The sequence below is a fragment of the Mchenga conophoros genome, linkage group LG9 (genome assembly GCF_057382185.1).
Source record: "Mchenga conophoros isolate Kocher_MC1m ecotype Shallow Benthic linkage group LG9, M_conophoros_male_GT1.1, whole genome shotgun sequence".
NCBI classification, from domain to species: domain Eukaryota; kingdom Metazoa; phylum Chordata; class Actinopteri; order Cichliformes; family Cichlidae; genus Mchenga; species Mchenga conophoros.
The window spans coordinates 13,672,223-13,816,401 of record NC_140534.1 but is presented as its reverse complement, the minus strand read 5'-3'; the positions used below and the strand labels follow the sequence as shown (position 1 = coordinate 13,816,401).

General features: G+C 41.8%; 4 protein-coding genes, 1 non-coding gene and 3 pseudogenes across 10 annotated transcripts; 1 reads left to right on the top strand and 7 right to left on the bottom strand.

Moving 5' to 3' along the window:
- Nucleotides 1–9,240: 9,240 nt before the first annotated feature.
- LOC146566985 (uncharacterized) lies at nucleotides 9,241–20,290 on the bottom strand. Its single transcript, XM_085286616.1, has 4 exons — nucleotides 16,365–20,290; nucleotides 14,272–14,377; nucleotides 11,551–12,147; nucleotides 9,241–11,419 (listed from the first exon to the last, which is right to left on the bottom strand). Exons 2-4 carry the CDS (start codon nucleotides 14,287–14,289, stop codon nucleotides 10,733–10,735), a joined length of 1,302 nt encoding a protein of 433 aa, XP_085142742.1. The 5' UTR covers nucleotides 14,290–14,377; nucleotides 16,365–20,290; the 3' UTR covers nucleotides 9,241–10,732.
- A 6,026-nt stretch (nucleotides 20,291–26,316) lies between these two features.
- LOC146566983 (uncharacterized) lies at nucleotides 26,317–44,977 on the bottom strand. 4 transcript variants are annotated; one of them, XM_085286599.1, is made up of 4 exons: nucleotides 44,844–44,977; nucleotides 37,306–37,410; nucleotides 27,777–28,373; nucleotides 26,317–27,451 (listed from the first exon to the last, which is right to left on the bottom strand). In XM_085286599.1, exons 2-4 carry the CDS (start codon nucleotides 37,321–37,323, stop codon nucleotides 26,759–26,761), a joined length of 1,308 nt encoding a protein of 435 aa, XP_085142725.1. In that variant the 5' UTR covers nucleotides 37,324–37,410; nucleotides 44,844–44,977; the 3' UTR covers nucleotides 26,317–26,758. The 4 variants fall into 4 exon arrangements, with proteins under 4 accessions (XP_085142725.1, XP_085142724.1, XP_085142723.1 ...); XM_085286598.1 differs by having other exon boundaries at nucleotides 26,317–27,448; nucleotides 35,786–37,410; nucleotides 44,844–44,960; XM_085286597.1 differs by having other exon boundaries at nucleotides 35,786–37,410; nucleotides 44,844–44,917.
- LOC146566984 (E3 SUMO-protein ligase ZBED1-like) lies at nucleotides 41,384–44,103 on the top strand (annotated as a pseudogene).
- Nucleotides 44,978–62,256: 17,279 nt separating the features above from the next.
- Nucleotides 62,257–74,815, bottom strand: LOC146566982 (uncharacterized). The gene is made up of 4 exons (XM_085286627.1): nucleotides 74,558–74,815; nucleotides 73,674–73,779; nucleotides 63,849–64,445; nucleotides 62,257–62,982 (listed from the first exon to the last, which is right to left on the bottom strand). Exons 2-4 carry the CDS (start codon nucleotides 73,689–73,691, stop codon nucleotides 62,404–62,406), a joined length of 1,194 nt encoding a protein of 397 aa, XP_085142753.1. The 5' UTR covers nucleotides 73,692–73,779; nucleotides 74,558–74,815; the 3' UTR covers nucleotides 62,257–62,403.
- A 3,321-nt stretch (nucleotides 74,816–78,136) lies between these two features.
- Nucleotides 78,137–88,919, bottom strand: LOC146566980 (uncharacterized; annotated as a pseudogene). Its single transcript, XR_014893977.1, has 3 exons — nucleotides 88,889–88,919; nucleotides 80,244–80,896; nucleotides 78,137–79,530 (listed from the first exon to the last, which is right to left on the bottom strand). The product of XR_014893977.1 is annotated as an uncharacterized LOC146566980 (transcript).
- Nucleotides 88,002–88,107, bottom strand: LOC146566981 (U6 spliceosomal RNA). Its single transcript, XR_014893985.1, has one exon. It is a non-coding gene; the product is annotated as a U6 spliceosomal RNA (small nuclear RNA).
- Nucleotides 88,920–92,960: 4,041 nt separating the features above from the next.
- Nucleotides 92,961–101,794, bottom strand: LOC146566979 (uncharacterized). Its single transcript, XM_085286601.1, has 4 exons — nucleotides 101,687–101,794; nucleotides 98,755–99,351; nucleotides 93,886–94,482; nucleotides 92,961–93,334 (listed from the first exon to the last, which is right to left on the bottom strand). Exons 1-4 carry the CDS (start codon nucleotides 101,702–101,704, stop codon nucleotides 93,107–93,109), a joined length of 1,440 nt encoding a protein of 479 aa, XP_085142727.1. The 5' UTR covers nucleotides 101,705–101,794; the 3' UTR covers nucleotides 92,961–93,106.
- Nucleotides 101,795–107,167: 5,373 nt separating this feature from the next.
- LOC146566978 (uncharacterized) lies at nucleotides 107,168–136,703 on the bottom strand (annotated as a pseudogene). Its single transcript, XR_014893864.1, has 6 exons — nucleotides 136,500–136,703; nucleotides 134,697–134,802; nucleotides 131,764–132,360; nucleotides 126,895–127,491; nucleotides 111,458–112,054; nucleotides 107,168–110,602 (listed from the first exon to the last, which is right to left on the bottom strand). The product of XR_014893864.1 is annotated as an uncharacterized LOC146566978 (transcript).
- Nucleotides 136,704–144,179: the final 7,476 nt, after the last annotated feature.

Sequence of the window (144,179 nt, the reverse complement as noted above, 5' to 3'; positions counted from 1 at the left end):
TGTGGACCATTGTCACTGATGACACACTGTGGAATTCCATGTCTGGCAAAAAAGCCCTTCATGTGTGTGATGACTGACTGTGCTGATGTACTGGAAAGCTGTGCCACTTCTGGATAATTAGAATAGTAGTCAATCACCAAAACATAGTCCTTGCCATCCAGATGAAATAAATCCGTGCCTACCTTTTACCATGGTGCAGTGGGTAGATCTGCTGCCAGTATTGGCTCTTTTGTTTGTTTGTAGTGATGTTTGAGACATGTTTCACATTTCTGTATCATCTCCTCAATATCCCTGTTGATGCCTGGCCAGTAAACTGCTTCTCTCGCTCTCCTTTTACATTTCTCCACTCCAAGATGTCCTTCATGGATACGCTGAAGCATGTCCTTCCGCATGGATTGAGGAATGACAATCTGGTTTTGTTTCAGCACCAGCCCATTAGCCATGCATAAATCAGCTCGCACAGAGTAGAACCCTGGACAGACTCCTTTTGACCACCCATTCTGTATAAGGTGGGATACTTTCTGCAGCACTGGATCTTTTGTCGTCTCCTGTACAATTTGCTGCAACATGACATCTGATGCTGGGAGTGAGGCAGTTACCATGTTTACATGTGTTTCAGCCTCCTCGGCTGTAGTGCTGACTAACCTGTCACCACTTGGTGCTGGCGCTCGGGATAAAGCATCCGCGAGTACGATATATTTCCCAGGCGTGTAGATCAGCTCAAAATCATAGCGCTGCAACACCATCATCATGCGCTGAATTCTGGGTGACATGTCGTTGAGGTTCTTTTTTCTGATCGAGATGAGAGGTTTGTGATCAGTCTCTGCTGTAAAGGTTGGTAATCCATATACATAGCTGTGAAATTTTCCACACCCAAACACTAAGCCCAAAGTCTCTTTTTCAATTTGAGCATAGCGTTGTTCAGTTTCTGTCATTGATCTGGACGCATATGCTACAGGTTGCCACTTGTCTTTGTTCCTTTGGAGCAGAACTGCTCCCAAGCCATCTTTTGAGGCATCTGTTGAAATTTTTGTTGGCTTTGATGGATCAAAGAATGTCAAGACCGGCTCTGTAGTTACAGTTTCCTTCAATTTTTTCCACTCTTTCTCATGCCGGACCGTCCACTCGAACACTGTGTTGTGCTGTAGCAGCTCCCTTAGGCATGCTGTCTTGGAGGTAAGATTAGGAATGAACTTACCCAGAAAGTTGATCATCCCCATTGCTCGCAAGACACCTTTTTTGTCAGTGGGTGCTGGCATATCCAATATGGCTTGTACCTTTGACTGATCAGGTTCCACCCCTTCACTTGTAACCTTCTCTCCCAGGAAGGTCATCTCTGAAACACCAAAGAGGCACTTGTCTCTATTCAGTTTAAGTCCATTCTTGTTAACTCTCCACAAAAGTTTCTCCAGCCTTTCATCATGTTGTTGCCTTGTATTTCCCCAGACTACGAGGTCATCTATGTAGACTCTGGTGCCTTCCAGCCCTTCGATCAGGGACTCCATTGCCCTGTGGAAGATCTCTGGTGCTGATTTAATTCCAAATGGGAGCCTCAAGAAACAGTAACGCCCAAATGGCGTGTTAAAGGTAGTGTACCTGCTGCTTTCTGGGTCTAGCCTCAGCTGCCAAAATCCATGTGATGCATCCAGTTTGCTAAAAAACTTAGCTCCTGCCATTTCACTCATTATTTCCTCTCTCTTAGGGATCTGATAATGCTCTCTTTTAATATTTTCATTTAGATCTTTGGGATCAAGGCAGACTCTTAAGGCACCTGTATTCTTTTTCTTGACACAAGTGATAGAGTTCACCCAGTCTGTGGGCTCTTCCACTCGTTCAATGACACCCATTTGAGTCATTCTTTCAAGCTCTTTTTTCAAACTTGTCCGTAATGGAGCAGGCACTCTCCTTGGGGCATGCACCACAGGCACGGCATCATCCTTGAGCTGGATTTTGTAGGTGTAAGGCAATGTTCCATGTCCTTTGAAGACTGAAGGAAATTTACTGATAATGTCTGAACTTCCTTCATGCCCTTGGTGTTCCAGTCTTTTGCCTTGTTTGGCTTCTTTCGTGGTGTCAGTATTAATCTGATAGATCCTCTTTACTAGTCCCAAATCCTCAGATGTTTTATCTCCTAAAAGTGACTCGTGTCCATCAGGTACGATGGTGAACAAAATGTTATGCTGTTTGCCTTTTGCTGTCACTTTAAGTCTGCATCCTCCTTTTGTTTGTATTGGCTGGTTATTGTAGGCCCTCAGCGGCGTGACTTTCTCTGTAAATCTTCTAGGCTTCTCAGTCAGTGCCTTGAAATCCTTCTCATTGATCAAGTTAGCTTTGGCCCCTGTGTCAATTTTAAATGTTACCAATGTCCCATTGACTAACAGTGGAGCAGTCCATTTATCATCTGTGACTGAACTAACACTTTGGCCAGTGTTATGTCTTGAAGACTGTGCATTGACATCTTCTTCATGTGACACCATCTTAATGAAAAATGTTTCACTTAGATCATCACTGTCATCTGTGTCTTCCTGCACAGTGTGTACTTTTTGTCCCTTGTTTTTGGAGAGACACATTTTTGCATAATGGTTTTGTCCTTTACATTTTGCACATTTTTTTCCATATGCGGGACATTGTTTTGGTCTGTGTTTCTCTCCGCATCTCTTGCAAGTGAACATTTCATTGTCACACGTTTTGTTTTTGTTGTCGTTGTTTTTGAATTTACTCCATGGCTTTCTTTTAATCGACACTGCATTCACTGCCTCATTTTCCTGTTGCGCTGCTCCTTGAACAGGCTCTCTAAACGTCAGTACATGTTGTCGTGCTAGCTCACTGGCTTGACTTATCTTTATAGCACTTTCCAGCGTTAGTTCTGTTTCTCTCAACAGTTTCTCTCGGAGCTTCTTCTCATTAGTTCCAAACACTATTTGATCTCGTATCATAGAGTCTCTGAGATCACCAAAATTGCAGGACTGAGCTTTGATCTTGAGGTCTGTGAGAAAAGTATCAAATGACTCACCCTGATGCTGTAAGCGTGAGCGAAAGACGTATCTCTCGTATGTTTCATTTTTCTTTGACAGACAGTGCTCGTCAAATTTCTTCATGACTTCATCAAAGTTATCTTTGTCCTCGGGCTGAGCAAACACAAAAGTGTTGAAGACCTCTATTGCTTCTGTGCCGGCGATGGTGAGCAGCATGGCTATTTTTCTTTCATCTGCCCGTCGATCCACTCCGACAGCTGCAATATACAGTTTGAACTGCTGTTTGAAAGTCCTCCAACTTGCATCCACGTTTCCAGTCAGTTTCAACGGACTTGGCGGTTTTATTGCATCCATCTTGTTGCGTTGCTTCTTATTCTTAACCCGTCTCCTGGTACCATGTAATGTTCTTATTCCTCTATGAATAAAACATCAAGAATTGCTCCTGCTGCTAGCTTCAGCTAGCTGTTTATTATTCTTTCTACCACGATCACTTTCTTCTTCTATTCTGTATATCTCATTGATTACAGAGCGCCCCCTGTGGGTAGCTTCAACAATAGCAACTATCATTACAGGCATCTTTCTTTGCCTTTAGACAACAATTCTGATGGCAAAAGAGCCAAACGGGACAGGCAAAAAAAAAAAAAACAGCTGCAGGGACAATGAAAAGACTTTTCTGCTCCAACTTCTCCCAGCATGCTGAGCTAATGATTAGTTGGTGTTTTTCTCCAAACGCTCTCTCACGCTTCTCTCAACGTGTTCACAATAAACTGTGAACAGACACCGAGGAGAGCAGCAGAAGACCTCATTCAGGAGCTAAACTCAACATGAACTGAACTCACAGTAAAGTTAGCTCGGTGCTTACCTTTAGATGAGCCCACAAACCGAGAGAAACTCCGCGATGAAGCTGCAACTCTTTCCAAACACAGGAAACAGATCAGGGAGCAGAGACCCACGTGGTTCACGCTGATCTCAGCTACGATCCAGGAGACAAGGGTGGGCAGATCGATGCAGATATCGATCCAAACGGTGGTACTACTTTAGTCTCTTTGAATGAAAAAACAGCTCTCTGTGCCAACGCCTCCTCTCGTGGAGCGTCCTCACTTTGCTCCGCCCCCTCCTTCTTCTTCTTTACATCGTTTTTTGGCGGTTGTCAAACAACAAAATGATGAATTACCGCCACCAACTGGTGTGGAGTGTGAACTGGAACGTCGACCCTCAAATCCTCCCATTTTACTCTTTTAAAAACTGGAATAAGGCCTGATAACTTTCACTTCTTGAGTCATTTTGCAGTAAATCAATAAGATCCAGTTTCATTTTTATGTTACTGAGGTTTTGGATCAGTTACCTTCTCACAGTGTAATATAACATGCTCTACAGTTTCTTCTTTTCTCTTTTTTGAATGATTTGAATGGAGGTTATAATCCACCATCACTGAACTGAAGAGATCTCTAAGTAGGAAGTCATCAGTTCAGTTTTTGATCAATTTCAGAGTATTTTATTTTACTGGCGAAGTTGTTTTGGTGATTTTAGGTTTTCTTAGTGGTTATATTAATGTTATGAAATTGTATTTTATTTATTAATTCATGTATGTATTTCCTTTTAAATATAGCACTAATTTACAATGGGAGTTTCCAAGTTGTGTTATTGCTGGGTAAATGTCATTTAGAGATTTGTAAACATATTCTAATAATATCTTTAACAGGAGTGGCTGATTTTAAAAATTGGATTGTTTATGTCTGTAATATTTCATTAATCTCTGTTACTCTGTTATTTCTCTCCAGACTCAACCTTGTTTTTCCCTATAAAACACAGTTATACATCAAATATTATAAATCTGACTTTGACAAATATTTAGATCTTCACACATTTCAGGGTCCAAGTTTGGGTTGACTGAAGTGTTTGCTTTTATCCCCACAACTTCCTAAACATTTTACTGTTATACATAAACAGAAACGAAAAATCTAAAACATGATATATGCATTACTGTCTTCAGCCTCTAGGGCTGATTATCAGGAAGTACATTCTCCTCCGATAAGCAGCTAAAAGCACTTCTCTAACCAAAGGCTGCAAATAGACAACATAAAAGTTTAGAAACAGTAAAACAGATTCACAGAAGCCACAATGATATTAAACATACAGCACTGACAGTGATGACAGACAACATTACAGGTGAGTTTCAAAAACAATAACACAAATACAGGGTTGAAGTTTATGAAACTGATGAAAGATTTATTACCTTTTAAAATACTAGTACTATTTAAAATACAAAACCTGAGAAACACAGAGGAAAGGCTGCTGAACACAGATGCACAGCAGGTGAGGAGGAGCTCGATGGAAATGAGGAAATAATGCTTGAACACAAATTTTGTTTTGCTGGAAAACTGAACAACCCAGCACATTCAGGAGTTCAAGAACACAGAGCACACAGTCAACACTGAACTCGAGTCTTTACAGTGAGAAAACTCCCACTTTGGAACTAAAAGAACAAAAATGCTTGATTCATCATAATTTCCTTTATATATTTCAAAATATCAGCTAAAGAGAATAAATAAATTAAATTGCTGCACATTTGGCAGACTAACATGTTAAGATTATTCAAAAATCAAATTTATGTTTTTATAACATTAAACGTAAAGATTCAAATGGAAGTTTTTCTAAAGTTATTTCATGATATTTATATTATGAAAAGCAGTTTTGACATTTTAAGTTTTTCCCATTTTCAGATAAAATAAACACGCACAAAACAAAAGCAAACAACAAGAACACAAAGCTGGAAAACCCACCCGATTGACCAAAAGCAACTCAAAATACTCCCACACAACAGAACCTCCTCTATTCCTCGCTGGCTCCAAATCTCTCAGCAGAGGCGGAGGCAAACTTTACATACACCCAGGGTTTAGCCCTAATCCGGGGGGGGGGGGGGGGGGGGGGTGGGCTTTAGAAATGACTGAAAGACAGGACACCTTAAACTAGTTTTTTAATTAAGCAGCAAGGCAGAACAAAATCAGGACTGCATCAAGACACGAGGACTAAACCCCAATTCAACCAGACTCAGAATGAAAACAGGACTACAGCAGTTCACAATCAGGACTACTTAGGACTTAACCAAGACAGAACCAGAATCAGAACTAGATGATAGTAGCACTAAAAATCATCATAGACCTGCACTACACTTATTTTTTAATTCTACCAAAGTCCACTATTTAGATTGAGAAAAGTTTATATAATTATTTAGCCTTGTTGTGCAAACAAGCCTGCAGAACTTAATAAATGTAGAATTTTAAAAATAGCAAACCTAAAGAGAAACAGGTACGAGATACACGAGTACCTATGATACTGTGATACTTTTGGTAAACAACCGTTTTGGAGGAAGGAAGGTTCAGGTTTTCAGTAGTCATCATTATGGGCTCATCCGATTAGAATGAGAATAAGCAGTCATCAATCATTTGCAGGTTTTGTGGTTTTATTGTATAACGGGTAAAGGAAAGAAAGACACACATGGACTGCTCTCTCTAAAAAGAACTTAAAGTACGATTTAAATAACTCAAAATGATACATGAACTCAGGAGACTCAAAGAGAAACTCACCTCAGCTGCCACCCCATGTGGGAGTGAAGAAAGAGTGAGGGGTAGGTGAGTGCAGTCCTTATATATATATATATATATATATATATATATAAGGAAAATACTAATAAAATTAAGATAAACAAAATAAATATTCCCTTTAGAAAATTTTTTGCTCCATAAAATAGTTGTTTTCTTTTAGAATCACGCATCTTAGCGGTAGGATATACATGAAAAGAGACACAAATTAAGTGTTTGAGTGAAAATGTAAATTTTTCCACTCTATGGTCAACTGACTCGGTGAATCAAACGACTCAAAGAAACCGATTCACTTTGGTGAGTGACTCATTAAAACTCGATTCAGTAAAAGGAATCGACTTTACTATCACTATGGCTGTATCCCAATTCAGGATCTGCAGCCTTAAAGGCCGCATTTCAAGGCCAATTACGTCATAGCAGCGCGCCGAAGGCTGTCCCAATTCAAAGGCTGCTCGAAATGCGGCCCTGAAATGCGTCCTTCATTTCCCTGAATTTTAAGGCTGTGGCAGTGTAGACTTCGTGGCCCAACATATCCCAGAATGCATAGCGCGGCGATGGGTGTGGATAAATTTGCAGAAAAAAACGGCGGATGAGGGGCGGCCAAAGAGTACACTTTAAGTACTGAATATTATGTCACTTATTTATGTGCAAATGTTTAATAACAAAGAAAATTAAACATTACTGTTGGCCACATGTCGGCAAAGTTATGTGACATTAGTGACGTTTGTACTAACTTGGTTTTAAAGCCTTTACTTTAAAATATACGCCGTTCAATAGCTGAGCTTAATCTTACAGAGAATGATCAAAGCTCATGTAGAAACAAACAAACAAATGAACAAAAGATTTTCTCCTTCATTTCTGTCAAACAAAGCTGTAGGACACGATTCCAGTGGTTAGTATCATGGTTGCTAGGCAACCTGGGCAGCGCAACGGAGGGTTTTTTTTTTTAACTTTATTGACAAACAACAGTATCAGCGCAACGGAGGCTAGACCGTCCCATTTCACAAGCCTCACACTTTCGGCCTTAGCGGTCTTTGAGTACGCGGCCCTTGAGGATCGTTGAGGCTGCGTACTTTAAGGCTGCAGACCCCGAATTGGGATACAGCCTATTGCTCACTTGCTTTGCTTGACTGAGGGGACTTCCTGTTCAATAAAGTTTTTTTTTTTTCCAAAATAAAGGCGTTTCTAAAGTGCATTACTTGGAGCAACCAGAGAGGATGTTGTAAACACATAACGAATAACAACTGATTGAGAATGATATTTAAGTGATACATTTTACAACTTTTAGTAATAACAGAACAGTGTCAATAATTAAATTACATGTGTCATAAATATTTATGTAATTAATTATTGCCACATTTAATTAATTATTTAAGGGTGTATTTAATTAATTCGATATGGCAGTCCTGGCGTTCCATAAGATTCTAGAATTACAGGATTTCTGTTAAATAAATCATGTTTACATGAAATAAACAGAAAGGAGTTGTGATAACAAAATCTCATCAATCTCAGCAAACTATCTACTGGAGCGGTAGGTCACTGAAAGTGATCCACTTACATTTTGTTAATTTGATGGAGGTTTGTTTGTTTTGTTCCTGTGAAGAAACGTGTGGCGGACTCGGCCACTGTTTGCTGATATTTCTTAAGGGGTGTCGCCAACTTGTAAACAGGTAACTGAACAACACATATGAAGCCATGTGGGAGGAATATTCCTGCTGTGGTCAGTTGTTCAGTGTAGGGGATGTCCTGTTTTCATCCTGTCTCCCACTTACAATTAGAGATAGGCAGTAACGCGTAATCCGATTACTTTTTTCAAGTAACGAGTAAAGTAAGGGATTACTATTGCAAAAACGGTAATTAGATTTCCGTTACTTTCCCGTAGGAACACTGCGTTACTAAAACCATGATTTTTTTTTTTGCGAGAATGTCTCATAACAGTGACGTAAGCAAGTGCGACGTTTGTGACAACAACAGGCTGCAGATCAACAGTGGATCATATATCGAGTGCTGAGAGAGTATGAGCGTGCAGCGTTTAAAGCGTGGAAGTACTGACCTTACTTTGAGTTTGATTCCATAAAAAGTGACAAAAACATTTGTGTCCGTTGACCGTGGGAAGAAAACTTCTTTTTACAGCGAAAAAACCCCTAAACTTCCAAGCAAGCACCGTGTGCGCTACCACGTTATTGGAAATTCACAGAGAAACACGCGGATTCTTTCACTGACCACTGCGGCACACCTGCACCAGGGTAAACCTCCGCCTACCCAACTCCTGCTTTACAGGTGAAAATAGAGCAACAGGACCGCTAGTCTTTGGTTTCATTTATTTTCTGCTTCACTCACATTTAAGGAACCTAGGATCTAATGCCAAAAGGACAAACTATAAACAAAAGAAAACACAGAGCGCTGTGTCATACGATCCAGGACTGTGACACCGTATTTAATAAAATCAAGTTTTTAAATTGTTTTAGGTGCTACTGTTACGTGTTTGATTCTATTTTGATTTAACATGAAACCCTTGTGAACTGAATGTGCCTACGGCTCCACCCTATTGAAATAGGTACCTCCCACAGGTCGCACTTATTCCGCCAACAATGTGGAGGACCAGTTGTTTTAGATTCAGCAAAATCAAGGCACTCAAAAAGATCCTCTGGAAAAGATTAAAATTCTTGGAACAGAGTTTAATACACAGAATTATATCAACAGGAAGAAAATACAGTTTTTCTTGCCTTCTGGCAGCTGAGGCGAGAAAAAAACAATCCCAGGTTGCAAAAACTTCATTAATATAATTGTAGATAATATTTGACCTAAATATGCGGGTCTTGTGATTTTAAACATGTAGGTTAGATGCTTATCACAGTGATTCCATTATTTAACCACTCCAGTGTATGTATAGTGTATACATGTCAGTATAAGTCAAGTGTATACAGGTATATATGTCATACAGTTGCAGTGGCCTCATTGTTCTGACAAAGAAAACAAACCTATCGACTACACTACACAATGGAAACATGGTAACAAATAGGGATGGGAATCCTTTAAGTTTTATCCGATACCGGTGTCAAACTGGAAATTTTGAAACCGTGCCGGTGCTTGAACCGGAGGTTAAAGAATGGAAAACACAAACTTTGTAGAAAAACCTCTTGTGTTTTTATTTTTAGCAGTCTTTTTCTGCAAAATGATAACCAAGTTAGCCTTTTCTGTTGATACAACATACCTCCTTTGGTTGGAACCGGTGCTACACTGGCAGGGCTAGAGGCCAGGACTCCACTCTTCGGGTTCTTGGGGGATATTGCTAACTCCGGGTCCGATAACAGGCACCACATCTGCAGTAGATGTGCTCGGTGTGAGGTCTTGCAGCAAGCTATCAAATACGGTGCATTTTCTAGCTTTTACAAAAACGCTATACATCACCAGGTGCTTCATCAGATTCAAGGTGTTACCTCCTTTGCACAGTATCACCTTAAAGCACTTGTTGCAGACTGCTGAGTTTGCATCTTTTGCTGTGAAGTACAGCCAGACTTTTGAGTGCTTCGCCTTGGGCATTTTCAATCTGTAGCTCTGTTGCAGGGTGTTTTGGTACAATTCTTTATTCATGGCTGTGTTTTGGGGCAAAATTGTGAGCCGACTCCATTGAATGAGAAGCAACCCCACATAAATGGTCTCAGGATGCTTTACTGTTGGCATGACACAGGACTGATGGTAGCGCTCACCTTTTCTTCTCCGCAAAAGACTTTTTCCCAAACAATCGGAAAGATGCTTCATCTGAGAATATGACTTTGCCCCAGTCCTCAGCCGTCCATTCACCGTGTTTACATGTTTTTCAATAAATTAAATCATGTTAACATGAAATGAACAGAAAAGGAAAATTGTGACAACAAAATCTCTTTCTGACTTCTTTAGAAATATGTATTTTTCCAGCTCCAGTCCGTAAAGTTAATCTCCAACAAGTAGGACAAAGGATCTGACCTGCAGCTCAGACGGGATCTACCCTCACCCTGAGCTCACCTGGTCCACCAGCCCTTCATCCAGCATCACTAACAACAACACAACAGCCCATCAGACTGAGCAGCAGCTTTACAGCACTGGCAGAAACAGGAAGAGAGCAACCTTCAGAAAAAGAGATTATACATCCATCCATCCAGTGGAACATTTTAATCAGATCTTTATAGGAGATTCGATCTGAACTCTGTGGAGCCTGATCTCAAGGGTTTTAAGTCTGACACTGAAACCAGAGGAACTTTCTGTCTCTTCAGATTCACTGTGATCCAGTGATGGGAGTGATTTCAGTCCTGAGTGATCACGCTGATGTTTGCACAGAGCAGACAATGAGGTGAATGTTTTGGCACATTGGTAACAGTGAAACAGTTTATTAGTAACGTGGGATCGTTTGTGTTTGGAGTATGAACTGAGATTCCTGAAGCTCTTGTCACACTGGTCACAGCTGTAGTTTCCTTCCATGTGTGTACGTTCATGCTTGTTACGATGACCTGATCGTGAGAAGCTTTTTTCACAGTGTCTGCACTTGTATGGTTTCTCTCCTGTGTGGACTCGTTTGTGTGTTTTAAGGTGACTTGCAGTGGTGAAGGATGACCCACACTGATCACAGAGGTGCTTTTTAACCCCACTGTGAATCAGTTCATGTTGTTTTAACTCAGTTGATGTGGGGAAGCTACTCCCACATTCTTTGCAGTATTTCAGTTTGTCTCCAGTGTGTCTACGTTGATGTCTTTTTAGGGAGACTTGCCAACTGAAAGTTTTTCCACAGAGGTCACAACAAAAGTCTTTCCCACCACCACGGTGATGACAGGGTTGAGAACTGGATCCATCTGTGTCGCTCTGCTTCTAAACAAAGACACAAAGACAGTCCTTCAACATTTTTATCCTGAACGTCGCCTGAAATAAAGAGCATCTCTGCAGACGTCCAATTACATTTTACTGTTTCAGTTAACACAGATAAAAATATAAATACATACCTCACAGTAACTGCACTTGGAGAGTCTCTTTCTGGTGTGGATCTTTTGGTGTTGTTTCAGGTGATGTGGAGCTTTAAAAGTCTTCTCACACAGGTCACATTTATAAGGTCGTTCCTCAGTGTGGGTAAACATGTGTAGTTTTAACTGCCTGTTGGTTGTACACTGTCTGCCACACTGTTCACAGCAGTACACATCATGTCCGGTGTGAATGCGTAGGTGTGTATTTCGGTACCCTCTCTGGCTGAAGGTTTTTCCACAAATCTCACAGCTGTATGCCTTAATTCCAGAGTGGGCAACTACATGCTTCTTTAAGTGGCTACTTTGAGTAAAAGCTCTGCCACACTGATCACAGCTGTACGCTTTAACTCCACTGTGGATGAGTTGGTGTGATTTTAGGGAAGCCTTCAAGGAAAAAGACTTTCCACACAAGTCACAGCTGAACGGTCTCTCTCCAGTGTGGATGACCTGATGAAGTTTTAGTGTAAACTTCCTAGCAAACTCTTTTCCACACTCGTCACAGGTGTGTGTTTTCTCTCTCTTTCTTCTGTGAGGTTTGTCGGCCTCCTGAGAGCGCTGACTTCTCGCTCCATGTTGGTCCTGCAGTGACAGAGATACAAACAGAGGCAGTGAGTGAAATGCAGTCGTGGAACAGACTCAACCTTCAAACTCCCTCCATTAACACTAGTTTTAAACCTGAAGGTGGAGTGTGGCACCAAACACCTTAAAGGTCTCTTATCCACACCTGCTGGTAGTTCTAACACATTACATCCAACCTGCTGTTAAAAATAATTCATGACTAGGGATGGGTATCGTTTAGGTTTTATCCGATACCGGTGCCAAATCGGTACTTTTGAAACGGTGCCGGTGCTCAAACGGTACTCAAACCGGTGCTTAAAGAATGGAGAACACAAAATTGGTCCAAAAACCTCTCATGTTTTTTGTAAAAAGATAACAATGTTAGCCTTTTCTGCAGCTATGGGGCATATATGGTATCACTCTTGGCTGGAAGCAGTGCTTAAACAATGGAAAAAACACAAACTTTGTCCAAAAACCTCTCATGTTTAACTGTTTTCCACTTTTTCTTTGGGCATTTTAGCCTTTTTGGCCAGGGTGAAGGGAGTATCTGCCATCAAACAAGAAGACAGCCGCATGTAGCTATAATGATGTTTGCTAGTTCACCTTACATGCATTAATGTAATAACGTGGTTAGCCTACTCAACGTAAATTACACACGAACAACATTAAACTACTCACGCAGAGAAGAACGGCTACTGCTGCCATCATCATCCTCATCATTTCTGCTACACTGGCAGGGCTAGGGGCCAGGACTCTCCTCTTCATGTTTTTGGGGGATGTTGCATAACAGGCAACCCACCCGCAGTAGATGTGCTCGGTGTGAGGTCTCGCAGCAAGCTATCAAATACGGCGCATTTCTGGGCTTTTAAAAAAAAACGCTATGCGTCGCCAGGTGTTTCATCAGATTCGAGGTGTTACCTCCTTTGACAGTATCACAGTATCAGCTTAAAGCACTTGTTGCAGGCTGCTGAGTTTGCATATTTTGCTGTGAAGTACAGCCAGACTTTGACCGCTTCGCCTTGGACATTTTTAATCTGTAGCTCTGTACCTAGGCCCGCCTATTATCCTCGGAAACGTAAAATGATTGGCTAGAAGTGTATCACAGCTCAGGAAAAAAAAGCACCAAAATAAAGCAGCGAAATGTGCGCTGCTTTTCGGTCTGGTTACTACCGTTTATGTCAGAACGACACCGGTACCCATCCCTATTCATGACTGTTCAAACACTAAAATCATGCCCATCCCTCCTGCTGTACACAAACATTAAGACTAGCATGCTAACACACTCAGAAAAGTAATAAATGTTTACCAGGTCTATACTTTTTTTTATATTTCACGTTGCTGTTTCCTATTAGATATTTTTATACCGGTGCAACGAATCAAAAAGAATTCATGACTGTTCAAACGTTTCACTGTAGAAAACATTGGATAAATTTTTGATTAAAGGCGATTAAATGTCATTCATTTTCAATCTATATTAATAGCATTTCAATTTGTATGAGCAAAAAAAACTAAAAAAAAGGGAAAATATACAGACTTAATGTGTTTACTGCCTGATACCGGGCTACCGTTGTGGTGCTTTGAACGTGTTTTTGCAGTGATGAACCAATATTAAGTCTGTTCGAACGACAATAATACCAATAATAATAATAATATTATTATTAATAGTAATCAGAATAATAAAAACAACAACAACAATAATAATAATAATGTACTTCCACAGCATGTCTTTTATCCCAACCACTCTCTGCAGATGGCCCCACCCCTCTGTGAGCCTCATTCTGCTGGAGGTTTCTTCCTGTTAAAAGGGAGTTTTTCCTTCCCACTGTCGCCAAAGTGCTTGCTCAAAGAGGGTCATATAATTGTTGGGTTTTTCTCTGTATGTATTAATGTAGGATCCACATTACAATAAAAAGCACCTTGAGGCGACTGTTGTTTTGATTTGGTGCTGTATAAGTAACACTGAATTGAAAATGTAATTAATACTACTACTAATAATAACGAATAACAATTGCTTGTGACTTCTTAATGTTTGTAAACACAATTTAAAAATACATAATAAAATGCAACACAGTCATATAACAGGTTGGGAGGATGAGAGTTTTAGACGTGACTGATTATTTGGTGAAACTGTGATATTTTCCTCACCTTCTGTGTTGAGCTCATTGTTTCCTCTGTAGTGACTCAGCTGAGTCCAGATGGCTGAAAATGTTCCACTGCTGCTCCGTCAGACTCTTCTCCTCCTGCTGATCAGCTGGGACACAAAACAGATCTTTGTTAGGCTCCACACTGCACTGAAGAGTCAAAGTGTCTCATATGTTCATCTGACAACACAAAGTACAAATTTCACTCTGATTGCTTGTAGAAATCTTGTGAGACGTGTTGTGCTGCAAAGTGAGGAAACTCTCTCACTCACTTATACTTCAGGAGGAACTTTGTGACATTGGCTCTAATATTCTAAGCAGCCCTTTACTATGACTGGGCCAGAAAGTCCTATTTGAAGGTTTGGGAGAAGGACCATGTTAAAGGTGGATTGGGGTTTATACACTTTGTTATGATACAGGTAAGGCTGTAAGAGCCTGAGAAGGTGTCCTGAATGAACCTCTAAAACCAGTTTTCAGCTAACGACTCTGCTTCAGTCTGGAAAACAGCAACTACAAGTTTAAAGACTCCATCAACAATTCACACCCAGCAACAGCCTGAACAGCTCCTCCTGTGGTTTCCACAAACAGGGACAGACCTGTTACTCCCCCACCCCACAATTTCAAATCCTTCAGCCCCCCAGTCCCACCACCTCCACCATTCCCCGACGACCACTGATCAAAGCTCATTGATCAAATGCTGTGATTGCAGCGACTCCCCAACTCTCTGAATGGCCATTGATCAGCGGTCTTTGATGAATGAGCTTTGATCAGTGCTTTCCTTCCTGCTTTGACTGCAGCCATAGCTGGACTGGCCATTGGGCATTTGCCCGGTGGGCTGCTGGCGATTTTTTGTTTTTATGGGCCGATCGATTTTTTTTTTTTTTTTTTTGGAAGGGTGTAAATAATGAAAGGTGTTGGAAAGGAGGTGCAGAAAAAATTAGGGCCAACAAGAAACAAGGCCTTCAGGCAGACGCTGCTAAATGTGTAAAAATAATTGAAATGTTTGGCGGTAGCTATGGCATAGCTTCCACAGATTTAGCAACATCAGCAAGTGGTGGAGGCCAGCAGGTGGATAAGGGAAAGGGGAGGCAAGAGGAGGAGAGACCCGAGGCGGCCGCCGGTCATAGTGGCTTAGGAACTGAACTTCAGGTAAGAAGTTATGATCTGGGCCCTATTTCAGGAAGCCGGTTTAGAAAACTCAGAGTGAAAAACGATACTCAGGGTTGAGTAACCCCGAACTGTCTAACTCGGAATATTCGGTTTCAGAAAGGCTGATAACAAGTAGTTCAATCAACGCGGAGTTCCTTTAACCCCAAATTAAGCGCGCGCACGAGGATACATAAAGCCCTGATTAGTGGAGCACAGATTAAGCGAGTCACCATGGAGACGGAGGGAAAGAAGGCGCGGTCAATGTATTTTACAGCGCTTGAGGCCGAAATTCTGATGGCAGCATATGCCGATAACATGCAAATTTTGCAGAAAAAAAGTAACACAGCCTCAGCTGCAAAAGAAAGGGAGCACGCATGGCAAAACATAGCCGACAGAGTCAATGCGTGAGTGTAAATTTAGGGATTCCCACCCATTTAACACGTTATTATATTTTATTTTTTATCTCATACATTTTATTTTGTGACGTGATGTGAGTGCAGGTGCAACCCAACAGGCCCCAAACGTGCCTGGCAGCAAGTAAAAATGAAATATAAAAATATAGTCCAAACAGGTAAGGTGAAATTGTATTATGAGCCATAGTGCTTGGTCTGTTTGTCCGATGTAAATCAATTGCAGTTAGAGGCTACATTAATTTTCTTTCTGTAAGCACTTATTGAAATTATCTGAGCACATTTCAAGTACATATTTGCTTACTCTGTATGCTCAAATGTGACCCGTTATAGCCACTAGAAAAAAAGCGGAGGCCCGAAAAACAGGTGGGGGTCCTCCACCACCACCACTCACAGAGCCTGGCCACTTTTGGCTTCCACATTTGTGATAATGTTGGCAGCATCACATATGATCTTCACAGTGCAGAGAACACAAATTAGCATCCATTACTATAATGAAATAATTTGTTAGTTTGAAATGCTACAGGGAACTATGTACCTGTACATTAATGCTGTGGAAAGACTTCCTGTTCACATAGTCTCCTTCATTTACTGAAGGAGCCATGATTGGAATGTGAGTGCCATCTATACAGCCAATCACGCCTGGGAACCCTGAAAATAAATGTAAAATTTAAGTAGTAGTTCAAATATCACCACATCATGAATTAAGTTTTGTTCATCCTGATACCTGCAATTTTGTGGAATCCCTCTTTGATGAATCTTGTGGGTCTATGACCGGGGAACACCACAAACGAGTGCAGGAGACGTTTTTAATGCAGTACAGTTGTTATTATTAAACCCCTGTCACATTCTGACCGTTAAAATGAATAACATTCATATATGAAATGAAATTGTTTCAAGTAAACTGTATATGGTGTTAAATAGGCCTAAACTACTGTACTTTAATGTCGGCATTAAGGGCTGTACTTCAAGAGCCATATATTTTATGAGGTGGTACTCATTGTGATATATAGAGGACAGCAGGAGCAGAACAGACACACAGCAATAACCAACAAAAACCCTGCAAGTGGACCTATTTTGGGGGTACTTGTGTATCATGTAAGCACTGTGCAATGCTCTATGTGACAAATATTAAAAAATAAATTTCATTAGTATAGATGAAATATTTTGTTCTCTACAAATGCCAGGCAGCCCTGAAACCCTCTGAACTCTAATGTTCACAATCCAATAAATCGATAGACTTTGAGGAGCATGAATTAGACTGGATAAGAATTTTTATGGAACTTCTTTTATCCTGGACCTGGAAGAATCCTTGACCCCAAGCAAGCTCATGCCATCCCCCTGTACCCAGCTCCACTTGTTTGTGAAACAAAGCTGTGTCCCATTGGTTCTCCTGTTTGGTCTACCTTAGTAATTTGGACATCCTCAACAAAACGAACAGTAAGTATGGAAAATTCAAGTCCATGTCAAGTTCTTGTTAACAGGAAGAGAAAAAGTGTCTCATCAGTTTGATACCTGCTACGTGAAGGTGTTAGAGAAGATTTGCATCAATAAGATTTCTTTTTCTGGTCTATTGTGGTTACTTGTGAGTTTAGACTATTCAGACATCTATGAGGGCTGTGATAAGAGAAGGAGAAGGTTTTAGAGATGTTAAAAGTTAGCCTATACTTTCACAATTTAAAACACTCTAAACACAGTTACTCCTGCTACAGAACCTGCTGCCTTCTGGTGGTGTCTAATAATCTTAGGCTCCTCCTCAATTCAGAGATGGTCTTTCCCTTTTCACGTAAATGGCCTCCTTGACTCCGCCCTCAAACCAGCATTCCTCCCTGTCCAGGATGTGTACATTCTCATCATTGAAAGAGTGTCCACTGGCCTGTAGGTGTGAATAGACTGCAGAGTCCTGGCCTGACGAGGTAGCTCTTCTGTGTTGTGCCATCCTCTTAGCCAGAGGTTGTTTGGTTTCCCCGATGTATAAATCCTGGCAATCCTCCTGGCACTTAACAGTGTACACTATGTTACTCTGTTTGTGTCGGGGGACCCGATCCTTAGGGTGGACCACTTTTTGGTGCAGCATGTTTTGGGGTTCATAAGCCACAGAGACCCGGTGTTTAGAAAAAATGTGTCTCAACTGCTCCGATACTCCTGAGACACATGGGATCACTACAGGTTTTCGCTTGGGCAGCGGTTGTCCTTCTCTCCTGGATCAGCTGGAGCTTTCTTTAGGTGCCTTTCCCGCTTTGACAAAAGTGCAGCTGGGATAACCACATTTACTCAAGGCCTTCTTGATGTGCTGTTCACCTGCCTCCCTGGCCGCTGTGTCAGTGGGGATGGTGTTCGCTCTGTGTTGTAGCGTCCTGATGACACCCAGTTTGTGCTCCAGTGGATGATGAGTCAAACCTTGGATACTGATCCGTATGTGTAGGTTCCCGGTACACGTCAGCTTTTAGATGTACAGCCATTACTGATGGAAATCTCACAGTCTAAGAAGGCTAACCTTCCACTTTTCATGTCCTTCCTGCTGAATTTGATGTGTCTCCTTATCTTTCCTCATGTGGTGCATTTTCCATTGTTATACCTCTCTGACCTGTCTTCCCCATGTGATGTTTTTGTGTAATGTATGTATGGTTGGAGGGTAAGATGGCTCTGCCCTTGCGTGCAATAGGTCGGCAGCCTTAACATGAAATTTCCCCTTGTGGGACTAATAAAGGTATATCAATCAGTCAATCAATCTATCAATCAACTAGGGAAGCAGATGCCATTTCGGTTGCCAAAGCAATATATAAGAATATCATCCCAGAACACGGGATTCCGGAGACTATTTATAGTGATGATGGTCCACACTTTGTAAATGAAGTGATTGGATTAATGGCACAGCATCTAGGGATAACACTAAAACATCATTGTTCATATCACCCACAAAGTGCAGGGTTGGTAGAGAGAACTAACGGCACAGTAAAGCTAAGACTTAGGAAGTCAATGGAAGAGACAGGCAGGACATGGTTAGACTGTATAGAACTAGTTAAGATGTACATGAGGATTACTCCAACAGAGAACGGTCTGACTCTTTGAGATTATATATGGTAGAGCATTTAGAGTTTTAGTCTTCTGTAGTCGTCTGTAGTGATGATAGAAAAGCAGAAGAGAGAGCACATTAGCAGATTGGATGCTCAAAATGTTTAAAAGTAAAGAAGTCATGAGAACAAATGATCTGCCAGATGATTCTGTTTCTCCTCAGGAGCAGAGTCTGAAGTCTGGAGGTTGGATGTTGATAAGGCCATGGAGACGAAGTACTAAGTTCTTACTGCAGGTTTTCATAGAAAGTATAGAGAATAACAACCTCCCTCCTACTCTTACTCAGGGTCTCATAACACTTATTCCAAAGCCAAACAAAGACTTACTTCTTATTGATAATTGGAGACCCATCTGTCTGCTCAATAATGACTATGAGATTATGGCTTTAGTACTTGCTAACAGAATTAAAGAGTTCTTGGATACAATTATCAATGAGACACAATCAGGCTTAATGAGAAATAGACACATTTCTCATAACATTAGACTGGTTTTGGATCTACTTGATTACTCTGATTTGGTATTTGACAATAGCTTCATTCTCTTCCTGGAGTTTTAAAAGGCCTTTGCAAGGGTGTAGACTTGGTTGTGGCATTGGTGGGGACGGCTGATTCGACCATCGAACCCTGCCCCGTTTCTTATTTTTTCCTTTTTGTTTTTGCTTCTTGATAAAAAAAAAAGGAGAAATATACTTGCCTGCATATGCTATTCTACATGCTTTTAAACCGTTTAAAATTACAATTCATAGTTTTATATGTGCATTATATAATGTTAAATTACTATTAAACAAATGACTGACTAAGTATTTCAGGCTTTAGTTTACTTCAGCCATATATCATATAAATCGGGTATCATACAAAAGTAAAAATACAGTCATGACAATAAAAGAATATGACTTTAAGGACTTAACAACATTACTTCAGTTATAGTACACCAACATCTCTGACACATTAGCACTAAGGGAACACTGAAAGATCTGGTGGGTTTTGTCCATAAAACTACTCATCTAAGATTACCACAAAGTAAAAGATCTCTCAGCAACATTATGCAACATTTTAGGCACTACTGCCCTCTATCAGATAGGGGGCTGAGATGTTTTATTCTAAACATGAACTACTGTTACAGCAACAGACATGGACTACATGCCCCACACAACAAACACATGCCTGCTCCTAGGGATGCACCGATACCGATACCGGCATCGGCCTCGATACCACATTTTCTAAAGTATTCGTACTCGTTAAAAGTCCCCCAATACCGAGGACCAATACCACGGTCTGAGACCTCTCTATGTTTGACTGGCATGTAAGGGGTTAATCACAGGCGCCGAGTGCCCGCCCCCAGGCCCCGGCTGCAGCTCAGAGCGGGGAGAAAGTGAGGCGAGACATATCAGCTCTGTGGAACTATTTCAAAGTGAACGAAGACGCGAAAACAAAGGCGGCCTGCAAATTGTTCTCAGCGAAATTGTCCAGAGGAGGCTCTAAAGGTAGTGCATTTAACACAAGCAATTTAATCAAGCACCTAAAATCCCAACACAACAACGAGTACAAAGAGTTTACCCACGCTTATTTACCCACGCTTATTAGCACAGAGGAGCATAGCTGATGCTATAGCAGTGGGACGGAAAATAGTTGGGCATTTTAAACATTCCGCCTTAGCCTACACCCGCCTCGAGGACATTCAGGGACAGCTCAACTAGCCAATAAAGAGACTACAGCAGGACGTACAGACTCGCTGGAACAGCACGTATTACATGCTCCAGTCCCTCATTGAGCAAAAGCGAGTGCTGGGCGTGTATGTGTCCGAGCACAAACTCCCTGACTATCTCACCGCTCACCAATGGGCTCTTATGGAGACAACTGTTGCCATCCTCGCCCCCTTTGAGAAACTAACCAAAAAAAGTGAGCAGCTACGACGCACCAGCCTCTGATGTCATCCCAGCTGTGACTGTGCTAGTGAGACTTCTAAACAGAGAAACAGACGAACAAATTTAAAATTAAATTTTGTTTTTTTATAATTATTTATTCTGTAATATGTTGCATACAACATGCTTTTCATTTTAAATAAATGTTCTTAATTCCAAACTAGTCCCTTGTTCGAATGCTGTTCGAATTCATATGTTCGAATGCTGTTCATAGACTTCAGTTCAGCATTCAACACTATAATCCCCCAACAGCTCACTCAAAAACTGGTCCAGCTGGGGCTCAACACCTCACTGTGCAACTGGCTGTTGGATTTCCTCACCGGAAGACCTCAAGCAGTACGGGTCGGCAGTAATACATCCAGCACCATCATTTTAAACACGGGGGCCCCGCAGGGATGTGTGCTGAGCCCCCTCCTCTTCACTCTGCTGACCCATGACTGCACTCCATCACACAGCTCCAACCTCTTCATCAAGTTTGCGGACGACACAACGGTGGTGGGTCTCATTAGCAACAGGGATGAGACCGACTACAGAAGTGAGGTGAGACGCCTGGCCACGTGGTGTGCTGACAACAATCTCTCTCTGAATGTGGAGAAGACGAAGGAGATTGTTGTGGACTTCAGGAGAATGTACACCCAACATGCTCCTCTGACCATTGACGGAGCGTCTGTGGAGAGAGTGAGCAGCACCAAGTTCTTGGGTGTGCACATCACAGAGGATCTCTCCTGGACGTACAACACCACAGCACTGGCCAAGAAATCACAGCAGCGTCTCTTCTTTCTCCGCAAACTAAGAAGAGCAGGAGCTCCAGCCCCCATCATGCACACTTTCTACAGAGGCACCATCGAGAGCATCCTGTCGAGCTGCATCACTGTGTGGTTTGGAGCCTGCAATGCGTCCTGCCATAGAACCCTCCAACGCATAGTGAGAGCTGCAGAGAGGATCATTGGTGTCTCTCTCCCCTCCCTCCAGGACATTTACAGCACCCGTCTCACTAAAAAAGCCCTTTGCATAGCGGCTGATCCCACGCACCCAATGCAAAGCTTCTTCAAGCTGCTGCCGTCAGGGAGGAGACTGCGGAGTCTCCAGGCCAGGACCAGCAGACTGAAGGACAGCTTCATCCATCAGGCTGTCAGGAAGCTAAACTCCCTCCCGATTCTGCCCCCCTCTCCCCTCTTCTCCACCACAGTCTCACTGAACTCTGTCACACACACACACACACACACACACACACACACACACACTCACTCTCTGACGCACTCACTGGCCTGCTCCAGTCACTTTGTGGAGCATTGGACTGCCATTACCTCATAAAGACTTTGCTGTTACACTATCTCTTACCGTACGCTACGAAATCTCCATTTGCACTATTTGCCTATTTTGCACCACTATGCCTCCTTACTTGAATATTGTATATTGTATATTGTATATTGCATAGCTTTTTTTTTTGTTATACGTAAAATTGTATTGTATTTATTTAAATTTTTACTTTTTAATTATTTTATTTGCATTTTTCTAATCACTAGGGTTTGAGAGTAATGCAATTTCTATTCTGTGTATGTCCTGTACATGTGGCAGAATTGACAAATAAAGTTGACTTGACTTGACTTGTTTGTTTGTTTTTTGTTAAATTATAGGACTAAAGCTGTTACCTGCAAATTTAAATCATGTTCTTATTAAGTACTCGGTATCGGTATCGGTGAGTATTGAAATGCAAGTACTCGTACTCGTACTCGTTTCCAAAAAAGTGCTATCGGTGCATCCCTACCTGCTCCTCTCGTTAGCTGAAATTAACTGGTGGCATATTTGTTTTACATCTATACTCTCCAGTCTCTCCTTGTGGACATGGCATCACATTATTCATGGTTACATACAATTTTAGACTGATGTGGACCAAACCTAGCTCCTACTTGCCAACCTTGAGACCTCAAAATTAGGGAGACATTCAAAGGGGCTGGGGGGGATATACATGTACATATACATACAAAAAACTTGATTTTACAGTGTTTATTTATCGGATAAAATAAGTTAAATGTCACCGTTATTATTGTCCGACCGGAAACAGGCCGGGGGTGTCCAAATTCAGAGGCTGTGTCCACCTGAGAACCCGGCCTTTGTGGTCTAAGTGGGCCGGGTCCTCCGAAAGCCGGGTAGACCGGAAATGAGCGACTGTGAAATTGGACGGTCTAGCCTTCAGAATTACGTCACCTGCCGTCTGCTCCTTGCTGTCTAAAATATAACCGGACGCTGGTGTAGATGGTCGAATAAACTGCTGTTTTCACACAGCAGTTTATTCAGCTGTGTGAGAACCCTGGAGGAATTCTCCTGAGGGATTAATAAAGTTTTATTTAATCTAATTTAATCTAATAACTTTAATCTCAGCCAAAACCATTTACTCACCAACAAATAAAACACAGAAACAGGCCAAACAATAACATGTTTAAGTTATTTGTGTCATGATCGGCTGTGTGGCAGGTGGGAGGAGGACCCAATCGCAAGATTCACAAACACGGGGATAAACTCAAAAGCAGCTTTATTGCTGACAGGCAGAACATAGGAAATACAGAACTCAACTAAACTGGGAATCAATAAACTAATAGTCGTAGGGAGCCACAGGGAATCCACACAGCAATGAGGGAGAACGCGACGCCGAACAGAGGGAGACGCAGACAGAAATACACAGAGGGTTAACGAGGAAAGTGGGAACACACGGGGAACACAGCTGACACAGATAACCATAACGAGACAGGGCGGGGTGAACATAACACTGACGGGAGACGGGCAGAGTCAAACAGGAAGTACAGAGGTTCAGACAGGAGGAGAGAGAGCACGGGGAAAACACAGACATAACGGGCAGGGGAAACATGGAATAAAACATAAGGAGAGACGAGGGCTCACAGATACACAGAGGGGCACACAGGGGGTAAAAGCCACGAAGGGAAAACACACAGGGAACAACATAACAGGGCAACTCAGGAAACAGAACCTAAACAGGGAACTAAATACAAAAATACAAGAGAACTAAGAATACTGGGCCAACACGGCCCAGGACCATGACAATTTGACTTTTACACAGCTACATTCTCGCCTGAAAATGTGTTAACAGTTTATTTTGCGACCCAGAAAGAGTAATAAGAGTAATATTAAAACTAAGTAGCTGCAGTAATAGTATCCATTGTTGGAAACTGGAATTGGCTGGGCCAGTCTAGGATATGGTTTTCAGTTTTGTTGTCCGGGTGTAAAATCGGGAGAAATTGGGGAGAATGGTCGCCCCGGGAGATTATCGGGAAGGGCACTGAAATTCGGGATTCCCCGGAAAAATCGGGAGTGTTGGCATGTATGTCCTAGCATAGCCTGTAACGTTATTGTGACGGACACATTAAATGAGTGAACTTGACTTTATGTGACTCACAGGTTTCTTTGAAAAATACTTTCTTATATCCAGGTTCTTCCTCTTTGCTGCCATCCTCCTCGCAGCGCAGGTTTGCAGCTGCTGAAACTAAACAGAGCTCCCTGAAAGGCACAGCCAATCACATTGGCCATATTTGTCACATGACGTAGGACTCCAGTAGAGAACTAATTTAACTCTTTCTGCACCACTCGCTGAATGAGAAGCTGACAGATCGTTTTTTACTTACTATCGGGTTTGTTTTTCTTTACTCGAAGAGATCAAATTATTGGTGGGGACAATTCAATAATTGCTGGATATTGGTGGGGACGCGTCCCTTCCGTCCATGCCAAATCTACGCCCTTGCTTTTGACATAACCTCAAAAAAGTGTGAGCTGGCAGGGGACTCCATAATTGGTCATAATGGCTCATTACCTGTGCGGACTCAGACTGTGGAGGCAATAGTAGATACAAAGAGTCAGCACAGAACTTACGAACTTACGGAACTTACGGAGCACCAAAACTGCACACATTCCCTTTATCATGATGGCTTGTTTGAAATTTATTTAAAATACGTTTTGAGTTAAAGTTTAAGTTTCTGAGTTAACCTTGGCTACACCTGACCGTGTAAAATCTGACATTAAAAATCTGAAATTACTCAGATGTTAAAGATTATTTTTCAAAAATGATTATCTAATAATTAACTAATAGAGGCAGTATCTTGGTTACATCTCTTGGATGAATGGATGACAGGGTGCTATAGCAGAGGCTTTCATCTGATTAATGCCAGATATTCATGAACTCATGCAGGATTTAATTTTTACTGAAAGAATGTTAAATATCCAAATCCAGCTGTGTGGGTCTTTGTGCTGTCACTGTGCAATGTGGACTGTGCAGCTATGCAGGAGTTTGTTAAAGTGTTGCTTCAGAGACGTCTATAGCTTGGACACAGTATAACGTGGAGCAGTTGCACACTGTTATAATGATTATTTCTTTGCATCTCTGCAGTGTTTTATGATAAAATAAAAATCAAGTGCAAAACACTTGAAATTGATCCAGTGGTTTGTGGTTAAAAAAAATAGCAGTTTTATAAGCTGAGGTTGTCCATTTTCTGACTTTCTTTATATTCTGATAGTTTGTAACAATCTGAAGTGCAAGAAGAATTGTGAAGTAATTTTAAAATATTGTTCCTAATTTAGGAACAACAACACCTGCTTCCATGTCTTGCATTAATATTTTAATAACTTCTCTGCTTATTGACAATTGTTCCTCAGATAATTATATTATCTCTATTTGTACGATACGATGAAGGGAAAACAGGGTACCGTTTTGAAAGTCTTTTAACATTTATTGTATTATTTATTTTTGCAAAATAGATGCATTATACTCCGTGCATTTTCAAAGACAATGACACTTGGGGTTCAAATGAAAGCATTGGGGTGTAACATTAATGAAATGCTCAATTATGATGAATCAGATTCTCCCGCGTCTTCAGAAAGTAAAAATAAACTAAAAGTAAACTTACTGAAAGTAAAAAAAAAGGGGTGAAAACTAGCGTATGTGGATAAATCTGGTATATTTACACGGTGAATTCAATACACATTCATATCTGACTCTGCTGCTTTGTCAACAGCAGCTGTGTTGCTTCCAGTCAGTATCACGCGCTGAGCTCTTGTGCCCTCCTCCTCCTTTGCATCCTTTCAACATTTTCATGTACAAAAATGTTGATGCAAAAAATCAGCCATGAAAATCCTCATAAAACAATATTGTTTTTTGCTTCTTTTTTCATAAATGACTCATCATCATCATAATCATCTTTGTTTAGATGCAAGAAGAATCATATAGAAATGAAAAAGGTATAAATCTTCTGACCGAATCTGCTGGGACTGTGTGAGGTCCTGAGGCTAAGAGTAAGGATTTATCCACAGGAGAGCTGCGTTCTTACAAACCATCCCACTGTGTAAACCTGACATCTGTGGAACAGCTGAGCTGTATGATGTGTACAAGGACACAAAACATTATTTACCATCAGATCCCGAGCCCTCCATGTGTTAATCAAGAAACTGCTGCTGTGCTACATCCATAAATAATGAATAAATTAGGAGCTGAAGCTAAAAGGACAGTTTATTTGTACCATCTTCATGTCAACACATTCAAGAACATCACAGATGAAAGAAACATTAAAAACTTCTACACTACATAAAGCTAGAAAAATAGTTTTTCTTTCAGGTGGTTTCAGAAAAAACAGAAACATCAAACACCTCCAAGACGCTTTGAAAGAACTAAAAACCTTTATTCTCATGGTCCAATCATGAGTGAACTCCCCGATGAAGCCTTGTGTGCTAAAACATGTCAGAGTTTTAAAAGTTAAACATGAGTTTCCAAAACGTTTTGCTGGAGAACAATGAACTATTTGACTGAGTTTCAATTATTTACAGACGAGCAAAACCAGGACAGAGAAAAAAGGACAAAACTGACTCAGTAAAACGACAGAAAATAAGATCCCATGTAAATCTGTATTATGTAGAAGTTCAGCCCAGCAACCAGTTCAGTTCAACACAAGTTTAAATGATTCTATCTGAACTCTGTGGAGCCTGATCTCAAGCTTTTTGAGTCTGACACTGAAACCAGAGGATCTTTCTGTGTCTTCAGATTCACTGTGATCCAGTGATGGGAGTGATTTCAGCCCTGAGTGATCACGCTGATGTTTGCACAGAGCAGACAATGAGGTGAATGTTTGGGCACATTGGTAACAGTGAAACAGTTTATTAGTAACGTGGGAATGTTTGTGTTTGAAGTATGAACTGAGATTCCTGAAGCTCTTGTCACACTGGTCACAGCTGTAGTTTCCTTCCATGTGTGTACGTTCATGATAGTTATGACTACCTGAATGTGAGAAGCTTTTGTCACAGTGTCTGCACTTGTATGGTTTCTCTCCTGTGTGGACTCGTTTGTGTTTTTTAAGCTGACCTGCAGTGGTGAAGGATGACCCACACTGATCACAGAGGTGCTTTTTAACCCCACTGTGAATCAGGTCATGTTGTTTTAACTCAGTTGATGTGGGGAAGCTACTCCCACATTCTTTGCAGTATTTCAGTTTGTCTCCAGTGTGTCTACGTTGATGTGTTTTTAGGTTCTTTTGCTGACTGAATGTTTTTCCACAGAGGTCACAACGAAAGTCTTTCCCACCACCACAGTGATGACAGGGTTGAGAACTGGATCCATCTGTGTCACTCTGCTTCTAAACAAAGACACAAAGACAGTGTAAGTCAGTCCTTCAACATTTTTATCCTGAACGTCGCCTGAAATAAAGAGCATCTCTGCAGACGTCCAATTACATTTTATTGTTTCAGTTAACACACTCAGTTTACTGGGCTGCAATAACTACAATACTACCACCATAATACTACAGTAATACTAAAATCGTAACTGACATGAAAATCTGAATAATCACTCAGAGCTGCTTTTCCATGCAGTAGAATTGCTAACATGCTAACACAGTTTAATGAGCAGAGTTGTTCCAAACAGTCAGGCTAAAATGACAAGATAACAATATAAATACATACCTCACAGTAACTGCACTTGTAGAGTCTCTTTCTGGTGTGGATCTGTTGGTGTCGTCTCAGGTAACGTGGAGATTTAAAAGTCTTCTCACACAGGTCACATTTATAAGGTCTCTCCTCATTGTGGGTAAACATGTGTTTTTGTAAGTCTGCGTCTGTTGTAAACTCTTTGCCACACTGTTCACAGCAGTACACATCATGTCTGGTGTGAATGCGTAGGTGTGCATTTCGGTACCCTCTCCGGCTGAAAGTTTTTCCACAGATGTCACAGCTGTATGCCTTAATTCCAGAGTGGCTAACTAGATGATTCTGTAAGTGACCATATTGAGTAAAAGCTCTGCCACACTGATCACAGCTGTATGCTTTAACTCCACTGTGGATGAGTTGGTGTGTTTTTAGGGAACGCTTCCAGGAAAAAGACTTTCCACACAAGTCACAGCTGAATGGTTTCTCTCCAGTGTGGATGACCTGATGCTGTTTTAGATGACACTTGGAAATAAACTCCATCCCACACTCGTCACAGGTGTGTTTTTTCTCTCTCTTTCTTCTGTGAGGTTTGTCGGCCTCCTGAGAGCGCTGACTTCTCGCTCCATGTTGGTCCTGCAGTGACAGAGATACAAACAGAGGCAGTGAGTGAAATGCAGTCGTGGAACAAACTCAACCTTCAAACTCCCTCCATTAACACTAGTTTTAAACCTGAAGGTGGAGTGTGGCACCAAACACCTTAAAGGTCTCTTATCCCCACCTGCTGGTAGTTCTAACACATTACATCCAACCTGCTGTTAAAAATAATTCATGACTGTTAAAACACTAAAATCAAGCCCATCCCTCCTGATTGTACACACACACACACACACACACACACACACACACACACACACACACACACACACACTGTTTCTAACACATATTTCTATAATTTTTATAGATTTATACATAATTATTCAGTGATAATAAATCCTGTGTTTGTTTATTTGTTTATTCAAAAGGAACCCCATTAGCTTCCATGTTGCTCGTCTTCCATCAAATACAATCACATAAAATATTATACAATAAAGTGGATTCAAGATATCCACATAATTTGGCTCTTACATCCACAGTGAGGTTTCACAATTAAAATATAAGCAATCAATAATAACTACAACAACAATAACAACAACAATATCAATAACACGGAGGCACATTACAGAAATCTCAAAAACAAATCATCTCTTACAATATTACAACAACTAAAAGTTCTGTAAATCAGCTTTTAAATGTTCATTGAAGTTTTGAATAGTTACTAATTCTCTAATTTTATAAGGTAATTTATTCCACCTGAAAGTTGCTCTAAATATAACAGTTTTACAAAAAGTTACTTTTAACTCGAGGATTTACTAAATTGCAGTTTGTTGAAAATCATGTAATATCATTATGTATTTCATCTGGATACTGCAGCTGAGCAGAAATAAATGTGGTGTGTTTAACAGAATTGAGTTCTTTATAACTGCAAGTAAGCCATAGAATACTTTAGCCTGTACAGGAAGCCAAGAAAGCTGATAATGCATTTCATTGATATTCGTATTAGAGATGGCACCATGCCACTTTTTAATGTCCAATACCGATATCATATGGATATCTGCCGATACGAATCCGATAGTGTTTTTTGTAATCAATAAAACTGTTTTTTAAATAAATATCTTGCTGCATTTTGTATAAGTTCATACTCAAGTTTTAAAAACAAGACACTAAAGCTATTCCGTTATACCAAATGAGCCCTTTCCTCTACTCCCTCTTCACCCACGACTGCAGACCTGCCGATGGTTCTAACACCATCATTAAGTTTGCAGATGACACCACGGTGATTGGCCTCATCAGTGACAACGATGAGGCCGTCTACAGGGAGGAGGTGGATGGTCTGGCTGAGTGGTGCGACACAAACAACCTGCTGCTTAACACCGAGAAGACCAAGGAGCTCATCGTGGACTACAGGAGCAATGCTGACCCACATCCACCCATCTACATTAAGGGGACGGCTGTGGAGCGTGTGAGCAGCTTCAAGTTCCTTGGAGTCCACATCTCCGAGGATCTCATCTGGACGACCAACTGCTCCAAGCTGGTCAAGAAGGCTCACCAGCACCTCTTCTTCTTGAGGACTCCGAGGAAGAACCAAATGTCCTCAGACATCCTGGTGAACTTTTATCGCTGCACCATCGAGATCATCCTGACCAACTGTATAACAGTCTGGTACGGGAACTGGTCTGCCTCGGAGCAGAGGCAGAGGTTGCATTGCAGAGGGTTGTGAAAACTGCCCAGCCCATCGCCGGAGCACCACTTCCTGCCATAAAAGACATCTACAGGAAGCGGTGTCTGAAAAGGGCTGGGAAAATCATCAAAGACCCCAGTCACCCATCACATTGACTCTTCACCCTCCTGCCCTCTGGGAGGCGCTACAGGAGCCTCCGGACTAAGACCACCAGGTACCGGAACAGCTTCTTCCCCACAGCTGTCAGACTCCTGAACTCTGCCTCCTGACATCTGACCCACGTTAAACTCACGGACTGAACATACACACACCCACAACCACCTACACACACACATACAATGGACAACTGTACCCTCAAACACACAATAATAACACAGACTGAACCACCACTCAAAACCACTAGCACTTTATACAGCCTCTGTAGAAATTATCCACATATCTCTCTTATCTTAACTGCACCACTGTATAAATAATCATTCTGTAAAATACGATAATTTTTAATTCAACAACTGTTTATAACTTGCATATTTCCCATTTCTGTATAGCTGTACATCTCATATTTTTGTATAGTTTTTCCTATTTATATCCTGTTCATAGCTTGTACTCACTACAGCCTGTACATACTTATAGTTATAGCATATTCATAACATACTTCATACCGTGTACATTATAACATGCCATAATAGACCCATTTCTGTAATATACTTACATATCTATATTATTGCTAATATATATATTGTAATATATCTATATCAAGGCTAAAGCACTTCTGGATGGAAGCAAACTGCATTTCGTTGCCCTGTACCTGTGACATGTGCAATGACAATAAAGTTGAATTCTATTCTATTCAAATATTTTATAGTTCAGCAACACACATCAATCTAATAAACTTAAACTTGCACCATCCTTCCTATTCTAGTATTATAAAGAGTACTTATCAGAAATATTAAACAACCTAACTAATAGAGTTGCCAACTCCCAGCAAAAATCTCCCAGAACCACCCCCGCCCTCATGAAGCTTAATCGACATAATCAACTTTAATTTAATGCACGTGTACATCAAATGCACAGAAATAATCAATCATGTTTCCACAATAATTACCACATTTCCCGGACTACAATGCGCACCTGAATATTAGCCGCACAAGCTAGAATCAGGGGAAAATCCTGTTTCGCACATACAGTGGGGCAAAAAAGTATTTAGTCAGCCACCGATTGTGCAAGTTCCCCCACTTAAAATGATGACAGAGGTCAGTAATTTGCACCAGAGGGACACTTCAACTGTGAGAGACAGAATGTGAAAAAAAAAAAATCCATGAATTCACATGGTAGGATTTGTAAAGAATTTATTCGTAAATTAGGGTGGAAAATAAGTATTTGGTCACCTCAAACAAGGAAAATCTCTGGCTCTCACAGACCTGTAACGTCTTCTGTAAGAAGCTTTTCTGTCCCCCACTCGTTACCTGTATGAATGGCACCTGTTTGAACTCATCATCTGTATAAAAGACACCTGTCCACAGCCTCAAACAGTCAGACTCCAAACTCCGCCATGGCCAAGACCAAAGAGCTTTCGAAGGACACCAGGAAAAGTATTGTAGACCTGCACCAGACTGGGAAGAGTGAATCTACAATAGGCAAGCAGCTTGGTGTGAAAAAATCAACTGTGGGAGCAATCATCAGAAAATGGAAGACATACAAGACCACTGATAATCTCCCTCGATCTGGGGCTCCACGCAAGATCTCATCCCGTGGGGTCAAAATGATCATGAGAACGGTGAGCAAAGATCCCAGAACCACACGGGGGGACCTGGTGAATGACCTGCAGAGAGCTGGGACCAAAGTAACAAAGGTCACCATCAGTAACACACTACAACGGCAGGGAATCAAATCCCGCAGTGCCAGACGTGTTCCGCTGCTGAAGCCAGTGCATGTCCAGGCCCGTCTGAAGTTCGCCAGAGAGCACATGGATGATACAGCAGAGGATTGGGAGAATGTCATGTGGTCAGATGAAACCAAAGTAGAACTTTTTGGTATAAACTCAACTCGTCGTGTTTGGAGGACGAAGAATACTGAGTTGCATCCCAAGAACACCATACCTACTGTGAAGCATGGGGGTGGAAACATCATGCTATGGGGCTGTTTTTCTGCCAAGGGGACAGGACGACTGATCCGTGTTAAGGACAGAATGAATGGGGCCATGTATCGTGAGATTTTGAGCCAAAACCTCCTTCCATCAGTGAGAACTTTGAAGATGAAACGAGGCTGGGTCTTCCAACATGACAATGATCCAAAACACACCACCCGGGCAACAAAGGAGTGGCTCCGTAAGAAGCATTTGAAAGTCCTGGAGTGGCCTAGCCAGTCTCCAGACCTCAACCCCATAGAAAATCTGTGGCGGGAGTTGAAAGTCCGTGTTGCTCAGCGACAGCCCCAAAACATCACTGCTCTCGAGAAGATCTGCATGGAGGAATGGGCCAAAATACCAGCTACTGTGTGTGCAAACCTGGTAAAGACCTATAGTAAACGTTTGACCTCTGTTATTGCCAACAAAGGTTATGTTACAAAGTATTGAGTTGTATTTTTGTTATTGACCAAATACTTATTTTCCACCCTCATTTACGAATAAATTCTTTACAAATCCTACCATGTGAATTAAAAACATATCATGATATGAAAAAATCTTATATCGCCCAGCTCTAGCTTTAACAAGAAGAAAAGTCAGTCATTCACCATCTTTCTCTTCTTCTTGTGCACTAAAACCACCAAAGTCCTCTCCTCCAGTGTCGGAAACGAACAGGTTCATGATGGCTTCGTCATCACCTCTCCGCTTCTCTCATTCGTTGTCACTTTCAAAACCAAACAAATCCTCGTTGTCAGTGTCGAACACCCTCTGAAGGGCTGTGGCGGTGTCCTCCTCTCCATCATGCAGCAGTCCAGCCCTTCGAAATCCGTTGGTGATCATGGATGTTTTCACACTTTTCCACGCTGTCAGAATCCACTGGTGGAGTTGGGCATAACTTGCTTTTCGCAAGTTTATCGCCGCTCATCATCCACGCCTCCCGCTGAAGGCGTAGCGCTACTTTGAAGTTTGTTTTTCGCGCTACTTCTTACGGCACTACGTTGCCTGGCGGATGGACATGTGACCAACATACCACTCTTGAACCCCGATCCTTCCGCCAGGCAACGTAGTGCCGTAGAACAGCAGAAGAAACAAAACAAATCATCTTACGATATCACAAAAATCATGGACAATCCTTAGAAAAGCCGCACCTGACTAAAAGCCGCAGGGTTCAAAGCTTGTGCAAAAAGTAGCGGCTAGTAGCCCGACAATTACAGTAAATAGATTCAACATCTTTCTTCAACAGAATTGCAGACTGCACAGATGGTACCTTCCCAAAGGAAAAAGGACTATAGCTTACCAGGGTGTAAATTAGACTTAATAGTTAACATATACAGTAATGGATTTCTATACATTTAATCAGATGAACACTTTGGTTGTAAGATTCAGATAATTATTTATTAAAAGTTAGTCCTTTAAATGAAATAACAAAGAAAAGTATTTTTTGTGCCTCCCTTTACTTGTTAATGCCATACCTGCCCCCTGGCAAAGCTTTGCTAGAGCTGCCCCTGCACAGTTACCAGCTGTCAGCTACTTAGAAAACATGAGAGAAGAAGAGGCAGCTGCAGCTTAAGGACACAGACTAACTCCAGAGTCTTTTTCCCCCCATTCTTGCTGAAGTACGGGACAAATCGCTTCCTTTTCGCCTCAGTATGGAAGAGATTAAGATTAAAAATGCTGCGGTTTGGAAGCATGTAGTGAGGCTCCAAATGCTCCACCAGTTCGCCGACAGGTCTTGCAGACAACAGCCGCTCTATCGAGTGACACATACTTCTCTGATAAGCAAAGCTGGGTTACGAATCAGAATTGTTGTCTTAAGGCCAAGAAAGATGCCAAGCGGATTTATTTTACCAAGTGGATCATCATGGCCTTGCCATATTGGTCCATTTGATTGACCTTTATTATAATTATACATTTATTTTATTTTCAGTTGGCCAGCTCTGTTCTAGGATGCCCTCTGGACCCAGTGGAGGTGGTGAGTGACAGGAGAACGGCGGCTAAGCTTTCATCCCTGATGGACAACATCTCCCACCCCATGCAGCAGACTGTGACAGCACTGAGCAGCTCCTTCAGTGGGAGACTGCGGCACCCACGGTGTGGGACGGAGAGATTTCGCAGGTCTTTCCTCCCCACTGCTGTCAGACTCCATAATAAAGACTTTAACTGATCAAGCACACACATCCATACATGTGCAATAATACTAAGTGCAATAATCCTTTCTGTCATCGTTGTATTTTTACTCAGTTGTATATAGTATTTGTATTTGTATTCTATTTTTATCTTATTGTATATTTATTTTATTTTATTCTACTGTATATAGTATTTTATTTTATTCTATTCTGTACAGTTGTGTACTGTATTTATTCTTATTGTATTCTAATTTTTGCCTCATAACTTTTGCACTGTCCACTTCCTGCTGTGACAAAACAAATTTCCCACGTGTGGGACTAATAAAGGTTATCTTATCTTATCTTATCTTATCTTATCTTATCTTATCTTACAAACGGGACAGACATGACTGGGGGGATAGGACAGGGAGAAAGAAAACCAAACGGGAGAAGAGACGGTGAGAAGGGGGGGAAGAAAGAAAAAAAAAACAAACAAAAAAAACAAAACACCTGGGTCACCTGTATGGAGAAAAAAAACAGAAGAGAAAGCAAACAACAAAGAGCAACATAATAAATTTTAAAAAAAGCACCATCACAATAAACTAGCTAGCAGTAGATATCAATAGTTACTAAATAATAAACGATATTGTGCAACACGCAAGATAGACAGCGCACAGTGTGCTTTGAGGCAGCAGCCAAGAAAACTGTAGTCCGCGTCTGTGAATACCCATGTGTACACCTGTGTACACCTGTGTGGATCAGCATGCTCGCATTCCAAAGGTTTCTCCATGTAACGATCTGCTAGGGAGTGTGGGGAGCCACAGCCCTGTCCTCTATGGTATCAAGCAGGTATGGAGGAGATCAAAACTCCAGACATCCAGAGGCCCCCAGAACACAAGAGACCAAGGAAGACCCACAGAGGGGCAGCCGCGCCACTGTCCCAGTAAGAGCTGAGGAGAGTCCCAGATGAGGGCTCACTCAGCAGCCGCGGAGCAGAAGCCAGGGGGAGTTGCAGTGACGTGCCTGTGAGCTCCGCCGGCAGCCAGCTGTGCCTGAGTGACCGAGCCCCAGGCCGAGAGGCCGGGGACACCCCACCTCCGAAGTGGCCCGAGCGAGCCCCAGGCTCCAGGCCCCGATAAGCGGCCGCCAAGGAGTGAGCCGGTGTGTACCCGGACGCCCACCCCCAGACACAAAGAACCACCAACGCACCGACACCTGAGGGAGTCCGCCACTGGCAGGGGAAGTGGTGGTGGGTGGAGATAGGCCTCCAAACCTTGGAGGGCCTGAGATGTCCCCAGAGAGGTGGCGTCTGATACCCAACCTGACATATAGACACAGACATACAGGCACACACAGATACAAACATCCATTCCCACCCTCATGCTCTCATATGCACTTACTCCACACTCAACCAACGGGGAGACAGACATAAAGAGACGCTGTACACACAATCACACTCCCCAAGCGTACTCTACGAACCGGGTCTAGGTACCCTTGCCCCTGGAGGGGGGGAACTGCACCCAGACCCAGGTGGTGTTACCCTTTTCCCTGCGGTGGGGAGAGGCAGACCGCCCCGACTCCGCAGCAGCAGGGAGGCCCCACACTCCAGACCGCAGTCGGACGGCCAACTCCTCCTAGCCCCCCCGCTCCAGCAGGCCGCAGAGAATGGGGGTGAGAGAAGACTCCAAACCTCCCTCCACCCGTTCATTGTAGTGTTGATGCATGTGTGTTCTAAGGTGCAACTCCAGATGAGAAATTACTAGTGCATTAATGACATCTTTCATAATTGAAGAAGTGATACAGAAAGAGCATTTCATAGCCATAGCTATGCCTTGTCCTATTTTCTTAAAAACAATCGATGTGCTGAGACCATGAAAGGTGGTGATTTATGGTAATGCCGAGTAGTTTAATCTGGGTGACGTGTTCTAACACTGGCTATGGACAGACTTAGTTGTGGGCTGTTGACTAATCTGCTTCTAATTAACATAGATTTGGATTTAGATACATTTAAAATCATGTTGTTTTTACTTATCCAGTCAAACACATTCAGCAAATTTTGTTGTGACACGCTGATCAGTTCAGAGTTGTCACTGGCTGAATAAAACATGGTGGAATCATTGGCATACCCAAGATTAAGCCAAGACATATTGCAGATCGTTTGTGATAACTGAATAGAGAAGTGAGGCAACCTTTCATCAAGCACAGAGCAGCTGATGAAAATCAATAACATTTTAGTTTATCAATCAAAAGATCTAAATTTATCCAAGAATACCACTTTCCCATCATCTAGATGTTTATACCATATATTATTGGTCATATGAATTAGAGCTGAGCTGGTAAAATGACCAGCTTGGCTCTGTTAAAGTGAATTGTTAAATGTTGTCATTTTTATGCTACCATCTCTACATTGTTTTAACTCTGTGGTGAAAGGAATTTATTTGTCCCCCTCCCCAGCTTCTCGAGGTCCGGGGGGGGGGGGGGGGGCTAATGACATTTGAAGTGCCTTTCTGAGATACCAACGAGGCCTCACTTGCAAGTAAATCGATCGCTGTTGCCTTGTTTTTCCTTTCACGGGAATAAGTCCTGGAGACAGCGGGGTCTAAGTTTAGACCCAACAGGTTCAGTGAAGAAAAATGTCTGATTGTAACCTGAGGATTTTTTTACATTAAGAAAAAGGCACCAAACATCAAACCAATTTAATCCTAAACAGTAACACATGAACGTAGAGCAGGGCAATATGACCAAAAATATTAACAGTGTAAATGCAAATTCCTCGGAGCAAATGTCGGCCAATTTCCACTGGAAATGCCTTTTGGTTAAACTGTCAGCAAGGAATTTGCATTTGCACTGTTAAATTTTTATATAACTTCAATACACAGAAAAAAAAAAACAGCTGTTTGTTTAAGTGAAAATACATTGATGGGATTTTTAATAAAGTTGTGGAGTTGTAAAGTATTTTGTCTAGTGTCAATTATAGCGTCAGTTATATCATTATCGCAAATTTTCAAATGTATATCGTGATAAATATTTTTGGTCATATCGCCCTGCTCTGTCTGTCACCTTCTGTGTTGAGCTCATTGTTTCCTCTGTAGTGGCTGAGCTGAGTCCAAGTAGCTGAAAATGTTCCTCTGCTCTCCGTCAGACTCTTCTCCTCCTGCTGATCACCTGGGACACAAAACAGATCTTTGTTAGGCTCCACACTGCACTGAAGAGTCAAAGTGTCTCATATGTTCATCTGACAAGTAAAAGAACACATTTTTGCTTCCCGAGGTGGGCAACTTATTGGAAACAAACACAAAAGGTTTGAGCACCGATACAAAATTTAGCAGTATAGCAGGAGAGACTGAGGCCTGTTATTAGACTCAAATGCCCAGTGGGCCGACACACCAATATACACATACACACGTGTTATATGGGAACACCCTCAAATCACGTGATGCCCAGAATTGTACAATACTGATGCTTGAGAGCGCGCGTGTGATCATAGCTGGACTGGCCATCGGTTATACCGGGAATTTGCCCGGTGGGCTGCTGGCGATTTTTTGTTTTTATGGGCCGATCGATTTTTTTTTTTGGAAGGGTATAAATAATGAAAGGTGTTGGATTGGCCAATTGGTCATGATCGACTCTGGGCTGGACCAATTACAGCCGAGGAGGTCGGATGCACCCTCCCCCTTGTTTAGCAATCTTATAGGTGAACTAAAGAAATGGAGAACAAAAAAAGGAAAGGAGGTGCAGAAAAAATTAGGGCCAAAAAGAAACAAGGCCTTCAGGCAGACGCTGCCAAATGTGTAAAAATAACTGAAATGTTTGGCGGTAGCTATGGCATAGCTTTCACAGATTTAGCAACATCAGCAAGTGGTGGAGGCCAGCAGGTGGATAAGGGCAGTGTTGGGAAGGTTACTTTTAAAATGTATTCCATTACAGAATACAGAATACATGCCCCAAAATGTATTCTGTAACGTATTCAGTTACGTTACTCATAGACAGTAACGTATTCTGAATACTTTGGATTACTTAATATATTATCATGCTTTTTACAACAACGTGAATGTACTATTGTTGTGTGATTTATTACTGAAGGTCCGCGACTCCGAACTGTAGTAAAGGGACCTCTGACTAATACGGCGGGGTCCCTGTCGGCTCGTAGCCGAAAAATAGCTTTACTTTGTTGTGTGGCTCAACTTTTCTTGCGAGAGACAGAGAGAGGCGTTGAAAGGCTGCTCCAACAGAACTTATTGTTTTCGGAGGAAAACACGAACACGGTGTACAGTTGAGTCTTAATAGCTTACTTACAACTGGGCTCGTCAGGCACTCTTCTTGGCTGAAGTGGTTATTATTATATTTACATGCTTCCAGCTCCCGTTTTTCCTCGACGACAACTCCTACCTTTCCACTCCCCCTTTTCTCCCTCCTCGAGCTCACAGACCCATAACGTGTATGGCAGTCCATTCTCCCTGCAACACGGACTACACTGCCCATGATGCTACATTCTTTAGAGCTATGCTTGTAGCATTCTGCCTGTTAGCTTAGCACAACAACAACGAAAAGGCGCTCTCTCACCCAGGAAACACACAGTCGCAGAAAGAGAGAGAGAGAGAGTTGCCCTGTAACCATGGCAACCGTAACCCTGCCCCCTGGAACAACAGAACGTAGCTGTCAAACAAAACCCAAACAGTCCTGACCCGCGTGTAACGCTAAGTTATTTAAGGACTAGTTTATGTCAATGGATGAATTTACTGACTGACGCGCAGAAGAAATAGTTCTTTATGGAGCCCAGATGGTGTGAATGATGAGACCAAAAACTGCAATGTCTTGTACCAAAAATATATTGAATAAATAGGGGAAAGGGGAAATGGAACAAAATAATTAACACAACACACAATGTAAATGTCCACAATTAAATAATAAATCAGTGCTGTGATTTTTCTGTGCAAGAGTCCTTTTGCTAAGAGTCCTTTTTTTGGTCCTTTTCTTTTTAAAGTTCACTTTTAAGGTATTCCTCCTTAGGATCCAGCTTCATACAAGGGGGAAATATGTCCGTAATCCAAAGACGGCTAAGTGGGGGAAAAGAAAGAATGGTCCTACCGGCTCGCCACTTCAATATGAAGAAGATCAATTCAAAGAGGGAAAAAAAACCTGACCTGTAGGTCAGAAAAATGTCCATTAGCACATCAAGTTCGATTCAGTTTACCGGTAAACAAGTATATTCTTCTGCATGTCTAGGTAACAATGCAAACCATAAATCATCATCAATCCATGTACAACAGTTAAATCATTAATCATCTTAGCTACGTAGCTTAATCTATACAGTCCAGTAGCGTTCGCTACAAACAATACAAAAACAACAATAAAGGAAAACAACTGTCTAACAGACAGCATAGCCGAATTCAAGGCAACACATAACAATAATCATTCAATCGCACTTTGTTTCAAAGTAAGCCCATAAAAATGCTTAAGTAAAGAAAGTGTTCAAAAACAGCGGTTTTTGAACCGGAGTTCTGCTTGCGGTGGGAGCGCTGCCGCACAAAGTCATTTTTTAATCGCGAAAACGATCGGCTGGTTACTGACAACCAAAGGTTGAAAGATATTAAGGACACTTACCGCTGAGTTTAAAGTTTAAAGATGAATTGAGGGGAGAAAACGCTTTGTTTTCCAACACCGTTCTAAATGCCATAAGCTCACAGCCACAGCAGGAGTCGAACCCGGAAGTATCCCTCCACAGCCGGTTTTCAGAGTTGCCGCGACGTGGGAGGAGCCAATCAGAAGAGGGACCTCAAATCAGCTGACGTGGGTCATGTGACAGGGAGTAGTTGATATGGGTTACACGCGACAAAATGAAACCGGAAAGTACCGCAGTGTAATCCATTTATTTCAACAAAGTAACTGTATTCTGAATACCACCTTTTTAAACGGTAACTGTAACGGAATACAGTTACTCATATTTTGTATTTTAAATACGTAACGGCGGTACATGTATTCCGTTACTCCCCAACACCGGATAAGGGAAAGGGGAGGCAAGAGGAGGAGAGACCCGAGGCGGCCGCCGGTCATAGTGGCAGAGGAACTGAACTTCAGGTAAGAAGTTATGACCTGCTGTCTATCTGTGTCAGATATAAACCAAGTTTAGTTGTAGTTTGTTTTCGTTGTGCTGACTTTTTACAGTTGCTTAGAATAACTGGTACTGCGTACTAGCTAGCATGACGGAGTTTATATACTGCTGGGCGGGTGCTATGAAGTTACTGATAGTAAATTTTATTTTATGCTTAAGGTTAGTTTCTCAAACTCCTCAAAATCTTAACAAATTGTGCCAATCCTTACATGTTGCACCAGGCTGATTTATCATCGAAAGTGGAGAAGTCTGTGACAGAGGAGACAGAAGAGCAGCAGAGAGAGATGGAGATGGAGAGAAGATTTTATGTCATCCATGAGGGATGCATTTGACATGTTTCACATATTATAGCTCAACAAGTTACTTATAGCAATTCAAATACGAGCAATCAGTTTTTGGCACAACACCGGCTATTGCAGTTAATAATACAACAGCGTCTTGCCATTTTTGTGTTTCTTTTTATCACTGTGTAACTGAGTTCAATTGAAAGCCTGCATGCGCTAGTACCTCTTGCCACAAGTTCCCAGAATCCTTTGCGGTTTTACCCCTGAATGACGTCACATTTTTGGTGGGCCGGTCTCTAGTCAAAATGCCCGGGTCGATTTTTTGTCCCAGTCCAGCCCTGTGTGTGATGCAAGTATGTGTAGTGTTGAGCGCGTGATCAGTGGTGAGAAAAACAACTCACGGAGCTTGACCTTTCTATACTTGTGGCTAGTGATGTGACGTTCTGTATCGAGGCTTTGAAGCGTGTGTCGAGTAATGGAGGGGGCGTTTCCGCGAAGCGTGCATCGAGGCTTGCTTCGTTTATGGGAGGAGCTAAAAATGATGACGTCCGAAGCCTCGCTGCCCGGCTGTACCACGTGACTGGTTCATGAAGTGGTTCGAACTTTGCCGCGAGATATGACAGCGATATAAACCCCTCAGACTTCATTCAAAAATGTGGGTGTTTGATGGAGAGTTGCGGTTAGTGAGAGTTTGGAGACAGTTTGGAGGTTTAGGAGAGTGAGGAGAGAAAGTCAGGAGAGAATGGAGCCAGCTAAGAAGAGGAGGATGTCCTCCCCTGTGTGGGAACATTTTGAGCTTATATCTCCCAACAAGGTATGTAAATTTCTACAGAAGATGTATTTTCATAATACTGATGGTGCAATACAATTTATGTTAAGCAGCTTTACTTTTGTACAAGGTGAAGTGTTTGCTATGTGCCAGGGAGCTGGGATATAACAACAACACCTCATCCATGCTTAGGCACTACAGAGCTTTGCATGAGAATAAGGGGGACACCGATTGTGGAGCAAGACCAGATGAGCCATCAAATGCCATGATAATATAGCATGCAGTAATGTTACTAAATGATATAACAATATCATACAATGCAATAAGTGACGTGTGTGATATTTATATTTGTGCTTTGTTTTTATTGTCTTTCCTCAGCAGAACAATCTCAAATAGATGAAGACCTGGTCAGCATGGTGATTGAGGACTCCCAGCCATTTAGCATTGTGGAGGACAAAGGATTCAAAAGATTTGTTAAGTCATTAAATCCTAGCTATGTTCTCCCCACTAAAAAGGTCATAAAAGCAGTGAAGATTTCGTTTCTACAGAGTTAAATGTGAACAGGCGGGACTGAGGCTCAAAGCCTCAGTGTGTAGCTACACTACACACTGCTTCACAGCCACGTCGTACTTTAGAACAAAATGTTTTTACTTTCCTTTAGGCCCTGAAAGTCATGGTGGAGGCCAGGTACCAGGAGATGAAGGAGAAAGCTAAGGCCAGCGTTGAGAAGGCAGCAGCTGTGAGTCTGACATCAGATATGTGGACCTCCATCAACACAGAGGCCTATCTTGCAGTCACCTGCCATTTTGCTGATGAGTCCAGCACATTAAACACCGTTGTTTTAGGAGTGTAATATTTTCCTAATGCACACACTGCAGAAAACATTGCACAGGTGAAAGGCTCACTCATGGCAGAATGGGCAATTACTGACAAAGTCACATGCCTAGTAACAGATGGGGCTGCCAATATGGGGGCTTGTGCAAGGGAGCTAAGACTTAAACATGCCATATGCATAGCTCACACCCTGAACTTACTGGTGAAGAAGGCCCTTGACCAGACCCCTGAGCTCTCTGACATCCAAGCCAAGTCCAGGAAGATCATGGGATATTTCAGGAGCAGTACCTCTGCAAAGGTATGTTCTTAAGTGGCTTAATTACAGTTTCTTTAATGCTACTTATGTGTATTGTCGAGAAAAACATCTTATTTTAAATCTCACTGTGATATCATTTACATGCACTGTCATTATTTCATCATTACTTCATTAGTTTGTATCACTTTATCATTAAATATTATCATGTATCATTTGAATTAACATTTAAATAGATCAGTTAGAAACCACCAGAATAGCTGGACCTCCAGAAGGCTCAGCTGCAGCAGTTCACATAAGGACATTTGAACTCTTTTTAGCCTGATCCCACAATTACACAAAATACACACACTGTATACACAATTGGTTAGGTTCCCAGGAAGCATGAGTGGAAACATCTGGGTTCAATTCTGGGAAGTGGGGTGTTTTGAACATAGAAGGAGATATGGGAATTCTTCTGACGTCATAATGACTATAAAGCTTTCTGCAACGAGCAGGGAAGTCGAAGTCCGGCTCTTCCCACACTGTACTACTGTGTGCTTTAATAAAATAATTTATTGACCCACTATGGACTTTTCAGTCGTATGTCTCTTCCTCAAAATTCGAACCACGACAGTATAGTTCTGCTCCCTTGACAATCTAATGTATGCTTTTTTAAATTGTATTTTGTAAGGAGAGGCTTTCAGTCGTGCAGGAACAACTAAGGCAGCCTCAACACAAACTACTACAGGAGGTGGAAACCCGCTGGAACAGCACTTACAATATGCTGCAAAGACTTTTCGAGCAAAGGGAGCCAGTGGGTGCTGCTTTGGCAAGTCTCACAACAGACATCCCACCTATGTCATCTGAGGAATTTGGTATAATTTCAGAGTGTCTGGTTGTCCTAGCACCATTTAACGATGCAACCACTGAGCTCTCTCAGGAAAAAAGGGTGTCTGGGTCAAAGGTCATACCTTTGCTCACTACGCTGGATCATTGCCTCAATGAACAAATGGAAAAACCACCATCCATTGGATCTTCCCTGGCTCAGAAGCTTAGGATGCTATTGAGAGAGAAGCTAGATAAAATACAGACCATGAGCATTATGTTCCTTGCGACACTGCTGGACCCAAGGTTCAGAAAACTCGGGTTTCTCAGCCCTGCAAGAGCTAGCAAAGCAGAAAAAAGACTGAAAGCAGAATGTGCTTCTGTAATGAGGGCCTCCACCACCTCTTCCTCCACACCACCACCACAGCCATCAACGTCACAATCTGTTGAGGCTGTTTCCCACAGTACCATTGTTATTGCATTTTAGTTGCATTTATATAAACTGAATGTTGGGTTTTCCACTGTATCTATTATTGTATGATCTACTGTACAATATAATGCGCCTTGAGGCGACTGTTGTTGTTATTTGGCACTATAGACATAACATTGAATTGAAAATTGAATTGGTAGTATCTCATAAGACTCTCCTTCTTGTTTAGGTAACAACCTGCGGCGTCGCCTGGATGAGAGTGTCAGGCAGACACAGACACAAAATGTGACAGCAGACGCAAATATTGAGGTCCAACGGTACATGATGGAGCCAAATATTGGAAGGCTGGAGGACCCCCTTAAATACTAGGAGAGACAGAAATATGTCTACCCTCACTTATATAAGTTAGCACTGACATACCTGTGTACCCCTGCCTCATCTGTGCCCTGTGAGCGAGTGTTTTCAAAGGCAGGGGAAATATTGTCCAGAAAAAGAAATCGCCTACGACCTGCCACAGTGGAGAAACTGTTGTTTTTAAATAAAAACCAATGATGTGTCCCCTAAACACTAATCACTGTCCTTGCCTCAATGTTACAAAAGCACAACCACTGTCCACACCTCACCTCACAGCATATGATCATTTCCATTTTAGGCATTTCCAAATAATAATTTTCCATACTGCCAGCATAAATATACACAGTATACTGCCATCACTACAATATAGATGTTTTACACACTCCTTTTGTTGTTGACATTTACAGGCTGTGTGCAAAATGCCACACTCTTCAAATTCATGCCAACTAATATTTTTACATCCAGTAGGTGTCCTGCTAGAGCAAATGAAGCTTCAAGAAACTTCGCGTTGGGGTGAACCAATTGGATGAAAAGCTTCAGTGCTTCATGAGGCTTCATCTGCCCATCACTACTTGTGGCTCACTTACATTTCTAAACTATTCGTTTGCACACTTACACACACCCAGCTGCTGTTTCCTGTTTTGCTACACTCTGGAGAGCCCCGCCTTTAACGGTCTCCTCTCACAGAGAGCAACAGAAAACTTCGAAAAACTCGAGTTTGACTGATCTCAGTTCAAAGTTACCTTGGCACTTACCTTTAGATGTGAGAGATAGTGATGGTCCGCTTGAAGCTGACGCTCCGGTGCGTGTGTCAGAAAACTCAACACGCTGCGTCAGAAGCACCGTGTCGAGGCTTGATTCGTTTGGCCAGAGTCACGTGATTAGTGACGTCTGAAGCTTCATTTAGAACGTACCTTTTTTTTTTTTTTTAAGTTTGACGAGCATCTTGACTTTTGGTCTTTGGATCAAGGGCGTCGATTTGGCATGGACGGAAGGGACGCGTCCCCACCAATATTCAAACCCGATAGTAAGAAAAAAAAACGATCTGTCAGCTTCTCATTCAGCGAGTGGTGCAGAAAGAGTTAAATTAGTTCTAAATAAATAAATAATTCTCTACTGGAGTCCTACGTCATGTGACAAATATGGCCAATGTGATTGGCTGTGCCTTTCAGGGAGCTGCGTTTAGTTTCAGCAGCTGCAAACCTGCGCTGCGAGGAGGATGACAGCAAAGAGGAAGAACCTGGATATAAGAAATTATTGCAGGGTAAATGTCATTTAGAGATTTGTAAACATATTCTAATAATATCTTTAACAGGAGTGACTGATTTTAAAAATATGATTCTTTATGTCTGTGTAATATTTCATTAATCTCTGTTACTCTGTTATTTCTCTCCAGACTCAACCTTGTTTTCCCTATAACACACAGTTATACATCACATATTATAAATCTGACTTTGATAAATATTTAGATCATGTGAAAACACAGAGCAGCTCTCTATGAACAGTGTGAAGCAGGGGTGTCAAACTCATTTTCCATCAGTGTAAAGAAGTTACATATTTAACTGTTTTTCTACATGATGAAGAAAAAGCTGCTGTCAGCATGACTCTGAACCAAAGTGGGGAAAAATGTGCAAGATTACAGAAAAAGTTTTTGTAGCTTATTGCACAAACTGAAAACAGAAACTTTTCTGACATGAATTAGTTTGAATGGGTATAAGGACGGTTTTTATCTGTTGGAAATGCTTGGCAGTCACCAAGAACACTACTGGTACCACACTGCAACATGACCGACTGAAGTGCTGTGCTCATAAGAAACCAACATTTCTCCAGTGGAGAACATCAGAATATTTCAGCTCCACATTTCAGTGCATCAAATGAAAACTCTAATGTGTCATTTGCAAGTTCTCAAAGCCTCGGCATTATGGGAAATGATAAGAGCATTTAAATGATGACATGTAAAGAAAAATTATACAGCCTGAGTTGAGACAGCAGTTCTGGGTTTACAGTAGAGATGGCACGATACCACTTTTTTATGTCCGATACCGATACCGATATCATAAATTTGGATATCTGCCGATACCGATATGAATCCGATATAGTGTTTTTTAATCAACAAAACTGTTTTTTTTTTAATATCTTGCTGCATTTTGTATAAGTTCATACTCAAGTTTAAAACAACAACTACACTAAAGCTATTCTGTTATACCTGTATGCAAAAAAATATATATTTCATAGTTCAGCAATACTGATCAATCTAATAAACTTAAACCTACACCATCCTCCCTATTCTGGTATTTTAAAGAGCACTTAGCGTAAATATTAAGCAACCTAACTAATAGGGTTCCAACTCCCAGCAACAACAAAAATAAATAAATAAAAAATAGGGAACCACCCCTCACACTCCACCTCATGATGCTTAATCAACGTAATCAACCTTAATTTGATGCAGTGTGGAAAAAAAATGCACAGAAATCAATTATTTTTCAAGAAATATTAAATAGATTCAACATCTTTCTTCAACAAAATTGCAGACTGCACAGATGGTACCTTCCCAAAGGAAAAAGTACTATAGCTTACTAGGGTATATATATTAGACTTAATAGTCACTATATACAGTAATTGACTTCTATTCATTTTACATCAAATTAAAACTTTGGGTGTAAGATTCGGATAATTATTTATTAAAAGCTAGACATTTTAAATGAGAATAAGAAAGAAAAGTATGTCTTTGTGCCCCCTTTTCCCTGTTAATGCCCTATCGGCCCCCCTGGCTAAACTTTGCTAGATCCGCCCCTGCACAGTTACCAGCGTCAGCTACGTAGAAAAAAGATCCTTGAGTAGAAAGTAATATTAAATAAATTCTAACAACAGCTGATCAAGCTTAAACGTGCTGCTGTTGTTCAGCCGCTGGTTTCCTCTTTCTGGTGCAAAGTGGGCCAAAAACAAACCAGAGAGACGGACTGGCGACAGAAAAGCTGATCAGCTGATCATTAAGCAGTTTCATGATTGAAGTAGCAGCAAGAAGAGGCAGTCGCTCCATATATCGTTTGGTAAGCTTAACGCAGGAATGCTTTACAAACATTCAGAGATGGACTTACACACTTGCTTTACTTCTCTCGGGGATAACTTTGTCGGAGATGAAATGCCGGGTTGCTAGCAAAGCTCCACATGCTATCCAGACCACCGACAGGTCCTGCATGCCACAGCCGCTCTATCACGTGATGCATACTGCTCCGACGTTCTGAGGTGAGTTACGGCGTGTTGCAAGTTTTGTGAGGTGCTTTCGTGATATTTAATGGATCGGATTACATTTTTTATTTTTCTCCGATATCCGATCCAGTAATTTAGGTCAGTATCGGACCGATACCGATACGTAATATCGGATCGGTCCATCTCTAGTTTACAGTGAACTCTATCAGCTGGTTGTAGAACAAGTACTGCTGCCTGATGTTTGCCACCTAGTTTTCTAAGAAAGCGTGCTTACATGTAGCTGTCATTACGCAAGTGTGCAGGAATGTTTCTGCCTCCGTGCCCACGCACTCTGAACTGAGAGGTTTCACCAATAAGCACCATGAACTGTTCTCTGCTTATTTCACCTCCACTGGTCATTGAATACCTTCCATTGTTCATCCTGTAATAAGAAATACAATCACACAGGCCAGAATCAGACCTCTGTGTCCTATGAAAATGCAGACATGGCCTCTGCTACTCTTTCACTCTTTTCAGTAAGATTAAATGTTTTAGCTGCTTATGTGTTGGCAACGTGTCAGGTTAGATTTTCTTTCCTGATTAGGATGTCACCAGAAACTCAGGAATTTGCATCAGTAGAACTAAACAGTTGGCACACTTCTTACATGAGCATAAACGTGTCATGTTTGCTATTGCAAACATTTAGCCTATGAAAAAAAAATAACAATAACACATCTGTCTCAAACAAAAGGGTACGGTGTATTTCAGGTTAACATATGAAGGATAATACTTTGGATGTTTTTAATTAAATGAGGCTTACTATGAATTCTTTGAATAGATGTGGATGTCAGCCTGTTAGCTACTAAACTGCAGTAGTTCCTCCCTCAACTACATTTTGGAGTAATTCTGTGTTTGTGTGTGTTACTGTGTTCGTCTTTGTTACAGGAAAAATGTTTCTATGTTTCTTTACCTTCTTTTAAATGTGCAAGCATGCCCTTTTGTCTATGGTTAGATTAGTTTAGAATTATCTTTTTAGACTTTCTCAGCAAAGGCATACTGTTTTGGGACATATTGTTTTAGATTGTTTTATCTCTCACAGCCTTCTCCCAGCTCTCTGCTGACGAGACTAGCGCCACATATGGAGTTGTTTATTTTATTTGTTTTGTATTTTCTTATCCTGTTCTCACTGTCTTTCCTATAAAAATTACCAAGCCACTGTGCATGGTGTGAGTTGTTCTTAGCAGCTCACCCGTGTACACGTTTGATAAAGAAAGTAACTTTGTCTCATTGTGTCTTTATTTCTCCTGGGTTTTTTACAGAGTTTTCCCCCAACATTTCTTGGTCCTTCGGAGCCGGAGCGCCTCCATCGTGTCCCATCTCCGTGACCAGTCCACATTGCTCGTCTGTCGACAGCCCACACACTAGGTGTGTGGTCAAAGACCAAGGGCGTTAAATTCGAGTCTTGGCCAACGTTCTTAGAAAGCGACCCACGGTGGTGGGGCCCGATCGAGGTGGACCAGACCCGGCGACACTGACCAGGTAGATACAGACACACTGACACAATCTTGCGTAAAATCGTATTTTAAATTCAGGGAATTTAAAATAGCGAAAGTAGCTCGTCGCGACTGGAAGCTCCCCACTTCTGTGGGTTTAAAGTAGCTCGTCGGCTGGTAGCTTGGAGCTCGTCGACTGGAAGCTCCCCACTCTTGTGGGTTAGGTTTGGAGCTCTGGGTAGCTCCCCCAGCTGGGTCAAGGGAATAAGTAGCTCGTCTACAGAAAGACTGGCAGCTCCCCTTTATTATAAGGGTTCCGATCGCGCGAATAAGTGTGAATGTGAATGTATGCGTGTGTATTGTTGTAACTAACGGAGCAAGCTGAATTTTCACGGTCCGATAAGAGACTGAGCTGCTCCTACTGTGTTTTTCTTTTACTGCTATTCACTGACGTGCTGGTGAGTTGAGAGAACGGTCGAGTTCCGTCTCGTAAAGTTCACACCGCTTTTGGAAATAGTCCGAAAGTAGAAGGGCGTGTGAGCAACCACTCTCGTCTCTAATACCAGCGAAGGTGATAGCAACTGTATTGTGTATATATTACTTAAACAAAAATAAGTAAATACATAAATAAGATGGGTAATCAAGCAAGTGAAATTAAAACTCACTCCTGCTGACGAGCAGTGGTGAGAAAAGAAAAGTCCAGACGCCGGACAAAAACAGTGTCTGTAAACTGAGAGATTTAAGAAAACAAAATATAAACAGTCGGGAGAACAGAATCCAACTGCCAGTTTAGTAAAACCAGAAGACGAGACACTGTGCAGTTCCCACAATCCTTTTAGTAAACCATCACCCATTCCTGCAGCCGCATCTGCAGCAACACCCATATCAGGAAGAACATAATAATCCCTTATTAGGTGAAAACTAGAGATCAAAGTAGTTTGAAGTAGTTTAAAAGGGTTGAAAACAGACCCCACTGAGTAGATATAAATATAAAAAGTACGAAATAAAGATAAACAAAGGGAAAATTACAGTAGAAATGATCTTTAGAGTATTTGAAATTAATAATAGCAAGGATAACAACCTGTAAAGTGATATTAACAATGAAACACAGTTGGCATGATGACCATGCCCAGCATGTATAAAATGAATATAAAGCAAATAATTCACACGAAAATATTTTAATAAAATAAATAAAGTATATTAAGGCTGTGTCACTGTTCAGCCAAGGACAGTGTGTGAAAAGGTAACTGTCTCCACCCTGGGAAAAGGATGATTCTGCAGGTCATCTGAAGCCCTTGATGGATACAAAATAAAATATAAATAATATATTATAATAGAACTGCCTGGTCCGCCATGCAACAGAGAGAACAAATGTGACCGCAGATTGGATGAATTCTAAATTATCTGTTTGCTGAATAAGATGATCCTAACTAACAAATTGGCTCAGGAGTAGTATAATGGTACACACTAATAAAACATTATAATATGCTATTGCTGTTATATAAGACAAAGATGATAATATTAACAATGACATAATATTAATATGAAGAGGCACCTTAATCGGTTATGATGTGAGGTGGATAATTGTTAAGCAGTAGTCTGCATCAAGCTTAAGGTTTGCTGAAACTCAGTGTAATGACATGTGAGATGAAGACAATACGGAGAATAACTAAACTAATGAAGTGCATAGAGGCACTTGACCAGCTTGAAACCTATCATCCTAGAATGACACATTGCTGAGATATAGAGCACACCTATAATAACAACCAATAAACAAAACCCTGTAGACAACAGCTACAACTACAGGATTGAGAAGCTGAATTAAATATGTAGACACTGCTAAGCTGATGAGCATGTTACACATTTTCTTTTCTTTTTATTTATTTGTTTCTTTTAGAGCAGAAGCTGCTGTAACACACCCAAAGAAAGACTCTAGGTCTGACCAACCGTCTCAGTCATGGGCAAAAAGATGTCAGTCAATAAAATTCTAAAAGATAATTTATTGATGAAAAATATATCAAGAGATAAAAGATAAAACAGTCCAGTGTCCCACTTATGAATTGTATAAAAACACACAGTCCCAAGGCCAGAGCCAGCTATGCCACACGGCCAAGTTGCACCCCACATGTTGCCTTTAACAGGGTTAGAAGTTGTCCTTGGAGACCCACCACCCTGCAAGCATATAGTCAGTGGTCACTCAAGCCTCTGGAACTCTGCTGCCTTTAGGCTGTGGCATATAATAGGCCCTGGCCTGCACAGAGAGACAAAACAACACAGCAGTGTTTGTAGTGTGGGCTATATGTAGACCAGTGTATCAGTGCAATCAAGTACACCTGCCTCTAATTAGTCCAACCCCATTCCAGCCATTGGCTCACCAAAAATGTGACAACCACAAAACCACTCCCAACCCAGTGCAACTTCACACAATAATATGGAGCTGAATTAACACAGGCACATTAGTCTACCATGTTACAAGCTGCATGCTATTAAAAGCCAACATATGGAGACTTCTGCCTTGTTCGGGTGGCAGCATTTTTCTTTTTCTTTTGTGTCCTGACACGTTTATGTTTTTTGTTTTTGTTTGATTATTTTGTTGGTTTTGGAAACGATTTTAAACGAACTTGTGACAATACTTGAGAATCACAGTGACACATAGTGATTAGGCATATGATTGAAAAATGCCTAGGTTTAGAGCTGTGAGCTATGAGCTGTGAGCAATGCAAAGTTAAATATATATATATATATGTATAAATGGGAAACAACCCTAACTTGAAAGTTTGAAATGTGTGAGATCCATGAATTGTTTGAAAAACTAGAAATTATTCAAAACTGCCTTAAGTGAAAATGTAGTGTTGCATCTATTCTCCCAAACCAAGACAAACAAAAAAGAAGAAGCTTTCTGTAACTTCAAAATAAGGCTGACTGTTGACAATAGACTAAAACACTAATTCGCAGGTGGCTATCAGGAACAGAGAGGCGAGCAAAGTCACAAACACCAAGGCTGCAGACAGCCATGCAGAAACAGCAGATAACATAGAGACAACGCCTGCTAGAACCGTGGAGAGGAAGGTCACTTCCCACGAGATTGTAGGAGTAGAGGACAAATTAGTTGTAAAGTCAGCTTCAGGCCACACAACTGTACAACAATTAACTGCCCTTTTAGAACTAGTACACACAGCAAGTGGCCGCAGGTGCTTTATTAAATGCATATGACCCGTCGTGTCCAGTAAATTTGCTAGGTAGAGACGCTCTGACAAAACTTAAGATAGCAGTCATGCCATTCTTTTCTGGTATTAAACCTGAGTGCATGCTAAATGACACCCGCCACATCCACTTTCCAGAAACCGACCGAGTATCACAACATTCTGAGATTTAAACAAACTCCAGGCCCAGATCCACCTTATGATCAGCAAGTGTGGAAGCTAGGAGAACAGCATTTGACCTTACAGCACAGGCCGAAATTGTGTAGGTTACGCAGTAACCACAGATAGTAAAATAATAGAAGCAAAACCCCTTTCTTCTTCGTGTTCTGCACAGAGCGCTGAGCTGATAGCTGTGATACGCGAAAGTGAAATACACAAAGACAAACTAATAAATATACATACAGACAGCCAGTATGTTTTCTCTGCTGTACATCATTTTGCAAAAAATTTGGCATAACAGAGGAATGATTACACCAACTGGAAACCTGGTTCAGCATGCCAACCTCTTACAACGCCTACTGACTCTTTCATTACTACAGGCAACAACTTTGCCGACAGAGCAGCAAAATAGGCGGCACAAAAGACAATCATCACATTGATGGCAGTAAACACACATCAGATTCCACTGGATGTGTTGAAAAATGAACAAAAGCAGCAAGCACAGCAGAGCAGGCAAAATGGCTAAAACATGGTGCAGTTCTGACAAACGACTTAATGATGTGTTATGGCAAGCCAGTGTTGCCAAAATTCCTCCACAAAGTGGCGGCATTAGTGACTCATGGCTGTACGCATTTGTCAACGGGGGGACTGACCAGTATTGTCAACTCTCATTTCTACACTGTAAATTTTGAAACCTCAGCAAAACAATTTGTCAGAACGTGCATGACGTGTCAAAAATGTAATGCTCAGGGAAACCTGAGACCACACAATCCATATGGACTTTATTGAGCTAAATGAATGCCAAGGGTAAAAATACACCCTAGTGGTTATAGATGTATTCTCAAAGTGGCCAGAAATCTACCCAGTGAAAAAGGCAGATACAATTTCAGTAGCAAAATGTATGTCTAAGTTGTAGGAAAATAAAGAGATGATTGTAAATGACGAAGAATGTAATGATGTCTATCAAGTGTCTTGCAGATCACAGCCCGGTGACTGGGTTCTGATCAAAGTGCTCCAAAGGAAAAACTGGAGCTTGCAAAATAGCGGAACGACCATCTTGCATCCATCAGAGCCAGTAAGTGAAGCCATCTAAACACAGCTGACAGCAGGCTTGCCCACTTGTTGTGATCTCGCCCGGTGGAGGGGTCAGCTTTCCTGGCCGGGGGGTCTACTCGCGACAGCAGGGTGTGTCCCGTCGTCATGAGGTGGTGGCTCTTAACAACTGCAGCGGCCCTGACCATGGCTGGGCTCCTCACCTTTGCTTCCGTGAGGGACAACAAGTCACGTTATATGGAGAAAAGGCAGACACTGTATGACAAAGGAAAGTACACCAAGTTTCCCCATGGCTATGCCACTAATTTCTGGTGGCAGTTTATGAACACTACAGCTTACTTGAATAATAAAACTGACTGCTATGCAAATACATATACACTTTCTGCCCACCAAGGAACGAGAGGAAGTGTATGGACTGTTCACTCAACGAAACCTGTGCCAGTAACGCGACACTGATGAGCCTCAACTGTCGCTCCAACTACAGCTACCGAATGATACTACAAACAAAGACTCATTACCAGACAGGATGTGCACGGACGGCACCAAGCAGTAAAGGAACCAGAGTTTCGCATCTGAGGAGGAGTGAAATTCTTACAGAGCTTGATCCCCGGCATTGGAGTTGCCGAGGTGCGGGATCACGTGGAAATCAACCGATATGCTCTGCTACGACACATCAACTTGACTAAGACCCTGGGAACCGCCTTAGCAGGAGAACACCAGGCCATCAGAACGATGGTGCTGCAGAACAGACTGACACTAGACCTGCTAACAGCATCACAAGGAGGAGTTTGCAAGCTGATCGGGGAAACATGTTGCACTTTTATCCCTGATGGATACGAAACTGGAGGAGACATTTATGAAGCTTTGCAGAATTTGACCGCTCTGCAAAAATATGTCACTGAACACACACCTGGAGCAGCTACAGCACAAAGCTGGCTGGACTGGCTGTTCAGCGGTTCATGGCTGGCTGCTGTAGCAAAGCCATTTTTCCTTCTAGGTCTCATCATGATAGCACTGCTCATATTAGTGTTGTGTGTGTTGCCATGTCTAAGAGTAATGATTTCACAGATGATAACAACTACAATGACTGCTTATGTTGCCGTGCCTGAAGAAGAACAACATCCCGTTGCAATTCTGTTAGAGGAGAACTTGTACTAGCTGCTAATAAATGACGTGGTGATTAAAAATGACTTGTCAAGTGATCATGCACTGATTAAAACATTAGTAGGTTATGCAAGTTTTCATGCTTTTATTTTTTTTTGAAGTCTTGAGTTTTAAACAAAGTTTTTCATTTTGAATATAAAGTTTTCATGCTTTTATTTTTTTGAAGTCTTCAGTTTTAAACATAAAGTTTCCATTTTAAATATGAAGTTTTCATTATTTTACATATAAAGTTTTCAATTTAAGGTTTGCATCGTTTTAAGTATAAGGTTTCATGCTTGTATTTTTTGAAGTTTTCATTTTATAATATAAGGTTTTCATCCTTGTATTTTTTGAAGTTTTCATTTTATAATATAAGGTTTTCATCCTTGTATTTTTTGAAGTTTTCATTTTATAATATAAGGTTTTCATCCTTGTATTTTTTGAAGTTTTCATTTTACATATTAGGTTTTCATCATTTTTAAATATAAAGTTTTCATTTTACTTTTCATCCTTTTATTTTTTGTAAGTTTTCGTTTTAAAATATAAGGTTTTTATCCTTTATTTTTTGTAGTTTTAGTTTTATTATTTTTTCTTGTTTATTCCACTTGTTATTTCATTTACTATGATTTTCATTTACTATGTTTTTCTTTTTATTATTTTCTTTTGTTTTATTCTTTAGACCAAATGACTGCCATTTCTGCTATGCTGACATTTTGAAAATTTAAAAATTGCTTAAGATACTTAATAAATAACCTTCACAGACAATTGTTGTATACATTTAAAATAAGTTAAAACAGGAGGGAATGTTACAGGAAAAATGTTTCTATGTTTCTTTACCTTCTTTTAAATGTGCAAGCATGCCCTTTTGTCTATGGTTAGATTAGTTTAGAATTATCTTTTTAGACTTTCTCAGCAAAGGCATACTGTTTTGGGACATATTGTTTTAGATTGTTTTATCTCTCACAGCCTTCTCCCAGCTCTCTGCTGACGAGACTAGCGCCACATATGGAGTTGTTTATTTTATTTGTTTTGTATTTTCTTATCCTGTTCTCACTGTCTTTCCTATAAAAATTACCAAGCCACTGTGCATGGTGTGAGTTGTTCTTAGCAGCTCACCCGTGTACACGTTTGATAAAGAAAGTAACTTTGTCTCATTGTGTCTTTATTTCTCCTGGGTTTTTTACAGAGTTTTCCCCCAACAGTCTTTTAGAGAACAAATGTGCAGATGTTGCTTCCTGCAGGAACTGCAGAAACCATCTTCAGCTACTAAACATGGACTGAAAAAAATTGTTCTTAATATATTTTAGTCAAGTTGTTTATTTAGTTAAGTTTCTTATGCATTATATACACACATACACACAAAACATTCATTTTCGAGATGGCAGCATTTGAAAAGACACAAAGAAACCTACGAGTTACTAGTTGCTGCTCCTGGGGTCCGTTCTTCGTACCTCGCTTATTACATCCAAGATCAAATCATCGCACCAACTCTGAGCTCGCTATTCCGGTTCTCCGAACACACCTGTTGTTGACGATTAGTACAGCTGGATGAAGTAATGTGAGATCACTGGGTTGCTTAACAGGGGCTACGCATCGATAGTAGAAACATTGATCGGCAACCCTTTGATTGGTCGTCGAAAATGTCGAAGGAGCGCGCTCAGTATTTTTCGGCAGCAGAGCAAGAACTCTTGATTGAGGGATTTCAGGATTTTCACAGTTTAATTAAAACGATGCTAAGTAAATAATACCCTCACGGGAAAATCGATATCTCTCTATGAGCACACTGTCGCGCTGAGCTAAAGGATCCTGTCTATCCCGTAATATACGCTGAATTCTGAAAACTCTCCTTATCAATCTTGCACCTTCCGCAATGGGTGGCTCGCGTATACGGACAGGACATGGCTGCGACAGACTTCCCAAATCCACCTTCGCTTTTATAGCCGTGGTCTCTCATCTTGATTACACGAAGTAATTTGCAATTACTGCTCTGAAATATGAATTACATCTGTAATAATCACATACATGTAATAGAATGTTAATAGTACATTTCCCTTTTTTAGGAAGTGACCTGTATGTATCTGTGTGAAATCAATAAATGGATCAAATGCTGCATTATCTTTAGTTACATTGATAATATTTATTTATGGTGAAACAGTGGTGGAATATCGCTGTTGCTTTCGTATAAATGAAGCGGACATACCTGAGTGGCCGCGATCTAATCCTGTTTACATAAAGTAAACCTGCTCCCGAGCAGGTTTACGCTTACGGCTCTGTTGCTATGACAGCAAGTCCCGGATGAGCTTCGGGGAACCGAACGATCCAAGATCACGCGAAATCGTCAACAATCAAATCCAGCTAACTTACTTAGTGAGGTACGAAGAACGGACCCCTGGGTCTGTGTCCCTGTGTTTTGTGTTGTTGGGTTAATTCTGTTCTTCAAATTCTGGTTTTCTGTTATATTTATTGTTCCTGGTTTCTGTTCTCTTCCTCACCTCATGTTACCATTTCTCAGTGTTGAGACTGCGTCTCTGTGTCTGTCTTGTATTTCCTGTTTTACTTTGACAGTCTGTGTCTTGTGTCATGTCTTCAGCTCTGCTCCCCGCCTCGTCACATCTATTTAATTAAAGCTGTGTTCCCACCTGTTCTCCATCCTCTCGTTGTCCTCTTTGTGTATATTTGCTGTGCGTTTCCTTCTGCTCCACGTCGGATCGTCTGTTTGTCATCCCGGTGTTTCACTCTGCATTTCCTCCTTAGTGTTTGTCTTGTGCTCCTCCTTCCCGATTGTCAGGTTTTTGCTATGTTCTCCGTGTTTCACTTGATCCTTTGTTTAGCTGTTTGCAGTTTAGGTTTTCCTTCAGTTCCCTGTTTGCTTCTTACTGTGTAGCGTTGTGTCCAGCCAATAATAAAGGCTCACTTTCTTTGTTTTTGTTAAATTCACCTCTCCACAGATTCTGCCTCACTGACTGTCACTATTTCTGTATCTCTCCCATTCAAAAACACTCCATACACAGTTTATTTTATGTAATATTCAATATTAACCTATAAATTTAGTCTTTTCAAGGAAGCATTTTTTTTCTTTTTATGGCATTCAAGCCTTTTTCTGTGTGGATTTTCTACTGCTAAGCAGAACACACAAACTTTAAGACCTGGACATATTTGAAACCTGTTGTTTCTTCATTATCAGCTATTTGAGTTTGCACCGCTGCAGTAAACCTCAACAAACAGACGACCCCCTATGAGCAAACACTTTGTGAAGGTGGTAAGAAAAAGCAGAGAGAAGAGTCTGTTTCCCAAATCCAAACTGGAAGCTGGTTCAACAGGAGAGAGGCCTGATATCTGACGGCTCTGCTCTCATTCTAGTTTTCAAAACTAATAACCAAAAGTACGACTGCAGTCTGAGAGCGACGTGCTCTGTTGCAATCATACGGTACTACAGTATAAGGTCTTTAAGAAATGATGGGGCCTGATTATTCAGGACTTTATATTCAATTCTAGATTTAACATGGAGCCAGTGAAGAGAAGCTAACAAGGTAGAAAGATGATTTGTCTGCTGTCAGGACTCTAACTCCAGCATTTTGGATTAACTGGAAGCTTTTTAGAACATGGTTATATTAAGTACGTTATGTTGTGTTTTGTCAACATAGTGAAAAACACTAATAAAAACAAACAGCTGCTTATGTTGATTATGAGTTTAACCCTTTAACACCTAGCATAGAACCTGTGTAGTGCCATTTTTGGGAGCATTTCAAGTTGATATACATCAATATAACCATTATAGCCCAAATTTTAATAATATGTATGCATTAAGTGCATAGTAATTACAAAAAATTAATTAAAAAAATTTAATTAAAAATTAATTACAGTTTTCAAAAATATCCACGCTGGACGGAGTTTTTAAAAACGCTGTTTACGTGTGGATGAAAGGTGCAAACGCATAGAAAAATCTGCGTTTTCAAAAATACTCGGGTATGTGTGGACGTAGCCTTAATGAGTGGAAAAAAAGTTGGCGTTCATCCTCCAGCTTCACTGTGCTAATGTTATGCTAACATGGCTGTGTCGCTAGCAATCACGTAGCACAGCATTATATTCCAGGTATTCCAACTTCAGTAACCCTACAAACGCCACTGCTGTGTAGTTTTCTGTCTTCATTTATGTTGGAAGTGGTAGCAGAGCTGTATGTTTTAATTAGTTTCAAACATCTCTCAGTCAGAACATGGAATGTCATGTTTAGGTGTAAACTAGCGAGCTAACTTCCTGTTAACTTCTAACTCCGTTAAATTTAATAAATTCTGTTTTCATGGATGCATGGATGTAAAACTTAATTGTTACACCCGATAAAGCAGCAATGCTGATGATTTAATTAAAGATCAAAGAATTTAGACCGTTTTTAACTCTTAGTGTTCGTTTGACTTTGGGACCTGAAGTTGACGGAGTTTTGGACCCAGATTACTCCGCAAAGCTCCTCACTACGGCAGCCATAATGCTCTGACAATCCATCAAGCAAGAAATGCGGCTTACCAAAGTTGTACTAAAACATTTTTAACAGATTTCTGCACGCCCAAATCAGTTCGAGGTCAGTAAGCACAACCAGAATTCATACATAAGGCACACTTTCGATTTTTGAGAAAATTAAAGGATTTTAAGTGTGCCTTATAGTGTGGAAAATACGTTATACAGAAGAAAAGAATATATCGTGATATATATCGTTACCGCACATGCTTCAAATTATATCGCGATATGAATTTTAGGCCACATTGCCCAGCCCTATTTCCCACCACATGAAATTTATTTTAAGTGTCTTCATAGTTTTATTTTTAAAATACACCAATTTTTATATACTGCAGGAAAAACAAAAATAAATATTATAATGAAAATTTGCAAAAAAAAACAGCAGGTGCATCAAAATAAACTATTTCCAGCAGTGCAATATGAGTCCTAAGCATCCCAGAAACAATGCAGAAAGTCACAAAGTCAAACATAACTTTTAAAAACCAAATTCAAGTGCAATTTTCTAACCGCAAAGGCTGCGATTATACTGCGATTATATTATACAATTCATGGGCTGCATCCTCCTGAGGCCGCATTTGTAGACCGATTACGTCACAGCGACGCGCCGAAGGCTGTCCAAATTCGCAGACTCCTCCGAATGCAGCCAACAAATGCGTCCTCCTTTTCTCCGAATTCGAAGGATGGGTCGGGTGTGTCCTTCGTGGCCTACCATATCCCAGAATTCATAGCGCGGCCCAGCCAAACTCCAGTTTCCAACAATAGCGGCCACTACTAAGTTTTAAATTTACTCATACTAATCTTTCTGGGTCAGAAAATAAACTTAGCTGTGTAAACATCAAATATCTGCTCGGTTTATCAAGATATCGCATATTTGCAAAAGTGCTTCGACGTTTTCGGAGCATGCCCCGACCGGCTTTAAAGGGTTAATATCCAGCTGTTGGAGCCCTAAATGAAAAACACTTAAAATGAGCAGTGTTACGATTTATGAAGCTAATGAAAGATTTTATTACTAAAACATGCAGGAGTGGTTTTTAACTTAAAGGAGCCATAATAAGTCATGATACATTCATACAATATGCATAAGAGGGCAGACCATGTTTCATTCATACATCCTTCTACCAGTAATCTAGTTCATCAGTTTGTAGCTTCACATAACAAAAGTAATTTTTGTTACAGGTTTTTCAATCACGTTTGTTTTTGTGTGAAGACGAACTACACGTACCAGACCTTTCTTATCTGCAAAGGTTGTTATAATTTTTCAGAATACCCAAGACCCTTGAGGTTTTTACATTGGGATCTAACCATGACAACATCTCCAGGCACAAAACAACTTTTTATCCATTTCTGTCATTCTTGTAGCAATGGTAAATATTCTCAAATCCACAGTTTCCAGAGAGGTCTGAAATGTACTGGATTTGTTCCCACCTTCTTCTAGAAGTAAAAAGTCTTTTTTTGGTCAAATAGTCCTGGAGGGAGAGCTGGTTTTCACTTCATGACAAGCAATAACTTTGTGATGTTGCATTAAACATGAGTCAGTATCTAAAAAGTAATCCCTTCAAGGTGCACGGCCCTGCTTGTCATGCAAGTGAACACTACTACATACCGTTTTACAATACTACGCTGTACTGTTGGCTGGGTTTTCCTCCATACAGTTTACAGAATAAACATTTTGCTATGACCCTTTGCACAGCTGAAACTCCATTTGTTATCCAAAATCTGGGAAACATGCTCTTTGGCCAGTCCTCTTGAAGATCCTATTTCATTTTTCTCTCAGTTTAAATGGAAACTTTTGAATCAGAATTTTAATGTTAGCTGGCATGTTTAACTCCTCCAAACACTGCAGTTCCTTCATAGCATTGCAACACTATGTATAGATATAGACAATATAGATGTCCTTGTCATGGTTCTGGGTCATTTGACCCAGCGTTTTGAGTTTGTTGTTTATTTGGTGTCTATCATGTATTAAGCCAGCGGTCCCCAACCTTTTTTGCACCACAGACCTTTTTAATGTTAAAACATTTTCTCAGACCAGCATTTAAGGTGTTGCAGATAAATACAACAGAATAAAATGATATGACCAAGACAAAAACTGTGGTATTTTGTAAATACAACAATAAACCTGTATTCACTAACGTTATTAGAAGCCTCCTTCTGAAAATGGGCCAACAACAGATTAACATCCTCCTCTCTGCCTCTTAATGCTCTCTGGTCGCTATGGTAACACGTAAATATTTGACATTTATTCAGAACACACGGGAGAAGTCGCAGGGGAACAGAGTTGATGATTAAAAACTCTGAAAACCATAAATTTCATGCCCGAGCCTAAACTCTCGCGACCTGGTATGAAACAAATGACGGACCGCTGGTCTAAGCTCACATCCATCATGGACAACACCTCCCACCTCTGCATGAGACGGTACAAGCACTGAGCAGCTCGTTCAGCAGTACTTTTACACCCACAGTGTAGGAAGGAGCGTTACTGCAGGTCATTCTTACCAGCAGCTGTCAGACTCTAACCAGGGGTGCACATAACTTTTTTAGTGAGCTACTCAGGTGAGTACCAGGACGGTTTTTAGTACGCATTGAAAACGATCTTTTTCAGATATGCTACAAGTCACTCTCGAAGCCAGTTGCATTATAATGGCTGGCAGGTGGTCTTCATGCCTCCATGTATTATGAGACTTACCCAGTTTTACAAAGGGGATCCCATTTTCTTCACACAGCTTCTTCAGTGTAGCATTTTTTTTTGTTCCACTTTTTTTTTTTGGAGCATCAGCTTGACCACACAGCGATTAAATGTCTCACAGTAAGGATCCTTGTGATCATCTGAATTTAAGAAATCTCCCAGTGTGTGTGCTGTGCAGAGAATGTGCACAAGGGAGTCTCCAACTGTAGCAAGTTGCCGGAGTTTTGGCACAACGCCATTGGACATACCCACGTTGATAGCAGCCTCGTTTGTGCACGCAGCGACCAACTTTGTTGTCCAGTCATCCAAGCCTGTGTCCTCAAGAAGTCTCACAAGTCCACCCCTATGCGGTGCGGTCAGCACCCAGTTTAATCAGTCACACAGACACAATGTAAATGATTTCCTGCTCAACTTTTGTGATGTCAACAGATCCATCGGAAAGCATCCCCCAAAAATCGGCAGACTGCAATTTGGCTCCTAACTCCCAGCTGATGGTGTGATGCTCTGCACGATCCGTGCCCCCTTCACGTGAATGATATGCACATCTGACATTTACTCCTAGCCGCTAAAATAATAATATCCTCAGAATATAAATATGGACATTTCTTCTCAGCTAGCTTGTTTATTAGCAATGACTTGCACCACATTTCAGTGCACTCATTGTTAGCTTTAAGCCACGGCAGTTTGGAGCCAGTTTGGAACCAGTTTTTTTTTCTTCGGCTCTGCCTTCAGTTGGTGTTTCTTAGGTGGTTGCGAAACACCAAAGAAGCTGTAGGAACACGTGTCAGGTTGAATGAGATGTGGAGCTCTGTGGAGCCTGATCTCAAGGATTTTGAGTCTGACCCTGAAACCAGTAGAGGTTCTTTCTGTCTTTTCAGATTCACTGTGATGGGAGTGATTTCAGCCCTGAGTGATCACGCTGATGTTTGCACAGAGCAGATAATTTAGTAAATGTTTTGGCACATTGGAAACAGTGAAACAGTTTTTTAGTAATGTGGGATCGTTTGTGTTCGGAGTATGAACTGAGATTCCTGAAGCTCTTGTCACACTGGTCACAGCTGTAGTTTCCTTCCATGTGTGCACGTTCATGCTTGTTACGACTACCTGAATGTGAGAAGCTTTTTTCACAATGTCTGCACTTGTATGGTTTCTCTCCTGTGTGGACTCGTTTGTGTCTTTTAAGGGTGACTGCAGTGATGAAAGATGACCCACACTGTTCACAGAGGTGCTTTTTAACCCCACTGTGAATGAGTTCATGACGTTTTAAGTGATGTGATGTGGTGAAGCTTCTCCCACATTCTTTGCAGTATTTCACTTTGTCTCCAGTGTGTCTACGTTGATGTATTTTTAGGGCGGCTTGCCAACTGAAAGTTTTTCCACAAAGGTCACAATGAAAGTCTTTCCCACCACCACAGTGATGACAGGGTTGAGAACTGGATCCATCTGTGTCGCTCTGCTTCTAAACAAAGACACAAAGACAGTGTAAGTCATTCCTTCAACATTTTTATCCTGAACATCGCCTGAAATAAAGAGCATCTCTGCAGACGTCCAATTACATTTTACTGTTTCAGTTAACACACTCAGTTTACTGGGCTGCAATAACTACAATACTACCATCATAATACTACAGTAATACTTATTTCATGTTACAGTAACATCTGAGTTACACTAAAGTACTACTTTGCTAATATTTGCAGGGTACCAACACAGTGCTAAACTACTAATGTAACACTGTAGTAATACTCATTTATTACTGCATTAATAATACTGTAACTGTGCAGTTATAACACTCAGCTGAATGGGACACAACACAAACACTACTACCCCCATGACACTGCAATTATAACATTAAATTAGTATTTTAACACTAATGTCTAAAAGTACTAAAGTTAAAAACAAGCAATGATACTACTGCTACAATATTACAATACCATTACGTAACGATACAACTTTGTTAACCATAAGAGAAGATTACAGAATGTTTTGGTTTTGAGCTTATTTTCATTGTGTTTTATTTTATTACATGTGCTCCTAACAGAGGAATCAGGCTCTGTAAACAAAAGGCCTTTTATGCTGAAATAATAACAATATCATTATATACCAGGAAACTGCCTGAACATTAAATAACACCATCATATTAATTTTCACCACTTTTAGTTTTTCATGATCGTGTAAACAAAAATCATAACTGAAATGAAAATCTGAATAATCACTCAGAGCTGCTTTTCCATGCAGTAGAATTGCTAACATGCTAACACAGTTTAATGAGCAGAGTTGTTCCAAACAGTCAGGCTAAAATGACAAGATAACAATATAAATACATACCTCACAGTAACTGCACTTGTAGAGTTTCTTTCTGGTGTGGATCTGTTGGTGTTGCCTCAGGTAACGTGGAGCTTTAAAAGTCTTCTCACACAGGTCACATTTATAAGGTCTCTCCACAGTGTGAGTAAACATGTGTTGTTGTAACTGTGTGCCCGTTATAAACTGTTTATCACACTGTTCACAGCAGTACACAACGTGTCTGGTGTGAATGTTTAGGTGTGTATTTCGGCTCCTTATGTGGCTGAAAGTTTTTCCACAAATCTCACAGCTGTATGCCTTAATTCCAGAGTGGGTCACTAGATGATTCTGTAAGTGGCTCCTTTGAGTAAAAGTTCTGCCACACTGATCACAGCTGTACGCTTTAACTCCACTGTGGATGAGTTGATGTTGTTTTAGGGAACGCTCCCAGGAAAAAGACTTTCCACACAAGTCACAGCTGAACGGTCTCTCTCCAGTGTGGATGACCTGATGACGATTTAGTTCAGCCTTCACAGTAAACTCCTTCCCACAATCATCACAGCTGTATGTTTTCTCTCCCTTTCTTCTGTGAGGTTTGTCGGCCTCCTGAGAGCGCTGACTTCTCGCTCCATGTTGGTCCTGCAGTGACAGAGATACAAACAGAGGCAGTGAGTGAAATGCAGTCGTGGAACAAACTCAACCTTCAAACTCCCTCCATTAACACTAGTTTTAAACCTGAAGGTGGAGTGTGGCACCAAACACCTTAAAGGTCTCTTATCCCCACCTGCTGGTAGTTCTACCACATTACATCCAAACTGGTGTTAAAAATAATTCATGACTGTTCAAACACTCTAAAATTATGCCCATCCCTCCTGCGTTACACAAATATTAAGACTAGCATGCTAACACACTCAGAAAAGTAATAAATGTTTACCAGGTCTATACTTTTTTATATTTCACGTTGCTGTTTCCTATTAGATATTTTTATAGTGGTGCAACGGATCAACAATCTCATGGTTAGTATCGAATCACGGTTTTAAGTCACGGATCGGATCAATTTTCGGATCAGCAAAAGAGGAAAAGAAAGACAAAATTTTTACATTTACTTATTAACTTATTTAAGTATATTTTTGCCTATTAAAAACATTCAACTCAAGACTCATTCCACGCAATTATATAAAAACATATTAAGGTGCAATATAGGGCAGTACAGGGCTTTGTATCTAACACTCCGCTGTGATATAATGAGCGGTCACGGTCACGTAGCTGTTCGTTGACCTGGAGGTCCACCCATTTGTAGTTAGGGCAACAGAAGATGACTGGGACAGTTCAGCCATAACTTTAAACTTTTCCTACTCATACCTGCCTGGATACGATCTTGTCACTGAAGTGGACGCGCAACGGGATATTATTATTTGGCTCAAGCACGTTCATCATAGTTTAAACCCCTTGTTTTGCCCAACGGAAAACGGCCTCCCGTCTGCAGCTAAACACACCAGTAGCTTTTGTAATAGCTTTAGCCCGGTCGGACTGGGCAGCAAAGGGCTGCTTAAATGCTGCAAACTCCTCTGCTCCTCCACTTGGACCGCTAGCACTGGCCATGATTATCACTTGACAGACTGACCATGTGCACCATACACATACTTTTTTTCCTTCTTTTTCGAATGTTCGGATCACGTGCGTGCCGAAACGTGGAGTGGGATCGGTTCGGATTATGGATCAACCGTGATCCGTTGCACAACTGCTAGCTTGGTTCAGTGAAGGAGAACATCAGAGTCTGATTGTAACCTGAGGAATTTTTTACTTTTACTCCCTACATTAAAAATATATCTGTATTTTCTACAACTTACATTTACAAAACAGACTTTTTACTTTTGGTTTAAGGCATTTGCGGGGAGTTATTTCATCACTGCAGGCATCAAACATTAAACCGATTTGAGCCTAAACAGTAACACATGAAAGCTAAGATGAACATGAAAGAGGCAAAACTGTGTGCCATAGCCAGGGGTTAAAATGGGCTGGTTCCCCCCCTCTTGCACAGCACTAAACAAATGCAGGTGCTCATAAGTTGCAGTCACAGTACTTCAGTACCTAGCTAGCCTGTTGTGTGCAGTTTGTCTCACAGTGTGTTGCTGGCTAAAGGTCCAGCTGCTGTACATCACAGGGAGAGAAAAGAAAGAGAGCTAACTTCACTCAGAGATGGAGAAAGATAAGACACACAGGACAGGAGAGGAAGAAGAGAGGTTAGATTTAAAGGGAAGGACTGCTCAGTGGGATTTGATCAACTCAATGTTAATTCAGTTGTACATTGTTGTACATTTGTACACAGTGGATTTAATAAACTGGAAATGTAAAGCTTACATGCAAGTCCTAATGTGTTGAAATCAGATATTGAGTCTTTACATGTGACATTATGTTTTTTCATATATTGAAAGATGCTGCAAAACAATCTGAGACAAACTATTTAGTGAAGTGATTGTATATATAATAAAATACAGAGTCATATAACAGGTTGGGAGTATGAGAGTTTTAGACGTGACTGATCAGGGCAAAATTGCTAGCCCGAAGTCCCGGGGCTAGCGATTTTTCCAGTCGGGCTACCAAAATCTATCTCTGCCCTGCCCGTTGGGCTATCATAGGAAGGAAAAATATATATCAATGCTTTTGCATTCCTTCGGAAATGTAGCTGGGTAATTATGTCATTGGCATCGATGAGCCACTGTCAATATGTGACATATTGAAATTGCGTTTGAATTTTCGCTTGTTTTTTGCTTTCACTTTGCTATCGGGCGTACTGTGTATAGAGAGCGACAGCACTGATTGGTGAGTGACGATAATTTGCGCACCAATTCCTCTGACATCGTCTTATCAATCATTAGCTTACTACGCAGACATGACAAGTGAAATCTCCCGCAGCAAGCTTAAACATGTGAGAGGCTGATCGCGCAGCGAATCGCTGAGCGTTATGTGAGTGCGTGTGTAAAAGCAACAGGATATATATTTTAGTTCTGCTGAGCCAAATAAGACAGGTCAGGGTGAAGAACTGACAGCCAAAGAAAAGCTTACCAGAAAACGGAAAAGTTCTGACAAATCAGACTGTAAGGCAAAAAGAAAGTGCAGCTTTTTTTTTTTTTTGTCCCGTTTGGATCTTTAGCCATCAGAATTGTTGTCTTAAGGCCAAGAAAGATGCCAAGTGGATTTATTTTACCAAGCGGATCATCATGGCCTTGCCATATTGGTCCATTTGATTGACCTTTATTATAATTATGTATTTATTTTATTTTATTTTCAGTTGCTACAAACAGGACAGACATGACTGGGGGATAGGACAGGGAGAAAGAATGAAAGAAAGAGAGGGAGAGAAAGAAAAACAGAGGGGAGAATAGACGGTGAGAAAGGGGGGAAGAAAGAAAGAAAAACAAACAAAACACCTGGATCACCTGTATGGAGAAAAAAAAACAGAAGACAAAGCCAAAAAAAAAAAAAAAAGGAGCAACATAATAAATACAGCACCATCACAATAAACTAGCTAGCAGTAGATGCTAAATATTAAACGCTATTGTGCAGCACGCAAGATAGACAGCGCACAATGTGCTTTGAGGCAGCAGCCAAGAAAGGTGTAGTCCGCGTCTGTGAACATCCGTGTGTACACCTGTGTGGATACCCGTGTGGATCAGCATGCTTGTATTCCAAAGGTTTCTCCATGTAACGATCTACTAGGGAGTGTGGGGAGCCATAGCCCCGTCCCCCAGGGCATGAAGCAGGTATGGAGGAGATCCAGGCCCCAGACATCCAGAGGCCCCAGAGTACGAGGACCCGAGGAAGACCACCAAAAGGGGGGGGAACCGTGCCACCCTCCTGGGAAGAGCTGAGTAGAGCCCCAAACGAGAGGTCACAAGGGGTTGCAGTGGCGTGCCCGCGGGCTCTGCTGGCAGCCAGCTGTGCCAAAGAGGACTGAGCTTCAGGCCCAGAGGCCAGAGGTCTGAGACAAGAACCACCAACACACCAACGTCTGAGGGCATCAGCCACCAGCAGGGAGTGTGGTGAGGGGAGATAGGCCTCCGTACTTTGCAGGGCCTGAGATGTACCCAGAGAGGCTGAGTCTAAGACCCAACCTGACATATAGACAGACGAACAGGCGCACGCGGACACAAACGTGCATTCCCACCCCCATATACACAACCAAATACTCGGCACTCACCCAACGTGTAGACAGACACAAATAGACACTGCACAGACAGTCACACTCCCCAAACATACTCTATATCCCAGGTCCAGGTACCCCTGCCCCCAGAGGTGCAAGCCGCACCTAGACCCAGGAGATGTAACGCTTCTCTCTGGGGTGGAGGCAAGCGGACCACCTCCTTATCTGCAGTAGCAGGGAGGCCCCGCATCCCAGACCCCAATCTGAGGGCCAGCACCTCCTCCCAGCCCCCCAGCCCTGACGGCTAACAGAACCGGAGTGAGTGAAGACCCCGAACCTCCCTACGCCCGCTCATATGTAGTGTTGCTGTGTGCTGTTCTAAAGTGCATTTAAAACACAGGAGAGCATGGTACTAGCTTCCTCTCAGAGAGCAGCACGGCTCTTCCCGAAAACTCTTAGTGTCTAAATGCATTTAAAATTGAGGGTAGGGCACCAGCGCCAGAGGTGGGTTGGAGTACACCGACCATCCTCTGGATGCTGTAAAACGTGCCCACCCCCAAGGCCCTATATGTATGTGTTATGTGAGAGTGTGAGTAATGTGTCTAGGTTGCAGAATAAAATTGAGGCACAGGCGGCCAGAAGGGGACAGAGGGGGAGTGCCTCCCCTGCACCCTGGTGACAAACCTGCACCCCAAGCCCTGCGTGTGCGGGTGGGTGTGGTAGAGCGGGAATAGGGAGGCAGCTGAGGACAGGGAGGGAAGAAAGGGAGGGGCAAGCGGCCCCTCCCTGGGGCCAGCTCCCCCACTGACCCCAGTAGGCACCCACACACTCTGGAAACCACCAGGGCAAGGGGGCCCAGGCCCATCCGGACCGGGGCCCGCAGCAGCAGCACCGCCCAGCCCCACAGAGTCCGGGGCAGCCCACCCGACTCCACCCCAGAGAAAACTGCACCCACCCCATCATCCAATCATCTCCCAAACTACACAAGACAATAGACACCCAGGTTGAGTTCATTCTCCACCTCTCCTATATCTCTCCCCCCACCTGCAGAGTGAGCTCCTGTAGAGAGGAGACCACCTGCAAAGATATAACAGCCTCCCCACCAGTTAGAGAGACCCCTAGTTGGGCCGATGCACCAGAGGTCCCCTGCACTGGGACTGAGCCCCCCCTGCACCCACCCCCCCGCAGCTCCGGCGACACAACAGCCAGGACCCAAGCCCCCAAGGCCCAGCCAGCACCCCAGACCGGGGGCGGAGCACCCCCAGACCCCCAAGCCTCCACGCCCATCCCGGACCCACCCAGGGGCAGCCAGGCTACCAGGCCAGTAACCAACATCCGCCAGCACAGACCCTCCCCCATCTCCGCTGTACGCAGCAACAAGGAAAACACCATCTAAGAGCCACCAGAGCCCCTAACCAGGTCATGGCCACATCCCCCGGGTTAGGCCCTCCAGGGAAACATCCCTAGGAACTCCCCAGACGCCCTAAGGCCGTCCCTACCCCCATATCAACCACAATAGCGAAGGCAGGACCAAACCATGACCCCCCACCCCCACTAGGTGATGGAGCCCAAAGGAATTGATCAAATGTGATGGCAGAGGCTGTATCAAGACTAATGTGATCTATTAGAGGGTTTTTATATTGGTTAGAATTAAGATTATTTTTATTTTTCCAGTTAATGAGGACCATTTTCTTGGCAATGCATAGGGCCGTAAAAACAACGTGTTTATTTCTGCAGTGACCTCATCCAAGTTGCCAAGCAAGCATACTAAAGGGGAGGCTGGAATGTTACATTTCAGACACTTTGATAAGTCTTCACATATCTCACGCCAAAACTTCTGCACTGGTGGACAGAACCAAAGAGCGTGGATGTAATTGTCCGGTGTATTTGCTGTGCAGTGTGAGCAGTTGTTGGAAGGCGTATAGCCCATCTTGAACATCCTATGACCAGTATAGTGCACTCTGTGTAATATTTTGTATTGTATTAATTGCAAACTGGGATTTCTGATCCATTGAAAGGTTTTTAAGCATATCTGAGACCAAAGGTTTGGGTCTAAGCTTATCGATAAATCTGCTTCCCATTTTGCAATAGGAAGGGATATTGATTCATCTATTTTAGAAAGTGTTCTGTATATTTTAGACAATAATTTGGGGGGTTTTAGACTAAAAAATAAATAAATTGTACCACACTTGGTGGTGTTTGTAATTCAGCTTCACTGGGATTAAATGTATTTTTTACTATGGGTTTAATTTGTTGATATTCCAAAAATTGTTTCTTGTTGATCCCATATTGTGTCTGTCAAACGAAATAAAGTCTGTTCCTTCCAATATATGTTCCAAGTATTTAATTCCTTTGCAACTCCAATCTGGAAAGTTTATCATATTATTGTTTTGTAATATGTCCGGATTGTTCCAGATAGGTGTACGTTTGCATGGGATTAATGAAGACTCTGTCATTTTTAGAAACTCCCACCATGCTGTCAGAGAAGAGCTGATGTTGATGCTTTTAAAGCATTCATGTCGTTGGATGTTTGAGCTGATAAATGGTAGGTCTGAAATTTCTTTTTTTTTTTTTTGGCCTGTCCCGTTTGGCTCTTTTACCATCAGAATTGTTGTCTAAAGGCAAAGAAAGATGCCCAACGGATTTACTTTACCAAATTGACCATCCCAGCCTTGCCGTAATGGTCCATTTGATTCACCTTTTATTGTTTATTTTATTTTCACTTACTGAATACGGGACAGACTTGACTGGGGGAAAGAAGGGGAGAAAGAAAGAGGGAAAGAGAAACAGCTTAGAAGAGGGACGGGGGAGAAGGGCAAAAGACAAAAACCAACAGAACGGGCAGAGAAAAAAAATGCATATATCGATCACCTGCTGAGAAAGAAAAAAGAAAGCAAGCAGAAGAGAACAAGAGTAATAGAATAAACAACATCACAATGATATATGGGAATATGACAGTAAATACTAAATGTTAAACATTATTGTGCAGCACATAAGATCAACAGAACACAGTGTGCTTTGAGGTAGGAGCCAAAAAGGGTGTAGTTTGTGGGTGTGATCACCCGTGTGTACACCTGTGAGCATGGACGCGCTTGTTTTTTGTTTTTTAAAAGGTTCCTTCATGTAATAATCTGCTAGAGGGTGTGGGGGGGGCCACAGCCCCGTCCTCCAGGGCGTGAAGCAGGTGTGGAGGAGATCAAAACTCCAGACATCCAGAGGCCCCCAGAACACAAGAGACCAAGGAAGACCAACAGAGGGGCAGCCGCGCCACTGTCCCGGAAAGAGCTGAGGAGAGTCCCAGATGGGGGCTCACTCAGCAGCCGCGGAGCAGAAGCCAGGGGGAGTTGCAGTGACATGCCCGTGAGCTCCGCCGGCAGCCAGCTGCGCCTGAGTGACCGAGCCCCAGGCCGAGAGGCCGGGGGCACCCCACCTCCGAAGTGGCCCGAGCGAGCCCCAGGCTCCAGGCCCCGATAAGCGGCCGCCAAGGAGTGAGCCGGTGTGTACCCGGACGCCCATCCCCGGACACAAAGAACCACCAACGCACCGATGTCTGAGGGGGTCCACCACTGGCAGGGGAAGTGGTGGTAGGGGGAGATAGGCCTCCAAACCTTGGAGGGCCTGAGATGTCCCCAGAGAGGTGGCGCCTGACACCCAACCTGACATATAGACACAGACATACAGGCACACACAGATACAAACATCCATTCCCACCCTCATGCTCTCATATGCACTTACTCCACACTCAACCAACGTGGAGACAGACATAAAGAGACGTTGTACACACGATCACACTCCCCAAGCGTACTCTACAAACCGGGTCTAGGTACCCTTGCCCCTGGAGGGGGGAACTGCACCCAGACCCAGGTGGTGTTTCCCTTTTCCCTGCGGTGGGGAGAGGCAGACCACCCCAACTCTGCAGCAGCAGGAAGGCTCCACACTCCAGACCGCAGTCGGACGGCCAACTCCTCCTCCTAGTCCTAGCCCCCCTGCTCCAGCAGGTCGCAGAGAATGGGGGTGAGAGAAGACTCCAAACCTCCCTCCACCCGCTCATTGTAGTGTTGATGCATTTGTGTTCTAAGGTGCAATTAAAACCCAGGAGGGCATGGAGCTACCTGCCAGAGAGCAGCAGGTAAGCGCATGGTCCCTCCTGCTAGCCCTCAATGTCTACGTGTATTTAAAGGTCTGAAATTTCTAGGTTATTACATAGTGCCTGTTCTACATCTATCCAAGGTTCATCTAAGAGGGTGTGTTTAAACCATCTAGAGATGAACTGAAGCCTGTTGGCTAAAAAATAGTGATTAAAGTTAGGCAGATCTAATACTCCTTATCCTTGGTCTTTTGTAGTGTTTTTAAGCTGATACGTGGGGGTTTATCTTTCCAAAGGAATTTAGAAATATACGAGTCTAGAGATCTGAACCAATCTTGTTATGGCTTTTTTGGGATCATTGAAAATAAATAGTTTATTTTTGGCAAGACCATCATTTTTACAGCGGCAACCCTTCCCATGAGTGATGTGGGTAGATATTTCCACCTAGCCAGATCGCCTTCTACCTTCTTTAAAAGTGGGATGTGGTTTAATTTAGTTAATTCTGAAAGCTTAGGAGAGACATTAATACCTAAATATTTAATATTTCCAGATTGCAGTGGGGAAGGAGAAGAATTATGGAAGGAGCAATTAATCGGAAGAACTGTAGATTTTGACCAGTTAATTGAATAATCTGAGACACTTGAGAAAGAATTTATCAATGCAATTACCCCATTGAGCAGCTTTATGGTTTCATGGACAAAAGAATTTCTGTGGCTGCAATATGACACGCTATATAACCAGGGGTGCACATAAGTGGTCCACAGGTGCGCATTCGCTGTCAAAATAAAAAACGCACACAAGATAAGAAGTTGCAACGCGTGTTTGCGTACATAAGATTTTCTGGAGGAGGACAGACATTTGTTTAGAACTCTTAAAGATGTCGAAGAAGCAAGCTCCTTTAAGCAATTACTTTGGCGTTCCTCCACCGCCAAAGAAATGTCAGAAGGAGTCCAAACCACAAAAGAAACGCGTATTCTCGGAAAAGTGGTTGCAGGAGGTGAGCTGGCTTCAAACAAATGATGAATGCACAGAGATTTGGTGCAGAATGTGTCATGAAAATCCCACTCTAGCGGACAAAAACAGCTTTTTATATGGACGCAAACGCGCGTTGCAACTTCTTATCTGGTGTGTGTTTTTTATTTTGACAGCGAATGCGAACCACTTATGTGCACCCGTGTAAATAACATAATGTTCTGCCGGATGTGTTGTTGGTTTTCCCTCAAGAAATGCATTATTGCTCAGTCTGCAATATCTTTCCCAGAACAAACACCAATTGCAAATAACATACTAAAAATAAACCTGAAAATCAGTTTAAAACAGCGAACTATGTTGCAAAGAGTGAACTACCACTGGCACAATTTAGCAGTCTTTGCAAACTTCAAAAAGCAAATGGCCTAGATTTTGGTTCCACTTGTCTCTTACCCGTGACTTCAGGATCTGACGCAGACGGATTCATGTTCTACACAGTTCTTGCATGTTCATAGAAATTTCTGTTCAATTAGAACCAAGTATTTGAGTTGATGATTGAAATTTTAATACAATGTTGTAATTTGTGTTTCAATAATTTTTTAATTAATGTTTTGTTTCCGTTAAAATATTATACTTTAATGTGGTGAAACTGTGATATTTTCCTCACCTTCTGTGTTGAGCTCATTGTTTCCTCTGTAGTGACTCAGCTGAGTCCAGATGGCTGAAAATGTTCCTCTGCTGCTCCGTCAGACTCTTCTCCTCCTGCTGATCAGCTGGGACACAAAACAGATCTTTGTTAGGCTCCACACTGCACTGAAGAGTCAAAGTGTCTCATATGTTCATCTGACAACACAAAGTACAAATTTCACTCTGATTGCTTGTAGAAATCTTGTGAGACGTGTTGTGCTGCAAAGTGAGGAAACTCTCTCACTCACTTATACTTCAGGAGGAACTTTGTGACATTGGCTCTAATATTCTAAGCAGCCCTTTACTATGACAGGGTCATAAAGTCATATTTTTCTACCAAATCACCAGGAGCTGCACATTAACCACCACAATATATTTTATTCTCTGTGCTTTCAAATATGAACACTGTTTACTTTCATCTCTGTTTCATTAGTTTTTGTTAACATCTTCCTGTGCATCACTTTACAGCAGCCACACTCATTAAAATGAGACTTTGTAGGAGTTCACTTCCTCTCACGTGTTCATCCACAGCAGCTGGACAAGAAAGTTTATTGTGACCCTGATACTGCAGCAGATCGCTCTCATCCATTTCCTGTTATCACTTCAAATAGAAACGAGGCTGTAGAGGTTTGGTGCAGGCAGAAAAACAGCTGCAGGGACAATGAAAAGACTTTTCTGCTGCAACTTCTCCCAGCATGCTGAGCTAATGATTAGTTGGTGTTTTTCTCCAAACACTCTCTCACTCTTCTCTCAACGTGTTCACAATAAACTGTGAACAGACACCGAGGAGAGCAGCAGAAGACCTCATTCAGGAGCTAAACTCAACATGAACTGAACTCACAGTAAAGTTAGCTCGGTGCTTACCTTTAGATGAGCCCACAAACCGAGAGAAACTCCGCGATGAAGCTGCAACTCTTTCCAAACACAGGAAACAGATCAGGGAGCAGAGACCCACGTGGTTCACGCTGATCTCAGCTACGATCCAGGAGACAAGGGTGGGCAGATCGATGCAGATATCGATCCCAACGGTGGTACTACTTTATTCTCTTTGAATGGAAAAACAGCTCTCTCTGCAAAAACCTCCTCTCGTGGAACATTCTTACTTTGCTCCGCCCCTTCTTCTTCTTCTTCATATCGTTTATTTGCGGTTGTCAAACAACAAAATGGTGAATTACCGCCACCAACTGGTGTGGAGTGTGAACTGGAACGTCGACCCTCAAATCCTCCCAAATAATTTACTCTCTTTGAATAACTGGAATAAGGCCTGATAACTTTCACTTCTTGAGTCCTTTTGCAGTAAATCAATAAGATCCAGTTTTGTTTTTATGTTACTGAGGTTTTGGATCAGTTACCTTCTCACAGTGTAATATAACATGTGCTATAATTTTCTCTTTTTTGAATGATTTGAATGGAGGTTATAATCCACCATCACTGAACTGAAATGAATCTCTAAGTAGGAAGTCATCAGTTCAGTTTTTGATCAATTTGAGTGTATTTTACTGTGCAGGCTGAGTTTGATTCGATGAGTTAGGGTTTCTTATTGGTTATATTAATGTCATTAAATAGTTTTTTATTAGTTTTTTTTAATTAATTCATGTATGTATTTCCTTTTATATATAGCACTAATTTACAGTGGGAGTTTCCAAGGTGTGTTATTGCAGGGTAAATGTTATTTAGAGCCTTTTAAAAGTATTCTAATAATATCTTATCTTTTAACAGGAGTGACTGATTTTAAAAATGTGACTCTTTATGTCTGTTTAATATTTCATTAGTCTCTGTTACTCTATTATTTCTCTCCATACTCAACCTTGTTTTTTCCTATAACAGTTATATATCAAATATTATAAATCTGACTTTGATAAATATTTAGATCTTCGCACATTTCAGGGTCCAAGTGTGGGTTGACTGAAGTGTTTGTTTTTATCCCCACAACATAATAAACATTTACTGTTATATGTACAGAACCAAAAATCAAAAATATGATATATGCATTACTGTCTTCGGCCTCTAGGGGTCATTGTTGTTCAGGAAGTGCATTCTCCTCTGACAAGCTGCTAAAAGCGCTTCTCTAACCAAAGACTGTAAACAGAAGATGCGAGAGTTCAGAAACAGTAAAACAGATTCACAGAAGCCACAGTGACATTAAACATACAGCACTGACAGTGATGACAGACAACATTACAGGTCAGTTGCAAAAACAATAACACTAATACAGAACACTGACTATAAATAATGACATTAGACCTCACTAAGATCAGGATAACTGGTGACCTTCAGGGCATCAATCCAGTATGCCTCTGATGACATGACATGAGCAGTGTTACAATTTATGAAACTGATGAAAGATTTTATTACAAAAAACTAAAGGAGTGTTTGTAAAATAGAATCTCTCGGGAAAATGAAGGTGTGGCAACACACAAATATATATTAGCAATTTGAGATGGACCGATCCGATATTAGGTATCGGTCCGATACTGACGTAAATTACTGGATCGGATATCGGAGAAAAATTTAAAAAAATGTAATCGAGCCATTAAATATCAAAAAAGCACCTCACAAAACTTGCAACATGGCGTAACTCGGCTCATAACCGTAGCACATTGCAGCAGTACGGGTCACGTGATAGAGCGGCTGTGTGTATTTGTAGCCTCGCTACCAATCCGGCATTTCATCTCCGAGGAAGTTTTCCCAGAGAGAAGTAAAGCAAGTGTGTAAGTTCATCTCTGAATATTTGTAAAGCATTCCAGCGTTAAGCTTAACAACCGATATATGGAGCGACTGCCTCTTCTCTCTCCTGCTGCTACTTCAATCGAAACTGATTAATGATCAGCTGATCGGCTTTTCTGTCACGAGTCCGTCTCTCTTGTTTGTTTATTGCTCACTTCGTGCCAGAAAGAGGAAACCAGCAGCTGAACAACTGCAGCACGTTTTAGCTTGATAAGCTGTTGTTAGAATCTATTTATTATTACTTTCTACTCCAGGATCTTTTTCTACGTAGCTGACGGCTGGTAACTGTGCAGGGGCGGATCTAGCAAAGTTTAGCCAGGGGGGCCGATAGGGCATTAACAGGGAAAAGGGGGGCACAAAAACATACTTTTCTTTCTTATTCTCATTTAAAATGTCGAGCTTTTAATAAATAATTATCCGAATCTTACACCCAAAGTTTTAATCTGATGTAAAATGTATAGAAGTCCATTACTGTATATAGTAACTATTAAGTCCAATATACCCTAGTAAGCTGTAGTACTTTTTCCTTTGGGAAGATACCATTTGTTCAATCTGCAATTCTGTTGAAGAAAGATGTTGAATCTATTTAATTATTCTTGAAAAATTACTGGTTTTTGTGTTTGTTTGTTTGTTTTTCCACACTGCATCAAATTAAAGTTGATTACGTCAATTAAGCATCATGAGGTGGAGGGTGGGTGGTTCCCTATTTTTTTTTTTTTTTTGCTGGGAGTTTTAGAACCCTATTAGTTAAGTTGCTTATTATTTCTGCTAAGTACTCTTTAAAATACCAGAATAGGGAGGATGGTGTAGGTTTAAGTTTATTAGATTCATCAGTATTGCTGAACTATGAAATATTTTGGGTGCAGTGCAGTTTTTTTGCATACAGGTATAACAGAATAGCTTTAGTGTTTGTTTGTTTTTTTAACGTGAGTATGAACGTATACAAAAAGCAGCAAGATATTAAAAAACTGTTTTATTGATTAAAAAACACTATATCGGATTCATATCGGTATCGGCAGATATCCAAATTTATGATATCGGTATCGGACATAAAAAAGTGGTATCGTGCCATCTCTATTAGCAATTACATTTCAGCTCGCCTGGACTTTTGTAATAGTCTTTACTCTGGTGTTAGTCTGTCGTCAGTCAGCCGACTGCAGCTGGTCCAAAATGTTGCAGCAAGGTTACTAACGGGCACACGCAACCGAGACCACATATCTCCCATACTGGCATCCTTACACTGGCTGCCAGTCAGTTTTTGAATTCATTTTAAGATTTTATTATTTGTTTTTAAGGTGTTGCATAGGTCTGAACTCTCATACCTTTCAGATAATTTAAATTGGTACATTCCTGCAATATCACGGAGGTCTGTGGATCAGATGCTCTTGGCTGTCCACGGTCCACATTAAACACAGAGGAGACCAGGCCTTTGCTGTGACTGCTCCTTAAATTGTGGAACAAACTGTCCCTTCACATCAGGACCTCCTCAACATTAGACAGTTTTAAAACCCTTCTAAAAAAGGAATGAGTTTGTACTACTTTTGTCTTACTCAAATCGTATAGAAGTATTGTGTTGTATAGCTGGAGACAGCGTTAATACCGCTGTCTGCTTTGGTCGCAAAGCCATCATGGATCTCTGTGGAGATCCGGCTTTTTTTTTAGAGTCAGTTAAAATCAAGGCACTCAAAAAGATCCTCTGGAAAAGAGTAATATTCTTGGAACAGAGTTTAATAAACAGAATTATATGGACAGTAAGAAATTACACACAGAATATAGCGAGACAGTTAGCAGAAAGCAAAGTGAAGCGAACCCCATGGTGAAGAGCCTTTAAGCACAAACATAACAAATTTGCAAAGGGATAACAAACAGTCGTTATAATTAATCACACATTGAAATATCAGACAAATCAACAATACAGCTCTTCCAATTAGCGGCTCGTTAATATTATGCTGAACACAGTCCAAAAGATTCAACAAGTCACATCAGTCTCTACTGTCTGTCTACTGTTTACTATAATAGCCAAGTGGCTAACAAAGGTAAACAGCAGTTTTCTCAATCCCTACTAATGAATGTTATCTTGTTTCAGGACAATACCAGGTAAGCAGATGTGCAGTTTTTTCTGGGATTTCACACAACCCAGAAAAAATAATTAATACATAATAGGCTTGGAGTGAAGATATGAATCATAATCAAGCAGCCCGCCCCCTCCCCTTTCGACAGGTTGTGTGTGAGACTTCAGCACAGCATCAAGCAGGCGCACCGAGGGCCCTGACACACGTTAACGCTGTCATCAAGATTGACACAATTGACACAATTACAATTTTTAACCCATCTGGAGCGCAGAATGCACGAACTTTGGACAAACTGTCCGAAATACATTGACAGAGACATTTCAGGGATTTCTGATTTCAGCGCTCCAGAACGGATTAATTGTGTAAAATTTTTAATCACGTAATCGTGATGTCAGCATTGACATTAAGTTTAACCCTCGAACCTCAAGAGGATCTTTCTTTCTCTTCAGATTCACTGTGATCCAGTGATGGGAGTGATTTCAGCCCTGAGTGATCACGCTGATGTTTGCACAGAGCAGACAATGAGGTGAATGTTTGGGCACATTGGTAACAGTGAAACAGTTTATTAGTAACGTGGGATCGTTTGTGTTCGGTGTATGAACTGAGATTCCTGAAGCTCTTGTCACACTGGTCACAGCTGTAGTTTCCTTCCATGTGTGTATGTTCATGAAGGTTACGATGACCTGAATGTGAGAAGCTTTTGTCACAGTGTCTGCAATTAAATGGTTTCTCTCCTGTGTGGACTTGTTTGTGTGTTTTAAGGTTGACTGCAGTGGTGAAGGATGACCCACACTGATCACAGAGGTGCTTTTTAACCCCACTGTGAATCAGTTCATGGCGTTTTAACTCACTTGATGTGGTGAAACTTTTCCCACATTCTTTACAGTATTTCAGTTTGTCTCCAGTGTGTCTACATCGATGTACTTTTAAGGTGTATTGGTGACTGAAAGCTTTCCCACAAAGGTCACAACAAAACCCTTTCCCACCACCACAGTGATGACAGGGTTGAGAACTGGATCCATTTGTGTCGCTCTGCTTCTAAACAAAGACACAAAGACAGTGTAAGTCAGTCCTTCAACATTTTTTTCCTGAACGTCGCCTGAAATAAAGAGCATCTCCGCAGACGTCCAAATTTTTTTTTTTTTTTTTTTTGTGTCCCGTTTGGATCTTTAGCCATCAGAATTGTTGTCTTAAGGCCAAGAAAGATGTCAAGCGGATTTATTTTACCAAGTGGATCATCATGGCCTTGCCATATTGGTCCATTTGATTGACCTTTATTATAATTATGAATTTATTTTATTTTCAGTTGCTACAAACGGGACAGACATGACTGGGGGATAGGACAGGGAGAAAGAATGAAAGAAAGAGAGGGAGAGAAAGAAAACCAAAGGGGAGAAGAGACGGTGAGAAGGGGGGGAAGAAAGAAAAAGAAAAAAAACAAAAAAAACAAACAAAACACCTGGGTCACCTGTATGGAGAAAAAAAGACAGAAGAGAAAGCAAACAAAGCAGACGTCCAATTACATTTTACTGTATCAGTTAACACACTCAGTTTACTGGGCTGCAATAACTACAATACTACCACCATAATACTACAGTAATACTAAAATCATAACTGACATGAAAATCTGAATAATCACTCAGAGCTGCTTTTCCATGCAGTAGAATTGCTAACATGCTAACACAGTTTAATGAGCAGAGTTGTTCCAAACAGTCAGGCTAAAATGACAAGATAACAATATAAATACATACCTCACAGTAACTGCACTTGTAGAGTCTCTTTCTGGTGTGGATCTGTTGGTGTCGTCTCAGGTAACGTGGAGCTTTAAAAGTCTTCTCACACAGGTCACATTTATAAGGTCTCTCCTCAGTGTGGGAAAACGTGTGATGTTGCAACTGTGTGTGAGTTATAAACTCTTTGCCACACTGTTCACAGCAGTACACATCATGTCCGGTGTGAATGCGTACGTGTCTATTTCGATTCCGTATCTGGCTGAAAGTTTTGCCACAGATGTCACAGCTGTATGCCTTAATTCCAGAGTGGGTAACTAGATGCTTCTGTAAGCTGCTACTGTGAGTAAAAGCTCTGCCACACTGATCACAGCTGTGTGCTTTAACTCCACTGTGGATGAGTTGGTGTTGTTTTAGGGAACGCTTCCAGGAAAAAGACTTTCCACACAAGTCACAGCTGAACGGTCTCTCTCCAGTGTGGATGACCTGATGCTGTTTTAGTGTAGACTTCCTAGCAAACTCCTTCCCACACTTGTCACAGGTGTGTTTTTTCTCTCTCTTTCTTCTGTGAGGTTTGTCGGCCTCCTGAGAGCGCTGACTTCTCGCTCCATGTTGGTCCTGCAGTGACAGAGATACAAACAGAGGCAGTGAGTGAAATGCAGTCGTGGAACAAACTCAACCTTCAAACTCCCTCCATTAACACTAGTTTTAAACCTGAAGGTGGAGTGTGGCACCAAACACCTTAAAGGTCTCTTATCCCCACCTGCTGGTAGTTCTAACACATTACATCCAACCTGGTGTTAAAAATAATTCATGACTGTTCAAACCAATGACTGTAGAAAACGTTGTCTCTATCACTCACTAGTGTCTGGCTAGATCATAAGCCCCGCCTCCTCTATGTTAGCAGACGGGAGTGGGGTCAGACAAAAAATAAAGAAATCTGCTCAGATAACTTTTCAATCATTAACTATAGATTAAAATAGTAAAGCCCAATATTTATGCATGAAACCAGCTACAGCTGTTTGGTAGCTTACGTTAAAATAAAGTTTGTTTCAAATATTCTGGTTAAAAGAAACAGTCTGGATGATTCTTAATAAGTTATTGTTCACAGTTACATGGACATTACTCTGTACAGCTTACATGCTCTGAGAGAAATAATTTGAAGCTTTAATATTTCTTGTCCAATACCCAGGCAACCGCTGAAACACCAGTTATAATGCCTGCGTATGTTGGTGACCACAATGCAGCTGCAGACTGAACAAGGACTGAAACCTGCTCCATCTCATTTTTATCAATTTACATAGCACCTACAACTCAAAGGTAAACATATTGCAAAATCTGTTAGTATATAAGGCTTTGTCCTTATCTAATAAACAGCTCATATGTCAGCTGTCAGCAGAGCTGTAGAAAGGAAAATATGTAAGAGAAGAACTTCAGATCCCGAGTGTGTGAGGACAGAGAGGATCAGCTTTATTTCAGATTTGAGGGATAAACTTTATTTTTCAGTTTGTGATGGTTCTGTTGTCTTTGTGATTCCAGGAGCTGCCCTCAGATTCAGACCTCAGCACCACCCAGTGACAGCAGACAGATCATCCAACATGTTCACATGTTAACTGCAAAATTAATTGATGAAAACAGTACAAAAGTTAAAGTACCACATGATGTGCTGTCAGTGAAAGCTGCAGCTCTTTTATTGATACAAGTAGTGCTGTCAATAGATTAAAAATAATAACCTCATAAATAATCTAATAAATCGCTCAATTTTCTGTATTTAATCGCAATCATTGATCAATAAGCCAGAATGCAATTACACTTTTTGAACTTTATATTTAAGCATGTAACAGACATTCATGCAATATAATGAAATAAATAAAGAATATTTGCGTCAATCTTTTAACACAGGTTCTCTCCTGTGAAATACAACTTTTTAAAAAGCCTATTTACTAATATGTAAGTATACATTAATATATAATATATATGAGTGCTGTCAAACAATTAAAATGTTTAATCATATTCATCACAGGGTTACTGTGGATTCATTTATTCTTTATGTTTCCTTTTATATATTTCCATAAATTTCTAATTTCTTCAGGCTGGAGAAACTGATCAGGAGGGCTAGCTCTGTGGTCGGCATGAAGCTGGACACTCTGGTGACAGTGGCAGAGAAAAGGACATTAAAGAAACTGATGGACATTATGGACAATGCCAGACATCCTCTGCACACGGCCATTAACAACCAGAAGAGTCTGTTCAGTGACAGGTTGCTTCTCCCAAAGACAAGAACTAACAGACTTAAAAACTCCTTTGTCCCACACGCCATCAAACTGTTTAACTCCTCCCTGGAGGGGAGAGGGAGGGGAAACAGGAGGACAAAGGAGGGGGGAACAACTAAGCTGTAGTGCCTCTTCACCTCACGGTGCAATACCTTTTGTGCAATACTTTTGTAAATAGTCAACGGTGCAATAGACTCAATACTTGAAATGTGCAATTCACTTGTATTTTTATTTTTATTCCTATTTATTCTATTTATCCCCTTCGTATATTTTATTTATATTGTCTCTGTATTTATATATGTGTGTGTGTATTATTTATTTATATATATATATATATATATATATATATATATATATAAATAATATTCTGTAACTCTGTAACTTCTGTCGGTGCTGTGCTTTTTTGGAAATCGAATTTCCCAGAGGAACCCACCCGAGGGATTAATAAAGTTCTATCTAATCTAATCTAATCTAATCAATGATAACAAACTCAAATTAACAGTTACTATTTTGGTTTAATGAAGTAAAATATCTGTTTGTAACCTGAGGGTTTTTACTTTTACTCCTTACATTTAAAAAACAGATGTGTTACTTTTGGTCTGAGGAATTTAAGGAGAGTTATTTCATCACTGCAGGCATCAAACATCAAACCAATGTGAACCTAAAAAGTAACACATGAAAGGCAATCCGGATCATGTACTAATCACCAGGGTGTGAAATATAAAAAGTACGGTGGCCCTGAGAGGCCAAACGGACTGCAACTTCAGAAAAAACTTGCAAAAAGAAAAACGCTGCAAAAAGAAAAACACTGCAAAAGCACACAAAGCACAACGGAAAAAGGAAAAAAGACAACGGAAATGTTTCTGGGGAGACAATAACCGGACGGACCAGTTGCACGAACCAAAACATGCTAACAAGTGCACTGGGACTGGGAGACACTTCAAAGAAGTGGAAGCGGTGCGGCCAAAGAGTAAACTTTCAAAAGTAAGTTCTGAATATTATGTCACTTATTTATGTGCAAATGTTTAATAATGAGGAACATTAAAACATTACTGTTGGCCACATGCCGGCAAAGTTATGTGACATTAGCGATGTTTGTACTTTCAGCATTTACTTTGTTTTAAAGCCTTTACTTTATACGCCGTTAGATAGTCGACCTTAATCTTACAGAGATTGTGATGATTTTATGGATAATTAAAGTCAGTCATATATACACAAACTCAACAAGCTGAAAGTCAGTGATGCTGCTCGGTTTGCAGTCCTGAATATCACGGCACAAGCAGGATTCACTGCACTGTTAATGTTAGCTATGTTATATTGCTGCCTCTGTTCGGTGGTGTCGAGCCAAACGGACTTTAACGTGTGTTTGAACGAGCTGACGGTTCACTCCTTAAGCTGAAAGAAAGATGCTTTAATCACAGGAGTCGCACATGTGTCCACTGTACCATCTGGGAACTCTTCTTGTTTAACACTCGTAATAACACAAACACTAAATCCTCCTGTTTGTAGCAGTGTGTACACCTGAGACTGTCACCTGTCTGTCTGTCCTGCACTCTCTCTTTCTTTCTCTCTGATTGTGGAATAAAAGTATGAACATGTGTTTATAAGTTACACTTGTGTTTGAAACTTGCAGCTTATCACACATTTGATTTCCATGTGTGACGACTGCAAGTGTCCAGAGTGAGGACAGACTGAGGGACACGCTGCTGCACATCATCTGTGAGGCTTTGCACCCCTGATGATCCACCAGGACAAACTCAGCAGTGTGTGAGGAAGAGGAGGAGGAAGAGCCAGCAGCAGCTGACAGATGGAGAGAATAGACAGACTGTTCCCTGTTTGTGAAGGACTGCTAGGAAAGTTTAACATAACTAACTGTCTGTCCTGAATCGGTCTTATTAGGTAATGTTCAAATAATTTAATCATTCCAGTGTTTTCAGTGTGGGAGAAAGTACTCAGGGCCTTCAAGTTACACACTATGAAAGGCAGCAACAAGTTTAATGTTCAGAAACCTAAAGTCTGTATCAGCAGCAGAATGGAGCTAAAAATAAATGTTTGTTCCAGTTCTATGAAGCTTTGAGTATTTTGGATTAGTAGCACTGCTGTGTTTGTTGCATCATATTGCTGTAATTGTTTATATGCTTTATATATTCTGAGCTAAGTTGATCTATAGTGTTACATCATATTCTATAAGGATGTTATGTGTTTGTATACTTTCTGCCCAGTTTGACCCATTTAGCAGAAGCCAGCCTGTTTAAGGCTCTGATATCTATTCTGTATGACTTAAAGCAGTTATGACATGGTCTGATTTTCTCACCCAATAAAGGAATATTTAATATATCAGTCTACTCTTCATTCTATCAGACACAGTTTTCACAGCTCGTACATTTTCTTTTTCCACACATATATGTAAGCATTGAGCCAAATTTAGTAATGCCAACATATTAAAAGAACAATATTTGTCTCTTATATATAATACATCTATATATATATATATATATACACTGTCACAGATACTTGTCTTTAAGTGAAGATTTAAGGTGATAGGAAATATAAATAAATGCAACTTGAATCTTTACTGAAGCTCAGTGTTTGGCACAGAGTTCATGTTCACTGCTGTAATAACTAATAATGATTAATATAATATTGGCCATATTATATTTACATTACCAAATTGAGATGACTTTAGTCTCATGAACAACATTAGCTAATTGTTATTTACTAGCTAATCTTAAATGACTGTTCATGTTCAATCATGTTTTACAGTCCTGTGGTCTCAGCCTCAGATACTTATTAAATCACACAGAGCTCATGTAGAAACAAATGTGCAAAATATGTTCTCCTTCATTTCTGTCAAACAAAGCTGTATGAAACGTTTCCAGCTGTTAGTATCATGGTTGCTAGGCAACCTGGGCAGCGCGATGGAGGCTAGCCCGTCCCATTTCACAAGCCTACAAGCCTCGCACTTCCGGCCTCAGCGGTCTTTGAGTACGCGGCCCTTGAGGACCGTTGAGGCTGTGTACTTTAAAGCTGCAGAACCTGAATTGGGAAACAGACCCTGAATTGGGAAACAGCCATACATACATGTTTTGGTTCGTGCAACTGCTCCGTCCGGTTATTGTCTCCCCAGAAACATTTCCGTTGTCTTTTTTCCTATTTTCGTTGTGCTTTGTGTGCTTTTGCAGCGTTTTTCTTTTTGCAAGTGTTTTCTGAAGTTGCAGTCCGTTTGGCCTCTCAGGGCCACCGTAAAAAAGAGATGAAAGGGGGAAACTATGAGTTAAGTGTTTTTCTTCTTTTTGTTTTTGCACAACAACTGAACGACTGCAGGTGCTCATAGGTTGCAGTAACAATACTTCAGCATCTAGCTATCCATGCAGAAGATGAGCGAGCATAACTGGAGTAATATTTTTAAGTGGCAGGTAATTTCAAATGCAGCATTTCTATCAGCTCAACAAACATCAGCAAACAAACAAACTGTTTGTGTGCAGTTTTGTCTCACAGTGTGTTGCTCGCTAAAGGTCCAGCTGCTGTACATCACAGGGAGAAAAAAGAAAGAGCTAACTTCACTCAAGAGATGGAGAAAGATAAGACACACAGGACAGGAAAGGAAGAAGAGAGGTTAGATTTAAAGGGAAGGACTGCTCAGTGGGATTTGATCAACTCAATGTTAATTCAGTTGTACATTGTTGTACATTTGTACACAGTGGATTAAATAAACTGGAAATGTAAAGCTTACATGTAAGTCCTCGTGTGTTGAAATCAGATATTGGGTCTGTACATGTGACATTGTGTTTTTTCAGGTTTTGAAAGATGCTGCAAAACAATCTGAGACAAACTATTTATTAAAGTGATTGTATATATAATAATATACAACACAGTCATATAACAGGTTGGGAGGATGAGAGTTTTAGACGTGACTGATTATTTGGTGAAACTGTGATATTTTCCTCACCTCCTGTGTTGAGCTCATTGTTTCCTCTGTAGTGACTCAGCTGAGTCCAGATGGCTGAAAATGTTCCTCTGCTGCTCCGTCAGACTCTTCTCCTCCTGCTGATCAGCTGGGACACAAAACAGATCTTTGTTAGGCTCCACACTGCACTGAAGAGTCAAAGTGTCTCATATGTTCATCTGACAACACAAAGTACAAATTTCACTCTGATTGCTTGTAGAAATCTGGTGAGACGTGTTGTGCTGCAAAGTGAGGAAACTCTCTCACTCACTTATACTTCAGGAGGAACTTTGTGACATTGGCTCTAATATTCTAAGCAGCCCTTTACTATGACAGGGCCAGAAAGTCCTATTTGAAGGTTTGGGAGAAGGACCATGTTAAAGGTGGATTGGGGTTTATACACTTTGTTATGATACAGGTAAGGCTGTAAGAGCCTGAGAGGGTGTCCTGAATGAACCTCTAAAACCAGTTTTCAGCTAACGACTCTGCTTCAGTCTGGAAAACAGACGTCAAGGCGACAGGTCTGTAGTCATTCAGTCCTGTGATGGTGGGTTTCTTGGGAACAGGGATGATGGTGGAGCATTTGAAGCAGGATGGAACTTCACACAGCTCCAGGGATCTGTTGAAGATGCGAGTAAAGATGGGAGCCAGCTGTTCAGCACAGGTTTTGAGGCAGGAGGGTGAGAAATCGTCTGGTCCGGGGGCTTTCCTGCGCTTCTGTTTCTGAAATATGTCTGTGAAGGTTCTCAGTCATCCAGGTCATCGTAGTCAAAGGAGCTTGCAAAGAAAAGCGTCTGGACTTCTTTAAGTTACTTGCAGACGTTTCACCTCTCATCCGAGAAGCTTCTTCAGTTCTAAGGTCAAATGGCGGGGAGTCCCAGATTTAAACCTAGTGGGAGTTTCCCCCCAAAGAGGGACAAAAGGACCCCCTGATGATCCTCTAATCGCCTGAGCCAAGGTGTGAAACTGGGTGTGGGTCCCAATCAGCCAGAGTTTCGGGTGTGCTCTTTGTGAAACGTGGCCCCACCTTATCATGTGATTTCCTGAGGTCAGATGGCCCAGGATGTGAGTGTGAGGGTTAAGGCGTCTGGGGAGGGATCTCAAAACTGGATTATAGATGGCAGACAGCTGGTGTCCTAAACCCCCGCCTCTGTTCAAAGACTCAGCTGTCCATTTTAAGGACAAAGGTCACTCTTTCGAGGATGCCAATGTTCACATTTTGGACAGAGAGGACAGATGGTTTGAAGGAGGAGTGAAAGAAGCCATCTATGTCCACTGTGAGCGACCATCTTTGAACAGAGGCGGGGGTTTACGACACCAACTCTCTGCCATCTATAATCCAGTTTTGAGATCCCTCCCCAGACGCCTTAATGCCCACTAACATCCTGGGCCATCTGATCTCAGGAATTCGCATGATAAGGTGGGGCCAGGTTTCACAAAGAGCTCATCCGAAACCCTGGCTGATTGGGACCCACGCCCAGTTTCACACCTTGGCTCAGGCAATTAGAGGATCATCAGGGGGTCCTTTTGTCCCTCTGTGGGGGGATACTCCCACTAGGTTTATATCTGGAACGCTTCACGAATTTGCGTGTCATCCTTGCGCAGGGGCCATGCTAATCTTCTCTGTATCGTATCCAATTTAGCGTACGCGCTTGCCGAAGCAAGCCGAAGCAAGTTTATATCTGGGACTCTCCGCCATTTGACCTTAGAACTGAAGAAGCTTCTCGGATGAGAGGTGAAACGTCTTCAAGCAACTTAAAGTCCAGACGCTTTTCTTTGCAAGCTCCTTTGACTGTTTCTGAAATAGTTGGCTCACGTCCTCAGAGAGTATTCTGAGTTTCAGGGAGAAGGAAAGGGGGGTGAGAAGTGTGACGGAGATCGTTGAAGAGGGTGGTGGTGGTCGTTGATATTTACATAATGACTGAAAAGAGCACCACTGAAGGAACAATAGGCTGGGAGGTCAGTTATTTAAGAATTAATATGCAAAATCAGTGGTTTCAGTGCTTTCCTTCCTGCTTTGACTGCAGCTGTGTTTGACACAGGAAGACATTTTTACATTCTTCACGATTATACTTTATTCTTTTTGGGGGAAGTGCAGCTTTAAACCTTCACATGATTCAAGTCAACCCAACAAATCAATTTGAACGATCACAGGTGGGACAAACTTCTGTAGATAAAATAAAACCCACATTCAATCCACAACATGATTAAAAACATGATTTCTCCAAATCACCAAGAGCTGCACATTAACCACCACAATATATTTTTATTCTCTGTGCTTTCAAATATGAACACTGTTTACTTTCATCTCTGTTTCATTAGTTTTTGTTAACATCTTCCTGTGCATCACTTTACAGCAGCCACACTCATTAAAATGAGACTTTGTAGGAGTTCACTTCCTCTCATGTGTTCATCCACAGCAGCTGGACAATAAAGTTTATTGTGACCCTGATACTGCAGCAGATCGCTCTCATCCATTTCCTGTTATCACTTCAAATAGAAATGAGGCTGTAGAGGTTTGGTGCAGGCAGAAAAACAGCTGCAGGGACAATGAAAAGACTTTTCTGCTGCAACTTCTCCCAGCATGCTGAGCTAATGATTAGTTGGTGTTTTTCTCCAAACACTCTCTCACTCTTCTCTCAACGTGTTCACAATAAACTGTGAACAGACACCGAGGAGAGCAGCAGAAGACCTCATTCAGGAGCTAAACTCAACATGAACTGAACTCACAGTAAAGTTAGCTCGGTGCTTACCTTTAGATGAGCCCACAAACCGAGAGAAACTCCGCGATGAAGCTGGAACTCTTTCCAAACACAGGAAACAGATCAGGGAGCAGAGACCCACGTGGTTCACGCTGATCTCAGCTACGATCCAGGAGACAAGGGTGGGCAGATCGATGCAGATATCGATCCAAACATTGGTACTACTTTAGTCTCTTTGAATGGAAAAGCAGCTCTCTCTGCAAAAACCTCCTCTCGTGGAACATTCTTACTTTGTTCCGCCCCCTACTTCTTCTTCTTTTTCCTAGAAATTGTATTTGCGGTTGTCAAACAACAAAATGGTGAATTACCGCCACCAGCTGGTGTGGAGTGTGAACTGGAACATCAACCAGCAACGATTTACTCTCTTTTAAAAAACTGGAATAAGGCCTGATAACTTTCTCTTCTTGAGTCCTTTTGCAGTAAATCAATAAGATCCAGTTTTGTTTTTATGTTACTGAGGTTTTGGATCATTTACCTTCTCACAGTGTAATATAACATGTTCTACAGTTTCTTCTTCTCTTTTTTGAATGATTTGAATGGAGGTTATAATCCACCATCACTGAACTGAAATGAGTCTCTAAGTAGGAAGTCATCAGTTCAGTTTTTGATCAATTTGACTGTATTTTACTGTGCAGGCTGAGTTTGATTCGATGAGTTAGGGTTTCTTATTGGTTATATTAATGTCATTAAATAGTTTTTTTTTTTTAAATTAATTCATGTATGTATTTCCTTTTATATATAGCACTAATTTACAATGGGAGTTTCCAAGGTGTGTTATTGCAGGGTAAATGTTATTTAGAGCCTTTTAAAAGTATTCTAATAATATCTTATCTTTTAACAGGAGTGACTGATTTTAAAAATATGATTCTTTATGTCTGTGTAATATTTCATTAATCTCTGTTACTCTATTATTTCTCTCCATACTCAACCTTGTTTTCCCTATAAAACACAGTTATACATCACATATTATAAATCTGACTTTGATAAATATTTAGATCTTCGCACATTTCAGGGTCCAAGTGTGGGTTGACTGAAGTGTTTGTTTTTATCCCCACAACATCCTAAACATTTTACTGTTATATGTACAGAACCAAAAATCAAAAATATGATATATGCATTACTGTCTTCAGCCTCTAGGGGTCATTGTTGTTCAGGAAGTGCATTCTCCTCTGACAAGCTGCTAAAAGCGCTTCTCTAACCAAAGACTGTAAACAGAAGATGCGAGAGTTCAGAAACAGTAAAACAGATTCACAGAAGCCACAGTGATATTAAACATACAGCACTGACAGTGATGACAGACAACATTACAGGTCAGTTTTTGCAACTGACCTGTAATGCTGGTAAGGAGAGTTCGTCCGTTAGTCGAACCTCGGATACAGGAGGAACAATGCGGTTTTCGTCCTGGTCGCGGAACACTGGACCAGCTCTTTATCCTCTCCAGGATACTTGAGGGTGCATGGGAGTTTGCCCAACCAGTCTACATGTGTTTTGTGGACTTGGAGAAGGCATTCGACCGTGTCCCTCGGGGTGTCCTGTGGGAGGTGTTGCGGGAATATGGGGTGTCTGGCCCATTGCTACGGGCCATTCGATCCCTATACAACCGTTGCAAGAGCTTGGTTCGCATTGCCGGCAATAAGTCGGACTCGTTCCCGGTGGGTGATGGGCTCCGCCAGGGCTGCCCTTTGTCTCCGGTTCTGTTCATAATTTTTATGGACAGAATTTCTAGGCGCAGCCAAGTGGCGGAGGGCTTTCGCTTTGGTGGCCTCAGAATCTCATCTCTGATTTTTGCAGATGATGTGGTTCTGTTGGCTTCATCAGGTGAGGGCCTCGCACTGGAACGGTTTGCAGCCGAGTGTGAAGCAGCGGGAATGAGGATCAGCACCTCCAAATCTGAGGCCATGGTTCTCAGCCGGAAAAGGGTGGAGTGCCCACTCCGGGTCGGGGATGAGTTCCTGCCCCAAGTGGAGGAGTTCAAGTATCTCGGGGTCTTGTTCGCGAGTGATGGGAGAAGGGAGCCGGAGATCGACAGACGGATTGGGGCTGCAGCTGCAGTAATGCGGACGCTGCACCGGTCCGTCGTGGTGAAGAGGGAGCTGAGTGTAAAAGCGAAGCTCTCAATTTACCGGTCGATCTACGTCCCTACCCTCACCTATGGCCACGAGCTGTGGGTAGTGACCGAAAGAACGAGATCGCGGATACAAGCGGCAGAAATGAGCTTCCTCCGAAGGGTGGCTGGCCTCTCCCTTAGAGATAGGGTGAGAAGTTCGGCCATCCGGGAGGGGCTCAGAGTAGAGCAGCTGCTGCTCCACATCGAAAGGAGACAGCTGAGGTGGTTCGGGCATCTGACAAGGATGCCCCCTGGGCGCCTCCTGGGTGAGGTGTTCCAGGCATGTCCCACCGGGAGGAGGCCCCGGGGCAGACCCAGGACACGCTGGAGAGATTATATCTCTCGGCTGGCCTGGGAACGCCTTGGTATTCCCCCGGATAAGCTGGAGGAGGTGGCTGGGGAGAGGGAGGTCTGGGCCTCTTTGCTTAGGCTGCTGCCCCCGCGACCAGGCCCCGGATAAAGCGGATGAAGATGGATGGATGGATGGATGGATGGATGGATAAAGGAGTGTTTGTAAAATAGAATCTCTCGGGAAAATGAAGGTGTGGCAACACACAAATATATATTAGCAATTACATTTCAGCTCGCCTGGACTTTTGTAATAGTCTTTACTCTGGTGTTAGTCTGTCGTCAGTCAGCCGACTGCAGCTGATCCAAAATGCTGCAGCAAGGTTACTAACGGGCACACGCAACCGAGACCACATATCTCCCATACTGGCATCCTTACACTGGCTGCCAGTCAGTTTTTGAATTCATTTTAAGATTTTATTATTTGTTTTTAAGGTGTTGCATAGGTCTGAACCCTCATACCTTTCAGATTATTTAAATTGGTACATTCCTGCAATATCACGGAGGTCTGTGGATCAGATGCTCTTGGCTGTCCACGGTCCACATTAAACACAGAGGAGACCAGGCCTTTGCTGTGACTGCTCCTTAAATTGTGGAACAAACTGTCCATTCACATCAGGACCTCCTCAACATTGGACAGTTTTAAAACCCTTCTAAAAAATGAATGAGTTTGTATAACTTTGGTCTTACTCAAATCGTATAGAAGTATTGTGTTGTATAGCTGGAGACAGCGTTTATACCGCTGTCTGCTTTGGTCGCAAAGCCATCATGGATCTCTGTGGAGATCCGGCTTTTTTTAGAGTCAGTTAAAATCAAGGCACTCGAAAAGATCCTCTGGAAAAGAGTAATATTCTTGGAACAGAGTTTAATACACAGAATTATACAGACAGTAAGAAATTACACACAGAATATACACAATTTAACATGTTTATCTTACTCATCACCTGTTTAATTTTTCTCAGTACACTAGAAGAACATGTTCATTCACAGCTGCCTCATCACATTTTTACACCTGAACTCTGTGGAGCCTGATCTCAAGCTTTTTGAGTCTGACCCTGAAACCACAAGAAGATCTTTCTGTCTCTTCAGATTCACTGTGATCCAGTGATGGGAGTGATTTCAGCCCTGAGTGATCACGCTGATGTTTGCACAGAGCAGACAATGAGGTGAATGTTTGGGCACATTGGTAACAGTGAAACAGTTTATTAGTAACGTGGGATCGTTTGTGTTCGGAGTATGAACTGAGATTCCTGAAGCTCTTGTCACACTGGTCACAGCCGTAGTTTCCTTCCGTGTGTACGTTCGTGCCTGTTACGATTACCTGATTGTAAGAAGCTTTTGTCACAGTGTCTGCACTTGTATGGTTTCTCTCCTGTGTGGACTCGTTTGTGTGTTTTAAGCTCCCATGCAGTAATGAAAGATGACCCACACTGATCACAGACATGCTTTTACACCCCACTGTGAATCAGTTCATGTTTTTTTAAGTGATGTGATGTGGTGAAGCTTCTCCCACATTCTTTACAGTATTTCAGTTTGTCTCCAGTGTGTCTACGTTGATGTACTTTTAAGGTGTATTGGTGACTGAAGGTTTTTCCACAAAGGTCACAACGAAAGTCTTTCCCACCACCACAGCGATGACAGGGTTGAGAACTGGATCCATCTGTGTCGCTCTGCTTCTAAACAAAGACACAAAGACAGTGTAAGTCAGTCCTTCAACACTTTTATCCTGAACGTCGCCTGAAATAAAGAGCAAATAAAAAACAAACAAAATCATAACTGAAATGAAAATCTGAATAATCACTCAGAGCTGCTTTTTCATGCAGTAGAATTGATGAAACATCAGAATCAGTGAGCTGCAAACTTTCAGCCCCGACCGTGTCCGTGCTATCAGGTGAGAAAGGTGACATCTCACTGATTCTGATCTGCGGGTCGGCGCTTTGTGTTTATGTCTTCGTGCAGAATCCGTGTACCTGCTCTCATTTACTGTTTGGTGGTTGTCGAAATTTTGTGATGTTTCACCTGAGATTCGGGTGTTTCGGGCAAAATAAAATTATATTTAAAAAATCGATTCAGGAGTTTAATGAATCGATGTCACGTTATCCAAGCCAGAATCGATTTTAATCGGTAAATCGATTATCAAAACCCACCCCTAGCTAACACAGTTTAATGAGCAGAGTTGTTCCAAACAGTCAGGCTAAAATGACAAGTTAAAAATATAAATACATACCTCACAGTAACTGCACTTGTAGAGTCTCTTTCTGGTGTGGATCTGTTGGTGTCGTCTTAGGTAATCTATAGATTTAAAAGTCTTCTCACACAGGTCACATTTATGAGGTTGTTCCTCAGTGTGGGTAAACATGTGTTGTTGTAAATGCTGGTTTCTTGTAAAATGTTTGCCACACTGATCACAGCAGTACACAACATGTCTGGTGTGAATGCGTAGGTGTGTATTTAGGTTCCCTCTCTGGCTGAAGGTTTTCCCACAGATGTCACAGCTGTATGCCTTAATTCCAGAGTGGGTAACTAGATGCTTCTGTAAGTAGCTACTGTGAGTAAAAGCTTTGCCACACTGATCACAGCTGTATGCTTTAACTCCACTGTGGATGAGTTGGTGTATCTTTAGAGTACTCTTCCTGGAAAAAGACTTTCCACACAAATCACAGCTGAACGGTTTCTCTCCAGTGTGGATGACCTGGTGACGTTTTAGATCATCCTTCCCAATAAAACCCATCCCACACTCGTCACAGGTGTGTTTTTTCTCTCCCTTTCTTCTGTGAGGTTTGTCGGCCTCCTGAGAGCGCTGACTTCTCGCTCCATGTTGGTCCTGCAGTGACAGAGATACAAACAGAGGCAGTGAGTGAAATGCAGTCGTGGAACAAACTCAACCTTCAAACTCCCTCCATTAACACTAGTTTTAAACCTGAAGGTGGAGTGTGGCACCAAACACCTTAAAGGTCTCTTATCCCCACCTGCTGGTAGTTCTAACACATTACATCCAACCTGCTGTTAAAAATAATTTATGACTGTTTAAACACTCTAAAATCATTTTTTCCTTATTTTCCTTACTTTTACTCCCCACATTTAAAAAAAGGACTTTCTACTCATTGTATTTTCAAAACAGACTTTTTACTTTTGATTTGAGGAATTTGAAGGGAGTTATTTCATCACTAAGGGCATCAAACCAATTTGAGCCTGAAAAGTAACACATGAAACATAACGACTTATGTTGTGATTTGGCGCTATATAAATAAAATTGAATTGAAAGACAATCCTGATCGTGTACTAATCATCAGGGTATGAAACATAAAAAGAGATGAAAGAGGCAAAACTGTGAGTCATAGTCAGGAGTTAAAGTGAGATGTTAGGGCTGCACAATCAATCGTTAGAAAATCGCAATCTCAATTCATACTTATGTGCGATCTCATTTACAAATGACAACGATTAAAAAAAAAAGGAGAAAAAAAAGATGACGATTGTACCGCATTTTGATCCGGGACATGAAAACAAGCGCTCACTCTTCCTGCTCAACAAATGACATGGGCGGAGCCTTATACCACGTGATACAGAAGCCAGCTTGCTGATAAAATTGGCAGGGGAAAAAACAACGGAGAGCATGTGAGAGATGAAGCTGTAAAGGCCAAGAAAGTGACAGGAGAAAATCCGTCCCGGTCAACCACCCAAACATCAATAACGGGAACCTTATACAGCGCCGTCGAACTCCCGCAGGCACAAAGAAATTACAGAGGCTTTCACTTATCACCTGGCTAAAGATATGGCTCCCATCAACACTGTGCAAAACGAGGGATTTAGGAAAATGATCAACACCCTAGACCAGGGGTCGGCAACCTGCGGCTCCGGAGCCGCATGTGGGTCTTTAGTCCTTACAGTGCGGCTCCGCGTGGTTTGGGAAATAAATTAGAAGTATTTAGCTGAAGTGTATTTTATTTATGTTAGTTCTTTTTTAACTTGTAGTTCTAAATTGGAAGATTATTGTGATATTGAAATATAAAAATAAAATTATATTCTATTTTTTTTTTTCGCTCAAAATAAGCGTCACACTAGCGGAAGCCGATATACCGCCCGAAATGCCGTGCAATTTATCGAGACTTTCAACCCCAGGTAGGCCAATTATGGATCTTCGGATCCACATTATGTCAGCAGCTGTTCTCCACCATGAACTATGTTAAAAACAAACGCCGCTCACGCCTCACAGATGACAGCTTACAGTCCTGTGTAAAGATGAAACTGACTTCGTACAACCCCGATCTGCAGACGCTGTGCGCAGAGGTTCAGGAGCAGAAGTCCCATTGTAAACATATCAGGGCAGACCCGACGATGTTTGTATGAAGATGCTTTTCAGCATCTCTTTATTGAGCACTTTTCACACACGGTTGCTGTACGCATACAGCCGGCTGTAGCTTTTCAGCTCATAGCCCAACACACACCAACACAACAGCATAGAGAGCACAGACGTTAAGGCGGCGAGGCGTGATTGCGAATCCCGCTCAGGTGCATCTGCCTCCCCTGCAGCAGCGCTGCAGACCACGCCTCGCCACACACATTAACCAGGTAAAATACATATTTAGGCAGAATTTTGCAAATATCTATTTTTCATCTTTTAGCAGCATAGTGCTTTTTTCCAGTTTTTTTTTTTAAAGTCAGGTCAAGGCTCCAAAAGCCCAAAGGCGATATAAGGGTGGCGGCTCACAGCAGTTTTTCTTTGCTACATGGATCATTTTAGTTCAGCTGGGTGTCTTTCCTTTTGTTATATTTCTTTAAGAGTTCAAAATGTGTTAATTACAGAAATAAAATGTAATTTTCTCTGTAGCACTTCATGGACTTCATAAGCAACACACCTTAGTTGTTCACACAAAGCATAAAGGTAAAAACAATATATACAGTGTTATCTTCATTTGAGATGTCAAAAAGTATTTGCGCCCCCATCGTTTTCTTTTGCGTGGAACCCGGGTCCAAATGGCTCTTTGGGTGTTAAAGGTTGCTGACCCCTACCCTAGACAAACGCTACACAGTGGCATCCCGCAACTATTTTTCAAATGTTGCACTACCTGCTGTGTACACGTAGTGTCGAGCAACGGTGGAGACGAAATTGTTCTTATGTTCAGTCTCAACTATTACGAAGTTGATGTGCAGTTAATAAGTGCAATAAATATTTATATTAGAAAAGAAAATCGTGACAGAATCGTGATCTCAATTCTAAGCAAAAAAATTGTGATTCTCATTTTATGCAACATCGTGCAGCCCTATGAGACGTTGTTCTTCTTTCTTTTTTGCACAGCACCTGAACAAACAGGTAATTTCAAATGCAGCGTTTCTATCAACAAACATCAGCAAACACACAAACTGTTTGTGTGCAGTTTGTCTCACAGTGTGTTGCTGGCTAAAGGTCCAGCTGCTGTACATCACAGGGAGAGAAAAGAAAGAGAGCTAACTTCACTCAGAGATGGAGAAAGATAAGACACACAGGACAGGAGAGGAAGAAGAGAGGTTAGATTTAAAGGGAAGGACTGCTCAGTGGGATTCGATCAACTGCAGATTAAAGCTTACATGTAAGTCCTCATGTGTGGAAATCAGACATTGGGTCTGTACTAGAGATGGCACGATACCACTTTTTTTATGTCTGATACTGATATGAATTCGATATAGTGTGTTTTAAATCAATAAAAGTGTTTTTTTAATATCTTGCTGCTTTTTGTATAAGTTCATGCTCAAGTAAAACAAACAAACAAAAAAAAATACACTGCACCCAAAATATTTCATAGTTCAGCAATATTGATCAATCTAATAAACTTAAACCTGCTCCATCCTCCCTATTCTGGTATTTTAAAGACTAAGCACCCTAACTAATAAAGTTCTACAACTCCCAGCAAAAACAAAACAAAACAAAAAAACAAAAAACAAAATGGGAACCACCCACCCTCCACCTCATGATACTTGCAAGGAAATCAATTATTTTTCAAGAACATTTAAATAGATTCAACATCTTCAACAGATTTGCAGACTGCACAGATGGTACCTTCCCAAAGGAAAAAGTGCTATAGCTTACTAGGGTATATTAGACTTAACAGTTACTATATACAGTAATGAACTTCTATACATTTTACATCAGATTAAAACTTTGGGTGTAAGCTTCGTATAATTATTTATTAAAAGCTAGACATTTTAAATGAGAATAAGAAAGAAAAATATGTCTTTGTGCCCCCTTTTCCCTGTTAATGCCCTATCGGCCCCCCTGGCTAAACTTTGCTAGATCCGCCCCTGCACAGTTACCAGCCATCAGTTACGTAGAAAAAGATCCTGGTGTGGAACGTAAATAAATTCTAACAACAGCTTATCAAGCTAAAACGTGCTGCAGTTGTTCAGCCGCTGGTTTCCTCTTTCTGGTGCGAAGTGGGCCAAAAACAAACAAGAGAGACGGACTCGCGACAGAAAAGCCGATCAGCTGATCATTAATCAGTTTCATGATTGAAGTAGCAGCAGGAGAGGGAGGGAGAGAGAAGAGGCAGTCGCTCCATATATCGGTTGTTAAGCTTAACGCTGGAATGCTTTACAAACATTCAGAGATGAACTTACACACTTGCTTTACTTCTCTCTGGGAAAACTTCCTCGGAGATGAAATGCCGGATTGGTAGCGAGGCTCCAAATGTTCAAACAGACTGCAGACAGGTCCCGCGCGCCACAACCACTCTATCACGTGATGCATACTGCTGCCACATGCTATGGTTATGAGCCGAGTTACGCCATGTCACAAGTTTTGTGAGGTGCTTTGTTGATATTTAATGGATCAGATTACATTTTTTATTTCTCTCCGATATCCGATCCAGTAATTTACGTCAGTATCAGACAGATACCGATACATAATATCGGATCGGTCCATCTCTAGTCTGTACATATGACATTATGTCTTTTTTTCAGATTATGAAACTTGCTGCAAAACAATCTGAGGCAGATTAACTGTGCCACCTCAGATGCAGCCTTTTTCATGCAGTAGAATTGCTAACATGCTAACACAGTTTAATGAGCAGAGTTGTTCCAAACAGTCAGGCTAAAATGACAAGATAAAAACATAAATACATACCTCACAGTAACTGCGCTTCGAGAGTCTCTTTCTGGTGTGGATCTGTTGGTGTTGTCTCAGGTAATGTGGAGATTTAAAAGTCTTCTCACACAGGTCACATTTATAAGGTCTCTCCTCAGTGTGGGTAAACATGTGGCGTTGTAACTGCGTGTTGGTTATAAACTGTTTGCCACACTGTTCACAGCAGTACACAACATGTCTGGTGTGAATGCGTAGGTGTTTATTTCGGTTCCCTAACTGGCTGAAGGTTTTCCCACAGATGTCACAGCTGTATGCCTTAATTCCAGAGTGGGTAACTAGATGAGCCTTTAAGTTGCAACTGTGAGTAAAAGCTCTTCCACACTGATCACAGCTGTACGCTTTAACTCCACTGTGGATGAGTTGGTGTCTTTTTAGAGTACTCTTCCAGGAAAAAGACTTTCCACACAAGTCACAGCTGAATGGTCTCTCTCCAGTGTGGATGACCTGATGATGTTTTAGTGACTCTTTCCCAATAAAATCCTTCCCACACTCGTCACAGGTGTGTTTTTTCTCTCCCTTTCTTCTGTGAGGTTTGTCGGCCTCCTGAGAGCGCTGACTTCTCACTCCATGTTGGTCCTGCAGTGACAGAGATACAAACAGAGGCAGTGAGTGAAATGCAGTCGTGGAACAAACTCAACCTTCAAACTCCCTCCATTAACACTAGTTTTAAACCTGAAGGTGGAGTGTGGCACCAAACACCTTAAAGGTCTCTTATCCCCACCTGCTGGTAGTAGAAACACATTACATCCAACCTGCTGTTAAAAATAATTTATGACTGTTCAAACACTCTAAAATCATTTTTTCCTTATTTTCCTTACTTTTACTCCCCACATTTAAAAAAAGGACTTTCTACTCATTATATTTTCAAAACAGACTTTTTACTTTCGGTTTGAGGAATTTGAGGGGAGTTATTTCATCACTAAGGGCATCAAACTGATTTGAGCCTGAAAAGTAAGACATGAAACACAATCCTGATCGTGTACTAATCACCAGGGTATGAAACATAAAAAGAGATGAAAGAGGCAAAACTGTGAGTCATAGTCAGGAGTTAAAGTGAGATGTTAGGGCTGCACAATTAATCGTTAGAAAATCGCGATCTCAATTCATACTTATGTGCGATCTCATTTACGAATGACAACAATTAAAAAAAAAAAAAAAAAAGATGACGATTGTACCGCATTTTGATCCGGGACATGAAAACAAGCGCTCACTCTTCCTGCTCAACAAATGACATGGGCGGAGCCTTATACCACGTGATACAGAAGCCAGCTTGCTGATAAAATTGGCAGGGGAAAAAACAACGGAGAGCATGTGAGAGATGAAGCTGTAAAGGCCAAGAAAGTGACAGGAGAAAATCCGTCCCGGTCAACCACCCAAACATCAATAACGGGAACCTTATACAGCGCTTCCCTATACCCGTCGAACTCCCGCAGGCACAAAGAAATTACGGAGGCTATCACTTATCACCTGACCAAAGATATGGCTCCCATCAACACTGTGCAAAACGAGGGATTTAGGAAAATGATCAACACCCTAGACCAGGGGTCGGCAACCTGCGGCAACACCCTAGACAAACGCTACACGGTGCCGTCCCGCAACCATTTTTCTATTGTTGCACTACCTGCTCTATACACGCAGCGTCGAGCAACGGTGGAGACAGAATTTCAAGCAGTACAACATTTTGCGGCAACAACAAAACGTGAGACATTTGTTGTTTTTATGTTTATTTATTGTTTTTATGTTCAGTCTCAACTGTTACGAAGTTGATGTGCAGTTAATAAGTGCAAGAAATATTTATACTGGAAAAGAAAATCGTGAGAGAATCGTGATCTCAATTCTAAGTCAAAAAAATCGTGATTCTCATTTTATGCAAAATCGTGCAGCCCTAGTACATCCACAGAGAGCAGCAGGTCAGCTGATCACAGCCTGTACTTGAAGAAAATCTACTGGAGCTCTCAACAGAAATTATTGTGAGCTGTGATTCTTTTCCCCACGCTGAGCCACTACAGCTGATTTTAGGGTTCCCACCTGCTCAATCCCACTTTAACCTCTTCCCTGCTCATGTTCCTGTTTAGAGGCAAAGTCACCCTCTACAATGTAGGCAACAGAAAATACACATATGTTTTATTTTCCTTCATTTTCTACTTAACTGATTCAAACAGAGAACCTTTATTAGAAATAAATAGTTTGTACTTCATCTACTAATCTTAGTTTATTATTACATTAATAAAGCACAAGGTTCAGTTAACTTTGGATAAAAACATGTGGTTAAAAAGTTCTTCAAGGAGCTACTTTTACTTTTTTACTCTGATTACATTTCAGAGCCTCTACTTTTTCACTGTTACTTAAGGAAAGAAGGTGAATGAATACTTTTACTGAAGTATTTTTTAACACTAATATCTGTACTTCTACTTAAGTATAGAGTAAATGTACTTTTGCCTCCTCTGATCATTTCTATAATATTATTTATATCAGTGATGGCCAAATGAAGCTTTCTGAAACACTGAAGCTTGTATTGAAAAAGGTTCATTACTCAAAGCTTTTCAACACAGTCCTCTTTGGTGACATCTGCTGGCCAAACATATGAAGAGCAGCTTGAATCTACAAATCAAACTGAAGAGCTTCATTATAATTGCCCACTCTACAGAGCTCAGCTGACAGCTTCTGTCTGATATCGGGCTGCTGTTGTGGTGCTTTGAATGTGTATTTTTGGGGATGATGAAAAAAATGTTTTGTCTGTTTGATTAATAAATATTTTTTATGAATAAACCTTCCTTATTTTAACATGTGCTGTGGTCTCTAAAAAACAACATAATATATAATAATATGCAACACAGTCATATAACAGGTTGGGAGGATGAGAGTTTTAGACGTGACTGATTATTTGGTGAAACTGTGATATTTTCCTCACCTCCTGTGTTGAGCTCATTGTTTCCTCTGTAGTGACTCAGCTGAGTCCAGATGGCTGAAAATGTTCCTCTGCTGCTCCGTCAGACTCTTCTCCTCCTGCTGATCAGCTGGGACACAAAACAGATCTTTGTTAGGCTCCACACTGCACTGAAGAGTCAAAGTGTCTCATATGTTCATCTGACAACACAAAGTACAAATTTCACTCTGATTGCTTGTAGAAATCTTGTGAGACGTGTTGTGCTGCAAAGTGAGGAAACTCTCTCACTCACTTATACTTCAGGAGGAACTTTGTGACATTGGCTCTAATATTCTAAGCAGCCCTTTACTATGACAGGGCCAGAAAGTCCTATTTGAAGGTTTGGGAGAAGGACCATGTTAAAGGTGGATTGGGGTTTATACACTTTGTTATGATACAGGTAAGGCTGTAAGAGCCTGAGAAGGTGTCCTGAATGAACCTCTAAAACCAGTTTTCAGCTAACGACTCTGCTTCAGTCTGGAAAACAGCAACTACAAGTTTAAAGACTCCATCAACAATTCACACCCAGCAACAGCCTGAACAGCTCCTCCTGTGGTTTCCACAACTAGGGACAGACCTGTTACTCCCCCACCCCACACTTTCAACTCCTTCAGCCCTCCAGTCCCACCACCTCCACCATTCCTAAAAGTTTGATTCTGTGCAGCCATTCCCCAACTCTCTGAACGGTACTGTCCTGATTCTTTGATGTTGGGCTGAGAACAAAAAAACATTACTCAGATCTTGTCCAGTCAACAACAATTATTTATTAAGCACATATGTGGGAGATGTACACGACACCACCCTCAGCGTAGTCCAGTAGATCTCAAAGAGGAAGCACTTCAATACACAGTTTTACATGTCAGGGTTCACGCCCCTTCATGCGTAAGCAGATAACATAACATGCGCGGCAGTTGTCTGCAACTCCTTTTATAGTATTGATGTTTGTTCCTCACTAACGGTTTCAGCACTCTCTCACCTCCATCTGTTTCCTGTTTCTCGTTGTGAGGCCCCATGATCGTATATGACACATCCTGAGTACATCCTGTTCTAATCTGCGCAGGCACGTATGCAGTTACAAGCAAAACACTACTTTAAATGTCTTCCAGTTTAAACCTTCTTAAACCTCTTGATTAATGTTGTTTTATTTAAAATTACAACATTTATATTTCCCACAGTACTCGTGGTCATTGATCAGTGGTTTCAGTGCTTTCCTTCCTGCTTTGACTGCAGCTGTGTTTGACACAGGAAGACATTATTACATTCTTCATGATTATACTTTATTCTTTTTGGGGGAAGTGCAGCTTTAAACCTTCACATGATTCAAGTCAAACCAACAAATCAATCTGAACGATCACAGGTGGGACAAACTTCTGTAGACAAAATGAAATAAAACCCAACATTGAATCCACAACATGATTAAAAACATGGTTCTCCCAAATCACCAAGAGCTGCAAATTAACCACCACAATATATTTTTATTCTCTGTGCTTTCAAATATGAACACTGTTTACTTTCATCTCTGTTTCATTAGTTTTTGTTAACATCTTCCTGTGCATCACAGCAAACACTCAACTTCTCCCAGCATGCTGAGCTAATGATTAGTTGGTGTTTTTCTCCAAACACTCTCTCACTCTTCTCTCAACGTGTTCACAATAAACTGTGAACAGACACCGAGGAGAGCAGCAGAAGACCTCATTCAGGAGCTAAACTCAACATGAACTGAACTCACAGTAAAGTTAGCTCGGTGCTTACCTTTAGATGAGCCCACAAACCGAGAGAAACTCCGCGATGAAGCTGCAACTCTTTCCAAACACAGGAAACAGATCAGGGAGCAGAGACCCACGTGGTTCACGCTGATCTCAGCTACGATCCAGGAGACAAGGGTGGGCAGATCGATGCAGATATCGATCCAAACGGCGGTACTACTTTATTCTCTTTGAATGAAAAAGCAGCTCTCTGTGCCAACACCTCCTCTCGTGGAACGTTCTTACTTTGCTCCGCCCCTTCTTCTTCTCCTTTATGGTTTATTGGCAGTTGTCAAACAACATAATGGTGCTTTACCACCATAAACTGGTGTGGAGTGTGAACTGGAACGTCGACCCTCAAATCCTCCCAAACAATTTTTTCTCCTATTCTCTGGTGGTGGTCAGAGGGCCCGGTGGCGCCAGTGTCCGGCAGCCTCGCCTCTGTCAGTGCGCCCCAGGGCAGCTGTGGCTACAATGTAGCTGCCATCGCCAGTGTGTGAATGTGTGAATGACTGAATGTAGTGTGAAGCGCTTTGGGGTCCTTAGAAAAGCGCTATACAAATGCAGGCCATTTACCATTTATTAAAAAGTAGAAAGTAAAAAGTTATTACAATATACATTATTATCATGTTCGTACAATATAAATATTATATTGCACGAACATGAAAAGTATATTGTTAGAACAATAAAATTTTCACATTATAACATGATATAGCTCTATTTTTCTTTTGCCTGGGTGGCAGCTCTACGCTTACGTACTCAGATGAGCTTGCCTCATCCTACAAGTTGTGCCTCCATCTCTTGTGTCCAGATCACACGCTGCACTGCCGTGCTGCTCCACCTTTTCTCTGTCATTTCTGTGTTTGTGCATGCGCAGTGTGAGAGGCTGCGTTGAGGGGCGACAGGATTTCAAACAGGTTTGATTATCATGTGACCATACGATTGATGATTGGGAGCTGGTCGTGAGGTGTTAACTGCTTTTCATTACCCCATGTATACGACACGATGCACACACGATTAAGGCAAAACACGGGCCGATCCCCAAAACGGTTGCGCAACTGACAAATCGGCTCAAAATGGGCCAAAAGTCGCACAGTGTATGGCCAGCTTTTGGAGGCTAGCTCCAAACAAACATCTGCAGCTTTGCAGTGTATACAGCAATATAATGACCAGACCTAATTCTTTTGAAAACCATACATCTTTCCACAGGTCTCCACTTCATCAGACATCACCTAGACACAGAGCTGGATGAGGCCAGCACAAACAGCAGCCTATTCGACGAAGATGATGGATCCATGGGGTCAGGAAAGCCAGAAGCAGGGCTGGAGCGGTACCTTTCATGTCCATTCACTGGAGGCGTGGATCTATTGCATGGCGTTCCTCACATCAAGAAGCTGTCAATCAAAGTCAACACAGCTCTTCCTGCATCTGGAGCTTGTGAAGGACTTCTCAGTCATGCAGGACTCCTGTTCACTGCTAAACAGTCACAACTTCACAGAAAGAACCTTGAGAGCAAACTGCCGCTGAAGCTTAACCATCACCTCACTGAGTGAAGAAATGGCACATGTTTGCTAAATATGCAGAAATAGATGCACACCCATACAATTTATGGTAAAGTGAGCTGGCTTGTATGTACATATGTTCAAGATGCCTCGTTCTGTTTTCTCTGAGGCTGCTGTGGCATTTGGAGCAAAATTAATATAAAGTTTACAGCAAATCTTGTCACTGGAAATTGTTTGCACTGTTTATATATTTATATTATTTACTGTAGGTATTGGTGAAAAAAGCTTTATGTTGTGAAAAACTGAAATCTGGAAATTAGAATTGTTGTGCCTTATTTTGTTGATGTTTTTACATATATTCCTTTTGAAAATGGTAAAATTTGTATATTTATTTATTTTTGTTTGTCTGATAACATTTATTTAAAAAATAAATCGGACATTTCAAACAGTTACTCACTACTTGAGTAGTCTTTTCGCCAAGTACTTTTTTACTCTTACTTGAGTAACTTTTTTGACGACTACTTTTCACTTTTACTTCAGTAATAATATTTTAAAGTAATGCTACTCTTACTTGAGTACAATTTTTGGATACTCGACCCACCTCTGATTGTTCCTGGTTTCTGTTCTCTTCCTGCGGCTCACCTCACCTATTCTCATGTTACCATTTCTCAGTGTTGAGACTGCATCTGTGTCTGTCTTGTATTTCCTGTTTTACTTTGACAGTCTGTGTCTTGTGTCATGTCTTCAGCTCTGCTCCCCGCCTCGTCACATCTATTTAATTGAAGCTGTGTTCCCACCTGTTCTCCATCATCTCATTTCTTTGTGTATATTTGCTGTGTGTTTGCTTCTACTCCATGTCGAATCGTGTGTTTGTCATCTCGGTGTTTCACTCTGCATTTCCTCCTTTGTGTTTGTCTCATGCTCCTTGTTCCTGGTTGTCAGGTTTTTGCTATGTTCTCCATGTTTCACTTGATCCTCTGTTTAGCTGTTTCCAGTTTAGGTTTTCCTTCAGTTCCCTGTTTGCTTCTTATTTTGTAGCGTCATGTCCAGCCAATAATAAAGGCTCACTTTCTTTGTTTTTGTTAAATTCACCTTTCCACAGATTCTGCCTCACTGACTGTGACTATTTCTACATCTCTCCCATTCAAAAACACTCCATACACAGTTTATTTTATGTAATATTCAATATTAACCTGTAAATTTAGTCTTTTCAAGGAAGCATTTTTTTTCTTTTTATGGCATAGAAGCTTTATTTATGTAGATTTTCTACTGCTAAGCAGAATAAGAAGAACAAACATGAACATTAAAGGCCTGGACAAACTTGAAACCAGTATTAGATAAAAACCTCAACAAGCAGACGACCCCCTATGAGCAAACACTTTGTGAAGGTGGGAAGAAAAAGCAGAGAGAAGAGTCTGTTTCCCAAATCCAAACTGGAAGCTGGTTCAACAGGAGAGAGGTCTGATATCTGAAAGCTCTGCTCTCATTCTAGTTTTCAAAACTAATAACCAAAAGTACGACTGCAGTCTGAGAGCGACGTGCTCTGTTGCGATCATACGGTACTACAGTACAAAGTCTTTAAGAAATGATGGGGTCTGATTATTCAGGACTTTATATTCAATTCTAGATTTAACATGGAGCCAGTGAAGAGAAGCTAACAAGGTAGAAAGATGATTTGTCTGCTGTCAGGACTCTAACTCCAGCATTTTGGATTAACTGGAAGCTTTTTAGAACAACGTGATCATAAAGGAATTACAAAAGTCGAGTCGAGTCAAGTATGTGTGAACAAAACAAGATAAAAATGAACAAAATCTCACTTTAACGTGCACGTTTACTAATTCTGTACTATCTAGTTTTACATGAAATATCAACTTTATATTGACATTTTTACTTTACTCTTGAATTAGTATTTCATCTGTTATTGTTTTTTCCATGTAATTCTCAAAGCAGTAATAATATGTTGGGTTTAATGAGTATGGTTTACTTTAGATTTTTTTCATATATATTTTTGACCTTAAACTAAAAACATTTTCTATGACAGCTTTGAACGCTCACGTTGTTCCTGATAGATGGAAAACCTGCTTTAGATTTGTGTTTTGACGTCATCTGACTAACACAGCCTAATCTGCACTACACAATGCCTTTGAATGGGTGTTTTCATGTATCAGACTCTTGTTCACACTCACAAATTTACGACAAAGTACAGAACAAAACACAGTTAAAGAGATGGAGGAACTTTCTTCTGTTTTACATTGGGATTAAAGTTTCAGCCATTTCAGTTATTTGATATCTAATATGTCAGTTTTATCTGAGGTAGACGTCTCTGGCTGGACACAGACTTTGATGCTCAGCGTTTACGGTACAGAGCAGCTTTTCCTGCACAAAATACAAAATACATCTCATGGCTATATTATGTTTGCTGCTTATGTTGATTATGAGGTTAATATCCAGCTGTTGCACTAAATGAAAAACACTTAAAATGAGCAGTGTTACAATTTATGAAACTGATGAAAGATTTTATTACTAAAACATGCAGGAGTGGTTTTTAACTTAAAGGAGCCATAATAAGTCATGATACATTCATACAATATGCATAAGAGGGCAGACCATGTTTCATTCATACATCCTTCTACCAGTAACCTAGTTCATCAGTTTGTAGCTTCACATAACAAAAGTAATTTTTGTTACAGGTTTTTCAATCACGTTTGTTTTTGTGTGAAGACGAACTACACGTACCAGACCTTTCTTATCTGCAAAGGTTGTTATGATTTTTCAGAATACCCAAGACCTTCGAGGTTTTTACATTGGGATCTAACCATGACAACATCTCCAGGCACAAAACAACTTTTTATCCATTTCTGTCATTCTTGTAGCAGTGGTAAATATTCTCAAATCCAGTTTCCAGAGAGGTCTGTAATGTACTGGATTTGTTCCCACCTTCTTTTCTGTCAAATAGTCCTGGAGGGAGAGCTGGTTTTCACTTCATGACAAGCAATAACTTTGTGATGTTGCATTAAACATGAGTCAGTATCTAAAAAGTAATCCCTTCAAGGTGCACGGCTCTGCTTGTCATGCAAGTGAGCACTACTACATACCGTTTTACAATACTACGCTGTACTGTTGGCTGGGTTTTCCTCCATACAGTTTACAGAATAAACATTTTGCTATGACCCTTTGCACAGCTGAAACTCCATTTGTTATCCAAAATCTGGGAAACATGCTCTTTGGCCAGTCCTCTTGAAGATCCTGTTTCATTTTTCTCTCAGTTTCAATGGAAACTTTTGAATCAGAATATTAATGTTAGCTGGCATGTTTAACTCCTCCAAACACTGCAGTTCCTTCATAGCATTGCAACACTATGTATAGATGTAGACAATATAGATCTCCTTGTCATGGTTCTGGGTCATTTGACGCAGCGTTTTGAGTTTGTTGTTTATTTGGTGTCTATCATGTATTAAGCAAGCGGTCCCCAACCTTTTTTGCACCATGGACCAGTTTAATATCAAAACATATTTTCCCAGACCAGCATTTAAGGTGTTGTAGATAAATACAAAAGAATAAAATGATATGACCAAGACAAAAACTGCGATATTTTGTAAATATAATAATAAACCTGAATTCACTATGTAATTGTGTAACTTTATTAGCAGCCTCCTCCTTAAATGCGCCAACAACATTGAGAGTAACATCCTCCTCTCTGCCCGTTAATGCTCTCTGGTCGCTATGGTAACATGTAAATATTTAAAAATTATTCATAACACACGGGAGAAGTTGCAGGGAAACTGAGTTAATGATTAAAAACTCTGAAAACCATACATTTCATACTTGAGCCTAAACTCTCGCGACCTGGTATGAAACAAATGACGGACCGCTGGTCTAAGCTCACATCCATCATGGACAACACCTCCCACCTCTGCATGAGACGGTACAAGCACTGAGCAGCTCGTTCAGCAGTACTTTTACACCCACAGTGTAGGAAGGAGCGTTACTACAGGTCATTCTTACCAGCAGCTGTCAGACTCTAACCAGGGGTGCACATAACTTTTTTAGTGAGCTACTCAGGTGAGTCCCAGGACGGTTTTTAGTACGCATTGAAAACAATCTTTTTCAGATATGCTACAAGTCACTCTCGAAGCCAGTTGCATTATAATGGCTGGCAGGTGGTCTTCATGCCTCCATGTATTATGAGACTTACCCAGTTTTACAAAGGGGATCCCATTTTCTTCACACAGCTTCTTCAGTGTAGCATTTTTTTTTGTTCCACTTTTTTTTTTTGGAGCATCAGCTTGACCACACAGCGATTAAATGTCTCACAGTAAGGATCCTTGTGATCATCTGAATTTAAGAAATCTCCCAGTGTGTGTGCTGTGCAGAGAATGTGCACAAGGGAGTCTCCAACTGTAGCAAGTTGCCGGAGTTTTGGCACAACGCCATTGGACATACCCACGTTGATAGCAGCCTCGTTTGTGCACGCAGCGACCAACTTTGTTGTCCAGTCATCCAAGCCTGTGTCCTCAAGAAGTCTCACAAGTCCACCCCTATGCGGTGCGGTCAGCACCCAGTTTAATCAGTCACACAGACACAATGTAAATGATTTCCTGCTCAACTTTTGTGATGTCAACAGATCCATCGGAAAGCATCCCCCAAAAATCGGCAGACTGCAATTTGGCTCCTAACTCCCAGCTGATGGTGTGATGCTCTGCACGATCCGTGCCCCCTTCACGTGAATGATATGCACATCTGACATTTACTCCTAGCCGCTAAAATAATAATATCCTCAGAATATAAATATGGACATTTCTTCTCAGCTAGCTTGTTTATTAGCAATGACTTGCACCACATTTCAGTGCACTCATTGTTAGCTTTAAGCCACGGCAGTTTGGAGCCAGTTTGGAACCAGTTTTTTTTTCTTCGGCTCTGCCTTCAGTTGGTGTTTCTTAGGTGGTTGCGAAACACCAAAGAAGCTGTAGGAACACGTGTCAGGTTGAATGAGATGTGGAGCTCTGTGGAGCCTGATCTCAAGGATTTTGAGTCTGACCCTGAAACCAGTAGAGGTTCTTTCTGTCTTTTCAGATTCACTGTGATGGGAGTGATTTCAGCCCTGAGTGATCACGCTGATGTTTGCACAGAGCAGATAATTTAGTAAATGTTTTGGCACATTGGTAACAGTGAAACAGTTTATTAGTAATGTGGGATCGTTTGTGTTCGGAGTATGAACTGAGATTCCTGAAGCTCTTGTCACACTGGTCACAGCTGTAGTTTCCTTCCATGTGTGCACGTTCATGCTTGTTACGACTACCTGAATGTGAGAAGCTTTTTTCACAATGTCTGCACTTGTATGGTTTCTCTCCTGTGTGGACTCGTTTGTGTCTTTTAAGGGTGACTGCAGTGATGAAAGATGACCCACACTGTTCACAGAGGTGCTTTTTAACCCCACTGTGAATGAGTTCATGACGTTTTAAGTGATGTGATGTGGTGAAGCTTCTCCCACATTCTTTGCAGTATTTCACTTTGTCTCCAGTGTGTCTACGTTGATGTATTTTTAGGGCGGCTTGCCAACTGAAAGTTTTTCCACAAAGGTCACAATGAAAGTCTTTCCCACCACCACAGTGATGACAGGGTTGAGAACTGGATCCATCTGTGTCGCTCTGCTTCTAAACAAAGACACAAAGACAGTCCTTCAACATTTTTATCCTGAACATCGCCTGAAATAAAGAGCATCTCTGCAGACGTCCAATTACATTTTACTGTTTCAGTTAACACACTCAGTTTACTGGGCTGCAATAACTACAATACTACCATCATAATACTACATAATACTTATTTCATGTTACAGTAACATCTGAGTTACACTAAAGTACTACTTTGCTAATATTTGCAGGGTACCAACACAGTGCTAAACTACTAATGTAACACTGTAGTAATACTCATTTATTACTGCATTAATAATACTGTAACTGTGCAGTTATAACACTCAGCTGAATGGGACACAACACAAACACTACTACCCCCATGACACTGCAATTATAACATTAAATTAGTATTTTAACACTAATGTCTAAAAGTACTAAAGTTAAAAACAAGCAATGATACTACTGCTACAATATTACAATACCATTACGTAACGATACAACTTTGTTAACCATAAGAGAAGATTACAGAATGTTTTGGTTTTGAGCTTATTTTCATTGTGTTTTATTTTATTACATGTGCTCCTAACAGAGGAATCAGGCTCTGTAAACAAAAGGCCATTTATGCTGAAATAATAACAATATCATGATATACCAGGAAACTGCCTGAACATTAAATAACACCATCATATTAATTTTCACCACTTTTAGTTTTTCATGATCGTGTAAACAAAAACCATAACTGAAATGAAAATCTGAATAATCACTCAGAGCTGCTTTTCCATGCAGTAGAATTGCTAACATGCTAACACAGTTTAATGAGCAGAGTTGTTCCAAACAGTCAGGCTAAAATGACAAGATAACAATATAAATACATACCTCACAGTAACTGCACTTGTAGAGTCTCTTTCTGGTGTGGATCTGTTGGTGTTGCCTCAGGTAACGTGGAGCTTTAAAAGTCTTCTCACACTGGTCACATTTATAAGGTCTCTCCACAGTGTGAGTAAACATGTGTTGTTGTAACTGTGTGCCCGTTATAAACTGTTTATCACACTGTTCACAGCAGTACACAACGTGTCTGGTGTGAATGTTTAGGTGTGTATTTCGGCTCCTTATGTGGCTGAAAGTTTTTCCACAAATGTCACAGCTGTATGCCTTAATTCCAGAGTGGGTCACTAGATGATTCTGTAAGTGGCTCCTTTGAGTAAAAGTTCTGCCACACTGATCACAGCTGTACGCTTTAACTCCACTGTGGATGAGTTGATGTTGTTTTAGGGAACGCTCCCAGGAAAAAGACTTTCCACACAAGTCACAGCTGAACGGTCTCTCTCCAGTGTGGATGACCTGATGACGATTTAGTTCAGCCTTCACAGTAAACTCCTTCCCACAATCATCACAGCTGTATGTTTTCTCTCCCTTTCTTCTGTGAGGTTTGTCGGCCTCCTGAGAGCGCTGACTTCTCGCTCCATGTTGGTCCTGCAGTGACAGAGATACAAACAGAGGCAGTGAGTGAAATGCAGTCGTGGAACAAACTCAACCTTCAAACTCCCTCCATTAACACTAGTTTTAAACCTGAAGGTGGAGTGTGGCACCAAACACCTTAAAGGTCTCTTATCCCCACCTGGTGGTAGTTCTACCACATTACATCCAAACTGGTGTTAAAAATAATTAATGACTGTTCAAACACTCTAAAATTATGCCCATCCCTCCTGCGTTACACAAATATTAAGACTAGCATGCTAACACACTCAGAAAAGTAATAAATGTTTACCAGGTCTATACTTTTTTATATTTCAAGTTGCTGTTTCCTATTAGATATTTTTATAGTGGTGCAACGGATCAACAATCTCATGGTTAGTATCGAATCACGGTTTTAAGTCACGGATCGGATCAATTTTCGGATCAGCAAAAGAGGAAAAGAAAGACAAAATTTTTACATTTACTTATTAACTTATTTAAGTATATTTTTGCCTATTAAAAACATTCAACTCAAGACTCATTCCACGCAATTATATAAAAACATATTAAGGTGCAATATAGGGCAGTACAGGGCTTTGTATCTAACACTCCGCTGTGATATAATGAGCGGTCACGGTCACGTAGCTGTTCGTTGACCTGGAGGTCCACCCATTTGTAGTTAGGGCAACAGAAGATGACTGGGACAGTTCAGCCATAACTTTAAACTTTTCCTACTCATACCTGCCTGGATACGATCTTGTCACTGAAGTGGACGCGCAACGGGATATTATTATTTGGCTCAAGCACGTTCATCATAGTTTAAACCCCTTGTTTTGCCCAACGGAAAACGGCCTCCCGTCTGCACCTAAACACACCAGTAGCTTTTGTAATAGCTTTAGCCCGGTCGGACTGGGCAGCAAAGGGCTGCTTAAATGCTGCAAACTCCTCTGCTCCTCCACTTGGACCGCTAGCACTGGCCATGATTATCACTTGACAGACTGACCATGTGCACCATACACATACTTTTTTTCCTTCTTTTTCGAATGTTCGGATCACGTGCGTGCCGAAACGTGGAGTGGGATCGGTTCGGATTATGGATCAACCGTGATCCGTTGCACAACTGCTAGCTTGGTTCAGTGAAGGAGAACATCAGAGTCTGATTGTAACCTGAGGAATTTTTTACTTTTACTCCCTACATTAAAAATATATCTGTATTTTCTACAACTTACATTTACAAAACAGACTTTTTACTTTTGGTTTAAGGCATTTGCGGGGAGTTATTTCATCACTGCAGGCATCAAACATTAAACCGATTTGAGCCTAAACAGTAACACATGAAAGCTAAGATGAACATGAAAGAGGCAAAACTGTGTGCCATAGCCAGGGGTTAAAATGGGCTGGTTCCCCCCCCCCCCCCCCCCCTCTTGCACAGCACTAAACAAATGCAGGTGCTCATAAGTTGCAGTCACAGTACTTCAGTACCTAGCTAGCCTGTTGTGTGCAGTTTGTCTCACAGTGTGTTGCTGGCTAAAGGTCCAGCTGCTGTACATCACAGGGAGAGAAAAGAAAGAGAGCTAACTTCACTCAGAGATGGAGAAAGATAAGACACACAGGACAGGAGAGGAAGAAGAGAGGTTAGATTTAAAGGGAAGGACTGCTCAGTGGGATTTGATCAACTCAATGTTAATTCAGTTGTACATTGTTGTACATTTGTACACAGTGGATTTAATAAACTGGAAATGTAAAGCTTACATGCAAGTCCTAATGTGTTGAAATCAGATATTGAGTCTTTACATGTGACATTATGTTTTTTCATATATTGAAGGATGCTGCAAAACAATCTGAGACAAACTATTTAGTGAAGTGATTGTATATATAATAAAATACAGAGTCATATAACAGGTTGGGAGTATGAGAGTTTTAGACGTGACTGATCAGGGCAAAATTGCTAGCCCGAAGTCCCGGGGCTAGCGATTTTTCCAGTCGGGCTACCAAAATCTATCTCTGCCCTGCCCGTTGGGCTATCATAGGAAGGAAAAATATATATCAATGCTTTTGCATTCCTTCGGAAATGTAGCTGGGTAATTATGTCATTGGCATCGATGAGCCATTGTCAATATGTGACATATTGAAATTGCGTTTGAATTTTCGCTTGTTTTTTGCTTTCACTTTGCTATCGGGCGAACTGTGTATAGAGAGCGACAGCACTGATTGGTGAGTGACGATAATTTGCGCACCAATTCCTCTGACATCGTCTTATCAATCATTAGCTTACTACGCAGACATGACAAGTGAAATCTCCCGCAGCAAGCTTAAACATGTGAGAGGCTGATCGCGCAGCGAATCGCTGAGCGTTATGTGAGTGTGTGTGTAAAAGCAACAGGATATATATTTTAGTTCTGCTGAGCCAAATAAGACAGGTCAGGGTGAAGAACTGACAGCCAAAGAAAAGCTTACCAGAAAATGGAAAAGTTCTGACAAATCAGACTGTAAGGCAAAAAGAAAGTGCAGCTTTTTTTTTTTTTTGTCCCGTTTGGATCTTTAGCCATCAGAATTGTTGTCTTAAGGCCAAGAAAGATGCCAAGTGGATTTATTTTACCAAGCGGATCATCATGGCCTTGCCATATTGGTCCATTTGATTGACCTTTATTATAATTATGTATTTATTTTATTTTATTTTCAGTTGCTACAAACAGGACAGACATGACTGGGGGATAGGACAGGGAGAAAGAATGAAAGAAAGAGAGGGAGAGAAAGAAAAACAGAGGGGAGAAGAGACGGTGAGAAAGGGGGGAAGAAAGAAAGAAAAACAAACAAAACACCTGGATCACCTGTATGGAGAAAAAAAAACAGAAGACAAAGCAAAAAAAAAAAAAAAAAAAAAAAAAAAAGAGCAACATAATAAATACAGCACCATCACAATAAACTAGCTAGCAGTAGATAACAGTAGATGCTAAATATTAAACGCTATTGTGCAGCACGCAAGATAGACAGCGCACAATGTGCTTTGAGGCAGCAGCCAAGAAAGGTGTAGTCCGCGTCTGTGAACATCCGTGTGTACACCTGTGTGGATACCTGTGTGGATACCCGTGTGGATCAGCATGCTTGTATTCCAAAGGTTTCTCCATGTAACGATCTACTAGGGAGTGTGGGGAGCCATAGCCCCGTCCCCCAGGGCATGAAGCAGGTATGGAGGAGATCCAGGCCCCAGACATCCAGAGGCCCCAGAGTACGAGGACCCGAGGAAGACCACCAAAAGGGGGGGGAACCGTGCCACCCTCCTGGGAAGAGCTGAGTAGAGCCCCAAACGAGAGGTCACAAGGGGTTGCAGTGGCGTGCCCGCGGGCTCTGCTGGCAGCCAGCTGTGCCAAAGAGGACTGAGCTTCAGGCCCAGAGGCCAGAGGTCTGAGACAAGAACCACCAACACACCAACGTCTGAGGGCATCAGCCACCAGCAGGGAGTGTGGTGAGGGGAGATAGGCCTCCGTACTTTGCAGGGCCTGAGATGTACCCAGAGAGGCTGAGTCTAAGACCCAACCTGACATATAGACAGATGAACAGGCGCACGCGGACACAAACGTGCATTCCCACCCCCATATACACAACCAAATACTCGGCACTCACCCAACGTGTAGACAGACACAAATAGACACTGCACAGACAGTCACACTCCCCAAACATACTCTATATCCCAGGTCCAGGTACCCCTGCCCCCAGAGGTGCAAGCCGCACCTAGACCCAGGAGATGTAACGCTTCTCTCTGGGGTGGAGGCAAGCGGACCACCTCCTTATCTGCAGTAGCAGGGAGGCCCCGCATCCCAGACCCCAATCTGAGGGCCAGCACCTCCTCCCAGCCCCCCAGCCCTGACGGCTAACAGAACCGGGGTGAGTGAAGACCCCGAACCTCCCTACGCCCGCTCATATGTAGTGTTGCTGTGTGCTGTTCTAAAGTGCATTTAAAACACAGGAGAGCATGGTACTAGCTTCCTCTCAGAGAGCAGCACGGCTCTTCCCGAAAACCCTTAGTGTCTAAATGCATTTAAAATTGAGGGTAGGGCACCAGCGCCAGAGGTGGGTTGGAGTACACCGACCATCCTCTGGATGCTGTAAAACGTGCCCACCCCCAAGGCCCTATATGTATGTGTTATGTGAGAGTGTGAGTAATGTGTCTAGGTTGCAGAATAAAATTGAGGCACAGGCGGCCAGAAGGGGACAGAGGGGGAGTGCCTCCCCTGCACCCTGGTGACAAACCTGCACCCCAAGCCCTGCGTGTGCGGGTGGGTGTGGTAGAGCGGGAATAGGGAGGCAGCTGAGGACAGGGAGGGAAGAAAGGGAGGGGCAAGCGGCCCCTCCCTGGGGCCAGCTCCCCCACTGACCCCAGTAGGCACCCACACACTCTGGAACCCACCAGGGCAAGGGGGCCCAGGCCCATCCGGACCGGGGCCCGCAGCAGCAGCACCGCCCAGCCCCACAGAGTCCGGGGCAGCCCACCCGACTCCACCCCAGAGAAAACTGCACCCACCCCATCATCCAATCATCTCCCAAACTACACAAGACAATAGACACCCAGGTTGAGTTCATTCTCCACCTCTCCTATATCTCTCCCCCCACCTGCAGAGTGAGCTCCTGTAGAGAGGAGACCACCTGCAAAGATATAACAGCCTCCCCACCAGTTAGAGAGACCCCTAGTTGGGCCGATGCACCAGAGGTCCCCTGCACTGGGACTGAGCCCCCCCTGCACCCACCCCCCCGCAGCTCCGGCGACACAACAGCCAGGACCCAAGCCCCCAAGGCCCAGCCAGCACCCCAGACCGGGGGCGGAGCACCCCCAGACCCCCAAGCCTCCACGCCCATCCCGGACCCACCCAGGGGCAGCCAGGCTACCAGGCCAGTAACCAACATCCGCCAGCACAGACCCTCCCCCATCTCCGCTGTACGCAGCAACAAGGAAAACACCATCTAAGAGCCACCAGAGCCCCTAACCAGGTCATGGCCACATCCCCCGGGTTAGGCCCTCCAGGGAAACATCCCTAGGAACTCCCCAGACGCCCTAAGGCCGTCCCTACCCCCATATCAACCACAATAGCGAAGGCAGGACCAAACCATGACCCCCCACCCCCACTAGGTGATGGAGCCCAAAGGAATTGATCAAATGTGATGGCAGAGGCTGTATCAAGACTAATGTGATCTATTAGAGGGTTTTTATATTGGTTAGAATTAAGATTATTTTTATTTTTCCAGTTAATGAGGACCATTTTCTTGGCAATGCATAGGGCCGTAAAAACAACGTGTTTATTTCTGCAGTGACCTCATCCAAGTTGCCAAGCAAGCATACTAAAGGGGAGGCTGGAATGTTACATTTCAGACACTTTGATAAGTCTTCACATATCTCACGCCAAAACTTCTGCACTGGTGGACAGAACCAAAGAGCGTGGATGTAATTGTCCGGTGTATTTGCTGTGCAGTGTGAGCAGTTGTTGGAAGGCGTATAGCCCATCTTGAACATCCTATGACCAGTATAGTGCACTCTGTGTAATATTTTGTATTGTATTAATTGCAAACTGGGATTTCTGATCCATTGAAAGGTTTTTAAGCATATCTGAGACCAAAGGTTTGGGTCTAAGCTGATCGATAAATCTGCTTCCCATTTTGCAATAGGAAGGGATATTGATTCATCTATTTTAGAAAGTGTTCTGTATATTTTAGACAATAATTTGGGGGGTTTTAGACTAAAAAATAAATAAATTGTACCACACTTGGTGGTGTTTCTAATTCAGCTTCACTGGGATTAAATGTATTTTTTACTATGGGTTTAATTTGTTGATATTCCAAAAATTGTTTCTTGTTGATCCCATATTGTGTCTGTCAAACGAAATAAAGTCTGTTCCTTCCAATATATGTTCCAAGTATTTAATTCCTTTGCAACTCCAATCTGGAAAGTTTATCATATTATTGTTTTGTAATATGTCCGGATTGTTCCAGATAGGTGTACGTTTGCATGGGATTAATGAAGACTCTGTCATTTTTAGAAACTCCCACCATGCTGTCAGAGAAGAGCTGATGTTGATGCTTTTAAAGCATTCATGTCATTGGATGTTTGAGCTGATAAATGGTAGGTCTGAAATTTCTTTTTTCTTTTTTTTTTTTTTTGGCCTGTCCCGTTTGGCTCTTTTGCCATCAGAATTGTTGTCTAAAGGCAAAGAAAGATGCCCAACGGATTTACTTTACCAAACTGACCATCCCAGCCTTGCCGTAATGGTCCATTTGATTCACCTTTTATTGTTTATTTTATTTTCACTTACTGAATACGGGACAGACTTGACTGGGGGAAAGAAGGGGAGAAAGAAAGAGGGAAAGAGAAACAGCTTAGAAGAGGGACGGGGGAGAAGGGCAACAGACAAAAACCAACAGAACGGGCAGTGAAAAAAAATGCATATATCAATCACCTGCTGAGAAAGAAAAAAGAAAGCAAGCAGAAGAGAACAAGAGTAATAGAATAAACAACATCACAATGATATATGGCAATATGACAGTAAATACTAAATGTTAAACATTATTGTGCAGCACATAAGATCAACAGAACACAGTGTGCTTTGAGGTAGGAGCCAAAAAGGGTGTAGTTTGTGGGTGTGATCACCCGTGTGTACACCTGTGAGCATGGACGCGCTTGTTTTTTGTTTTTTAAAAGGTTCCTTCATGTAATAATCTGCTAGAGGGTGTGGGGGGGGCCACAGCCCCGTCCTCCAGGGCATGAAGCAGGTGTGGAGGAGATCAAAACTCCAGACATCCAGAGGCCCCCAGAACACAAGAGACCAAGGAAGACCAACAGAGGGGCAGCCGCGCCACTGTCCCGGAAAGAGCTGAGGAGAGTCCCAGATAGGGGCTCACTCAGCAGCCGCGGAGCAGAAGCCAGGGGGAGTTGCAGTGACGTGCCCGTGAGCTCCGCCGGCAGCCAGCTGCGCCTGAGTGACCGAGCCCCAGGCCGAGAGGCCGGGGGCACCCCACCTCCGAAGTGGCCCGAGCGAGCCCCAGGCTCCAGGCCCCGATAAGCGGCCGCCAAGGAGTGAGCCGGTGTGTACCCGGACGCCCATCCCTGGACACAAAGAACCACCAACGCACCGATGTCTGAGGGGGTCCACCACTGGCAGGGGAAGTGGTGGTAGGGGGAGATAGGCCTCCAAACCTTGGAGGGCCTGAGATGTCCCCAGAGAGGTGGCGCCTGACACCCAACCTGACATATAGACACAGACATACAGGCACACACAGATACAAACATCCATTCCCACCCTCATGCTCTCATATGCACTTACTCCACACTCAACCAACGTGGAGACAGACATAAAGAGACGTTGTACACACGACCACACTCCCCAAGCGTACTCTACAAACCGGGTCTAGGTGCCCCCGCCCCTGGAGGGGGGAACTGCACCCAGACCCAGGTGGTGTTTCCCTTTTCCCTGCGGTGGGGAGAGGCAGACCGCCCCGACTCTGCAGCAGCAGGAAGGCTCCACACTCCAGACCGCAGTCGGACGGCCAACTCCTCCTCCTAGTCCTAGCCCCCCTGCTCCAGCAGGTCGCAGAGAATGGGGGTGAGAGAAGACTCCAAACCTCCCTCCACCCGCTCATTGTAGTGTTGATGCATGTGTGTTCTAAGGTGCAATTAAAACTCAGGAGGGCATGGAGCTACCTGCCAGAGAGCAGCAGGTAAGCGCATGGTCCCTCCTGCTAGCCCTCAATGTCTACGTGTATTTAAAGGTCTGAAATTTCTAGGTTATTACATAGTGCCTGTTCTACATCTATCCAAGGTTCATCTAAGAGGGTGTGTTTAAACCATCTAGAGATGAACTGAAGCCTGTTGGCTAAAAAATAGTGATTAAAGTTAGGCAGATCTAATACTCCTTATCCTTGGTCTTTTGTAGTGTTTTTAAGCTGATACGTGGGGGTTTATCTTTCCAAAGGAATTTAGAAATATACGAGTCTAGAGATCTGAACCAATCTTGTTATGGCTTTTTTGGGATCATTGAAAATAAATAGTTTATTTTTGGCAAGACCATCATTTTTACAGCGGCAACCCTTCCCATGAGTGATGTGGGTAGATATTTCCACCTAGCCAGATCGCCTTCTACCTTCTTTAAAAGTGGGATGTGGTTTAATTTAGTTAATTCTGAAAGCTTAGGAGAGACATTAATACCTAAATATTTAATATTTCCAGATTGCAGTGGGGAAGGAGAAGAATTATGGAAGGAGCAATTAATCGGAAGAACTGTAGATTTTGACCAGTTAATTGAATAATCTGAGACACTTGAGAAAGAATTTATCAATGCAATTACCCCATTGAGCAGCTTTATGGTTTCATGGACAAAAGAATTTCTGTGGCTGCAATATGACACGCTATATAACCAGGGGTGCACATAAGTGGTCCGCAGGTGCGCATTCGCTGTCAAAATAAAAAACGCACACAAGATAAGAAGTTGCAACGCGTGTTTGCGTACATAAGATTTTCTGGAGGAGGACAGACATTTGTTTAGAACTCTTAAAGATGTCGAAGAAGCAAGCTCCTTTAAGCAATTACTTTGGCGTTCCTCCACCGCCAAAGAAATGTCAGAAGGAGTCCAAACCACAAAAGAAACGCGTATTCTCGGAAAAGTGGTTGCAGGAGGTGAGCTGGCTTCAAACAAATGATGAACGCACAGAGATTTGGTGCAGAATGTGTCATGAAAATCCCACTCTAGCGGACAAAAACAGCTTTTTATATGGACGCAAACGCGCGTTGCAACTTCTTATCTGGTGTGTGTTTTTTATTTTGACAGCGAATGCGAACCACTTATGTGCACCCGTGTAAATAACAATGTTCTGCCGGATGTGTTGTTGGTTTTCCCTCAAGAAATGCATTATTGCTCAGTCTGCAATATCTTTCCCAGAACAAACACCAATTGCAAATAACATACTAAAAATAAACCTGAAAATCAGTTTAAAACAGCGAACTATGTTGCAAAGAGTGAACTACCACTGGCACAATTTAGCAGTCTTTGCAAACTTCAAAAAGCAAATGGCCTAGATTTTGGTTCCACTTGTCTCTTACCCGTGACTTCAGGATCTGACGCAGACGGATTCATGTTCTACACAGTTCTTGCATGTTCATAGAAATTTCTGTTCAATTAGAACCAAGTATTTGAGTTGATGATTGAAATTTTAATACAATGTTGTAATTTGTGTTTCAATAATTTTTTAATTAATGTTTTGTTTCCGTTAAAATATTATACTTTAATGTGGTGAAACTGTGATATTTTCCTCACCTCCTGTGTTGAGCTCATTGTTTCCTCTGTAGTGACTCAGCTGAGTCCAGATGGCTGAAAATGTTCCTCTGCTGCTCCGTCAGACTCTTCTCCTCCTGCTGATCAGCTGGGACACAAAACAGATCTTTGTTAGGCTCCACACTGCACTGAAGAGTCAAAGTGTCTCATATGTTCATCTGACAACACAAAGTACAAATTTCACTCTGATTGCTTGTAGAAATCTTGTGAGACGTGTTGTGCTGCAAAGTGAGGAAACTCTCTCACTCACTTATACTTCAGGAGGAACTTTGTGACATTGGCTCTAATATTCTAAGCAGCCCTTTACTATGACAGGGTCATAAAGTCATATTTTTCTACCAAATCACCAGGAGCTGCACATTAACCACCACAATATATTTTATTCTCTGTGCTTTCAAATATGAACACTGTTTACTTTCATCTCTGTTTCATTAGTTTTTGTTAACATCTTCCTGTGCATCACTTTACAGCAGCCAGACTCATTAAAATGAGACTTTGTAGGAGTTCACTTCCTCTCACGTGTTCATCCACAGCAGCTGGACAAGAAAGTTTATTGTGACCCTGATACTGCAGCAGATCGCTCTCATCCATTTCCTGTTATCACTTCAAATAGAAACGAGGCTGTAGAGGTTTGGTGCAGGCAGAAAAACAGCTGCAGGGACAATGAAAAGACTTTTCTGCTCCAACTTCTCCCAGCATGCTGAGCTAATGATTAGTTGGTGTTTTTCTCCAAACACTCTCTCGCTCTTCTCTCAACGTGTTCACAATAAACTGTGAACAGACACCGAGGAGAGCAGCAGAAGACCTCATTCAGGAGCTAAACTCAACATGAACTGAACTCACAGTAAAGTTAGCTCGGTGCTTACCTTTAGATGAGCCCACAAACCGAGAGAAACTCCGCGATGAAGCTGCAACTCTTTCCAAACACAGGAAACAGATCAGGGAGCAGAGACCCACGTGGTTCACGCTGATCTCAGCTACGATCCAGGAGACAAGGGTGGGCAGATCGATGCAGATATCGATCCCAACGGTGGTACTACTTTATTCTCTTTGAATGGAAAAACAGCTCTCTCTGCAAAAACCTCCTCTCGTGGAACATTCTTACTTTGCTCCGCCCCTTCTTCTTCTTCTTCATATCGTTTATTTGCGGTTGTCAAACAACAAAATGGTGAATTACCGCCACCAGCTGGTGTGGAGTGTGAACTGGAACATCAACCAGCAACGATTTACTCTCTTTCAAAAAAACTGGAATAAGGCCTGATAACTTTCTCTTCTTGAGTCCTTTTGCAGTAAATCAATAAGATCCAGTTTTGTTTTTATGTTACTGAGGTTTTGGATCATTTACCTTCTCACAGTGTAATATAACATGTTCTACAGTTTTCTCTTTTTTAAATGATTTGAATGGAGGTTATAATCCACCATCACTGAACTGAAATGAGTCTCTAAGTAGGAAGTCATCAGTTCAGTTTTTGATCAATTTGACTGTATTTTACTGTGCAGGCTGAGTTTGATTCGATGAGTTAGGGTTTCTTAGTGGTTATATTAATGTCATTAAATAGTTTTTTTTTTTAATTAATTCATGTATGTATTTCCTTTTATATATAGCACTAATTTACAATGGGAGTTTCCAAGTTGTGTTATTGCAGGGTAAATGTTATTTAGAGCCTTTTAAAAGTATTCTAATAATATCTTATCTTTTAACAGGAGTGACTGATTTTAAAAATATGATTCTTTATGTCTGTGTAATATTTCATTAATCTCTGTTACTCTATTATTTCTCTCCATACTCAACCTTGTTTTCCCTATAAAACACAGTTATACATCACATATTATAAATCTGACTTTGATAAATATTTAGATCTTCGCACATTTCAGGGTCCAAGTGTGGGTTGACTGAAGTGTTTGTTTTTATCCCCACAACATCCTAAACATTTTACTGTTATATGTACAGAACCAAAAATCAAAAATATGATATATGCATTACTGTCTTCAGCCTCTAGGGGTCATTGTTGTTCAGGAAGTGCATTCTCCTCTGACAAGCTGCTAAAAGCGCTTCTCTAACCAAAGACTGTAAACAGAAGATGCGAGAGTTCAGAAACAGTAAAACAGATTCACAGAAGCCACCGTGATATTAAACATACAGCACTGACAGTGATGACAGACAACATTACAGGTCAGTTGCAAAAACTGACCTGTAATGCTGGTAAGGAGAGTTCGTCCGTTAGTCGAACCTCGGATACAGGAGGAACAATGCGGTTTTCGTCCTGGTCGCGGAGCACTGGACCAGCTCTTTATCCTCTCCAGGATACTTGAGGGTGCATGGGAGTTTGCCCAACCAGTCTACATGTGTTTTGTGGACTTGGAGAAGGCATTCGACCGTGTCCCTCGGGGTGTCCTGTGGGAGGTGTTGCGGGAATATGGGGTGTCTGGCCCATTGCTACGGGCCATTCGATCCCTATACAACCGTTGCAAGAGCTTGGTTCGCATTGCCGGCAATAAGTCGGACTCGTTCCCGGTGGGTGATGGGCTCCGCCAGGGCTGCCCTTTGTCTCCGGTTCTGTTCATAATTTTTATGGACAGAATTTATAGGCGCAGCCAAGTGGCGGAGGGCTTTCGCTTTGGTGGCCTCAGAATCTCATCTCTGATTTTTGCAGATGATGTGGTTCTGTTGGCTTCATCAGGTGAGGGCCTCGCACTGGAACGGTTTGCAGCCGAGTGTGAAGCAGCGGGAATGAGGATCAGCACCTCCAAATCTGAGGCCATGGTTCTCAGCCGGAAAAGGGTGGAGTGCCCACTCCGGGTCGGGGATGAGTTCCTTCCCCAAGTGGAGGAGTTCAAGTATCTCGGGGTCTTGTTCGCGAGTGATGGGAGAAGGGAGCCGGAGATCGACAGACGGATTGGGGCTGCAGCTGCAGTAATGCGGACGCTGCACCGGTCCGTCGTGGTGAAGAGGGAGCTGAGTGTAAAAGCGAAGCTCTCAATTTACCGGTCGGTCTACGTCCCTACCCTCACCTATGGCCACGAGCTGTGGGTAGTGACCGAAAGAACGAGATCGCGGATACAAGCGGCAGAAATGAGCTTCCTCCGAAGGGTGGCTGGCCTCTCCCTTAGAGATAGGGTGAGAAGTTCGGCCATCCGGGAGGGGCTCAGAGTAGAGCAGCTGCTGCTCCACATCGAAAGGAGCCAGCTGAGGTGGTTCGGGCATCTGACAAGGATGCCCCCTGGGCGCCTCCTGGGTGAGGTGTTCCAGGCATGTCCCACTGGGAGGAGGCCCCGGGGCAGACCCAGGACACGCTGGAGAGATTATATCTCTCGGCTGGCCTGGGAACGCCTTGGTATTCCCCCGGATAAGCTGGAGGAGGTGGCTGGGGAGAGGGAGGTCTGGGCCTCTTTGCTTAGGCTGCTGCCCCCGCGACCAGGCCCCAGATAAAGCGGATGAAGATGGATGGATGGATGGATGGATGGATAAAGGAGTGTTTGTAAAATAGAATCTCTCGGGAAAATGAAGGTGTGGCAACACACAAATATATATTAGCAATTACATTTCAGCTCGCCTGGACTTTTGTAATAGTCTTTACTCTGGTGTTAGTCTGTCGTCAGTCAGCCGACTGCAGCTGATCCAAAATGCTGCAGCAAGGTTACTAACGGGCACACGCAACCGAGACCACATATCTCCCATACTGGCATCCTTACACTGGCTGCCAGTCAGTTTTTGAATTCATTTTAAGATTTTATTATTTGTTTTTAAGGTGTTGCATAGGTCTGAACCCTCATACCTTTCAGATTATTTAAATTGGTACATTCCTGCAATATCACGGAGGTCTGTGGATCAGATGCTCTTGGCTGTCCACGGTCCACATTAAACACAGAGGAGACCAGGCCTTTGCTGTGACTGCTCCTTAAATTGTGGAACAAACTGTCCATTCATATCAGGACCTCCTCAACATTGGACAGTTTTAAAACCCTTCTAAAAAATGAATGAGTTTGTATAACTTTGGTCTTACTCAAATCGTATAGAAGTATTGTGTTGTATAGCTGGAGACAGCGTTTATACCGCTGTCTGCTTTGGTCGCAAAGCCATCATGGATCTCTGTGGAGATCCGGCTTTTTTTAGAGTCAGTTAAAATCAAGGCACTCGAAAAGATCCTCTGGAAAAGAGTAATATTCTTGGAACAGAGTTTAATACACAGAATTATACGGACAGTAAGAAATTACACACAGAATATACACAATTTAACATGTTTATCTTACTCATCACCTGTTTAATTTTTCTCAGTACACTAGAAGAACATGTTCATTCACAGCTGCCTCATCACATTTTTACACCTGAACTCTGTGGAGCCTGATCTCAAGCTTTTTGAGTCTGACCCTGAAACCACAAGAAGATCTTTCTGTCTCTTCAGGTTCACTGTGATCCAGTGATGGGAGTGATTTCAGCCCTGAGTGATCACGCTGATGTTTGCACAGAGCAGACAATGAGGTGAATGTTTGGGCACATTGGTAACAGTGAAACAGTTTATTAGTAACGTGGGATCGTTTGTGTTTGGAGTATGAACTGAGATTCCTGAAGCTCTTGTCACACTGGTCACAGCTGTAGTTTCCTTCCATGTGTGTACGTTCGTGCCTGTTACGATTACCTGATTGTAAGAAGCTTTTGTCACAGTGTCTGCACTTGTATGATTTCTCTCCTGTGTGGACTCGTTTGTGTGTTTTAAGCTCCCATGCAGTAATGAAAGATGACCCACACTGATCACAGAGGTGCTTTTACACCCCACTGTGAATCAGTTCATGTTTTTTTAAGTGATGTGATGTGGTGAAGCTTTTCCCACATTCTTTACAGTATTTCAGTTTGTCTCCAGTGTGTCTACGTTGATGTACTTTTAAGGTGTATTGGTGACTGAAAGTTTTTCCACAAAGGTCACAACGAAAGTCTTTCCCACCACCACAGCGATGACAGGGTTGAGAACTGGATCCATCTGTGTCGCTCTGCTTCTAAACAAAGACACAAAGACAGTGTAAGTCAGTCCTTCAACACTTTTATCCTGAACGTCGCCTGAAATAAAGAGCAAATAAAAAACAAACAAAATCATAACTGAAATGAAAATCTGAATAATCACTCAGAGCTGCTTTTTCATGCAGTAGAATTGATGAAACATCAGAATCAGTGAGCTGCAAACTTTCAGCCCCGACCGTGTCCGTGCTATCAGGTGAGAAAGGTGACATCTCACTGATTCTGATCTGCGGGTCGGCGCTTTGTGTTTATGTCTTCGTGCAGAATCCGTGTACCTGCTCTCATTTACTGTTTGGTGGTTGTCGAAATTTTGTGATGTTTTACCTGAGATTCGGGTGTTTCGGGCAAAATAAAATTATATTTAAAAAAATCGATTCAGGAGTTTAATGAATCGATGTCACGTTATCCAAGCCAGAATCGATTTTAATCGGTAAATCGATTATCAAAACCCACCCCTAGCTAACACAGTTTAATGAGCAGAGTTGTTCCAAACAGTCAGGCTAAAATGACAAGTTAAAAATATAAATACATACCTCACAGTAACTGCACTTGTAGAGTCTCTTTCTGGTGTGGATCTGTTGGTGTCGTCTTAGGTAATCTATAGATTTAAAAGTCTTCTCACACAGGTCACATTTATGAGGTTGTTCCTCAGTGTGGGTAAACATGTGTTGTTGTAAATGCTGGTTTCTTGTAAAATGTTTGCCACACTGATCACAGCAGTACACAACATGTCTGGTGTGAATGCGTAGGTGTGTATTTAGGTTCCCTCTCTGGCTGAAGGTTTTCCCACAGATGTCACAGCTGTATGCCTTAATTCCAGAGTGGGTAACTAGATGACTCAGTAAGTACCTACTGTGAGTAAAAGCTTTGCCACACTGATCACAGCTGTATGCTTTAACTCCACTGTGGATGAGTTGGTGTATCTTTAGAGTACTCTTCCTGGAAAAAGACTTTCCACACAAATCACAGCTGAACGGTTTCTCTCCAGTGTGGATGACCTGGTGACGTTTTAGATCGTCCTTCCCAATAAAACCCATCCCACACTCGTCACAGGTGTGTTTTTTCTCTCCCTTTCTTCTGTGAGGTTTGTCGGCCTCCTGAGAGCGCTGACTTCTCGCTCCATGTTGGTCCTGCAGTGACAGAGATACAAACAGAGGCAGTGAGTGAAATGCAGTCGTGGAACAAACTCAAACCTTCAAACTCCCTCCATTAACACTAGTTTTAAACCTGAAGGTGGAGTGTGGCACCAAACACCTTAAAGGTCTCTTATCCCCACCTGCTGGTAGTAGAAACACATTACATCCAACCTGCTGTTAAAAATAATTTATGACTGTTTAAACACTCTAAAATCATTTTTTCCTTATTTTCCTTACTTTTACTCCCCACATTAAAAAATGGACTTTCTACTCATTGTATTTTCAAAACAGACTTTTTACTTTTGATTTGAGGAATTTGAAGGGAGTTATTTCATCACTAAGGGCATCAAACCAATTTGAGCCTGAAAAGTAACACATGAAACATAACGACTTATGTTGTGATTTGGCGCTATATAAATAAAATTGAATTGAAAGACAATCCTGATCGTGTACTAATCATCAGGGTATGAAACATAAAAAGAGATGAAAGAGGCAAAACTGTGAGTCATAGTCAGGAGTTAAAGTGAGACGTTAGGGCTGCACAATCAATCGTTAGAAAATCGCGATCTCAATTCATACTTATGTGCGATCTCATTTACAAATGACAACGATTAAAAAAAAAAGGAGAAAAAAAAGATGACGATTGTACCGCATTTTGATCCGGGACATGAAAACAAGCGCTCACTCTTCCTGCTCAACAAATGACATGGGCGGAGCCTTATACCACGTGATACAGAAGCCAGCTTGCTGATAAAATTGGCAGGGGAAAAAACAACGGAGAGCATGTGAGAGATGAAGCTGTAAAGGCCAAGAAAGTGACAGGAGAAAATCCGTCCCGGTCAACCACCCAAACATCAATAACGGGAACCTTATACAGCGCCGTCGAACTCCCGCAGGCACAAAGAAATTACAGAGGCTTTCACTTATCACCTGGCTAAAGATATGGCTCCCATCAACACTGTGCAAAACGAGGGATTTAGGAAAATGATCAACACCCTAGACCAGGGGTCGGCAACCTGCGGCTCCGGAGCCGCATGTGGCTCTTTAGTCCTTACAGTGCGGCTCCGCGTGGTTTGGGAAATAAATTAGAAGTATTTAGCTGAAGTGTATTTTATTTATGTTAGTTCTTTTTTAACTTGTAGTTCTAAATTGGAAGATTATTGTGATATTGAAATATAAAAATAAAATTATATTCTATTTTTTTTTTCGCTCAAAATAAGCGTCACACTAGCGGAAGCCGATATACCGCCCGAAATGCCGTGCAATTTATCGAGACTTTCAGCCCCAGGTAGGCCAATTATGGATCTTCGGATCCACATTATGTCAGCAGCTGTTCTCCACCATGAACTATGTTAAAAACAAAATCCGCTCACGCCTCACAGATGACAGCTTATAGTCCTGTGTAAAGATGAAACTGACTTCGTACAACCCCGATCTGCAGACGCTGTGCGCAGAGGTTCAGGAGCAGAAGTCCCATTGTAAACATATCAGGGCAGACCTGACGATGTTTGTATGAAGATGCTTTTCAGCATCTCTTTATTGAGCACTTTTCACACACGGTTGCTGTACGCATACAGCCGGCTGTAGCTTTTCAGCTCATAGCCCAACACACACCAACACAACAGCATAGAGAGCACAGACGTTAAGGCGGCGAGGCGTGATTGCGAATCCCGCTCAGGTGCATCCGCCTCCCCTGCAGCAGCGCTGCAGACCACGCCTCGCCACACACATTAACCAGGTAAAATACATATTTAGGCAGAATTTTGCAAATATCTATTTTTCATCTTTTAGCAGCATAGTGCTTTTTTCCAGTTTTTTTTTTTTAAAGTCAGGTCAAGGCTCCAAAAGCCCAAAGGCGATATAAGGGTGGCGGCTCACAGCAGTTTTTCTTTGCTACATGGATCATTTTAGTTCAGCTGGGTGTCTTTCCTTTTGTTATATTTCTTTAAGAGTTCAAAATGTGTTAATTACAGAAATAAAATGTAATTTTCTCTGTAGCACTTCATGGACTTCATAAGCAACACACCTTAGTTGTTCACACAAAGCATAAAGGTAAAAACAATATATACAGTGTTATCTTCATTTGAGATGTCAAAAAGTATTTGCGCCCCCATCGTTTTCTTTTGCGTGGAACCCGGGTCCAAATGGCTCTTTGGGTGTTAAAGGTTGCTGACCCCTACCCTAGACAAACGCTACACAGTGGCATCCCGCAACTATTTTTCAAATGTTGCACTACCTGCTGTGTACACGTAGTGTCGAGCAACGGTGGAGACGAAATTGTTCTTATGTTCAGTCTCAACTATTACGAAGTTGATGTGCAGTTAATAAGTGCAATAAATATTTATATTAGAAAAGAAAATCGTGACAGAATCGTGATCTCAATTCTAAGCAAAAAAATTGTGATTCTCATTTTATGCAACATCGTGCAGCCCTATGAGAAGTTGTTCTTCTTTCTTTTTTGCACAGCACCTGAACAAACAGGTAATTTCAAATGCAGCGTTTCTATCAACAAACATCAGCAAACACACAAACTGTTTGTGTGCAGTTTGTCTCACAGTGTGTTGCTGGCTAAAGGTCCAGCTGCTGTACATCACAGGGAGAGAAAAGAAAGAGAGCTAACTTCACTCAGAGATGGAGAAAGATAAGACACACAGGACAGGAGAGGAAGAAGAGAGGTTAGATTTAAAGGGAAGGACTGCTCAGTGGGATTCGATCAACTGCAGATTAAAGCTTACATGTAAGTCCTCATGTGTGGAAATCAGACATTGGGTCTGTACTAGAGATGGCACGATACCACTTTTTTTATGTCTGATACTGATATGAATTCGATATAGTGTGTTTTAAATCAATAAAAGTGTTTTTTTAATATCTTGCTGCTTTTTGTATAAGTTCATGCTCAAGTAAAACAAACAAACAAAAAAAAATACACTGCACCCAAAATATTTCATAGTTCAGCAATATTGATCAATCTAATAAACTTAAACCTGCTCCATCCTCCCTATTCTGGTATTTTAAAGACTAAGCACCCTAACTAATAAAGTTCTACAACTCCCAGCAAAAACAAAACAAAACAAAAAAACAAAAAACAAAATGGGAACCACCCACCCTCCACCTCATGATACTTGCAAGGAAATCAATTATTTTTCAAGAACATTTAAATAGATTCAACATCTTCAACAGATTTGCAGACTGCACAGATGGTACCTTCCCAAAGGAAAAAGTGCTATAGCTTACTAGGGTATATTAGACTTAACAGTTACTATATACAGTAATGAACTTCTATACATTTTACATCAGATTAAAACTTTGGGTGTAAGCTTCGTATAATTATTTATTAAAAGCTAGACATTTTAAATGAGAATAAGAAAGAAAAATATGTCTTTGTGCCCCCTTTTCCCTGTTAATGCCCTATCGGCCCCCCTGGCTAAACTTTGCTAGATCCGCCCCTGCACAGTTACCAGCCATCAGTTACGTAGAAAAAGATCCTGGTGTGGAACGTAAATAAATTCTAACAACAGCTTATCAAGCTAAAACGTGCTGCAGTTGTTCAGCCGCTGGTTTCCTCTTTCTGGTGCGAAGTGGGCCAAAAACAAACAAGAGAGACGGACTCGCGACAGAAAAGCCGATCAGCTGATCATTAATCAGTTTCATGATTGAAGTAGCAGCAGGAGAGGGAGGGAGAGAGAAGAGGCAGTCGCTCCATATATCGGTTGTTAAGCTTAACGCTGGAATGCTTTACAAACATTCAGAGATGAACTTACACACTTGCTTTACTTCTCTCTGGGAAAACTTCCTCGGAGATGAAATGCCGGATTGGTAGCGAGGCTCCAAATGTTCAAACAGACTGCAGACAGGTCCCGCGCGCCACAACCACTCTATCACGTGATGCATACTGCTGCCACATGCTATGGTTATGAGCCGAGTTACGCCATGTCACAAGTTTTGTGAGGTGCTTTGTTGATATTTAATGGATCAGATTACATTTTTTATTTCTCTCCGATATCCGATCCAGTAATTTACGTCAGTATCAGACAGATACCGATACATAATATCGGATCGGTCCATCTCTAGTCTGTACATATGACATTATGTCTTTTTTTCAGATTATGAAACTTGCTGCAAAACAATCTGAGGCAGATTAACTGTGCCACCTCAGATGCAGCCTTTTTCATGCAGTAGAATTGCTAACATGCTAACACAGTTTAATGAGCAGAGTTGTTCCAAACAGTCAGGCTAAAATGACAAGATAAAAACATAAATACATACCTCACAGTAACTGCGCTTCGAGAGTCTCTTTCTGGTGTGGATCTGTTGGTGTTGTCTCAGGTAATGTGGAGATTTAAAAGTCTTCTCACACAGGTCACATTTATAAGGTCTCTCCTCAGTGTGGGTAAACATGTGGCGTTGTAACTGCGTGTTGGTTATAAACTGTTTGCCACACTGTTCACAGCAGTACACAACATGTCTGGTGTGAATGCGTAGGTGTTTATTTCGGTTCCCTAACTGGCTGAAGGTTTTCCCACAGATGTCACAGCTGTATGCCTTAATTCCAGAGTGGGTAACTAGATGAGCCTTTAAGTTGCAACTGTGAGTAAAAGCTCTTCCACACTGATCACAGCTGTACGCTTTAACTCCACTGTGGATGAGTTGGTGTCTTTTTAGAGTACTCTTCCAGGAAAAAGACTTTCCACACAAGTCACAGCTGAATGGTCTCTCTCCAGTGTGGATGACCTGATGATGTTTTAGTGACTCTTTCCCAATAAAATCCTTCCCACACTCGTCACAGGTGTGTTTTTTCTCTCCCTTTCTTCTGTGAGGTTTGTCGGCCTCCTGAGAGCGCTGACTTCTCACTCCATGTTGGTCCTGCAGTGACAGAGATACAAACAGAGGCAGTGAGTGAAATGCAGTCGTGGAACAAACTCAACCTTCAAACTCCCTCCATTAACACTAGTTTTAAACCTGAAGGTGGAGTGTGGCACCAAACACCTTAAAGGTCTCTTATCCCCACCTGCTGGTAGTAGAAACACATTACATCCAACCTGCTGTTAAAAATAATTTATGACTGTTCAAACACTCTAAAATCATTTTTTCCTTATTTTCCTTACTTTTACTCCCCACATTTAAAAAAAGGACTTTCTACTCATTATATTTTCAAAACAGACTTTTTACTTTCGGTTTGAGGAATTTGAGGGGAGTTATTTCATCACTAAGGGCATCAAACTGATTTGAGCCTGAAAAGTAAGACATGAAACACAATCCTGATCGTGTACTAATCACCAGGGTATGAAACATAAAAAGAGATGAAAGAGGCAAAACTGTGAGTCATAGTCAGGAGTTAAAGTGAGATGTTAGGGCTGCACAATTAATCGTTAGAAAATCGCGATCTCAATTCATACTTATGTGCGATCTCATTTACGAATGACAACAATTAAAAAAAAAAAAAAAAAAGATGACGATTGTACCGCATTTTGATCCGGGACATGAAAACAAGCGCTCACTCTTCCTGCTCAACAAATGACATGGGCGGAGCCTTATACCACGTGATACAGAAGCCAGCTTGCTGATAAAATTGGCAGGGGAAAAAACAACGGAGAGCATGTGAGAGATGAAGCTGTAAAGGCCAAGAAAGTGACAGGAGAAAATCCGTCCCGGTCAACCACCCAAACATCAATAACGGGAACCTTATACAGCGCTTCCCTATACCCGTCGAACTCCCGCAGGCACAAAGAAATTACGGAGGCTATCACTTATCACCTGACCAAAGATATGGCTCCCATCAACACTGTGCAAAACGAGGGATTTAGGAAAATGATCAACACCCTAGACCAGGGGTCGGCAACCTGCGGCAACACCCTAGACAAACGCTACACGGTGCCGTCCCGCAACCATTTTTCTATTGTTGCACTACCTGCTCTATACACGCAGCGTCGAGCAACGGTGGAGACAGAATTTCAAGCAGTACAACATTTTGCGGCAACAACAAAACGTGAGACATTTGTTGTTTTTATGTTTATTTATTGTTTTTATGTTCAGTCTCAACTGTTACGAAGTTGATGTGCAGTTAATAAGTGCAAGAAATATTTATACTGGAAAAGAAAATCGTGAGAGAATCGTGATCTCAATTCTAAGTCAAAAAAATCGTGATTCTCATTTTATGCAAAATCGTGCAGCCCTAGTACATCCACAGAGAGCAGCAGGTCAGCTGATCACAGCCTGTACTTGAAGAAAATCTACTGGAGCTCTCAACAGAAATTATTGTGAGCTGTGATTCTTTTCCCCACGCTGAGCCACTACAGCTGATTTTAGGGTTCCCACCTGCTCAATCCCACTTTAACCTCTTCCCTGCTCATGTTCCTGTTTAGAGGCAAAGTCACCCTCTACAGTGTAGGCAACAGAAAATACACACATGTTTTATTTTCCTTCATTTTCTACTTAACTGATTCAAACAGAGAACCTTTATTAGAAATAAATAGTTTGTACTTCATCTACTAATCTTAGTTTATTATTACATTAATAAAGCACAAGGTTCAGTTAACTTTGGATAAAAACATGTGGTTAAAAAGTTCTTCAAGGAGCTACTTTTACTTTTTTACTCTGATTACATTTCAGAGCCTCTACTTTTTCACTGTTACTTAAGGAAAGAAGGTGAATGAATACTTTTACTGAAGTATTTTTTTAACACTAATATCTGTACTTCTACTTAAGTATAGAGTAAATGTACTTTTGCCTCCTCTGATCATTTCTATAATATTATTTATATCAGTGATGGCCAAATGAAGCTTTCTGAAACACTGAAGCTTGTATTGAAAAAGGTTCATTACTCAAAGCTTTTCAACACAGTCCTCTTTGGTGACATCTGCTGGCCAAACATATGAAGAGCAGCTTGAATCTACAAATCAAACTGAAGAGCTTCATTATAATTGCCCACTCTACAGAGCTCAGCTGACAGCTTCTGTCTGATATCGGGCTGCTGTTGTGGTGCTTTGAATGTGTATTTTTGGGGATGATGAAAAAAATGTTTTGTCTGTTTGATTAATAAATATTTTTTATGAATAAACCTTCCTTATTTTAACATGTGCTGTGGTCTCTAAAAAACAACATAATATATAATAATATGCAACACAGTCATATAACAGGTTGGGAGGATGAGAGTTTTAGACGTGACTGATTATTTGGTGAAACTGTGATATTTTCCTCACCTCCTGTGTTGAGCTCATTGTTTCCTCTGTAGTGACTCAGCTGAGTCCAGATGGCTGAAAATGTTCCTCTGCTGCTCCGTCAGACTCTTCTCCTCCTGCTGATCAGCTGGGACACAAAACAGATCTTTGTTAGGCTCCACACTGCACTGAAGAGTCAAAGTGTCTCATATGTTCATCTGACAACACAAAGTACAAATTTCACTCTGATTGCTTGTAGAAATCTTGTGAGACGTGTTGTGCTGCAAAGTGAGGAAACTCTCTCACTCACTTATACTTCAGGAGGAACTTTGTGACATTGGCTCTAATATTCTAAGCAGCCCTTTACTATGACAGGGCCAGAAAGTCCTATTTGAAGGTTTGGGAGAAGGACCATGTTAAAGGTGGATTGGGGTTTATACACTTTGTTATGATACAGGTAAGGCTGTAAGAGCCTGAGAAGGTGTCCTGAATTAACCTCTAAAACCAGTTTTCAGCTAACGACTCTGCTTCAGTCTGGAAAACAGCAACTACAAGTTTAAAGACTCCATCAACAATTCACACCCAGCAACAGCCTGAACAGCTCCTCCTGTGGTTTCCACAAACAGGGACAGACCTGTTACTCCCCCACCCCACACTTTCAACTCCTTCAGCCCTCCAGTCCCACCACCTCCACCATTCCTAAAAGTTTGATTCTGTGCAGCCATTCCCCAACTCTCTGAACGGTACTGTCCTGATTCTTTGATGTTGGGCTGAGAACAAAAAAACATTACTCAGATCTTGTCCAGTCAACAACAATTATTTATTAAGCACATATGTGGGAGATGTACACGACACCACCCTCAGCGTAGTCCAGTAGATCTCAAAGAGGAAGCACTTCGATACACAGTTTTACATGTCAGGGTTCACGCCCCTTCATGCGTAAGCAGATAACATAACATGCGCGGCAGTTGTCTGCAACTCCTTTTATAGTATTGATGTTTGTTCCTCACTAACGGTTTCAGCACTCTCTCACCTCCATCTGTTTCCTGTTTCTCGTTGTGAGGCCCCATGATCGTATATGACACATCCTGAGTACATCCTGTTCTAATCTGCGCAGGCACGTATGCAGTTACAAGCAAAACACTACTTTAAATGTCTTCCAGTTTAAACCTTCTATAACCTCTTGATTAATGTTGTTTTATTTAAAATTACAACATTTATATTTCCCACAGTACTCGTGGTCATTGATCAGTGGTTTCAGTGCTTTCCTTCCTGCTTTGACTGCAGCTGTGTTTGACACAGGAAGACATTATTACATTCTTCACACTCTCCTGCACATTAACCACCACAATATATTTTTATTCTCTGTGCTTTCAAATATGAACACTGTTTACTTTCATCTCTGTTTCATTAGTTTTTGTTAACATCTTCCTGTGCATCACTTTACAGCAGCCACACTCATTAAAATGAGACTTTGTAGGAGTTCACTTCCTCTCATGTGTTCATCCACAGCAGCTGGACAATAAAGTTTATTGTGACCCTGATACTGCAGCAGATCGCTCTCATCCATTTCCTGTTATCACTTCAAATAGAAATGAGGCTGTAGAGGTTTGGTGCAGGCAGAAAAACAGCTGCAGGGACAATGAAAAGACTTTTCTGCTCCAACTTCTCCCAGCATGCTGAGCTAATGATTAGTTGGTGTTTTTCTCCAAACACTCTCTCACTCTTCTCTCAACGTGTTCACAATAAACTGTGAACAGACACCGAGGAGAGCAGCAGAAGACCTCATTCAGGAGCTAAACTCAACATGAACTGAACTCACAGTAAAGTTAGCTCGGTGCTTACCTTTAGATGAGCCCACAAACCGAGAGAAACTCCGCGATGAAGCTGCAACTCTTTCCAAACACAGGAAACAGATCAGGGAGCAGAGACCCACGTGGTTCACGCTGATCTCAGCTATGATCCAGGAGACAAGGGTGGGCAGATCGATGCAGATATCAATCCAAACGGCGGTACTACTGTATTCTCTTTGAATGAAAAAGCAGCTCTCTGTGCAAACACCTCCTCTCGTGGAACGTTCTTACTTTGCTCCGCCCCTTCTTCTTCTCCTTTATGGTTTATTGGCAGTTGTCAAACAACATAATGGTGCTTTACCACCATAAACTGGTGTGGAGTGTGAACTGGAACGTCGACCCTCAAATCCTCCCAAACAATTTTTTCTCCTATTCTCTGGTGGTGGTCAGAGGGCCCGGTGGCGCCAGTGTCCGGCAGCCTCGCCTCTGTCAGTGCGCCCCAGGGCAGCTGTGGCTACAATGTAGCTTGCCATCGCCAGTGTGTGAATGTGTGTGTGAATGGGTGAATGACTGAATGTAGTGTGAAGCGCTTTGGGGTCCTTAGGGACTAGAAAAGCGCTATACAAATGCAGGCCATTTACCATTTATTAAAAAGTAGAAAGTAAAAAGTTATTACAATATACATTATTATCATGTTCGTACAATATAAATATTATATTGCACGAACATGAAAAGTATATTGTTAGAACAATAAAATTTTCACATTATAACATGATATAGCTCTATTTTTCTTTTGCCTGGGTGGCAGCTCTACGCTTACGTACTCAGATGAGCTTGCCTCATCCTACAAGTTGTGCCTCCATCTCTTGTGTCCAGATCACACGCTGCACTGCCGTGCTGCTCCACCTTTTCTCTGTCATTTCTGTGTTTGTGCATGCGCAGTGTGAGAGGCTGCGTTGAGGGGCGACAGGATTTCAAACAGGTTTGATTATCATGTGACCATACGATTGATGATTGGGAGCTGGTCGTGAGGTGTTAACTGCTTTTCATTACCCCATGTATACGACACGATGCACACACGATTAAGGCAAAACACGGGCCGATCCCCAAAACGGTTGCGCAACTGACAAATCGGCTCAAAATGGGCCAAAAGTCGCACAGTGTATGGCCAGCTTTTGGAGGCTAGCTCCAAACAAACATCTGCAGCTTTGCAGTGTATACAGCAATATAATGACCAGACCTAATTCTTTTGAAAACCATACATCTTTCCACAGGTCTCCACTTCATCAGACATCACCTAGACACAGAGCTGGATGAGGCCAGCACAAACAGCAGCCTATTCGACGAAGATGATGGATCCATGGGGTCAGGAAAGCCAGAAGCAGGGCTGGAACGGTACCTTTCATGTCCATTCACTGGAGGCGTGGATCTATTGCATGGCGTTCCTCACATCAAGAAGCTGTCAATCAAAGTCAACACAGCTCTTCCTGCATCTGGAGCTTGTGAAGGACTTCTCAGTCATGCAGGACTCCTGTTCACTGCTAAACAGTCACAACTTCACAGAAAGAACCTTGAGAGCAAACTGCCGCTGAAGCTTAACCATCACCTCACTGAGTGAAGAAATGGCACATGTTTGCTAAATATGCAGAAATAGATGCACACCCATACAATTTATGGTAAAGTGAGCTGGCTTGTATGTACATATGTTCAAGATGCCTCGTTCTGTTTTCTCTGAGGCTGCTGTGGCATTTGGAGCAAAATTAATATAAAGTTTACAGCAAATCTTGTCACTGGAAATTGTTTGCACTGTTTATATATTTATATTATTTACTGTAGGTATTGGTGAAAAAAGCTTTATGTTGTGAAAAACTGAAATCTGGAAATTAGAATTGTTGTGCCTTATTTTGTTGATGTTTTTACATATATTCCTTTTGAAAATGGTAAAATTTGTATATTTATTTATTTTTGTTTGTCTGATAACATTTATTTAAAAAATAAATCGGACATTTCAAACAGTTACTCACTACTTGAGTAGTCTTTTAGCCAAGTACTTTTTTACTCTTAATTGAGTAACTTTTTTGACAACTACTTTTCACTTTTACTTCAGTAATAATATTTTAAAGTAATGCTACTCTTACTTGAGTACAATTTTTGGATACTCGACCCACCTCTGATTGTTCCTGGTTTCTGTTCTCTTCCTGCGGCTCACCTCACCTATTCTCATGTTACCATTTCTCAGTGTTGAGACTGCGTCTCTGTGTCTGTCTTGTATTTCCTGTTTTACTTTGACAGTCTGTGTCTTGTGTCATGTCTTCAGCTCTGCTCCCCGCCTCGTCACATCTATTTAATTGAAGCTGTGTTCCCACCTGTTCTCCATCATCTCATTTCTTTGTGTATATTTGCTGTGTGTTTCCTTCTGCTCCATGTCGAATCGTGTGTTTGTCATCTCGGTGTTTCACTCTGCATTTCCTCCTTAGTGTTTGTCTCATGCTCCTTGTTCCTGGTTGTCAGGTTTTTGCTATGTTCTCCATGTTTCACTTGATCCTCTGTTTAGCTGTTTCCAGTTTAGGTTTTCCTTCAGTTCCCTGTTTGCTTCTTATTTTGTAGCGTCGTGTCCAGCCAATAATAAAGGCTCACTTTCTTTGTTTTTGTTAAATTCACCTTTCCACAGATTCTGCCTCACTGACTGTCACTATTTCTACATCTCTCCCATTCAAAAACACTCCATACACAGTTTATTTTATGTAATATTCAATATTAACCTGTAAATTTAGTCTTTTCAAGGAAGCATTTTTTTTCTTTTTATGGCATAGAAGCTTTATTTATGTAGATTTTCTACTGCTAAGCAGAATAAGAAGAACAAACATGAACATTAAAGGCCTGGACAAATTTGAAACCAGTATTAGATAAAAACCTCAACAAGCAGACGACCCCCTATGAGCAAACACTTTGTGAAGGTGGGAAGAAAAAGCAGAGAGAAGAGTCTGTTTCCCAAATCCAAACTGGAAGCTGGTTCAACAGGAGAGAGGTCTGATATCTGAAAGCTCTGCTCTCATTCTAGTTTTCAAAACTAATAACCAAAAGTACGACTGCAGTCTGAGAGCGACGTGCTCTGTTGCGATCATACGGTACTACAGTACAAGGTCTTTAAGAAATGATGGGGTCTGATTATTCAGGACTTTATATTCAATTCTAGATTTAACATGGAGCCAGTGAAGAGAAGCTAACAAGGTAGAAAGATGATTTGTCTGCTGTCAGGACTCTCACTCCAGCATTTTGGATTAACTGGAAGCTTTTTAGAACGACGTGATCATAAAGGAATTACAAAAGTCGAGTCGAGTCAAGTATGTGTGAACAAAACAAGATAAAAATGAACAAAATCTCACTTTAACGTGCACGTTTACTAATTCTGTACTATCTAGTTTTACATGAAACATCAACTTTATATTGACATTTTTACTTTACTCTTGAATTAGTATTTCATCTGTTATTGTTTTTTCCATGTAATTCTCAAAGCAGTAATAATATGTTGGGTTTAATGAGTATGGTTTACTTTAGATTTTTTTCATATATATTTTAGACCTTAAACTAAAAACATTTTCTATGACAGCTTTGAACGCTCACGTTGTTCCTGATAGATGGAAAACCTGCTTTAGATTTGTGTTTTGAAGTCATCTGACTAACACAGCCTAATCTGCACTACACAATGCCTTTGAATGGGTGTTTTCATGTATCAGACTCTTGTTCACACTCACAAATTTATGACAAAGTACAGAACAAAACACAGTTAAAGGGATGGAGGAACTTTCTTCTGTTTTACATTGGGATTAAAGTTTCAGCCATTTCAGTTATTTGATATCTAATATGTCAGTTTTATCTGAGGTAGACGTCTCTGGCTGGACACAGACTTTGATGCTCAGCGTTTACGGTACAGAGCAGCTTTTCCTGCACAAAATACAAAATACATCTCATGGCTATATTATGTTTGCTGCTTATGTTGATTATGAGGTTAATATCCAGCTGTTGCACTAAATGAAAAACACTTAAAATGAGCAGTGTTACAATTTATGAAACTGATGAAAGATTTTATTACTAAAACATGCAGGAGTGGTTTTTAACTTAAAGGAGCCATAATAAGTCATGATACATTCATACAATATGCATAAGAGGGCAGACCATGTTTCATTCATACATCCTTCTACCAGTAATCTAGTTCATCAGTTTGTAGCTTCACATAACAAAAGTAATTTTTGTTACAGGTTTTTCAATCACGTTTGTTTTTGTGTGAAGACGAACTACACGTACCAGACCTTTCTTATCTGCAAAGGTTGTTATGATTTTTCAGAATACCCAAGACCCTCGAGGTTTTTACATTGGGATCTAACCATGACAACATCTCCAGGCACAAAACAACTTTTTATCCATTTCTGTCATTCTTGTAGCAGTGGTAAATATTCTCAAATCCACAGTTTCCTTAGAGGTCTGAAATGTACTGGATTTGTTCCCACCTTCTTTTCTGTCAAATAGTCCTGGAGGGAGAGCTGGTTTTCACTTCATGACAAGCAATAACTTTGTGATGTTGCATTAAACATGGGTCAGTATCTAAAACGTAATCCCTTCAAGGTGCACGGCTCTGATTGTCATGCAAGTGAGCACTACTACATACCGTTTTACAATACTACGCTGTACTGTTGGCTGGGTTTTCCTCCATACAGTTTACAGAATAAACTGAGAGAGAAACTCCGCGATGAAGCTGCAACTCTTTCCAAACACAGGAAACAGATCAGGGAGCAGAGACCCACGTGGTTCACGCTGATCTCAGCTACGATCCAGGAGACAAGGGTGGGCAGATCGATGCAGATATCGATCCAAACGGTGGTATTACTTTAGTCTCTTTGAATGGAAAAGCAGCTCTCTGTGCAAACGCCTCCTCTTGTGGAACGTTCTTACTTTGCTCCGCCTCTTCTTCTTCTTCTTCTTCTTCTTCCTAGAAATTGTATTTGTGGTTGTCAAACAACAAAATGATGAATTACCGCCACCAACTGGTGTGGAGTGTGAACTGGAACGTCGACCAGCAACAATTTACTTTACTTTTAAAAACTGGAATAAGGCCTGATCACTTTCTCTTCTTGAGTCCTTTTGCAGTAAATCAATAAGATCCAGTTTCATTTTTATGTTACTGATGTTTTGGATCAGTTACCTTCTCACAGTGTAATATAACATGTGCTATAATTTTCTCTTTTTTGAATGATTTGAATGGAGGTTATAATCCACCATCACTGAACTGAAATGAGTCTCTAAGTAGGAAGTCATCAGTTCAGTTTTTGATCGATTTGACTGTATTTTACTGTGCAGGCTGAGTTTGATTCGATGAGTTAGGTTTTCTTAGTGGTTATATTAATGTCATTAAATAGTTTTTTATTTTTTATTAATGCATGTATGTATTTCCTTTTATATATAGCACTAATTTACAATGGGAGTTTCCAAGTTGTGTTATTGCTGGGTAAATGTCATTTAGAGATATGTAAACATATTCTAATAATATCTTTTAACAGGAGTGACTGATTTTAAAAATAGGATTCTTTATGTCTGTGTAATATTTCATTAATCTCTTTTACTCTGTTATTTCTCTCTATACTCAACCTTGTTTTGGTTTTTCCCCTATAAAACACAGTTATACATCAAATATTATAAATCTTACTTTGACAAATATTTAGATCTTCACACATTTCAGGGTCCAAGTGTGGATTGATTGAAGCGTTTGTTTTTATCCCCACAACATCCTAAACACTTTACTGTTATGCATAAACAGAAAAGAAAAATCTAAAACATGATATATGCATTACTGTCTTCAGCCTCTAGGGGGCATTTTTGTTCAGGAAGTACATTTTCCTCTGATAAGCAGCTAAAAGCACTTCTCTAACCAAAGGCTGTAAATAGAAGACGCGAGAGTTCAGAAACAGTAAAACAGATTCACAGAAGCCACAATGATATTAAACATACAGCACTGACAGTGATGACAGACAACATTACAGGTCAGTTTCAAAAACATTAACGCTATGCAGGAGGGGGAGATACAGGAGAGGTGGAGGAAGATCTCAGCCTGGGTGTTTATTGTCTTATGTAGTCTGGAAGATGAGTGGATGGTGGGGTGGGTGCAGTTTTCTCTGTGGTGGGGTTGGGTGGACTGTCCCGGGCTCTGTGGGGCCGGGCGGCGCTGCTGCACTGGGCCCCGGTCTGGATGGGCCTGGGCCCCCTTTCCCTGGCGGGTCGCGGAGTATGGGGGTGCCTACTGGGGTCAGCGGGGGAGCTGGCCCCAGGGAGGGGTCACTTGCCCCTCCCTTCCTTCCCTCCCCATCTCCAGCTGCCTCCCTCTTCCCGCTCCACCACAACCACCCACACATGCAGGGCCTTGGAGTAGGGGTATGTCACCAGGGTGCAGAGGAGGCTACCCCCCCCTCTGTCCCCTTCTGGCTGCCTCTGCCTCAATTTTATCCCACAACTTAGACATTCACATTACTCACACTCTCATTACACATACATATAGGATCTTGGGGGTGGGCACGATACACGGAGTCCAAAGTACCATCAGGGTGTACACCCCACCCCTGGCGTCGTTGCCCACCTCTCAATTTTAAATACACGTAGACATTGAGGGCTATCAGGAGGGACCATGCGCTTACCTGCTGCTCCTTGGCAGGTAGCTCCATGCCCTCCTGGGTTTTAAATGCACCTTAGAACACACATGCATCAACACTACAATGAGCGGGTGGAGGGAGGTTTGGAGTCTTCTCTCACCCCCATTCTCTGCGGCCTGCTGGAGCAGGGGGGCTAGGACTAGGAGGAGGAGTTGGCCGTCCGACTGCGGTCTGGAGTGTGGAGCCTTCCTGCTGCTGCAGAGTCGGGGCGGTCTGCCTCTCCCCACCGCAGGGAAAAGGGAAACACCACCTGGGTCTGGGTGCAGTTCCCCCCTCCAGGGGCGGGGGCACCTAGACCCGGTTTGTAGAGTACGCTTGGGGAGTGTGATCGTGTGCACAGCGTCTCTTTATGTCTGTCTCCACGTTGGTTGAGTGTGGAGTAAGTGCATATGAGAGCATGAGGGTGGGAATGGATGTTTGTATCTGTGTGTGCCTGTATGTCTGTGTCTATATGTCAGGTTGGGTATCAGACACCACCTCTCTGGGGACATCTCAGGCCCTCCAAGGTTTGGAGGCCTATCTCCCCCTACCACCACTTCCCCTGCCAGTGGCGGACCCCCTCAGACATTGGTGCGTTGGTGGTTCTTTGTGTCCAGGGATGGGCGTCCAGGTACACACCGGCTCACTCCTTGGCGGCCGCTTATCGGGGCCTGGAGCCTGGGGCTCGCTCGGGCCACTTCGGAGGTGGGGTGCCCCCGGCCTCTCGGCCTGGGGCTCGGTCACTCAGGCACGGCTGGCTGCCGGCGGAGCTCACGGGCGCGTCACTGCAACTCCCCCTGGCTTCTGCTCCGCGGCTGCTGAGTGAGCCCTCATCTGGGACTCTCCTCAGCTCTTTCTGGGACAGTGGCGCAGCTGCCCCTCTGTTGGTCTTCCTTGGTCTCTTGTGTTCTGGGGGCCTCTGGATGTCTGGAGTTTTGATCTCCTCCACACCTGCTTCATGCCCTGGAGGACGGGGCTGTGGGCCCCCCCACACCCTCTAGCAGATTATTACATGAAGGAACCTTTTAAAAAACAAAAAACAAGCGCGTCCATGC

Coding starts and splice junctions, on each gene's coding strand:
- LOC146566985 (XM_085286616.1), bottom strand. Junction 11,420..11,550: donor CCAAGTGCAGTTACTGTGAG/GTATGTATTTAT, acceptor GTCTTTGTTTAG/AAGCAGAGCGACACAGATGG.
- LOC146566983 (XM_085286597.1), bottom strand. CDS start 35,953: ATGAACGGGTGGAGGGAGGTTTGGAGTCTTCTCTCACCCCCATTCTCT. Junction 28,374..35,785: donor TCCCCACCGCAGGGAAAAGG/GTAACACCACCT, acceptor CTGTCACTGCAG/GACCAACATGGAGCGAGAAG. Junction 27,452..27,776: donor ACAAGTGCAGTTACTGTGAG/GTATGTATTTAT, acceptor GTCTTTGTTTAG/AAGCAGAGTGACACAGATGG.
- LOC146566982 (XM_085286627.1), bottom strand. Junction 62,983..63,848: donor ACAAGTGCAGTTACTGTGAG/GTATGTATTTAT, acceptor GTCTTTGTTTAG/AAGCAGAGCGACACAGATGG.
- LOC146566979 (XM_085286601.1), bottom strand. Junction 94,483..98,754: donor CGAAGCGCAGTTACTGTGAG/GTATGTATTTAT, acceptor CTGTCACTGCAG/GACCAACATGGAGCGAGAAG. Junction 93,335..93,885: donor ACAAGTGCAGTTACTGTGAG/GTATGTATTTAT, acceptor GTCTTTGTTTAG/AAGCAGAGCGACACAGATGG.